The sequence below is a fragment of the Strongylocentrotus purpuratus genome, unplaced genomic scaffold (genome assembly GCF_000002235.5).
Source record: "Strongylocentrotus purpuratus isolate Spur 01 unplaced genomic scaffold, Spur_5.0 spur5_scaffold_6, whole genome shotgun sequence".
Taxonomy (NCBI): domain Eukaryota; kingdom Metazoa; phylum Echinodermata; class Echinoidea; order Camarodonta; family Strongylocentrotidae; genus Strongylocentrotus; species Strongylocentrotus purpuratus.
In genome coordinates this window covers 58,891,178-59,035,356 of record NW_022145612.1, presented here as the reverse complement: position 1 = coordinate 59,035,356, position 144,179 = coordinate 58,891,178, and the positions used below count along the sequence as shown (strand labels likewise).

Below are 144,179 nucleotides of genomic sequence, written 5' to 3'. Positions count from 1 at the left end.
ACCCAACGAACAGTTCGATTCTTTTACGATAAAAACGAGGCTTGACACAAAAATGTGGATGTGTGTGTGTGCGTGCATTGCGAAACCAAACTTCATCGACGCTGATTTCTTTGAAGTCCAACATCCAATTTTTAAAAAAAAAACGTTTCTTTCCTTTATTCATAGACCTAAGGTTGAAATGCCCATTTTCACTTACAAGGAAAAAACAACCTTCCTGGTCAGATTAAGTAAATGAAAGTAGAAAAAATTAAAAAATAGATGACAAAAAATCTGACAATTGTGTTCTGGGATCCAAATTAATCTATGAATTGGCATCGACTGTGATGTATTTGCAAACAACGCCCCACTTTTTCCCTCAAATAAAATAAGTTACCATATGCATCATTTCCCATTGTTTTAAAACTAATGATTCTTACAAACATGATAATAGTGCTTTGAGCCAAGCGAAGTGCATATTTATATGAATTCGTTCACGCAAATTACCCCTGACGATGGACTGAAACTTTGTGTAAGTCTTTTATCATCTAAAGTAGTTTAACTGTTCTTGATTTTTAGTATATACCGTCAATTCCTTATTATTCAATCTAACAGTAAAGGTACAATTCCCGATGACTGGAATTTCTTTTTACCACAGCACGTAATAGAGAGGTTTCTAAATTAGAGAAAGAATTAATAATTATTGAACGATATCATTAGTCGGTCATATTGCGAAATTCTCTAACAGGGATATTCATCTTATAATATTTAAACAAAATATATATATTAGTGATCTTTATTTTTTTTAATTATTATATTTTTTCGTTCTTTCGATAATTTTGAACAAAACATCATTTGCGAGCGAGCGAAGCGAACGAGGACAATTTTTAAAGATTTGTGAGGTCGCAGTGCGCAAAATTACACCTTATAAAGAGGAAAAGCCCAATCCTGATAGGGTTATAAGCACATTCTCATAACAGAAGACTGAAAAGGCTTTTGATAAGTAACACAATTATATCATCTATAAATATCATCGTAAATTGCTCTTAGTCACTTGAAATTAGGGGCACGTTTAATGATGAGAGAAAAAGGGGAAACTTATCGAAAGGGATCAGACACTAATTAGAAAAGAAAATGAGCACGTGTCAAAGAACAATGGGCAATAATCAGAGATGAAAATGGGGTACTTCTTATACCTACAAAAAGAGACACTTATCAGGATGGGAAATGGGCATTTGTCGACGGTTAAAAGGGCACCCATCAGATTTTGATAGGGGCATTATTTTATAAGAGGTGAAAAGGGGCATTTATGAGAAGGGGTTAGGTCCCTTATTAGAAAGGAAGTGAGGCACGTAGGTGAAAAGTGGCACTAATCGCAACTACCAAAGGAGCACTGATAAGAATGAAAAAGGGGCATCGCTCAGATTTTAATAGGGGCATTTATTGAAGGTAAAAATGGGCTTTATGAGAAGGGGGAAGTGGCTCTTATAAGGAGAAAAAAGAGCATTTATTAGAAAGAAAGGAAAAGGGGCCCGTGTCAAAATAAAAGGGGCAGTTATTAGCCTAGTTATTAGTGATAAATAGAGCACGTATCAGGAGAGGAAGAGGCAATCGTCAAAGTAAGGCGAGTCTCTCAGATTATGAATAGGGGCAATTATCAGAGGTGAAGGGTACACTTATCCGAATTGAAAAGGAGTAACTTCTCCTACCTGAAATGGGTCATTTACCAGAGATAAAAGAGGGGCATTTATGAGAATGGGAAGGGGCTCTTTTTTAAATAGGGGTACTTAGAATTAGTAAACAGGAACTTATTAGAAAGTAAAAGGGGCACGTGTGAAAATATAACGTCGCACTTATCAGAGTTTAAAAGGGGGTAGTTATTAAAAAGGAAAGGGGCACTTCTTACAAAGGAAAAGGGGCACTTTTCAAATCTTTGAATAGGGCAATTATCAAAGGTGAAGGGGGCACTTATTAAAATTGAAAAGGGCACTTCTTGTACCTGAAAAGGGGCACTTATACTAGAGATTAAAAAGGGCACTTATGAGAATGGAAAATGGATACGTTTGCAAAAGAAAATGAAAACATGTCGAAGGAGAAGGGGCTCGTGTCAAAATTAAAGGGGCACTTATCAGAGGTGAAAAGGAGAATAGGCACTTTTACAAATTAATAGGGGCATTTTCAAAGTAAAAGGGCACTTTTCCTATGTAAAAAGGGGCACTTTGGGGTAATTGAAAAGTTGGGAGGGCCGCTGGCTATTGTATACCCTTTCTGACTAGTGTTTCTTTTAGTTTGAGTTAGCATAATATGCTCTACTACTTCAATAAATTGTTGATTGACATATACTTTGTAAATGTACTCTAGTGTCATGTTTTAGAAAGTTACAATATCATTCTATTTCACATTCTTCATTGTACATGTATTGTCATTTTTTATGATGTTGATCTGGAAATTTAATGTAAATCTATTTTCGGGCAAATCGAGTCTAATTCTAGATGATATATTCTGATGAATGAACTTATAAAGGAATTACAAATTTCTTAAAAGTTCAATTTTATCGGTTTTATGAGTGGGAACAAAATATAAGAATATTGCCCTATTTTAAAACACAATGACATATAACCGATTTTCTAATTTGATATTAGCATTTTACGTAGGATAATAGTGATTTCCACATTTGAAAATCTATAACTTTCGTACTGTTGAAAGTGTCACAAATTCGTTTCTTCTGGTTTTCTGCTTAGTATAAACTTGCTATAAGCGTTAAATTGATCAGTAATCGAATCAAATCTTTCAAGATTAACATTGGTTGTATTCAATGTTGTGACCTTAATCAAAACAATTGTTCTCTCAATAAGGAATCATTTTTCCATGTCAAGGAAGACTTCTTATTTCAGCTTCATTGATTTGTTCATCCCCAATTTTGTGCTGTATTATATATTTTTTTGCTCCTATATCAATTCATGTAATTTCAATTGCTTTCAGTAAGACGCAATTCGTGTAATTAAATAAGACCAACGAAACTCAAAACTTTGTGCAATGAAAACTCGATAATAATATAAAGTACAATATGTTTCGAAGTTAAATATTTGCTCATTTTTTTTATAACAGTATACAAAAAACTTGACCTTTAAATGTTTTAACTATAATACATGGTATTTCACCTATACAGATGAACTTTCATGATTTTATAGAGTACAAGATGTTGATTCAAAATTTGATGTACCGGTTCATTAAAAACAATGTAGAAAGCTTACAATCAAGTTGTCGATGATGGTCTGGTCTTCTGGAACGTCCTTGTTGATAGCGATGAGGACGTTCTCGTAGCCGCCATCTTGAATCGTAATACTGTTCCTCAGATCTGAACCCGAGACTCCAGAAAACAAAACCAAACAGCAGACGACAACGCTCATTTGTATCCTACCCGTCATCTTATACCTTGTCGTTTCGAAACTCTTAGCTACAAAGTGGAAAAGGAGCACAGATGCTTGGTATTTATGGATAGGGCAATGTTTACACCAACTGGTCAATATTAGGCTTGAGAATTTCGACCTGCCCCGTTTTATGAATCAACATGCAGAAGTATTCTTCCAATATTTGCAATCATGCGTTGCATGAAGATGTTTGACTGCAGATTACAAGGTGCGGCTACCGTCTTTAAAAGCCTTTTGCGTCTGCAAGGTAGACAAATGGCCTTCTCAGTTGGAATAAATAGTAGGCATATCTTTGTTAGAGATTGAAGTTGGTGTCGTGTGCAAATTAATGGTTTTTTTTTTCGTGTTGCAAGTTTGACTACCGATCAAGACAATAGTGATTAAATAATCAATCCAATGGTGGATCCGTGCCATCTCTACCCCCCCCCCCTCCCCCGTTAGAAGCCCTAGTGGTATTCTCCTAATATTACACAATATCTAAGAAATGTGCCCTTTCTCTCTCTCTCTCTCTCTCTCTCTCTCCCTCTATTCTTTTCTCTTCTCTCTCTCTCTCTCTCTCTCTCTCTCTCTCTCTCTCTCTCTCTCTCTCTCTCTTTCTGTATATATATATATATATATATATATATATATATATATATATATATATATATATATATATATATATCTCCTCCTCTTTCTTTGTCTTTTTTTTATTGAAACTCTACATTAAAAGGCATGTACCACAAAATCCGACGACTATTTTTGGTTTTGTTATCTGATTATTTCCAGGATTATGCCCCCTCCTTTCACAAAATCCCAATCCGCCCCTGAGTCCTACCATGAACCTAATACTATCGAATCGTGAAGGTCACGGAATTCACTCTGGACTTCAACAAGTGCACATTTACGTCACATGTGTTTATTTTGTGTTTGAGAGAAAACTAGCTTGCCCCTCTCTATTAGCAAAGCAATAAAGGTAGCTGACAACTTCGTAGTGTTTATTCTTGTGGGTGCAGTCAATAAAGGGAAAGAGTGTTCTTTTGACTTTAATTAGTAATAAGTAGTCTGGATTGTATGAAATTGTATTTCAGCTCTGAAATATATAAATGTAGAGGCCTCGTGGTCTAATGGATACTCGTCGTCGGACTATGTACGTTGGTTCGCGGTTCGGGTCCCAACGCGGCACTATATGTTCCTTGACAAAACGTTAATTCTCTTCACTCTACACCCAAATGTACCTGGCAGGAATGGGTAACTGGCAGTAATTTATTCCTTTCGTGCTTTGTGCGCCGAGTAATGACAGTAATCCGTATAGGCACCTTTACCAAACTATGCGATGGATATAATTGTATATAGACTTTCAACAACAAAACACTTTTTTAAATAGGAAAACTTCTTTTGTCATTTATTTCTATCAACCTTAATAAATATACATAAGTAGTTTTAACCACCGTCCCTTCCCACACTCCAACCGGTTTCTACCACTTTATGCATTTGTTTCAACCAATTTATTGTTGGTTTACAAAATGACCCATTAGTCTCGAAAACCATCAAAAGTTTATAATGAAAATCATATTTACATTACATTCCAGTACAAGAATTTAAGAAAAAATGAGATAAGAGTAGACCTATATAGGCTATAGCGTCGAGTGAGACTATCGTCATGGATTATGTTATAGATAAATCGACTTAACTAGTCACACGTAAGCCACTTCTACGAGTGGCGAATCCAGGATTCTCTAGAAAGGTGTGGGAGGGGCATATAAGCCTGAAATTTATGCGACATGAAAAAAAAAGTACATCAGTTATTGTTGTGCCGTTTGGGATTGAAAGTTTTGTGACAGTTTATTTTCTCAAAAGAGATTCAAATGATTTTATTTCCCATGCAAAACGTTATACAATGCAATGTTATTTGCAATTTAATAAGTATATAATGTACAATACATGAATGATTGCAAATTCCTTAGAAAGAGTTAAAAGCAAAAAGAGGGAAAAAGGGATTGAGTCGAGAGTCAAATAAACTGATAGTCATGCATACCGACGAGTCAAAAGACCATGAAAGAAGAAAAAAAAGGTCATCAGGTTTTTGGTGTACAATGAAACATGAAAAATGAGAGCAATGGCACGAGAAAAGAGGGACTAACTAACTAACTAGAAGCAGATCATGTTGAAATATTAGTTCCTCAGGGGCTGGTTTACAATGCGTCTTGAAACCAAGGTATACCGACCAGGCACGTAGCCACGGGCGGGGGGGGGGGGCAAGTGCCCCCCCCCCCCAAAAAAAAAAAAAAAATTTCCAAGATCGGTTGAACTTTTTTAGACCCCTTCCCAGGACGTCGATCGATGTCATGTATGTGTCCCCCTCCCCAAACATTAAACTCGGGCTATGGCCCTGATACCGACCAAGCACGTAGCCACGGGGGGGGGGGGTATTCCAAGTATTCAAATTATGCAAGGAAGTACGTTTACTTTCTAGACTTCCCCGTCAGACATTATTGAGTGACTGATCTATGACTGGCATCTTTTTTTCTTTGGTAATAACTTTAATGTTGTCTTTCATAAAAATGCCTTTGGAAATTCACCTGTTCATTTTTGTTATAAGATGGGTAGAAGAATCCCTGCAATCTGATTGGTCAATTACCATGTAATTATTTGTTTTCGTTTTTTTTTCTTTTTTTTTCGTTTTAATAAAAAAAAAATTATATAATTTTTTTTAATGATTTTTTTGATTATTTTTTTTTTGGTGATAATTATTTGTTTTTCGTGTTTTTTGTTATTTAAAATCTGAAGAAAAAAAGAAGAAAAATTCTATAATTTTTTTTTCTTTTTAATTTAATGGTAAGTTAGAAATCATGCGTCCGGTAAAAAAAATCAAGCGTCCGGTAATTACAGGACGATGATTTTGCCATACATCCGGTAAATCTGTAAAATAACAACAAATTTGTATTTTTGATGGCCCCATCTTATAAAACAGGTGATGCACAGATTTAATTCGTGGGTCGATGGAATTGTGTGCACGCGGTACCTTTGAATTTGGTCGAAAACCATTCAAAGGTACTTGTGCACACAATCCCTACCGACGCACTCAAACCTGTGCATCATCTGTATATTGAAATGAAAATGGGACTACCTTTAAGGAGGGATCGATGGATCAAGTAGAATTTTTAGATACAAGACTGTGGCCCACAATCTGTTGATACCCCTGAAGTCACACTGCTTCTAATATTTCATACACGGATTTATTTATCCATGAGTTTTCAGGTTGTCATTTTTACTGCCCCGCTAACGCCACCTCAAGTTCAAGTTTATTCAAACCAAATCAAACATAAACAATGGTATAAGATATAACAGCAAGGAACACAAGAATGATAGGTTTGGGACCCCAGTGAAGCACAGCTTGTGAACGGGGCTCCTTTACATAGTAGACTATACAGTAGGTATATAATGGCAGATAATGGCAAGGAGTAACATAATTATTTACAACGAGTATAACTCATGTTTATGTAACAATGTAACAACTATAGTAACAACATAACAAATTATGCAGATGAGTATACCCCCCACCCCCCCCCCCAATTACAACACATACACAAACATTCACACACACACACACACACGCACACACACACATAACGTACACTTCATACATGGCTACCTCATCTTGTTTTATAATACATTCATGTATCTGATAGCAATCTGTCGAAAAGGTGTTTTTTACAACATATTTTAAACCGAGACAATGTAGTAATGCTAATTATATTAAGGGGTAACTTATTCCACTTTTTAACACAGACAGTTCTAAATGATTTTAAGGCAGTATGGGTCCTGGCGTATGACTGATGGACAAGGTTACTCTGACGAGTATGATAATGATGGATGGAAGAGTTTTCCACAAACACATTAGTCAAAAATGTATACTGGAGTGATTGACATTTAAACATAAATATTAAGCAATTAAGAGATACCAATTCATCAAAAGGCAAAATATGCAGTTGCAAAAACAAAGGAGTACTAGGTGATCTATATTCTGAATTTGTTATATACCTAACAACTTTCTTTTGAAGTACTTGCAACTTATGTACATGGGTCCTAAATGTGTGACCCCAAGCAATATTACAATACATCAAATGAGGCATAATAATAGCATTATATAAAGTAACTAAGGTGTATTGGGGGAGGAAATAACGAAGTTTGGATATCACTCCGGTACTGCGAGACACTTTAGTACATACTTTATCAAGATGTTCTTTCCATGATAAATATTCATCAACCGTAACACCAAGAAATAGCACATGTTGACTGCGATTGATCTGTTGACCACCAACAACTAAGGGGTGAATATTTTCAGGGATTTTCCTCCCTCTAGACCTAAATATTACACATTGAGTTTTACCAGTATTCAATACCTGGCCGCATGATCGAGAAGGGCCGAAAATATGGCCATTGATCGAGATACTGATATTATCGGGGAAATCCCAGGCCCCCTCCTCCCCTCCTTCGGCCTCCCCATCCACCCCCCCCCCCCCCCCGCCTCCCCCATCCCGACCCAGCTTTATATGATCGTCTACATCAATAAGAAATGAGTACTTAAGATCTCCGCTACGCATGCAAAATACTTCCTGCGCTAGCAGACTACATTTTTTTAACACGTTGATGTCCGACAGTGCGAGTCAGCGCGGGACGAATTTTACCATCGCAAGCTGAATCAGGTGAAAATCTTATTTCATTGCAATTATCATATATAATGGTTTTAAAAAGTTGTGTAGTTATTTCAATACGTTATATTAAACTTTGGAGTAAACCGAAAAACAATTCAACATTTGCTTCATTTGAATTTATGAGGAACAAGATTCTTAATAATCATAAAAATGCAAAGTGTAGTCCTACACATATTAATTTGTGTTTGCTCTATGATTGGCTCTGACGCCATCGCCATCCACTCGAGCAACCTCGAGCAAAGCATAGCTAGGCCTATAGAGAGTCAATGCTAATGCGATTGGACCTCTAGCACTGCATTACGTGTTAATAGGCAGCATTTGAATACATGAATAGTCAATACACTCATAACACAATCATGCCGATGCGGCTGATTGGCGAGTTTGACAGTGGACTCGCAATTTGAATTTTTAAATTATTCTTTCTAACATCGGAAAGTTGAAAAAAAATTGTATTTTACTGCTATTTAGGTGTCATCAATCGTCAATTAAGTACCTATATTTAGTGAAATTATTTGAGTTTTGTACAGTCACAGTGGTGTTTGAAATGTTGAGAATCAATAGCACAGCTTTTAATACACAGCCAGGATAATGCACCTATGTGTGTCGCCATCCGGCGTCTCATTTTTGTAGTGGATTATCATTTGATGTAATTTAATTTGTAATTTGTATGTAATAATGCAATTATCTATAATTTGTATGTAATAATGTAGGCCTATTATGAAATTTGTGTGTGATAATGTAAGTTGTATGAAAGTAATAATGTAAAGTGCTTAGTGGATTGTCATAGATGATTATTATGCGATATATAAATCACAATTATTATTATTTTGGACAACACCCCTTCAAATCAAGGGCTGCAACGAGAAACACTTTTTGGTACTCACTTTTTTCAGCAATGAACTTTAGTGTAAGCTAGTAGTATGTTTACTCTGTAGGCTTGTAGCTTTAAAATTAAGAAAAAATAGAATACAGTAGATATCTTTGTTTTCAGAATTCAGAAATTATTCTTGAAAGAATTCTATTCAATCGTAGTCTAGAATCTATTCAATAGAAGAGAGGAACTGTTCTTTATCAATTACAGTTGATGAATTGCAGTTGATTTTCTCATAATTCTCTCTTATTTTCACTCCAGTATGCCGAGTTTCAAGTTGCTCGTGAAGAATGCCAAACAGGTAGTTCAGGTTTGTGATGGAGGTGAGACGTGCCTCATTGGAGACAGCATGAAGAGTCTGGCCCTTATACAGCAGAACAACGAAGATGGAGTGGATATTGTAGTTGGAAGGTGAGCATTATTAATATTATGGGGGAGCTAGGGTGATGATTACTTTTTGAAAAAAGGAAATAGCATAGAATGTGTCATTGTTCGGAGGAACTTGGAATGTAATTCATCAGTGATAATAGTGATGATTCTATTTTACTTTAGTTGAAGAAGAAAATTAAATAAATAAAGAGTATGATAATAGTGGTTTCTTGTATATATAGTTCTATTTTCTGGGAAATATGACACTCCTGGTGCTCCAGTATTATTTATCCTAACACTTGAGGTATAGTAGATGGATAGTTGCTTTTCCTAATAGGAGGGATACACATTTCACCATGGGGGTCTCGCACTGGTTTACTTTGAGAAAATGGGAAGGGGTAGCACAGTTTATATCCCCATCTTTATGAAAATCGCATCCGTGGTTGCATTGAATTCAATTCAAATCGTATTTGGATAATATGATTGACTTATTTCCTGCATGTGATTGATATAAACCTGCTTTTCCACCTTTCAGATACTGGTAATGCGTCTTGCATCTCCACTCTCTTTTGTTCTTTTGATCTAAGGAGAGATTTTTGCTCTGTTCTTGTTTTATATGACAGAGATGGCACCATTGTTGCAGTTGATCACAGCAGTGAGATTCAGAAGAAGTATGGCGCATGTGAATTTGATCAGACACTGGATGCTACTAATATGTGTGTTATTCCAGGTCAGTAGTATATGATGTGAACTATGCATACTTGCAGTCATTTTGGTCATTTCAGTCATTCAGTAGATCTCTGAAGAAACAGATTATGAACTTTTTTCTGCATCTTTTATTCTGAGTACTAAGCTTTCTTTTCTAAGAATATTTTAGTATTTTGCAATACTTATTATCACCTACCGGTATCTCATCATCTTTTCTATGCCATTTAAGACTATGCCCCCTCCCATCTTATATCACATTCTCTACACCTGTGTCAGTCCCTCATGCACATGTACATTACTTTCGAATGTGGAGCATGGAATATTTTGGTTATCCTTTTAGGTCCAGGGTTGAAGGGATGTAATTGGTGTAGGAAAGGACTGAAGAACAATTGTTGCTGTAGCATGTGTTGTATAACCACCATTTCACTTGAAAATTATTTTCATATAACTGTTCCCTCTCTCTCTCCCTCTCTCTCTCTCTCTCTCTCTCTCTATCTCTCTCTCTCTCTCTTTCTCTCTCTCTCTCTCTCTCTTGATTTCAAACTTCCAGGATTGATTGATGGCCATACGCATCCTGTGTGGGCTGGAGACAGAGTTCATGAATTTTCAATGAAGGTAAAGTCTTAATACTTGGTCACCTTCTTTTTGTTAATTTTTTTTAATTCCTATTAATTCATAAAACTCCAACATGAGCTCATGTAAAATGAAATTGTAAAATCATGGCTCAGATTTGCACATGTTTTGTCATAGTTAATCTTAGGTGAGCTGCCTTTTTCCAAAGTGCATGCACATTATTTTCTTCACACCTATCTACAAAGTGGTTACATACTGAAGCTGCACACACAGGGTAGGCCTACCTATGTAAAGGTATGTTGTTGGTGATAGGTTCTATGTGAAAGTTTTATAGAGAAAGATATATACCGGTAATCAATTCTATGTACCGGTATACAATTTCAAAATGCAATTTTTAGCCCCCCCCCCCCCCCCCTCCCCCCTCCCTTGGTATTTATTGATTTCTTTCATTCACTAAACTTGTAGCTAGCTGGTGCTTCCTATATGGATGTGCATAAGGCAGGTGGCGGAATACACTTCACAGTCAACCACACACGGAACGCCACAGAGGACGACCTCTATGACCTGCTGAGAGCCAGGTTACAGAGCATGTTGAGATGTGGGACCACGACCGTAGAGTGTAAGAGTGGGTATGGTCTGGATGCAGAGACAGAGATCAAGATGCTGAGGGTGTTAGAGCGAGCAAAGAGAGAGCTTCCTATTGAGATATCAAGCACCTACTGTGGAGCACATGCTGTTCCAAAGTGAGTCTTTCCTCCCTCTTGATATATGTTATTGTCCACCACAATTAGCAAAACAATATAGGCACAAGTAAAACTAAATCCCTTTCTTCATTCTCAATCCTCTCCATACAATTGGTTGCATATTTGATCATAAAAAGATATATTTGTGCTAACTAATGAACCAAATAACTTAGAATTTAACATTTCAAAATTTCATTCATAGATATAAATGGTAACATTTTGGTATTTTATCTTGCTAAATTTAAAATTCCTGTCTGTGTATAAACCTGTTTTTTTTTAAAGTATGTTCTCTCTTCTTCTAATATCTGTAAAATATTTACGTGCATCTTTTTTACTCTCTTGGAAGGTTTTTAAGAATTAACTATTATGACCAGTGTGATTTGTGTGATCAAAATTATGATGATCTGACATTTATCTAAGATTAATATCTTTCATTGAAAATGAAGGGTTAGAGTCAAGCTGCAGTTGGGCTCTAGGTTAGATGTAGGGCTATGGATTTGTAAAGTGTAAGCTCCAAGTTTAAAGTTAGGAATTTGTTTAATGTAGGAAATTGACTGTGAATGTCACCAGAGAAGTGTTTTGCAGAATCCCAAATAATATCTTATCTTGTAATCTATATACCCATATTTCCATGTACAGGGACACAGGCATTTCATTGATTTGTTGTTCTAATGATAATAAACACAAAGCTACCTACAACACATTTCAACCATGCCTTGGCAGCTCATTTTCTTGTGATGTTGAATTCATGACCCTAAAATGATTCCCAAATTTCATGAAAATGTGACCGTGTGTTTTGACAGTACTACAATTAATTTGTCATCCCCCTCTTCGTCCTTCTGCTAATCCATCTCTAGAGGAATGACAGTGAAGGAGGCTACCCTGGATGTCATCGAGGTCCAGCTCCCCAGGATCCAGGACCTGATGAGCAAGGGGGAGCTGCAGGTGGAGAACATTGATGTCTTCTGTGACAAGGGTCTGTTTGAGACAGAGGAAACCAAGAGTATCCTGGAGGCTGGTGTCAGGGCGGGGCTGGCCATCAATATCCATGGAGACGAGCTCCACTATGTCAAGGCTGCTGAGGTACATTGTAACAGTCCGTGTTCAACTTGTGTTTATAGTTGTCAAACACAAGTTTAGATACTGGGATTATAACAACTGTGTATACTGTCACCTAATTTTGTGCTCATTTGTATTGATTTATGATGATTTATGTAAGTTAGGGGAATTAATGACCCAATCAGAAGAAGTAGCTGTGCAACATGAATGCATCTGTTGTTATTTCTGTTTGATTTGATTCTTTGTTTGTTTCAGCTCGCAGCCAGTCTTGGTGCCCGAGCCGTCTCTCATCTGGAGGAGGTCTCTGATGCTGGTATCAAGGCCATGGCTGAGGCAGGCTCTGTGGCTGTCCTCTTGCCAACCACTGCCTATATCCTCAGACTGAAGACACCTCCAGCAAGGCAGATGATCAGTGAGGGAGTGGCCGTAGCGCTAGGCTCCGATTTCAACCCCAATGCATATTGCCTGTCCATGGTAAAAACCAAGTGTATTGTCCCCCCTCCCCCTTCGCTCTCTATCTCTTTCTGTTCTTCTTACTTGCTATTTATGTCATACCCCGGCCATCTTGCTCTCATATTCCTCCTCTGATCTCTCCATCTCTCTCTTTCAACCCCTTCTCCCTCGCTTCCTTCTTGTCTCTACCTCTTCCTCTCTCTGTATCTGCTTGTATTGCTTAAAGCTTATCAGTACTAGTTTACAGGAGGGATTAGACCGCTCTGCAAGGTCACTGGACAGGTGGTTATCTCATCAACTGAGCTCTCAGTTAACATAAGATAAAGAGGCTCATGGGGGACCAATGGTCACCGATTAGGCATTGTTTAATATAGAGAGGGCGCAAGTAGGTACAAGTAGTGCAGTGGGCCTTTAATGTAAACAATTTCTCTTACGGTTGTTTTCAATATTGAATTGTTTGCCCTTTTCTATTGCTTGTTGTTTCCTGTTTCTTTGTATTATTTCCTCCTTTTCATTCTCGGTGATATCTTCACTCTAGTTATATGTGTGCTTCTCTAAAAAAAAATCAAGGTAGCATTGACCTATCATCAGTAATTGTGACTGATTGACTATAAACCTCATTTATGTCTCATAATCTAGATTGATGAAATTGAAAGTGTAGTGATGCTTAAAATTTTGTGTCAAATTCAAGTTGAAATCATACCTTGACTTACTCAGATTAAGAAATTGATATATGGATAATGTAGAAACAAAATGATAAGACTAGTATAGAAGGAAAGAAATAGTTACACTTATTTGAATTCAATAGTAAAACATATCAGAACAAACAGTCAAAGCAAGCTACTATAATGCATACCATTTTCTTCCAGCCTTTAACCATGCACATGGCCTGTGTGACATTTCGTATGTCATTGGAAGAGGTTCTAGCGGCTGCTACCATCAATGCAGCCAAGTCCATCGGGAGGGCAGCAACCCATGGGTCATTGGAGGTCAGAAAGGTTGCTGACATGCTTATCATCAATGCTCCAAGGTACTTTTAACATTTGTTTATCACATTCGGCTAAAAACTTGGACATTTTATGAGCATAATTTTGTTTGCAGGGTCTGTTGATGCCAGGATTAGGTTTTAGGATCATCAAAGAGCTTATTGCATCCTCTTAACAAAAAGCATTCTGTTGAATGGATCTAAATATATCGATATGATTCTTTATCATTTTAATGCTTTCCAACTATTAATGATATGGATACAGATTGCCTTACAGAATTTTCTTTCATGCCCGTGTGTTCTTGTTTTGTTTTGCCTCTATCCCGGCTTTGTTAATGATCATTTTGTACCCCTTTGCCCTCTCTCATATACATCTTCTGTTTCCATGGTAACAGATGGGAGCACTTTATCTATCAGATGGGATGTCATCAAGAGCTGCTCAAGATGGTGATCAAGAGAGGAGAAATTGTCCATTCCAGTCAGCTCTAGCCACCTACCACTAAGCTCTCTCTACCATATCAGCCCAACAACATAAACTTTACCAAGACCAGAATTTGACAGAAATTGCATTTTGGTATCAATTTGTAATGATAATAAGAAGAGACCACTTCAGAAATAGCACCTGTACAAATATCCACAGATCTTTGAAACATGGAGAAGTCCCAGTTTGTTCATTTTAGAATAATCACTGTCAAAGGGAATGAGGTGCATCATGAATATATTTTGTTTAACCTCCTGAAAAAATACTTCATGCAATGTCTGCCAAAGTATTGATTCATAAACAGCTCGGTCTTCAGATTTTAGTGGTCAACATCAGTGGCCATTGTCAATTCAAGAGGGTGGTGAGGTGGGGAAGTAGAAGATGGAAAGACATCTTTAGGGAGAGTTGAAAATGACTTAGGCGTCAGGCTGAATTTGACAAAGAGTATGAATTTTCAAAAGGAAGTTGAGTAATATTGTATATTTGATGGTTATATGGTGTAGATTGTGTTGATGTATATAAAGTAGTTATAATCAATGATCATAATTGTATGAATCAAATGATCTTGTCAACTTCTCTTGAATGTGAGAACAACAACAAATCATTTCATTTCATTATTGTGAGAACAATCTAGTTCCGAGAGGATACCCTAAGTGCCTTTCCAGCTATTTTTATTCAAATGAATCAGTATTGAAAAATTACACATTTTGTACTGCCAATCTATTCATTTTTGCACTGAAATATGTAAGATACCTATATTTATGCATCATATCACATCTTGCTATCAAATTAAGTGGATAGTTTTCGCGATCACATTTTTTTAGAAACATACATGTATATAGACGATAAAAGTATTCTTGTAGACATTTTTAGAAAGATTTTTATCTCACAAAATGAAGAATCATTCCAAATTTATTAAAAAAAAAAAAAAAACAGATATGAATTGTTTTGCTGTTGGTGATACTTTATATGTCTGTACACCATTACCGGTACATGTATTTTGAATGAAGAATCAAGCATGTTATTTACATTCCATTGATAATCTGTCCCTCACTGTGCAAGGTAATTTTATTTGTGTGTGCCTGAACATCAAGGTTTTAACATAAACCACCAACCCTTCAGAAAAATTCTCCAATCATGAAGCGACATGAAGCGACATGAACCTCTGCTAATTGGTCAGTTGTAGATGGTGTAAATCCCAGTTCTATATTTTGAGTAACACGACTGGTGTGAATTTGTTCTATTTTGGCCTATTGCAGATATCTTTGATTTTCAATAAAATTCTTGCCTAGAATACATCCGTCTTCATTCATATATTCTCCTTGCTTGTATAAAAATGAGTCATTGTTTCGGTGTCATGGATGTGTGTAAAGATGTTTTCAAAAATCTAAATATACAATTACATGCAAATACATACATTAATTCAAGGTATATCATACTTATTTTGTTGTGCAGCTGGAAAAAGGGCTCATTTTGCTGTTCTGTTCTGCTAAACACAGATGCACACTATTGGGTTAAGCAGGACGTTAGCAGTACAATGCCCCTAACTTAAAATGCATTATAATTATTTGATATAAAATTATTCAGATTAGCTAGTTACGATATTAAGACAAAGTGCTTGGTGGTCTCTAAGAAGAGCAGTCCAAAATGTAACTTGAAACTGAAAGAACAGATTATTAAACAAGTCTCCTCATTTAACTACCTCGGCAGCATGATCACCGAGGATGCCAGATGTGAGACAGAGATCAAGAGAAGGATAGCCCTCACTAAATCTGCATTTTCAAAGCTAGGCAAAATTCTGACAAATTGAACAATGAGTATGGGGACCAGAATAAGAGTATTGAATTGTTACATACATGTATACCCAGGACTTATGTATGGTAGTGAAACGTGGACTTTAGCCTCTGATACTAAAAAGCGTTTGGAAAGTTGCGAAATGTGGTTCTAAGGAGAATGATGAAAATCCCCTGGACTGACAGAGTTGGTAATGAGGAAGTTCTTACACGAGCTGGAGTGCAAAGGAAAATGATACGCGAGATGTTGATTAGGCAGTTGAAGTTCATGGGTCACATTACACGTAAAGAAGGCCTAGAGAATCTTGCACTGACGGAAAATTATGGGAAGAAGGAGGATACTTTGGATGGACAGTCTGCAGAAATTGTTGAAAGAGAGAGGAGTGAAAGAACTGGGAGTGGTACTAATACGGAAGGCTAGAAACCGAGGGTTGTGGAACAGCATGATCGCCAAAGTCAATCGATATGGCACTTAGAGAGAGAGAGAGAGTTACGATCCATTTTCTCTTTTGTTTTACAAGGAGAGAAATCTCTGTCATGTTTGAAATTATATGACATGGCTTTAACAGTCACCTTTTAAATGAGTAATCAGAAATTTGCTTGGTGGAATGCACGAGTACTAAAGATCTTCTGCCGGCAGCGCTATGATTTCTTCTGTCTGCTCTATTTCTACTTCTCTCTTTCAGTCTTTCCAATTTATATCATGATCGGTCTCTGACCCCTTTTCTTACACATTTTTTTTTTATCACTCCTCCGACACCATTAAATAATTATTTGTCTTCTCATGATTTCCAAACCTTGAAGAATATCAGTGATCTGCTAATTGCTGACAATTGCCCCAGAAAATTTGTCAAAGGTTCACTGTGTTTGGTTTAATAGTGTTGGGTTACGATTGGGTTTACGGTAAGGACTGGATGTAATGTTGGGTCAAGAGTTGAAGCAAAGAACAGTGTACCGGTAGGATATTTCAAGGAGCGATTGTTGCATGAGTATGTGTTGGTAGATGACAAAAGTTACTCCTCTTTGATTGTCACACCAGTAACCAGGGGCCTTTTTCTTGAAACTATTTTATGTCAAAGTTCTTGAACATCCCATAAAAATGTATTTTATAGAACTATGGGACAGTAACAAGGAACTGACCCAGATCCATTTTCTCATCAAATCTCAAAATCAAACTTAAAATAAAAGAGATGAAACTCCAATTGGTAGCTCCATGAACCCTTAAAGGTAATACAAAGTTTTGGTAAGGGGTCATGAATTTGGTTCAAATGAACAAATTGGAAGCATATGCGATCCTAAAATATTCAGTGATTGTTGAAATCACGGTTGAAATCGAGTCTAAAGTTATGAAATTGTAAATAATACACTCTTTATGTTGTATAGTTCCCTCTCAAGGTCAAGATATTAATTAAGCTATAAAACAATGTTTCTCAACTAAAATCGACCGATTAGCTATTCCCATTTGGAAATTATATATCACAACTACATATTTTGAGATATTCATGGCCGCAGCTACCATCGTACGGCTGTATAGGCGCTATTTGAAATTAATCAAAATTTACCGGGAGCACCGGTTAATTTTTATTTTCAATATTTCTCGAAAGCCAAAGTGGTTGAGGGGCTGAATTTTCTAGTGATTATAATACATCCACAGGAGCATTAAAAATATCAAAATTGTAAAGAATCACTTCCAGCCAATTTTCAAAATTTCCCAAAACTTTGTATTACCCGTAACAGCTCAAATGACTTCTGGAACAGTGGAGTGCTATAGTCGATTTTTGTACAGTGTATAATTGTACTCTAAATACAGTGGTAGTCTACATGTAGGTATTTTATCTAAAGAGAGAATAAACTTAATAAAGAATTAATATTTTTAAAAACCTGTTTCAAAGTTTAAAGAAATCAATGGACAATGGTCCTTGGTTTTGAAGTTTAAACCGTTCATAAGCACCCACAAATATCACTCAAACCTGCTATTTTCAATAGCTAGAAGTTCAACACAAGAAGTCATATTTCATATACTTTATAATACAAAATGTTTATTTGTACATCTACTCATGATGGTAAGATACATGTAACTAATTTACAAGAAAGCAAATAAAAGAAATAATGAACATTTATATAATGGGTCCTAACAAATTACAGGACTTAACTCGCCAGGAATGAGTTTACCATGGAACACAATGCAATTTTCACCTTTTGACATTCTTCTGTCCAGTCAAATATTGGATAAATTTCAGCATACAAAGCATCTCTTCTCTTAAGGCATGAATGTAGGCCTACCTTCCATGTCAGGTAAAATCAAGAATACAGTATATCACTATATTTCATAGGCATTTGCACAAAACTTCTTCAGAAAAAGAGTCCAGGAATCAAGGGTTCAAAACAGTTGGTACCTTAGTATAATTTTGCCAAATTAACACACACAATAAAAAAGACAGGGTAACATTTTCAGTGAAATTAATTATATTTCCATCACATGTTGGCTGGCAGAGTAGAGAGAAAGTGAAGCGTGATTTTAAAACCAAATCACTAACAAAGAAGAAAAACGGTAAGGGGGAGGGGGGGGGGGGGGGGGGGGGGGGGGGGGGGGGGGGGGGGGACATAAGACAATAACAGTCATGGCACAATACATAGATAAATCTTGATACTGCGTACAGCTTCACATCGTATTCTGTTCCCGAGTCCAACCATCATCCTGTTCTATGTGGAATGTCCGATAAAATTATCCTCTAGGGAGAGGCGCCATCTGCTTATTGAGATCTCCCTATACCATTCTCCAGCTGACTTTCCAGGATGCAACCAACTACTGGACGATCATATACACATATGTACAGAGTTCAAGTTTGTTCATGCTTCATTCAAACGATAGTACTGCAAGCAGCTGCTATTCTCTCATTTCTCCATCCTCTTCCTCCTCTTCCACACCGCGAATGTACATTACATTGTTACACCTACAAAGAAGATTGAAAAATAATACATTCATTAGCAAAAGCTTTTGTTATAGACATATTTTTTTACATTTGCACTTGGGTTGTATACAGGAAGCAAAATTCTGCAGCAGTTTTGTATATCATCTTCACTACTAAATACATTTTTATCTAGGATTGAGAATTACCACCAAATTTGTAAGCAAACAGCAAATGAGAACTACCAATAAATGTATTGTACATGTACATCTAAACCTAGATTACAGGGCTTCATCTTGGCATGTACATGTACAAGCATGAGACATGAAAACATAATTGCATCCAGAGCCATTTCGGTAAAATTGAGATAGAAATCACAAGCAGAACTGATCTTTCAGATTCAATGCTACATGTAGCATTCTACCGTAGAAAACATTAGCTTTTGATATTATGACGTCACAACGATAGTGTACATGTATGTAAATAATGAAAGAGCAATTTGAGAAAGGGTAAAAACAACTAGTCTCCCTACCAAAGTGTATGAGAGAAGCATAAAGCAAGAATAATGTAGTTTCCCAGCATAACATGGGCATCAACATTTTCTTGATATCATAACACACTACACCTGTATGTGAAGTCGTTTATCAAGTAAATGCATTCAAATTTATGGATGCTTCCTTCCCAGGTGTGTGTGTGTGTGGTGATGAATATTAATAATAATTTGGATGTAGCGCTTATAATACGGAATACAGTCTATAAGCGCTTTACATATTATTTCCCCATTTCTCTCTTGGGTATGAAGTGGCAAATGTACATGTAGATTAATACCTTGCCAAAAGGCATTAGTGCTGTGTCAGAGATCAAACTTAAACTACCATACTTGACTACGAAACTTCATTCACCTGCTATTATCCTTTGTATTACCATTGCCAGAATACAAATTGCATAAATAAGTAGGTGCTCTTCTGGGGTGAAGCCGCGACAGTTTCTCATAAATGAAATAGATTTGTCAACTGCAATCTTTCCAGCTATAGTGGTGCATGATACATGTATAACTTCACCAACTACGTCACATTTTTCAAGAAAATGGCTGCGCCCAGGTCATGCTAAATGGCATTACATCGTGCCAAGAATATCTTCATTTATACATCGCTTACACATTTTTCTAATGAAGGACATGAATACATGTCTTTTTCAGAAGACCTACACTTATTCGTTGGGGTGAGATTTCCTTTAATATATATATATATCCATCTGAAGGTCTCACAGAGTGCTAGTGGGGTAATTTTACTTCTTCTAATATAATACTTTTAGGGGAGGGAAGAACTCTCCCCTTTTATGGGGAGACGGATTTGAGGTCTTGTACTAGTTTGAATTAATGTCGTACTTTTGTACACACACATACACACTAGTAGACTCTGTACACAACATACCTGATCAGTACTTCACCAAGATTCCCTGTAAATGTTCCATCAATGTATTCTTCTGTGCTTGCAAGCTGGAGGAAAAAAAAGAAATATACAATTCAGATTATAATCACTTACAATGCCAGGTAGTGAAGATGTGTATTTGTAGATAGTTTCTTCATGTACATAATACTCAAAGTACATCTGCTTTTCTTGCAGGAAGACCTACGTGTACATCTTAAAATGAGGACATTTTCTCCCCGAGTCTCTCTCCTATTTTTTGTACATAAACGATTTACCACTGAACTGAATCTGATTGCTATTGGGCAGGTCCAAGCTAGTTTCCGCTTGGGTGTCAAAAATTAAAAGTCATTAAAATAAAGCGAATATATGTAATTTTAACGCTAAAACTTTTAATTTAATGATCTTTAGAAGAAAAAAAGAATTAGTAAATTATTGATTCCTACCCTAATTATTCAAAATGAATATCAATTAACGCGACATACAGGGTGATGCATTTTTCATATATGAATATTCAAATAATTTTTTTAAACTGTTTTCAGGCTTGGACAAAGAGAACTAGCCATGCAAGTAATTGAGAATGAAAACAAATTTGTTTGAAAAATAATGAATAATGCTAATTAGTTGATGTCAAACGTACAATGTCTCATACGTAGCAATGTTGATGTCTGTTTTTCACATTCCAAGAATGAGATTTTTCCCAAAAATGTTTTAATGAAGTTCTGGTATACAGTGCATATAAAAAAAGTGTACCCAACTATGGTAGCTCCTGATTTGAAGTTCATAACCAATATAACTTTGAAGTCTATTTCATGATGAAGAGTAATTTGTTTTCTGTCCAATAATACCATATTCATATTTCTGCCACAGGTGACTAAGCACCAGGGCCATTAAAAACTGTTGCCCAAATTGCCTTGTACTAAGTTTGGGCTGATGGAACGGTGTGTGTCAGGCCATATGCATGGGTTTCTTTTAAAAGGTAAATTATGCATCGTGCATCAGTGTTTCATTGTTCAAAATGATGCAATTTATCGAGGTTTTTACAGAAGCATGTTTCAATCCATAGGATAACCTTTAATTATTTTGAACAGCCTACTAACTTCTTTCTTTTCTCTTTTGGTTGGTCAGTAAGTTATCTTGGAAACATTAGATATTTTGCATTGAAACCTATATACTCGTGTACAAAGCCTATGAGGTAATCACATCTCAACCCTTCTTGGCCCAAAAAGAAACAATTTTTTAAAGTTTTACCATGCAATGCTTCTGTAAATTAGCTAACATAATACATTTCTATCATAAAATATGTTTTTTGTGTATGTTATATTATAAGGACAAATCATCCGTACGTCACACACATGTATGTATGATTGATGTTTAAAAACGAAAATATATTTCCCTTTATAATTCTGAAGATTTTTGATGACTTTTGTGGTTGAAAAATAATTTTTATCTCTAGTCCCATATCATCATATGTTATGCCTCATATCAATTAGAATTAACCCTCGTTAACAGGACTATGTTACAAATTTCTGTGCATGTACACTGTACTTAAAAAGGTACAACTAGCTATGATATCACCAGAAATGTTTTGATTTGTGAATTGCATTTCAAAATTAGACTGGTATGTAGATTCTGATCTGTCAAGTACGTCACACTCACACAGGTCAAATAGCTTGGACTAGCCCTATTACAATGCCACTCAACCGGTATTTCAAAGCTTTGTAATGAATCACAATAGTTTATATTACCTGAACATTCATGTAGCCATCAACGGATACCAAGTAGCCCTTGTACTCCATTCCCCATTTGAGTCGAACCATCACAGTTTTCCTGTAAGACCATTTAAAAATGGCTTAGGGTTCAATGGCATTCCCTGGAGAGAAAAAATTAAGAAGTAAAGATATCATACTTTAGTGAAAGTTTGATCACAGCCAGTTTAGATGATTATTGCAACAGTGTACCCTGAAGTTAAAGCTGTTTTCTTTTTTTTTTTAAACCAGGCCTCGCTCATTATCATCATCACGTGGAAAGTAAGCAAATCCCTCTCCGGTTGCAAATTTTCACATGTTTAGTTAAATTCTTGACTAATTACGAAGTGCTTCGCATGAGAAGAGAAAGAGTCAACTAGCAAGCGTACGTGGACAAGCTTACGCGTGTTGCTTAGCTGCATGCACTACTGCGCATGCGTACTTTCTCTATGCCATGTTGAATCAACGATACAACATGTGGATGAATCGTCGGGGTAGGACGAAGAATCAACCCCTTTTTTCCCATCGAAGACTTCTTCAAATTATAATTTCAAGTAGCCGGCGAGATGCCCAGAGGAGTCGAGCAACATAGTAGGGTGTCTGATCGCGCACCCGATGTTGTGTGCTAAAATCCCTCCCATAGAGATTGCACGCATCCCTATGTAACCCTGGAAGTTGGGGCTCTGATCGAATCGGAAGATCGGAGCGACACCCTCGCACCTTTGATCGGTATTGGATCGGAAGATCGACCAAAAAAAAATTGGCTGATTTTTTTTATTATTTTTTTTTATGACGAAAATTTTCGAGTTTTTAGCTATCAAATGCTCAAAAACATTCATGGCTGGGATTATTTTGTCGTTTGGACTTGTTTTTTTTCATCGGCGCTCTGCGGGTTTCGGGTTACCGAACCGCCCGCTGGCAATGCCAAATTTGGATTCCCCAGGGGAAAATAACCCTAGTTGACCGTCTACTTTTATGGGTTGTCCGTCTTCCCAAGGATTTATTGCTAATAATGTGAAGGTCTCTATACAAAGTCGATGTAAAATGCATCAAGAAAATCATCCCGGAATTCGTTTTTTGCATCGCCAATGTGCCAATCAAATATAGAGTAAAGGAGCCGGTAATCGGCCAGCTCCAGTTTTCGGCCGATTGGTTGGATGCAAGGTAAAATCCCTCTAAAATACATCGCATAATAGCATAACACATATCCCACACATACCATACCATGCCAGTGTCACTGAAGAACCACATTTGCAATGAAAAATATATCCTAAAATATCACATTTTAGCGATGTAATCGGCGGTCCCGCTACCCGAATCTGGAAAATCGAGTATCTTACGCGTGTCTGTAAGAAATATAGGTACCATAAAATGAGCTTTATTTCAAGTATTTTTCAGATTTAGAGCCCGATTTTGTGCTAGTCGCAAGCTCAAAAGTATCTCATCGCATGTATTAAATCAATGCAGCCGCACACCGCAACGCACACACGATATCTCTGTCTAATTCAGATTCCAATATCCGATCACCGCAGTACTAGTTTTCTGCCTGGCGAGCTCCGGGGAGCTCGTGCGTGTGATATCAGCTCCGCCCGCTAGTGCTATAGATCAGCGCGGAAACGCACGGCGCGTGCGCGTGCTTCCTATTGACTTTGTACATGCGGCCGAAAACTGGTACGCTATGCCGAAAACTGACTCCGAAACAGTAAAAATTGAAATGAATATTGTCATGGCAATTCTTGATTCTTTTCTGGGATTCTTGTTTTGTTTAAATAATAATATTTGCTTCATGATTTGAACAAAAAACGATAATAAATAGGAAGTAAAGGGTCCAAAAATAGGATTTTGTCTTAAGTGGCCGAAAACCGGCTCCTTTACTCTATGGAACATCTGCTTTTTTGCAGAGGATCCTTGTTTTAGAGGACGCATTGGTCTGCGTTCACAAAGACGATCCTTATTCTCGGACTAGCGCCCCTAGATTCTACCGATTATTAGACAAATGGAAGAAGAAGAATTATTTTGTATGAAACACATAGGGTCTAGGCTAAGACTAGTCTACTACATGTCTACATCAGTGACGGCCCCCCCCCCCCCCTTGAGAAAAAAACCATGTAGATCTAGGATCTAAAACTAAAAACACACAATTTTTACCTTTTGGGGGGTTGGGCCCCCCCCCCCCCTGGCGCTCAAGGGAGGGGAGCAAATTTTGAATTTATCGAGGACCCCCCCCCCCAAAAAAAGTGCTCACTACCCCCCGCCCCCCCCCCCCCCCCCCCCCCCACTGAGCGACTTTTCGGCCGGCGCGATTTTCTAATTTTCGGGAGCAAAAATTTAAAAAAAGTTGGCCCCCTCCCCTAAGAAATCCTGGATCCGCGCCTGGTCTACATAGACCCTAGACCGAAATTTCCGTCTCTTTCCTTCGTTAGCCTCTGATTTGGGTAGGGTCGGCTCCTCCGAAAGAGACAGAAATTTCGGTCTAGGAACAACACAACTCCAAAACGTGACCGCAAACACATAACGATTTCTGTCCATATAGACCGTGGGCCGAGCGCGATTTTAGGGCTTAGTTTTCTTTTTTTTGACTGACTTTGTGGTACATAGTTTTTGGTAACCAGAAATTAGCATAAAAATACACAAGTCCCAAATCAGCTTATTCCTGCGAATGAATCTTTGTCGTTCGTATAAAACATAAGTTTTATTGACAAGTTATTTAAGAGAAATGTGCGTGAACGAGACCGCCAACTCTCCGTTCGTACACGTGTATTAACTCACCGTGCGACGAGAGTAAAACAGCACATTCTCCGTCTCCGTCGTACGAAGAAATTATGTAATCCATTCGAATATTTTACAAAGCCAATCACATTTGCTGATGTGAATAATATGATTTTGCAAATATGAACTGCGAAAACTAATGAAAACCTCGTCAGGGTGAAAATATTTCGAAAATGAGGGGTCATAGCTACCATGAAACAGACGAGAAATAGCGCGTTGCCAATTTGATATTATTGTAAGGATCGTATGCAATTCTCTTGAATATACACTGATCTGTGTAGAGATCAGTGGCTCCGTACTGACAAGACTCGAGTAAGTTTTGTGTAATTAAAACTTTTGATAAAAACATTTCTTGTATTAGCAATGCAATGGTAGTTTGAGAATAGGCCTACAGAATTAGAGTACCTAAATATTCATTGTAATTATAAAAAAAGATATATGTCTTTTTGTATTTCCAGTCTTGTAGTAGTTTTTTACATGTTTTCAAATGTTTTTTTTTTTTTTTTTGGGGGGGGGACACGCTTAATAAGGTATACGGGATGTGGGTGACTTTTCTTTCCTGGAGGAAGAAAAATGACAATGTTTATTCAAAATTACACTGCATTCACTGGCTTAAAAATTGATAACAAATACATGCTGAGGTATTATATGTGAAGTGTACAGAATGATGATGTATAATTTTATGTCGTCTGGATTTTGAAATCATGTGATGTTATTATAGTTTGTTATGTTTTGATGAACGGAATGCCCATCTACATGAATGTGTGAAGAACCATTTACTGGATGAGAATGTGAAATGGAAGATAAATGTCAGTATGCAAAAGCTTCCACTTAACCCAAAATATATAAATATACTTGTATATATGAGACATTCATTTGAAGAAAAAAAATCCTCCTCCAAAGGGGATGGGCCGGGAAAATTCATTAAACACCTGAAAAGACCAAGGACCTTATATGTCGGGTTTATCCTTGATGTTTTCGGCTTGCTCGTCAGTGAATTTCTTCGATGCCTCTCCCCCCCCCCCCCCCTTGGATCCACAGCTGCCAAATGATAAATTTAATGAAGTCTATATTCATTGAAGTGTTTCGGAAGTGATCCATATTCCATTTCAGGAAAGTAAAAAGAAAAACAAAATGAGTAGAACTAAAACGTTTTTTGGTGACATGTGACAATTTATTTCTTCAATCATTTATTCATGTTCATCTTTAATAAATTCATTGGTTTCTTCCTTTATAAAATATTTTATTTTTGGTTAACAAATTATGCCATGGGGCGGGGTACTCACATTTTGGTTCCGACTGGGGTGTGCCGCTAACAACTGACACCTTGTCACCATTTGTTCAGTCAAAAATGTCATAAGTCCTGACAAAATGTATAAGGCCGACAACTAACCCGTTCACATTCTCATCCAGTAAATGGTTCTTCGCACATACATGTAGATGGGCATTCAGTTCATCAAAACATAACAAAACTAACAGAAAATATGCTCTTAAATCTGTGTATTTTACTTATTAAACAATATTATTGAGTGTTTCTTGTAAGTATCGGCTTCTGGTATACAGATCTGACAGGAAGAGGGGAAAACATGGAAAAGGATATAAAACCTTCGGATACCATTTGTTTAGTCAAAAATGTATAAGTCCTGACAAATAAAATTTCTGTAAACCAAACATGTATGAAAACATTCTGTATAACTATAATAACATCACATGATTTCAAAATCCAGACGACATAAAATTATACATTATCATTCTGTACACTTCACAAATTATATACCTTAGCATGTATCTGTTATCAATTTTTAAGCCAGTGAATGCAGTGTAATTTTGAATAAACATTGTCATATTTCTTCCTCAAGGAAAGAAAAGTCACCCACATCCCGTATACCTTATTAAGCGTGTCCCCCCCCCCCCCCCCCCCCCAAAAAAAAAAAAAAAAAATCAAATCTAAAACTTCTAAAAAATTCTAACATTTGAAAACATGTAAAAACTACTACAGGACTGGAAATAAAAAAGACATATATCTTTTTTTATAATTACAATGAATATTTAGGGACTCTAATTCTGTAGGCCTATTCTTAAACTACCATTGCATCGCTAATACAAGAAATTTTTTCATCAAAAGTTTTAATTACACAAAACTCACTCGAGTCTTGTCAGTATACGGAGCCACTGATCTCTACACAGATCAGTGTACATTCAAGAGAATTGCATACGATCCTTACAATAATATCAAATTGGCAACGCGCTATTTCTCGTCTGTTTCATGGTAGCTATGACCCCTCATTTCCGAAATATTTTCACCCTGACGAGGTTTTCATTAGTTTTCGCAGTTAATATTTGCAAAATCATATTATTTACATCAACAAATGTGATTGGCTTTGGGAAATATTCGAATGGATTACATAATTTCTTCGTACGACGGAGACGGAGAATGTGCTTTTTTCACTCTCGTCGCACGGTGAGTTAATACACGTGTACGAACGGAGAGTTGGCGGTCTCGTTCACGCACATTTCTCTTAAATAACTTGTCAATTAAACTTATGTTTTATACGAACGACAAGGACTCATTCGCAGGAATAAGCTGATTTGGGATTTGTGTATTTTTATCTTTTTATTAACATTATTTAAATCTTGTACCGGAATCTATGCAACGAACTGGAAGGAAAATCGCACTCGGCCCACGGTCTAATACACAACCATACTAAAATGTAAAAAAATACAAGACAGTCGATGCAATTTTAATTCACCATTAATCTTACATTATTGGTTATTTTTTACCTTATAGACTACTATGGACCAAAACTAAATTACAGCATTTGTCATTCTATACGGAATAATATAGGTAACATAAAAGAAAAGTACTCACAGTCGTCATTTTGGTTTTGTTTACGGTGCTTCAGCTTTCTCTTAGAAATTAAAAAAGTCTGCAAAACGTGCGCGAAGCCGGGTCTGCAATTTCATAACTCACCGTAATTTGAGGACAGTGTAGCCTGTGTGGCGTGCGCCTGTAATCCAGCTAAAAAGTGGAAGTTACAAACTGATTCAGCCGAGGACGCAGGTTCGAAACTGAGTCACGTCTTTCGGATGGTGACGTTTAAAGGTCGGTCCCAGACGTAAATAGTCATATCTGATTGATACACGTCTGTAAAAACCCAATACACACACACACACACGCCGTGCGACTAAAAAGAGGCTACGACTAAAAAGTAAACTGCCACTTTTTTTTTTCTGGAGTCCAAAAAACCGCAACGACTCAGCTAGCCGCTGAATAAACGTGGGGGGGGGGGGGGGGGGGGGGTAAGAGGACACTTTTTTTTTTGGGGGGGGGGTCTCGAAATTTGAAAAATTGACATTTTTCTTCGCTGGGGGGGGGTAAGGTCACCTTTTTTAGGTCAGCCATGGGCATAATTTTTTTTTTTTTTTTTTTTTAAATTAAAAAAAAAAAAAATCCAAGGGGGAGGGGGGTTTAGGTTTCTTTTTGGGGGGGTTTACACACATAAAATACCAAAGGGGGGGGGTTCAACCCCCCAAACCCCCCCCCCCCCCCCCTGCGTACGCGCCTGGGTGGGCTCTAACTCCCCTCCCCCTCCCCGCTGAAAAAGCAACGCAACGCCCCTGATAACAACACAGTAATACACTCGAGAATTTTTTTTTGCAATTACTACTGATGAAGTACCAAACACCGTCATTGAGCAGTGTGCAGCAACGAAGCATATACAACGTCTCGCGACTTGACAGATCACTTTTCTCTAACTTCTAACCAATCAGAAGCCCTCATTTTTTCCAGGAAGTGCCGGTGGACATTAATGCGCTAAATGTGGTTCTCAAATTGCAAAAGATCCCTACTCTTGGAGGGGTAGGAGAAAGCCATTTTACGTCATATTACTCCAGGAAGTGCCTGAAAATGAGCCGAATGTGGTTTTAAAATTGCAAATGCTTCCTACTCGGACACACCCTCCGATTGATCCCTCGCCGCTGTCGCTTCCCTGCATCGTTTTTCATATATTTCACCCCATGCGATTTTGTGCCTCCCCCCCCCCCCCCGTTAGAAATTCCTGGATCTGCCACTGAGCACAGATATGCAACTAGGAGAAAAAAAGTGGCTCACTCTGTCAGCCAACATGTCAGACAACGCAAGGGCAATTTTGTATTTCGTTTGTAGGAAAGCTGTGGAATGATCTCCCAGAAGGAATTAGATTAAAAACACCGATGTTATCTTTTCGGAGACATCTGTCCACCTATAATGTAAATGACGTGGGCTCAACCTCACCCTCTTTTGCTTTTCCTTTTATTTTACTTGTCTTCTTTCATTTTTAACGATTATATAGCTGTCCTTAAGCTTTTACAGGATTTGTGCATGTACGCACAAATGTGTATGATATTATTTTTATTGATACATCCTTTTTAAGTTTAAGATCACATTGATGATTTCATTTAAAGATGTGTTATCTTTCATTATAATGCTTTAGCACTTAAACTTTGTTTTTTGTTTTTTGTTTCCTTTTCTTTTATAAATACAAAAAAGTTACATGATATTGTGTTATTTGATTGAATGTATGTAAATACGAAACTTATGTATTAACAAATTATTAAAGAGAAAAAAATGCTTGTCAAAGAATGGAACTAGGCTCGACTACTAGTTCCCATTAACCTCACCTAAATTGTGGTAATACACATATTTACGTGTATATCTTTGTTTACATTTAGTATGCCGAGCTATGTCTAAATATTGTTTTAAAAACCATTATCCAGTGCAGTCAACATGGGGGGGGGGGGGGGGGGGGGGGGGGGGTAAGGGAGGACACTTTTTTTTTTTTGTCCCAAAAAAATCGCAACGACTCAGCCAACCGCTGAATAAGCGGGGGGGGGGGGTGGGGGGGGGGGGGGTTACACACAAAAAATACCAAGGGGGGGGGGGGTCGGTTGAACCCCCCCCCCTCCTCCCTGTATACGCGCCTGGTTATGTATACATGATCAGTATTATTATTCTTTGCATTGGATTGTTCATAATGTTAATAAATTCAAAAAATCAATTCAATACAAATTCAAATTTAAATCAAAAATTCAAATTCAATATAATATGTTAACTTTGCCTGTAGATTAATTTGGTCATTTTGCATTTATTTCAGTTCTCATAGTTTTTTTAACAGGATAATATAGATCTGAGAATAACTAATCAATATCTTCTATAAAGTGTCTTATACTCTCTTATTTCTAGGACTTCAATTTTAAATCCATTTTGAGACTTAAAATATTTCAAGTCTTAAGACTTAATAAATTGGGAATTCGACTAAAAGTTTTATCGAAACCAGCTTCTAGATATAAATCTTGGAAAGACTTAAACTTCTCGCCAATAAGATGTGCATATTTCCAGTTGCACCTGTTGATGACTGACTGTTGGCATATTTCCAGTTGAACCAGCTGACACCAATTAATTTGCATATTGAATATGGGGTGCGTGCAGATCTATGTTTTTTTAACAATTTTTCTGAATTTATAGCATATTTCTTAATTACTGATGATTTAGGTATATGCAATTCATTTCGAAAATACTACAAATATAAATTACAAGTTATTAGGACATTTCGCTACTTCGTATGAATTCCATTTAATTAAACATGAATAAGGGAAACATTAACTATGAACTAAAATAATTTCAATAAAATACAAGTATATGAAAAAAAATTCGATTAATTAAATTATGTATAAGTCTACTTACACTGTTGCTCATAACGGTGGAATATTTTTTTTATCCCAATTTATGGAATTATTCTAAAAATAATTTAAAAATACTAGATCTAGATAATAATATACAGTCTCAGATTTTATTGAATAATAATTTGCCAATATGTGTTTTGCGTGACTGCTAAAGCATGTATGTTATGCTACTATGTTTATTAACTAGGGGACCTATGCCCTTAAGTCATAAATGACAGTAATGAGGATTAATGCCTCACAAAAGGGCACTAATATAGCACATCGACACGGTATTGATCCTGGGGCCTCACAGTTACGAGGCCATTGCTTTGTCACTGAACCATGACTGTACGCAGCGGGGGCTATGGTAGGGGGCAGTTTCCATAAATTAAAAAAAACCCAGAAAATGCAATAAATTTTCAATAATTTATTGCATTCTACCCCGGTCCCCAACATAAAAAAATCTTCTGTGTGCCCATGCCTTGAGCCATAATGCATGGCCGTCCAGAGGATTTTTTTATGTTGGGGACCGGGGTAGAATGCAATAAATTATTGAATATTTATTGCATTTTCTGTTTTTTTTTAATTTATGGAAACTGCCCCCTACCCTAGCCCCCACTGCGTACAGTCATGGTTCAGTGACAAAGCAATGGCCTCGTAACTGTGAGGCCCCAGGATCAACACCGTGTCGATGTGCTATATCAGAGCCCTTTTGTGAGGCATTAATCCTCATTACTGTCATTTATGACTTAAGGGCATAGGTCCCCTTGTTGATAAACATAGTAGCATAATATATATGCTTTAGCAGTCACGCAAAACACATATTGGCAAATTATTATTCAATAAAATCTGACACTGTATACTATTATCTAGATCTAGTATTTTAAATTATTTTTAAAATAATTCCATAAATTGGGATAAAAAAAATATTCCACCGTTATGAGCAACAGTGTATTACCGATGCCTTTACATTGATAATACAGACGTACCAGTATTGAAGTGTTGTTGCCGTTCAGTTGGTTGGAAGTTTTACCAAATGGTTCTAATGGCTTAGCTAGACCAGTAAATCTAAAAGACTTGAAATATAAATACAATTGACTTAAACTTTAAATCTTTCAGGGACTTAAAATTTTAAGTCTTAGCTTAGATTTATTTTTGAAATGAATCCAAGAAAGGTTTAAAATAAATATTAAAAGACTTGAAATATAAATCCAATTGACTTAAATTTTAAACCTTTTCAGGGACTTAAAATTTCAAGTCTTAGCTTAGACTTATTTTAAATCCCAAAGGGTTCGTCACTAATATCAGTCTCTGTTAGATTTAAAAGTAAGACTTTAAGATTTAAAATAAGACTTTCAAATTTAGAGAGTATTCTTATCATAGCGGCCTACCGATCTCCAAGTTAGGATTGTCGGGACGTTTATTGCCTCGAGATCTCCGGCCAAAACTATTTTTTTAGACAATTCATATATAATTATTATAGATAATGTTAACTCTCGTTTTCAAATCATGATATTAGAGGCTGTGATTCCAGTAAGAGTTGAGACTGCCATATCCAATTAGGAAAAAAAAACAGCCACTGTTTGAAATGTTGAATTTGCCGACAGATGTTTTTTTTCTTATAGTTGGGTGCACGGCCATCCCACCCCACCTACAGTTTTCCTGTTCGCAGTCGAAATGAACAAAATAAAGATCATTTTTAATTATTATTTTAAAGTTTTTTTTTTAGCATTTAACCACCCAACCCACCCATCCCCTGCACTGTCTCCACACCTCGCCGTGCCTAAGGGATAGCGATCGTGGATGGCTCACGAAGTACATTGTAAAATGAAATTGAGTGTACGTTGATCGTCGTAACGCGTTTGGATTGAAATTATTGTTGCTCACTCCAGATCCGAAATCTACAACTTACAAGTTGTTCAGTCATGGCTTCCACTCTTGAGAGCTACGTTAATCGTATCCTTTATATTTGTATTAGCTACACAGCTTATTCTTTATTCATTAGATATAACAGACACATCTGTGCAGGTGAGCGACTGAATAAACTAAAACTCTAGCCGCCTAGGCCTAGGCTAGGGTCGGGAGTCTCTAGCCGGTACTGCCCCGCACTGCCCTGGGACTGCATAGTCGACACGCCGTACTCGGTCGGCCCGGGCGCGAAATTTTTATTCCCAAACAGGTTTGCAATTTCTTATATTTCGTTCTCCTCATTGGCTGATATGTTCTACGTCATTAGCAGCTTGGAAAGAGGTCACAAACAATTAGACTTTGATTTTTTTTGTATTGCTTTCCTCACCATGTCCATGCTCACTAACTTGGACCTAGTCACCTAACTTAGATCTAGATCTAGATCTAGATCTAAGTAACGTTAGACTAACTGTTAGATCTATTTAGAAAGGAAAAAAACTGAATAAACTGAGACTTGAACCCACAACTCTGAGATATTATTAGATATAACGTTAGATCTAGGCCCCTACGCTGACCTTACAGATTGAGCCAACGATGGGTTAATGAAAGGTGATTCTGCATGATTTCTATAACCCTAATGGTAACGTCATTGCTAATGACGTAACAACTAACAATCAGCCAATCAGATGACCGGAAATATTTGCATTGGCAAACCTGTTTGGGAAAAAAACATTAGCGGCCTGGGCGCGTTATTTTTTTCTGCGGCACAGATCATGAGATTGAAGTATGGTGCGTGTTGAGCCTATGGTCTCACAGTACGTACTTCTTTCCCTTCTGAATAGTGTCTGCACGTACGTGAGACTAGTCATGTTCGCTAGCGCATAGTGCTCAAAACGCATACACCCTCAAAACGCATACACCCTCAATACTGGTCCTTCAAGAGGCAGTGAGGAAGTATGATCTTCCAGACCTCCAAAGCCTCGTCTCGAACCCACCCTTCTACTCAACATGGAAAAGGATGATCAACTACAAAGTCATCCTGGTGGTAAAACACAATACTCTACAAGGAATATACCTTGAATATACCTTGAAGTCCACACCTCGCCATCGTGGTGATAAAGATCCCGTAGATAGTGTGGTGTGGCAGGGTTAAGGGGGTCCCATAGGACCCATTTAAAAACCCAGGTAGGAATCCGCTCTCAAGTCCTCTCTCAAGTTCTGGATAAATATCACTCTACCCTCTGCAAATCTCCTATATCCAAAGAATGCACCATCTCCTCCCATCCGAAGAGCTCTTATAGTGAGAGCCCAATTACTCACATCCACTTACTTGACACAATGCCGTCTTTTCACGCTTGAGAAATCGCCTATCTCCACATGCCCCATTTGTAAAACCAATGATGAGACAGTGGAGCACTTTGTTGGAGTCTGCTCATACCTGGCCCATCTCCGTCAGGATTTCATCAGCAAAGTCAAGGAATGCCTCATGGATTATCCCATCTGTTTGAACCTATATGATGATGATGACCCACAGCAATTTACTCCTGCTACTCTGTTACCCCTGCATTCCGAAATTCATAATATCCTACTTCTACTATTGCTCTTTTTCCTACACAAAATTGATGCTTTTCGTTCTAAGACTCTCCAAAGCTTCTAACCGGTCGGATTTTAAACATTTACTTTATTTGGACTCCAGGAATCTCCAAAACAGTGGAGGGATCAACTAAGAAGAAGAAGAAGTGCTGCGAAAAAGTTTGAATATCCATCGCGAACTATGTGTTTAGACAACATTCCTCTTAGTTAAGTTTTATTGACTAATTATTGTGATGTTCTCCTTATTGACATGCTGCCACCTCTTCATGCAGATTTCCAATTTCATTTTTATTGTTGATGGATTTTCCCTACGGTAGTGAATTTTATTTAACACTATTAAAAACAGACCTCTACTACTGCTATTATGCACACGGAGTCGGGCTAACTCGGACCAGGAGACAACTCGGCCCAGGTACAAAAACGGTCAGTTTTTGCATGTTTAGGTTAGGGTTAGAGTTAGAGTTAGGGTTAGAGTTGGGGTAAAATGACAAAAAATTACCGTTTTTGCAGCTGGGCCGAGTTGTCCCCCTGGTCCGAGTTAGCCCGGATCCCATGCACACGACCACTATTAGTCTGAAAATCAAGACCCCTTTTTAAAAAAAAGCCCCAATCTGTGCCGCAGAAAAAAATAACGCCACCCGGGCCCGGCCGCATCTTTTTCCCTCCTAACCTACATAGGTGACTACATAGATCTACCTAGATCTAGATCTAGCCAGGCCTAGCGCTGCATATTAATATTTGAATATATGAATAATTGAATCAGGGTTAACTCTGACTTTGGGCGAACTCGGCCTCGCTGTAAAAACAGTAATTTTTTGGTCATTTTACCATAACTCCAAGTCCAGGAAGCTCCGACGCGACGCCTGGCTTTGGCATTGGAGCTTCAGCGGGTGCATAGACTAGACCTAGTCTAGATCTAGGAAAGCATTCAAACAGCCGGTTGGGCGACATAATCTCAAAATATGCAAAGGAAGTAATTACAATTTTGACTTACTAGGTTGCTCGACTCCTCTGGGCATCTGGTTGGCCACTTGAAATTATAATTTGAAGAAGTCTTTGATGGGATAAGATGATTCTTCTTCCCACCTCGACGATTCTTCAGAATCCATGTTTTATATCGTTGATTCAACATATTGCGGAGAGAATGTACGCACTTACGCATGCGCAGTAATGCATACTTTTTTTAATGATAGCATATTCATATTGTCCTTAACACATCTCCATCAAAGACACTGTGTCAGTAATTACCAACGATGGAAGACAAATTGTGGTAAGTATCGACTTGGGGAAAAAGTATTCCTTACAACTAGACTAGTACATTTACGTTTACCCCTTGTCTTAACTCTTAACCCCTTTATACCAAATTAATCACAATTATTTTATTGTACCATTGCATAAATATTTCCAAATTAAATCTTGGAATCACTTTTATATTAAAGGGGAATTAATCTCAATCTAGATGTTAATTTCAGTACTTCACCAATTTGACTAAAGGGGGCACATTACTCTTTTTCAGAATCCTTTGTCTTTTGGGCTCTGAGAATTTTCATTAAACACAAGCGCGCCGCTGCGCGCTACATCAGTTCTTCTTGCCATATGTCACAACCAAGAAGTTTTGAAGGGAAATTTTGACAAAATAGCAGCTTCCTTGGGAGCATACGACGTCGTACATGGCGAAGTAGGGTCTCTTTATTGTACTTACATACAAGACAATATTATTTGGCCATTGGCCTACAGCAATGCTTTTCATATCAAATGAAATGTTGTTATGCTCTCTATGTCATGATTATGCTTCATAGTTGAGAGTTTAATTCCCCTGTAGGCCAAGTAAAAGAACATTTATGTTTGGCACAATGGAGATTAGCCCTGTGGTGCTGGGCTGTATTCATTATGGCAGGATAAGAGTTAAGGGTCCAATTGTATGTTAACATGTTTGATCTGTTACCGGTAACAATATTATTCTATCTCTCCACATTGCAGGGAACTTTGAAAGGGTTTGACCAGACTATCAATCTTATTCTTGATGAGAGCCATGAGAGGGTTTACAGCAATACAGCAGGAGTGGAACAGGTGGTTCTAGGACTCTACATCATCAGAGGAGACAACATGTAAGTGTTCATGCATACTGGATCGTTCTTATTCAAAGAAGGAAACGTAGACAAAGGCTTAAAGATCTGTCCTCAAGTTGATTCACGGTGTTGTATCTAAGAAATAGGGAGATTTTCTTACCGTTACATTTTAATTGTAATTCATATTTATTGGTCTATAGATGTCAGATCCTACCAAAGGTGATCATCTTTTATGGCTAATAATGAATATCGTAAAATGTCATTTATAATCCTTTGTATTTAGTATTTCAACTCTCTATAACAATAATTACTTTACCCTATTTAACTTGAAAGAAAAAAATGATTCTTTGATTGTTGATCTGTCTATCACTATTTCATCAACTTAGTCATGGTAAATACAGTGGACATTTTTTATAATGAGGACATGAGGACCATGAAACATTTTTATATCAGATATCTTGTTATATTAGTAATCATATATCAAAAAATCTAAAAAAAGGAATGTACATGTAATGAGTTGGGATCAGGTATCGTTATTTTGAAGGTCATTATAACTAGTATCCACTGTACTGTATCTTAATCTCTTATATTACTCTCCCCTCTCTCTCCTCTCTCTCTCTCTCTCTCTCTCTCTCTCTCTCTCTCTCTCTCTCTCTCCCCCCCCCCCCCCCTCACCCCCCCCCACCCCCCCCTCACCCCCCCCCCCCCTCACCCTCCCTCCCTCCTTCCCTCTCTCTATGTGTCTATGTAAATATCTGACGTTATTTTTGTTCTCCCTCATCAGAGCTGTTATAGGAGAGGTAGACGATGATGTGGACACTGGTCTTGATCTTCCTAACATCCGAGCCGAGCCCCTCAATGCAGTGGTCCACTGACATCAGCTCCTCAGTATGAACTACATGTAGTATAAGATACTGCTTAACCTGGAGTTGGTACAACACAGTTAGGACAGAAAGACAATTGAAAGCAGAAAATATGATGGAAAGAATCAGCAACCCAGACCTTCTTGGGCCAGACTACATCATGTACATCAAAGTTTCATTCAAGAAGGTTCCATGCTGCGCCCTGGAAAATGAATCAGGCCAAGGAGATGTCCAGACCATTTATGGTTAGAATAGAATGATGTATGATGATGATGACGGTAGTGATGAAGAGGATGATAATGATGACATGCATTTGAAACCATCTGCCATAGAAAGAGTGGATGTGACTGCAATTGCCAGACCACTGAGGTACTACTATGGGCTTTGACAATCATATATCATAGAAAGACCACAGCCTTACAAAGACCATATGTTTTGTACCACTTTTATAGTATTTTTAAATTCAAATCTGGACGTTAAGCCCACCTGCCTACATGTATAACACTTTTCTTTGTCTCCATTGAGCAGTCCTTATATACAGGTTTCTGTTTTTAGATTTAATTCTGTTTTATTCCACTTTAAGATATGTTGCTCAAGGAGGACGTCAAGACCTGGTAAGGGTGAAAATTTACCAACAAAAATGTCAAGCTTGTTCGAAGAGGAAAACAAACGTATTCTTCAAGTTTTTTTTAAGCCTTTCATTTAAGGGCAATTCAACTCTTGAGATAAGTTAACTTTTATGAAAGCAGTAAAATAAGATGAACAAAATGCTGAAAATTTGAAAAATGGGACCAATAATAAGAAAGTTATGAATGTTTGAAACATGAAAGCAGTAAGTCTAAACAAATGTCAAGTCGGCAGTTTGGTCAGTAGTGGATTGTGAGGTAGTTGCAGATAACTCTCCTGTTTGTTGTCTACCAAAATATTATTAATATCTGTTTTTTCTCCTAAGTGCCTTATCTCTTGGGACACTACTCAAAATATATTATTGATAGCATTTCATATGTCCTCTAAAGAGCATGATAGACCCCTCCCTGAGTCATAAATTTGTGAAAAGTTGAAATTGTGTGTGTTGGAACAAATGGGAAAGTTGTCTACCACTACATCATAGAGACATTACAGAATCAGCCAATTTGAAGAGCCCATACCTATAGTGATTACAACTTTTAAAAAATCATAACTTTCTCATTATCCCCCAAATTCATTCTAACTTTTACTAGTCTACTTGAGTGGTTTTGCTGTCAAGGTTGGATTTCATTAAGGGCTAAATGTGCCTGTTTATATTTTTCTTTTATTGCTACATTATTTTAATTAAATGTCTCTGAAAACAATTTTAGTATGTACTTTTGTCAACAATTAAAAAAATTACCATTAAAAAAAAAAAAATGGTTGACTTTAAACGTGTTGCTAATTTAAGAATTTTAAAGCTCATTCTCCATATCAGATTTCCGACATGAAAGGATATATGGTCATGCAACAAAAATGGATGCAGTGTGAGTATGTGCAGAAATTTCGCTCCTTCTACTCATGCATAAATCTGATGATATATATTTTAGGGCTCTGGATCAAAAGTTATTAAGCCAAACCACAAAATGTGGAATGACGAAGAGTAACAGACATCATCTTGACCTTTAGTATGGCACGTATGTGACTTCTTAATCCCAAGCTCTTCTTCTATGATTCAGAGAGTAAACATGTACATGTATCTTTTCCATGAAAGTGAAGCAATAATTTGTTAAGATATATTGATAATTTTGTAATTGACATATTTCAGGTACTCATGTTTAGCATGGAATGTTTTACTGATGAACCTGGATTCCTGGAACCATCTACATGTAGTAGATTTACAAATGTTCAAGATATTTAGTTTCTTTGACCTTGATCTCTAGACATCGAGTCTGAGAGAGTGAATTTTGATTTTATTATTTTTAAAATCATATTGTACAGTCTTTGCTTATTCAATATCGCAACTTTTTATTCCAAAATGATTTTGTTTTTACTCTTTAAGTTGATAATCTCATTTTCATGAAAAGAGTATGCCTTGAATATCCCCATAATTAAGGATGTGTACATTCTGTTTCAGGTGTAGATACATGTATCTGATTTCACTTTTTACCTTGCAAGTTTTTATTAAAGAAATAAAATGTTGAGTACTTCACATTGAAAGTGTTTGTCAGTGATGTTCATCTCTGTTGTACACAGTGTGATGTGTTGTGGGCCAACCTTATTGTATGTTACATGATATCTGTATTTGACAAGGTTTATTATCTCAAAGGGTGCCATGCTATGAAACAAGCTCCAGCAACACTTCCTCTACATTCAGTTTCTACACTGATCCAGTACCTAAATTCCACTCCAGGACAAAACACTATACTTAAAATTAACCCAATTGCAGCCATGTACAGGTGTATTGTTGAAGTGATAAAGCCTGGAGTCGTGGACAAAAGTGTTTTGGCAAATAATCTGGTCACCAACTGAATGGATCACAGACTTTGGTTGGTCAAGACTCAGCTCTGGTCTGTTCTTGTACAAAACTTGGATTTCGAGACAGAATGCGTCTTTCAAATGGTGACATGACTGACATTTAAGATCAGTCCTTGAGTGTAAATAAGCAGATTTGCTTGATGCAGGTCTGTGATAATCTTGTCAAACACACACAAGGATGAGTAAACCCATTTAGTCAAAATTCTAATCAAGAAATGCAGCATTTTATTTTGGGGCTCTCCATTATTATTGATAGCAAATTACTATAGGTGAGAAGTAGTGAAACCATAAACACTAGAGAGTGAAGAGGGGAAGACAATGGTAGAAGAGATTACAGATGAAAATAAAAATGTTTTGAAAAAAATATAATAAGAAGTGAAAAAGCAGTGTGCCATATTTTGTGTGCAAGTCTCCTCATTTTAAAGTTACTCTTTCAATAAAATATTTTCACTTCCGATATATTTTCTCCCTCTCCCTCTCCCACTTTCCCTATCCCTCTCTCTCTCTCTCTCTCTCTCTCTCTCTCTCTCTCTCCTATCTCTCTACTAAAGGTTGTATATGTACTAGCATGTATTTGTCTATTATTCCCCATTTCTCTTTCTCAATGTTATTATACAAGTACAATCATTCAGATATGTCTTTGAATTCTCCCTTTCATTCTCTGCCTTCCTTCTAGACTTAGACATCACTGATATGTATTTGTGTATAAACAAACCTTGATGCCATCTATTGTACATGAACTTTATATTCTTTTTCATTCCATGAATATCATCTGTTTCTCCCCTTTTGTCACAATCCTCTTGGCCTCTCCCTCTCATATTCTTTCTCATGCTTACTCATCCCGCTCCTCTCAGCCTTATCGGACACCAAATATAATATGAAATACAAATGCATAAAATTCTATACTCTGTATTTTCTCATACATATGAAAAAACATGTATATATATATATATATATATACAATAACCACTGACAACATCTTCCTTGTAACAATGCAATGTTCCGTCACATAAGATCTATAAGTATTTACTAAGCATCTGTACACAGGAATATGTAATTTATACGTTATCTGCAATCATAAATTATACAGTAGCTGTAATACATTATATACAGGGCTCATCACTTTATTGTCTGTTTGGACACGAAAGACGTTGATCGAGTGTAACATGATAGCAGTATATCTTGTTCAGGCTCCAAAGAGATGATATAATTTGGCTCATTAAACACTTGTTAAACACAAGAAAAATAACCTACTTAATAAATGCATTTACAATATGGAGACTTTGCTAATCAATCTTAATCAATGTTGAGCCCTGTCACACATTGAAACATATTAAGGTCTTTACTTCAGTTACCAGCATAAAATCTTAACTTCAGGTCCATGTTCATGACAGAATAATTCATCTAATGCCAGGTATATTTAGAATATTGTTTCACTCCCTCTGTGGGCATGACAGGATACTACCAACATATTGCTCCCTCCCTCTGCAAGGAAGAAAAGCATTTCCTTATAAATCATCATATTTCTCTGCTGAAAATAGCTTGGTGCTTTGACACTAGGTCTCTCAGAAAGAAAGTTCAATAAATTTGTAGTTGTTAGTAATCCAGACTATTTAATCTATGAATTGAAAAATAGACAAGTACATTGGACATAGATCAGGCATCTGGGATCTTACAGTTCCCCTCCCTGCACTGCTGACCGGTCAGTCTGAGTCGGTTGCGGGCAAACCACATGTAGCCACGATCAAAGAGGCCAGCAAATATCGGCCATTTCATGAATCCAGTTGCCCAACCCCAGCCTACAGCTCTGTACATGGCATCAACAGCATTGATCTTCTTGTGCACCTGTAAGTTTCATGGAAAAAAAATTCTTTTAGGATGATGCCCTATAATGTTACTTGATCATCCAAACAAATAATTTAAATCAAAGTGCCTGTCTGCACGCCCCCCCCCCCCCAACTCCACCTACTTTTAAAAAGGCCAGCAAATAATCAATATAATGCACCGATACTCTAATCTATTATTAACAGAACATCTTGTTGACTTATATTATAATTGCCTGGCACAAATCTTTCAACAAAATAAATGAATACGGTAGGCCTAAACAAAACAAAAAATATTTTAAAGTAATTACATGGTATCCTTATCTGGAGAAAATCTATAAGAAAAAGTTTGAAAGAACTCAAAACAAAAAACTTGGCAGGAGAATTTAATTTGATATGCTTGAATCAAATCCTCTTAACTATACATAATCACTTCATTCCTTGTACGTGTATACCATTTATTCATTACTTTGTTAACTGAAGCAATTTGTACTACTTAGGTCGATTTGGACCCTGTTTCATAAAACTTGTTATCAGTAACAAATGCTAAATTTTTAGGGCAACTTTGCTCTCAGCCAATCAAATGCCACGATTCCAGTAGCTAATAAATCTTACTGAGACTTAATTGTTTTGGATGAAAAGTTTAATGAAACAGGGGCCCCAAGGCAGAAATCTCACCGTGTTATCTGGCCCTACAACATGCATGATACCCATCGCTTCGTCAAAGGGAATGTTGTTATGCTCCATCTGATTGTATCCTGGTTGCGAGATGTCAACAAAATGGATAGCATCTTTATTGTTGTTCAGGTACCTCACAAGCTTGATCTCTTGAATACACAGTGGGCATTCCCCATCATATAGAACCTGTGTGCAAATGAAATTGTGCTGAGCTAGACTGATAAACTTAGGGGGGGTGCCAAGACCTGCTCTCCCCTCTTGATCCGCACCTCTACTATACTACTACTACTACTCAGGCGAGTACGCAGGGGGGGGGGGGTTGAACCCCCCCCCCCCCCTTTATCTTGTTTTGGGGTGTTTTGAAGAACCCCCCTCCATTATGGCATTAATTTTTTTTGTTAATAAAAAATGAAAATTTAAAAAAAATTGTGGTAATGGGTGACCAAAAAGTGCTGACCTTACCCCCCCAACGAAACGAAATATCAATCGGCCAAATTTTGGGACCCCCCCCCCCCCCCCCAAAAAAAAAAAAAAAAACAAACAACAAACAAACAAAAAACAAATATGTTGATGAAGTTTACGTTACCTTAGTTTTACCAGTCCTGTTCACGCCGATATCTGCCGCCAGCCCCTCGCCTTCCTCTATACCTGTTGTTCCGCCTAATGAGCTCGTCGAGCACAGGCCTCTCTTTCCAATCCCGTTACGGCAAACCAGATCGTTTAATATGCGTTGCGAACACAACTTCGTCATATTTCTTAAATATGTCAAGGTCGTCATCTTTTAAGGTAGGGTTTGTGCCAGCTAGAATGTTCACTCTTCGCTTGTTATTGTTCGAAAACAGAGCAGATGTATGAGCATAGGCCCACGCTACCACGGGTTACGAAAGAAGGATAGTAAGAGTTACGCAACACTCATCATTGCTTAGACAATGCACTAGCAGACGAAAAAGCAATACCGCCATCTAGTGGCGCAAAATTTCAAAACATTTATTTCTGCATTAGTAGGGCCTATATGAAAGTCTCAATTTCCTGAATAAACCGAGTTGAAAATAAAGAAAGAAATCACAACATTGTCGTAAACTTTTTGTCCGGCCTACACTGATTTTAAAGGCTAGATAAAAGCGTGCGGACATATGATTTTCGGGAAAGGATGTACGGTAGGCTCAAACCCTGTTTAAACTTTCAAGCGGCCCGCCACTTGGTCGATCCCCATCCAGCGGATAAACTTAAGGGGGGGGGGGGGAGTCGGAAGGGGGAGGGGAGAAGGGGGAGGAAGGGTTAATCAGATTTGGTTTTGACGAGCGTGTGCGGCTGAACGTCCAAGGTCATAACTAATGTTAGGGATTATTTTTCATAATTGGCAGAAATTGGGAATGTGGAGAAAAAGATAAATGAACTTTTTTGTTTCTGGGATTTAGCAAGAATATAAGCCTAAACGTTTTGCGGAGAGGTATATCATTCCGAAGAGAACATATGCCCATGTTTAAGACCAAGTGGCGCCATTTGCAGGAAATTGCAAACAAAAATTCATACCCCATGTTTAGGGCCTTCTTTGGCAAAATAAACAGGGACCGAATAGATTTAGAGCAGCATATTGAATCCCCGTATACCGTATTAGGCGATAGAGTTTGATATTTTTGTAGGGTTTCTTCAAAATAATCGATAAATAACGATTAATAGGACAATGATAAAATCAAAATTTGTTACACTTTTGAAGTTTGTTACAAATTCAAATAAATAAAACAGTATTAGTTGCTGTTGATATGCAAGGTATGTTCGAGGTCAGTTTCGTATTTTTTGAAATTCTCTTATGATAATAATCAGTAGAAAGTAATATAAAAGGGAGAAAATCGGAGGGTAGGCCTATATAACTATATAGAGGAAAGAAAAGAGAGGAGAGACAGAGAAAGAGAAAGAGGGCCGGGTAGAGAGAGAGAGAAAGAGTGTGTGTGTGTGTGTGTGTGTGTGTGTGTGTGTGTGTGTGAGAGAGAGAGAGAGAGAGAGAACTATAATAAGAGAGAGAGAGAGAGATAAATATAATAAGAGGAGGAGAGAGACAGAGAGACAGAGAGAGGGGTGGAGCAAAGGGGAAATGGAATGGCCCTTTTAGATATCAATGTTTATCTTCAATCTTGAATATGTTGTTATGTTGTATAACATATATGCCATGGTTGGTTAATACAGTTTTGCAGCCTAGAAATGTAATGCGTGAGAAATATAAACAAGATTCAACCAAGGGAAATGATTTTTATTAATTTTATTTTAACGAGAATCCTACAAATGTTTTAATAATCTTTATAATAATAATAATATAAATCAAAATTATTTTACGGAGTATAGTGCATGAGATGACGAAGTTACTTATTATTACGTAATAAATTAAAGCTATGTCAGCAGACAAACTTTAACCTCATGATATCAAGACGCATACAAAATACATTACAGCATACTAATACAAAGTATACAGAAAGGCACAAACTAAGACTACAAATTTGCTCTAAATCTAAATTTAGATTCTAGAAATAGATTTTATCTTATAGAAAAACAATTGTTCAAAATCTGTATGTACTATGACTAGCCTCTATAATAGATACCATGAATGTAAATGTATACAAGTTATAAACAAGTTTAATTTCCTCTTCTTCTTCTTTTTAGATATAAAAAACATGATATCAATATAATTCTGCCGATTGTGACGTGGTGATTTGACATTATACGGCTTGTTTCCTCTTCACCCAAAACGGAATCTGAAAGAACTTTAACGTATAGTGCTTGTCGGAGGCTTAAGAGCACATTTTGTTTTGGTCCCGAAAATTTGAAAAATTACCGATCGATTTTTCGTTCTGTTGAGGGGGGGGGGGGGAAGTCACCATTTTTTGTTTTAATTTAAAAACAATTGAGGGGGTTCCTCCAAAACACACACAAAACAAAATTGAGGGGGTCGACCCCCAACCCCCCCCCCCTCGCGTACGCGCCTGCCCATGTCAATCAATTATTCCTTTGTATAATGTGATAGCTTTATCCCAAAGTTTGATGATAGTACTATGTTTTTGCTCGTATATTCATAAATCTAATGTATCGTATGTGATATCAGAACAACGAATTTGAACGAATTGTTAATACGAAAATGATGTACATTTATAAATACTTAACATACCAAAATTCTATATTTTTGTTAATGACAATATTTATTTTATGAAGGTGGATAAATGCAATAAAATTATACATCAATATATCCTGAAAAAAGGAGCGAGGAAATCAATCTTGTGGGAATAAAGTGAGTAATTTATGGTTAAAATATTAAAACTACGTGACGGATGGTGACATCGCAAACTCATTGGAAAATTCAAAACATTCTTAATAGTTGTGAGATTTGCTTCGAACGGAATTCTCCTTTATCATTTTGTAAAATAACTAAAGGGATTTCTAATTGGGTAATTTTGGATTATAGCAGAACATTCAAATACCAAATTCCGTTGAAGGCTCTTTAACAGTGCCTTTCTCCCAGTTTGAAGACTATAGTCAGAAAGTTTGTGAGATCAAAGTCGTCCAAGACGAGGAAAACCCCCAATTTAATATTTAATGAACTTTGTGCTCACTGAACTACAGTTGTCTAATCAGCATTGACTGGGTGAACCCGGCATACCACCCCCGGAAAGTTTAACTTTATATAATAGATGTAAAACGCAAAATTTAATTCCCTTAAAGGCCCACTGCACTACTGGTAGCTATTTGCGCCCTCTATATAACAAACAATGCCTAATCGGTGACCATTAGTCCCCCATGATCCTCTTTTTCTTATGTTAACTGAGAGCTGAGTTGATGAGATAACCACCTGTCCAGTGACCTTGCAGAGCGGTCTAATCCCTCCTGTAAACTACGGCAGATAAGCTTTAATACACTCTCTCCTAATTTTCATAGTGGAGGGGGGAGGGGTCCGCCCCCTGTTTATCGATTTCGAATACACGCGTGGGTTCCCTCAGAAAGTGGCTCCCCGTTTGGCGTGGACTCAGCCCCACGTGTATCAATTTTAGATACGACACTACACTTATACGTTCTTCTGGTTCTCAATTCTCAGCAGGTTTGTTTTTCTTCTTATAAACGTAAATATAGTAGTTCATCAATATCAACGTAGCACAATACATGTCATATAGTATCCTATATAGACACTCAACCAGGCGCGTACGCAGGATTTTTTTCAAGGGGGGGGGTTTAACATTTGTAAATCGATTCGAAAATTTCGCAACGACTCAGCCAGCCGCTGAATAAGGGGGGGGTAAGAGGCCATTTTTTTTTTTTTTTTTGGTCTCGAAATTTGGAAATTTAACATTTAGCTTCGTTGGGGGGGGGGGGGTAAGGTCACCTTTTTTAGGTCGGTCTTGGGATTTTTTTTTTATTTTATTTTTTTTATATTAAAACAAAACAAACAAAAACAAATCCAAAAGGGGGGATTTTAGGTTTTTTTTAGGGGGGTTCACATACATAAAAATACCAAAGGGGGGGGGGGTTTAACCTCCCAAACACCCCCCCCCCCCCTGCGTACGCGCCTGCACTCAACGATTCAAGAATAACTCATAAGTAAAATGCTAAAACAAGGTAATTAAGTTGACAATTCTGTAAACTACACTGTAACCACAATATACCTAATGTATTCTTGGTAATCGCTAAAGCAGAATATATTCGTTATTAATCTTTTTTGCAAGTTGTAAACAAAGCTATTTCTTTGTTTGATGTTATAATTATTTATGCACATTATAAAATTCCAAACGTTGATGCAACTAAATAATGAAAAAATGATCATGGCTGTTAAGTTTCTGACAAGATTCGTTTTTTGTTAACGTACATGTAAGCCTTTAGATTAAATTGAATCATTGTATAATTAAATCATTTTAATCACTAAAAAGCTCATATTATAAGGTATATACTCCTATTACTACTATGCGCTTTTCATTCTCATGTTTTTCACTGGCCAGCTGGTCTAGCAATCTATTCATGCTAAATTTATTCATATCCTGGAAGTCACTATGTAGTAGTGCTGACTGTCGCTCCACTTGACATTTGAATACCCTGACTGCTCGACGTCGCCAAGGACGTCCGACCACCCTGCGACCCAGTCTTCGTGTACTTAGCCTTGACGAAATCGTCGCTGCGACGCTGACCGGGCTTGATCTCGGCGAAGTGGCAGTGCATCCATCGCACCCACTGCTCGCGGACCTCCTTCTGCCGGACGCAGAACATGAGGAAGACAAAGAACCCCTGGAGGGAGTTTAACACGAGGAAGAGGATGTTGAAGACGAGACGGGCACCACCGATGGCGAGGAAACCGAACAACCATGTCAGACCGAGCAAGACAGAGATGGCAACGGCGTTCTGGACCCGTCGCCACATCTCACCGCGGCTAGCTTGGGTGGTCTTATGGGCAGCAACGGACTTGCGGCATGACAAGCGTTGCATGACGATACCAAAGATGATGAAGTTGGCGGCAAGTAAGAGAGCGACGATGAGTAAGACGCCGTAATACAGTGCTGGACCCGGTTTCACAAAGCAACTGTTAAGCGAAGAGAGAAAAACACAACGTACTTAAGTTTGAGAACAGAGAGACCATGTTTCATGTACCACCACATTATCCTCTTCAACAAAATATTGACGGCTTATAAGATTAATAATGATAGTGATATTGATAACTTAACAGGAAGCAGTTAAATCACAGTTCACCATTAAATTGAAATATCTACGTGGGCCCACACACTTTCCATGAAAAGACACAAAACGACGACCTTGTCAACATGGGTTTTTAAAACACAACCCATTAATAATGTTATATACAATGTAACTACACAGGCCGACACAATTCCATGAATAAAGCAAAATGGCGACCTTGGATACCTTCAAGATGAGTTTTCAAAAATATGAATGTGCCTTTAAAACAAGATGACGATTTAAAAGAAAATTTAAAGATTTAACTTACTAATTCCCGTCTCCCAAGTAGAGGGAGCTATCGACTGCTACTGTTACGATACACACAAGAAGAGGTAAACCTGTAAACAAAATATAATTTCAGCAAGATTTAAGAATAAATTTGACAAAAGTATAAAGCCCCCATCACACCAAACTAGTTCTCACTACGTTCTGAAACCGTCCTATGAAATCTTAAAACGGATTGTGGTCGGGGTAGAATGTGTAAAGAATGTACATAATACGATCCTAACTCGTTCATAAACAGTCCTCGACCATTACGCCTAATTCGTCTGTACCCCATCCATAGTCAGTATCAAGTTCAGATCGGGTAATTTTGTCATTTCCAGGCAGTCCAAGCCCGTCCGCAGTCAATTTAAACCCGTTCTTAACTAGTTCTACCCAGGGGCGTCGCCAAAGGGGGTGTGGGGGAGTGCGACACCCCCCACCTGTCAGGATATTGTCGGTAAAATTGCGCTGCCGTTGGGAAAAAAGAGAAAAGGGGAGGGAAAAAAAGAAAGGGAAAAAAGAGGGGGGAAAGAGAGGAAAAGGGAAAGAAAAGAAGGGAAAAGTAGGAAAAGAAAAGAAAGAAAGGAAAAGAAAGAAAAGAAAGGAAAAGAAAAGAAAGAAAAGAGAAGAAAGAAAGAGAAAAAAGAAAAAGAGAGAGGAGAGGAAAGAAAGGAAAAGAAAGAAAAGAAAGAAAAGGAAAAAAGAATAAAAAAGAGTGAAAGGGAAACAAAAGAAACGGGGGATGAAAGAGAGGAGAGAGAGGGGAGGTAAGAGTCTGAGAGAGGAGGAGTGGGAGTAAAAGAGAGAAGGGGGTTGTTGGGTGGAGTCGTCTCGTCGAGGGAGCAAGAAAGACACGGGTAAATATGTTGCTGTGTCGGGTCAGCTGTGTCGGTATTCTTGCTCGATCCTCGTGTACTATATCAATGCAGAAGTTTGAAGTCGGTGAGATGTATATTGTCGGTCGGCCGACAAGTTTTTTTTCCCTACGAACTGTGACTTCTTGTCTACTGTGACGACTTCGAGAGTGACTACAACTACAATACTTGTATTTTCTCGAAGTTTCACTTGCCTATAATATCAGCTAAAGAAATCAGAGGCTTAAATTTTTTTCTTTCTTTTTAATCCTTTCTTTGTGATGAAAAGCCAAAAATTCCGCATTTAGACGAGTCGAAAACATGAAACGAATTGTCTTCTTTCTCTAATAATTACGGGAAACGTCCAAGCTTCCGTGCTTCGCGCGAGAGGGGGGAAACTGAATTCAGACAAAATTAATAGAGCTTGTTTAGAGTCGAAAACGGTACAACGAATCGTGTTTTTTCTCTAATAATTTGAGGAAACGTCAAAGCTTTCGCGCTTCGCGCGAGAGGGGGAAACTGAATTCAGATGAATAGGGCTTAATAGATTTCGAAAACGTTTCGAGGAATCGTCTTCGTTTCTCTATGTTGTCATGAAACGCCAAAAATTCCGGGCTTCGCGCGGAAGGGGAAATCCTCATTTAGACGAGTCGAGAACGGTACGACGACTCGTCTTCTTTCTCTAATAATTTAAGGAAACGTCAAAGCTTTCGCGCTTTATTCAGATGAATAGGACTTATTTAGAGTCGAAAACGGTACAACGAATCGTGTTCTTTCTCTAATAATTTAAGGAAACGTCAAAGCTTCCGCGCTTCGCGCGAGAGGGGAAAACTGAATTCAGACAAAATTGATAGGGCTTATTTAGAGTCAAAACGGTACAACGAATCGTGTTCTTTCTCTAATATTATGAGGAAACGTCAAAGCTTTCGCGCTTTGCGCGGGAGGGGGGGAACTGAATTCAGAAAAGGATAAACAGTCGAGAATGGTACAGCAAATTGTCTTCTTTTTTATAATAATTTAATAAAACGTCAAAGCTTTCGCGCTTCGCGCGGGGGGGGGGGGGGGGGGGGGGGATTTCATTCAGCCAAGGATTACCAGTCGAAAACGGTACAATTAATTGTCTTCTTTTCCTAATAATTTAAGGAAACGTCTAAGCTTCCGCGCTTCGCGCGGGAGGCCAATCACCCGCACCCCACTTATATGAGCGCGCTTTTAAGTGATTTTCTTGCTCACTACCGCCCCTCCCTAAAATAAGATCCTAGCTCCGCGCCTGCATTAAAAGATATAGCTCTGATGCTGACTAAATTCAAGAAATAATTCGTATATTTATGTCGTCGAGGAAAATGACCATTTTGCGCGTATGCAAGTACTATAGATAGTCCATAGGAAAAGCAATTTAGCCTTCGGCCCCAGGTTTATAGGGTTGAATTTGTAGATATTGGACATTTAATTTTTTCGGTAATTGGTGGCTATTTTTGTCGGTAATCGTAGGCCTCTACACCCCCCCCCCCCCCCCCCACACTGAAAAAGGTCTAGCGACGCCCCTGGTTCTACCTCATTCCCAATACGTCCAAACCAATTCTAATTAGTTTGTAACCCGACCATCCCGTACAGAGATAGTTCTACTCGTCCTCATCTCGTTCTTAGTGCGTCCGAACGCGCTCCCATCTTGTCCTGGCTCGAGGGCCATAAAATCCCAGCGCGTTCGTGCCATTCCACATTCCCGTTCTTTACCAGTGACTTGAGTAAAAACCAATATACAAGTCATGAAGGTGAAATGATCCAATTTCGTCAGGAAGATTGACTTCCCGCTGCCTGAATGTTAAGTTCTTTCCAGTTTTCTAAATATTGCAAGCACGTAAAAACTGACACCTTATTAATAGTGGCAAATAGCTTAACACGCTTCCAGGAATATGAATGAAGAGGCGTCTGATAGGTTGTGATGGTCCAATGTAAACCTCACCAAGTCCTGATAAACCGTAGGACCTATGATACAAAGTGGGACGTAGGACTATGCTCCGGTGACTCTAATCGAATTCCTAACTTCAACCCTAAAACAAAACACTCTAACTTGAACCCGACATCCCTAATCTAATAAGGGCGGGATCTTTTTCGCTGGGGCAGTGATCACTAAGTTACATGTCCCTTAAAATTTGATAATAATTATACTTTTGTTTACACAGGGAAGTTTCATCAGTGTCGATGCTGTTCTTCTTGAGGGTCGTGTAATTATTAACTTGTTATCCCCCATCATTTTGCCAGGTACTCATTTACACCTGACTGGAGAGTGGTAAGTATGAGTTAGTGAATTGCCACAGGACCATAGTACTGAGATAGGATTCGAACCCTTACCCTAGGACTGCGAGTCAAGTAAATGACCCTGTACACCACGTACGACACCTCCACATTATTTTCTTCGTAGACCAAGCCCGCCCCCCCCCCCACTCAGTGTTATTTAGGTATTTAGGGTACGCATATGCGTGTTCCAAGCGACCCCCCCCCCCTTTTCAGCAAAAATCCGGTGTGTAAGGTCAATACGCGTCGACCTTTTTCTTTTGTTACGAGCCGGAGAGTTTTGGAACACGCATGGTATCCCTCCGTTCACGGAGTGGGGGGGGGGGGGGGGGGAGACCAAGACACTCACCATAAGCAAAAAGCGCGGCCTTGAGCAAAAATTGAGACACGTTGGCGTTTAAGACCTTGACGAAGAGGAGGTACATATTGATAGCTTCCACCAACATCCACGACATCGACGACAGCAGAAAGAAATGGATGAGAAAACCGACCACCACGCACCCCGCGGTCGGGTAACGGCGGTCGATACCGATGACGAACACGAGATAGAGCCCGAGGAGCGCGAAGCAAAGGTTGATCAGGATCCGCTGAGGCTGCTTCGAGCGTAGTTTTCTGTTTATATTGAAAAAGGTGATCACATTTGTTTATCAATATTCGTTTACAGTTTGTAGAATGATACTGGTCGACATGGAGGCAGCATGGTCCCTAAAAAAGAACATGTAACATGTGGATTTTTTGCTATCGGGGGTTAATGTCGAAAAGAAAAACATATAAATCTTTGGGGATTGGGATCAATCCCACAGGATTTTAACATAATTATATTTCAGGGAGCTGCTCAAGGATTTCGTCCAGTTCCGAAAAGTTTCACAAGCGAAAGATAATGATTATCAAGCATTACAATTGCTGTCAAATTCCCTCCAACTAACACATAAATTGCTCTACCGGCATATTGATCACAGGTGATTATGACCTACAATTGCAACATTTTTAAAGTCGCAAAATATCATATACCAGGCGCGGATCTACGGGGGGGGGGGGGGGGTTTAGGGGGTTTAAACCCCCCCCCCCCTTGGGCGGCCCCCCCCCCCCAAAAAAAAGGGGAAAAAAGAGAAAAAAAGAAAAAAAGAAGAAAAAAGAACGCACGCTGGAGAGAAACCCTTTCAAGTGCAAATATTGTGAGAAGATATTCAACTCATCTGGTAACTTAACCAAACACATGATAACTCTGGATATAACTGTGTATTAAACTGTTACTTGATTTAAAAAGACGTTATCATGCACTGCTTTTTATAGTCTCCATTGTGTTAATAGAGGCCAGGAAAACATCACTTACGGGGTTCAAATAAACACCCAAAAAAAAAAAAATCGGCTCGCCGCTTCGCTTCGCTTCGCGGCTCGTGGACGATGCTCCGCATCGTCATTATTTTGGTCAAACCCCCCCCCCCTTAGCAAAAAGCTAGATCCGCCCCTGTATACAACTTGTAAGTTGTATATGATATCAAAAGGGCAAGACTCGACTAAGACAAGTTCTCCTTTCTGTCAGCACAATCAACTATTACCTTTTTTTTCCATTTATAAAAAAAAATCTTGTAGTTTTGTCAATAAGCGAGTTCGTAATTAGGATTTGCGCATGGGCAGATAAAGGTCATTCGTACCCAAATTGCAAAACCATTGAGACGAATACTCGGATCGTGTTCATGAAAGTTATGTAATCAGTATTAATTTATGCACCAACAGTACATTTATCTGATACACAGGTGGAAGTATTCTTCTCATAGGCAAACAAAAGGTATTCATGAAGCACCTCCATCACTTCGGCAGTGATTATTCTAAAATGCACACGTGGGAAGTATTCATCGTGTCAAAGATCTGTGCATATTTTGGGGTCATGCATTCCAGAGCTATTTACGAACTCGCTTATTCCTGCCAAATTGTATTTGCAGAATTACCATCAGTCTTGCTTACGATAATAATGCTATTAATGAAAATCAATCGCTTTTTATCAGATCAGTTAAATGCACTTTGAAACTTTATATTTGATATTACAATGCACTGATGTAAAGAATATTGTTCAAAATGCCGCTTCGAACCCTTTCTTAACCTATTCTCAAGATCTCCAATTAATCAAAGATTACACAAACATGTAAAATATTGACGTTTGATGAGATAGAGGGGATATTAGAAAATATCACTTACTTCATGCTCAGATAGGTGACAAGTGTAATCAGGAGGCATATGATGGAGATGATACAGCCGATCATACCCAACACATCTAAAGCGTAGAGGCCCACATCTCCAGATACATCCTACACATAACGAAGGAAGCATGGCAAGAGAGGGAGGGGGAGAGAGGGAGAGGGTGGGAGAAGGGAGTGAGGGAGAGAAAGTGGAGAGAGAGAGACAATGAGAAACGTAATCACCTAAAAGTATGAATACATATTATACGGGTATATTAAATCAATGATCCATTTAAAGGTATTACAAAGTTTTGGTATGGGGTCATGAATTTGGTTCAAATTAATATATTGGAAGCATATGCGTTCCTAAAATATACATTGATCGTTGTCGCGGTTGAAATCGAGTCTAAAGTTATGAAATTATAAACAATAAACTCTTTATGTTGTACCGCTCCCTCTCAAGGTCAAGATATTAATTAGCTATGAAACAATGTTTCTTGACTAAAATCGACCGATTAGCTATTCCCGTTTTGAGATTATATATCTCAACTACCTATTCTGAAATTTTCATGGTCGCAGCTACCATCGTACGGCCATAGGCGCTATTTGAAATTTATCAAAATTTACCGGGAGCACCGGTAAATTTTTATATTCAATTTTTCTCAAAAACAGAAGTGTTTTAGGGGCTAATTTTTTTAGTGCTTATAATACATCTACAGGGGCATCCAAATATATCAAAATTGTAAAGATTCACTACCCACCCAATTTTCAAAATTTCCCAAAACTTTGTATTACCTTTAATATTGAATATTTTACAGCGATCACATACCACGTACTGTACCCAATCCACTCCAATATTACCCCAGCTCGAACAAGGCGAGACCTGTCGATTCGGATGCATTCAAGGAATTCATCCCATACCGATATCCATTTAACACCTATAGGTGAAGAGTGGCAAATCAAGATTTATCTGTGAATTGCGAAAGGACAATGGAGCCACACGAGGGCTCGAACCTACGACCTGTGTATCTCTAGTCAAATGTTTAAACCATTTGGCTACGACTTAGAGCCCCACTGCACTACTTGTATACTTGCTCCCTCTATATAGAAAACAATGCCTAAGCGGTGGTCCTCCATGATCCTTTTTTTCTTATGCTGATGAGATAACCACCTGTCAGTGACCTCTCCTGGCCAAACTAGTACAGATGGGCTTTAAGATCAAACATCATACTCTGGTGGAGATAGTATTCAAATCTCTACCACTGTAATGACCCTGAAATCTTCACCTTGCAAATCCATCCATGGCGGAGAGATGAACAGCAGTAAAATGTACAATAATAAGATTGCGGTTCCAATACCGAGATATATTCCTTAGTGACACTTCTATGAAGGTAGCTGACCATTTTTTCCATATTTCATATGCGTTTTTTTTTCTTTCTAATGAAATTAACTGACATGAAAAGAAATAATAATGTACCAGTAACACAGCAAAGCTTGTCAGGTGATCACAAAGACATCGTATCCTATTGATGTCGGGGTTGTCTTCTCGTCGACATCCTTCTGACGACCATCGGCCTCCTTGATCAATCTTATCCCAGAACACACACGTCCTGTTATCCACCGCCTCACTGTCTCGAGTCACCTGTATGGAGCAGGACGAAGCAGACACACAATATAGAGGCGGATCAAGATTATTTGTTTAAGGGGTTGAAAAATATATAGAAATTTCAGGGGGATGTATGTAATACTGTATACATCACATATTTTATTTTATTTTTTCTATTACTTTTGTTCTACCTAATATTAGCTCCACCCCTAAAAAAAACTTTCCAAAAGCAAATGTCTTCTGTGACATCATCGTGCCAGTCATTCATCAGTAAGCTAGATGAACAAAAGACATTGGTATGTCCTCATCCACTGAGTACCTTATGCATTAGCATTGCATTTTTTCATATAATAGCCCATTGAAACCCTTCTTTTCATGGTGTTGCTTGGGGATTTCTGACATAGCAACTACTTAAAATGTAATTGAATGTTGCGAGTGCAGGTATTGTATAAAAACATGCAATGCTATTGTGAACGGGCGGTCATTCGATGGGAAGGGACATACTCTTTAAAATGAGCAGTACACAATTATGTTCAATGACTGCATTTCGTATTAGTCAGGTCAATTAAGATATGGTTTGACCCCCCAAAAATGGCAACATACTGAGGTTTTTCATCGGTTTCTAGAAATATTTGACCTCGGGAAGAACATACTAAAAGTAAACCAACATCGAAGGTTCAGAAAGCTAGTATTTTCAAGATGGCGTCCAAGATGGCCGCCATAACATAAAAATGGCCATAAATCACTTATATCCATCAAAGAGACTTAATTTGAGTGCCTATGCTATGGTTTTCGAGGTCATATAATCTATTAGGATAAGGTAGAACGTTAAGTAGTGGTTCAGGAAACCATGAAATCCAATATGGCGTACGTAGGATTTTTTTCGAGGGGGGGGGGGGGGGGGTTAAAATTTGAAAATCACGCCGAAAATTTCGCAACGACTGAGTCTCAAAAATTTTGCAACGACTCAGCCAGCCGCTGAATTAGTGTCCCAAAATTTGAAAATTTGGCGGAGCGATATTACGTTTGTATTTCATATTGGATCTCATAAAATTCAACTATACAAATGACGTGTTGACTGTGCAGTGAATAAATAATTTCAGACTGATTAAAATTCGCAGTCTTGACGCTGTTCTTTTTAATAAATCAAACGAACTCACATTTAGTTCAAGGAAGGCTGTCTCCACTTCACCACCCTGCGGCAAACCTTGAATGACCGCACCCTCCACGGTCGCTGATATGACCCGGGTGCCGACCGTTAGTCGACGACCATCGCCGAGATCGTATTTTTGGTTTGGACTCAAGAAGAGCTTACTGGTCTGGAATATGAAGAAAGTCACTGGAACAATTCCATTTTCTGCATGGTAGCGAAGATGGAAGAAGAATTGCTTTTGAGGTATTTTCAAGAAGTGGTGTTCGCGTGATTCTAACTGGTGAATTTTTATGTTGGTCAAATGGTGACACGTTTTAACCATTATCTCAAATATTAAAATTACTGTTTAATTTAACGTTTTTGGTCAGGTATAAAGTTCTCTTAATCTCACCATAGAACGATGTATGTTGCTGTTGTTATTGTTATTGATGTTCAGGCAGTAGACCTGACATTATTACTTATGAAATTACAAGTTAACATTACAGGAACGTGTGTTGCTAGATGTATCCGCACTTTGAATACCGCTCACTTACAACCTAAGCCTCATATTTTTAAATGAATGCAAATAGATTTCATTAATGTTCATTGGATCGAATGAAAGGAAACAGAATTTAATGTCCATGCTTGTAGTTTACACTATATTTTGAGTACAGTCTAATTACGCAATTGTATTTAATGTCTAGGTTTTTAAGATATAGTATTCCGCACCTAATAAATATGGAGGCAACAGTTCAAGAATATCTGGTGGCAAAACAATGGATGCATCGATTGTTGTCTTCGGAATGTTGTCCGGGTTGAAGTACACCATCGTTTTATTTTCATTCAGCTCTTTGAGCACGTCACTTTTCTCTTCACTGTCCGGCGATGCCAGGGTAGCGAACCCTAAACCTTCCATCAGACTAGCCTTCGGAAGCTGGAGGGCCACCACAGCGACGCTCCTCCCGATGATGGTGAGGTTGTTGCCGTCGCCCTGGGTCTGGAAGAGGGTGATCTGTTGCTCCAAGAAATCGAGAATCCTTGTCGGAGCTTCGAAATCGACGGCGTTTACGAACTCCTCGTCGGGAGCACCGAGAGCGTTGTCGACGATCCGGAGGGTATTGCTGGTTACCTGGTAGAAAACAATTCATTTGTTTGTTTTTCCTAACCCAAAATGTATGAATGTAAATACCTCATCAAAGGGCACTATAGCGCTGGTTGGAAGCTCCGCCGTATTAATCTTAGAGCTTTGGACAGCCATTGATATACTACTTTTTAATTGGGTTGGGTTGTGTCGCAAAACATGATATAAATATAATTTGGTGGACAAAGTCATAAGGATGATTTTCGCAATCAAAACGAGGTAGTTGCCGGGAAGCTAACTCCAGTTTGCCACTTTGCATGCACACCTCTGAGGGAGCTCGGTGTAAAGACGTTAAAACCTTAATTTGTTAATGTGTAATGGCATAATTAAATTCATAATAATCAGGATAGTAATTTTGTACAGATGGTGTTCCGGCGACAATTCGTCCTTGTTTTCACGAAGTGACGGTAGTGAGGAAAATCGTAACGCAAAGTGAATGCAATTCTTTTTCACTACCGTCACTTCGTGAAAACAGCGACGATTTATTGATTAACAGTTAATACTCGAATTCCTGAATTCAACCATGGATCCAATACAAAACCAAACTTACCCTTACCCTATAACAATAGCTCACAGTCATGTGTAATGCGCAAGGGTGTCGATTTGTATCCGTGGTTGGGGGGGGGATGATAGGTGCCAAAATATTTTCGGCAATGGATCAAAGCAACCAAGAGGAAGAAGCGTGTGGCAGGTTGCACCCCTCCCCAAGGGCGTAGACAGGATTTCATTTTACGGGGCGGTAGTGAGCACGCAAAGCTAGGGGGTTGGGTGCTGGGGAAGGGGGAGCTTCCCCCCTCCCCCGCGAAGCGCGGAAGCTTTGACGTTTCATTAACTTATTGGAGAAAGAAGACGATTCGTTGGACCGTTCTCGACCCTTAATCCTTGTTTGAATCAAGTTCCCCCCTCCCGCGCGAAACGAGGAACCTTTTAATTAAATTATTAGAGAAAGAAGACGATTCGTTGTATCGTGTCCTTGTCTGAGTGCAATTTGCCCCCGCCCTCCCTCGCGAAGCGCGGAAGCTTTGACGTTTCAATAAATTATTACTCTTAATCCTTGTCTGTATTCATTTTCGCCCATCTAGCGCTAAGCGCGGAAGCTTTACCGTTTCATTAAATTATTAGAGAAGGAAGACTATTCGTTGTACCGTGTCCTTGTCTGAGTGCAATTCGCCCTCGCGCGAAGCGCGGAAGCTTTGACGTTTCATTTGATTATTACTCTTAATCCACGTCTAAAAACATTTTCGCCCATCCCGAGCGTAGCGCGGAAGATTTCACGTTTCATTCAATTATAAGAAAAAGAAGATGATTCGTTGTATCGTGTACCCTGACGTTTCATTTAATTATAACTCTTAATCCTAGTCTGAATTCAGTTGCCCCCCTCCCGCGTTTCACTTAATTATTATCGAAAGAAGACGATTCGTTGTACTGTTCTCTATATTAATCCTTGTCTGAATTCAGTTTCCCAACATGATGTACGTATGGAACGTTCGTTTGCAAATCTTTGCATGCACAGCGCGAATGGTGGGTAGCATGATATCTCCCGGCAGTGCTTGGGGCAAAAGCTTCTGGAAAGGAATTGTATACTACTGTTAGTGTTAACGGCCACTAATTAAGCCCATTAGTGACTATACAAAATATATATGCTCTTCCTGGCTATTTGGGAATGTGTCAGTTTGCAACAGAAATGGAGAAACGCGAATTTTATTGAAAATTATGTGATATCACGAACATTTATAAATCACTTGTATGAAATACGTCAGTTACATAGGCCTACATCAGCTTTTCAATAAAACAAAAATAAGTTGTGACATAATATTCGTTCTCCAAAAATGAGAAAAAATTAGGAAATATCAGGAAATAAAGATACAATGACGTGAATTTTTAAAATGGTGAACGGAAACAACATTACAACTAGTGAACTATCTTATAAGTCATACTAATGTCTGAAAATCTTTCTCCTTGTCTCCGATCTCATCACGAATTTGTCACAGAGTTCATCTATGTTTACATTATCCAGGATTGTCTGATGTTGCAGATTGCTACTTTTGCGCTTTGCGCTTAACATTTAGCTCGTTGCTTTTTAACGCTGCGTCTTTGCATTTGGCGCACTGCATTTCTATGATGCCGTTGATTGGACAAATTGAAGAAATTCATCAATTCCTGATGAAGCCGTATGAGCGAGAATTCAATTTATTCTTGTCTCATATACGGTTGTCTCATTTACCTCGTATATGTGTATGTATTATGAAAATGAGATAGCAAAATGTGTATATTGATGGTCATCTTGCGAGTAATAACCATTTACTACTCTCATCGGGTTCTCATCATAAATTGTTCTCTTAATTTTTTGTTTTGAGGGTGAATTATTGGGGGATGATTGTACAGGCCATCCCCCACCTGAAATATTGGGGGGGGGATATATCCCCCACCCCTCCCCCCCCCCCCCCCCGGGATCGACACCCATGGTAATGCGCCTAATACTTTAACCATTAACCTCATCTTATTCTAATCGTAACCTATGCAAGCCCTAAAAACCAACATATTTGATGTCGCCAAAAATTATTATGTCGGATCACGGAAAATCTGTGTTATTACATGGAGTTACTAGCCTAGTAACTCCATGGTTATTACCTCTGTCGATGAGTTCCTGACGTTGACAATTTTCTCTAGAGCATCGGAGATGGCTCGGAGACCTTCCGCGTTTATATCGGCGAAGTTCGCGGCCGCTTCAGCAACGTAGTAAGAATATTCGATCACATTCTCTGGGGTCACAACTGCCTGTAATTGAAGAGAAGCATTATAACTCAGAAGCAGATTTATATTGTAACGAATTTAGATATGTCTGTAAAATGTGCAGAATTCATGAATTAGATGTACACATACATGCATAGTTCATTATTATTTCGGTATAAATTGTTGCTTGTTGTGCAAATCAAACTCTATAGTCTTTGAGTAGATTTACGACATGTTTTTCGGCAGCGCCTGCGCTGATATTTCTATTGGGTAAGCCCAGCTCAGGTCCTCGCTCGCCACGTGAGTTTGTCCTTATCTTACGTAATGGCAAGGGCAGACACTCAGTCGCGTGCGGCCCTGAGCTGAGGCCAGACTTTGTCCTCAGTTTGAGGACAGACTCTGCCCTTAGCTTGAGGCTTGAGGTCGGGTTGTATCCTTGCTGGAAGGTCGGCCCGCTAGCAAACAGTATAAATATAGCTCCCTATATACAGTTAGGGAGATCTAAAATCGAGAGACTTTTTCCGGAGACTTCTCCTCAATACTCCTTCCTGTCGCTTCTACCGAGCTGTCATTTTTTAGAGTAATAAACGACGAATAGAACTGAAATTTACGATCGACCCACTCCGTCTCTTCTGTCGCATTTGTTTTGTATACACGCATGAATGGGAGAGAAACTGAGTAAAAACTGAGGAGAGACAATAGTTCGAGATCGAGAGCAGTCTGTAACAGTTATGTAACAGTAATTTCTTGCAAGAGGGCATAATTCAGAGAAAAGCTTTTGGGAGCTATTTTTGTTGTGTACCTATAGGTATGCCACCAGTTGGGTACGGGGTAAGGGGGCACGACCCGCTAATTGTGCCCCCTCCACATTCGCCATTGCTTACCCTTCTTTTTAAACTACAGTACTTCGCGTACGTGTGCCACATGATTAAGTTAAGTTTTTATGAAAAATGATGAAGATAATTATTATTTGCTGGGGCCTTGATGATGCAAAAAATTCTCTGACATAAGCACCTCAAATTATTAGGAATAAAGGCATATAACACTGCACAGGCGCGTACGCAGGATTTTTTCAAGGGGGGGTTTAACATTTTTAAATCGGGTCAAAAATTTCGCAACGACTCAGCCAGCCGCTGAATAAGCGGGGGGGGGGGGGGGGGGGGCTTTTTTTTTTGGTCTCGAAATTTGAAAAATTGACATTTTGCTCCGTTGGGGGGGGGGGGGGGTAAGGTCTACTTTTTTAGGTCAGTCATTGGTATAATTTTTTTTACTTTTTTCTTTAATTAAAAAAATGCTTCATCTTATGCTTCATCTTCTACTACTACTACTACTACTACTACTATTACTACTACTACTACTACTACTACTACTACTACTACTACTACTACAAATACTACTAATATTACTACTACTACTACTACTAATATTACTACTACTACTACTACTACAAATACTACTACTACTACTACTAATATTACTACTATTGCCTCTCGTCCTCCGACACCCTGCATCTCAGTAGTAAATCTCTGGTAATAAAATGAGAGCGTTACACCTCCAAGAGTATGAAATACATAATCACTTAATTTCTTACCCTAGCAATGTTGTCCAAAACCTCATTAGTGTCTTCTCCCACAAAGCAATCTAGGAACACGGGATCGTCCCAGACAGCTGCCGACAGGAGATCCCCACGACATGTCCGTCTAGCTCTTGGTAGGGGGGCTACAATAAAGATTTGTTTTGTATATGACTTTAAGTGACTAATTTACCTTAACGATTGAGAAAAGTGAGAGAAAGAAAGGGGAAATAGAAAATGAGGGAACAGGAACAGGATATGTAAAGAATATGATATGCACCACCTATATTAAGTCGAATCCGACCAACCCCCTTCCAACACACCACATCACTGTCCGAATATTAGTCCTTTCAAAATTCTCAAAGGGCTGCAACCCCCTCCTTCGCCTTATATGTCCATGCCTTGAGGCTTTCTTCAAATTATTAAGATTTTTTTTTTTGTTGAAATTTCATTACATATCCCAAGATACTATCTTGTGATCAGGGATGTAGCTACAGGGGTACGGTGTCACAGAAAGGGGTGTCAGGACTCCATTTCAGGCCCCTCATCGATGGCCTTGTTACTATACCTAGTTAATTCTCATTGGCCATCCACCAAGTATTAAAGGCCGATCGATGCCACCCCCCCCCCCCCCCCCATTATACCAGTGCCCCTCCATGGTTAACATATGCTACATCACTGATTGACTTACTGTTGTTACTGTATTTACTACACCGTTCTTGGCTGTCAGCGGTCTGGTCCAGATGTGTTGCAGGAAAGTTCAGGGTTCCAAAGGTCCCCGTGACTACCGATTCCAGGCAGGATGCTAAGCATTTCATTAAGAAAAAGAGAATGGGTTTATTTACTTGGGACAAATTGATGGGATTTACTTGAGGTAAGTTGATGAGACCATGGACCTATTACGAATGGACATTCATCGTTTTCTTAACGATTCATTGTGATTGTCTTCGTCAATGTCGTCTCAATAACATTCCGTACATGTTTCTACACTTTGATCTCATCATGGTCACCGCCAAAAAGCCGGGACAGAATCAAGATAGTGATTTTACACATCTTAATCTACATGCGCAGAAGATAATAACTCGCCTAAATCATGAAAAATCGATGTGCAGTTCTGACTTATAATCGGAAATTGTTGTTCCGTGTACTGTACATGTATTTTATTTTGAAAAACATGTTGATATTACCAGATAGAGGTTATTTTTGTGTTGTGATTTAAAATCATGTTTCCCCCTATTTCCTCATAATATTCCAGAGTTACAAAGCACAGGGCTTATCAAGATCATGGCCTTCTAACTGTTTTATAAGGTCATGGGTGTGTGCGAAAGTGTGCGAATCAGTAATAATACATTTCATATCACCAAAATCGTCTGCTTTTCAACTTTGCTGCTCCCCATTGGGGATGCTTTCATTTAAGACACACTGTTACAGAGCACACCATCCAAACAAAACCCAAGAGAGGGAAACTGCTCCTTTGTCAATGACCGAAAATGCTTACGCAGTCGTTATTGTTAAAACAGCTGAATGTTCTCATTAAGATGCACATAATCAGAAGGCGGCGACTATCATTGGATCAAAGAAAGAATCACGTTGAAGCTTTGAGGTTTCATCAAATTATAAGAGAAAGAAGACGATTCGTTGGACCGTTCTCGACTCTTAATCTTTGTTTGAATCAAGTTCCCCTTCCTCCGCGGAAGCTCTGAAGTTTTTTTAGATTATTAAAGAAGGAAGACGATTCGTTGTACCATTCTCGACTCTTAATCCTTATCTAAATTCAGTTTCCTTTGACGTTTCATTAGAGAAAGAAGACGATTCGTTGTACCGTGTCCTCGACTCTTAATACTTTTTGGAATCAAGTTCCCCTTCCTCCGCGGAAGCTGTAGCGCGGAAGCTCTGAAGTGTTATTAGATTATTAAAGAAAGAAGAAGATGCGGTGTACCATTCTCGATCGACTCTTAATCCTTGTCTGAATTCAGTCCCCCCCCCCTCCCCTCCCGCGCGAAGCGGCGGAAGCTTTGACGTTTCATAAATTATTAGAGAAAGAAGACGATTGGTTGTACCGTTCGCGACTCTTAATCCTTATCTGAATTCAGTTCCCCCCTCCCTCCCGCGTGAAGCGCGGAAGCTTAGACGATTCATTAAATTATTAGAGAAAGAAGACGATTCGTTGTACCGTTTTCGACTCTTAATCCTTTTTCTTCCTACGCCCTCCTCCTTTCTTCTTTTTTTCTCTCTCTTTTTTTTTTGGCCGGCGTTTTTTTTGGGGGGGGCGACCGCCCCCACCGCCCCCCTGGCTACCCGCCTGAATGTCCATCCGTAATAGGTCCATGATGAGACATTCAGCAGCGGTTATTTCGGGAGTAATCTGCGTCCCAACAATAATTCAAGGTCTCTTATTTCATTATGCTTTGCCCCCGGGGCGTCATTTCGAAGGCAATTAGCCCATATACGCCGGTAATACAACGTTTTGTTAGTACTGCTAATTTTGCCTTCACTTTTTGTACAATGTTACTCTCACGCCGTGCGTCAAAGACAAGACTGCGTCAGTCGTAGACGCACTCCTACCTTAGATAAATCACGCCTCGTGTGCAATGGCCAAACACCTTACTATGTTGATGTGTCCAGATTATTAATTAATATTAGTCTAATGATAAAGTTTGTATCATTCATACGGAAAGGGAATAAATCTCGTATTTACTCATTTAGATCCTCAATAAGGACATCAATTATTTTTCATCTCTCAGTTTGTTTATTATTTCGTATTTTGAGGAGACAAAAGTCAAATCAAGCTTAGACTTGTTACTTTTTTAAATTATTCTATCTACTATAATCAAAGCAATCTGAGGACGATTTCAATTAGGTTTTATTCAAGAGTTCAATGTTTCTCTATTGGTGTGTTACGTTACGCTCTTGCTCTAGCATTTTAAACGTCTGGTGAGAGCCATTAAGGCATTATGTGTTTACATTTTGCATTGAGTTAATGCCCTTTGAGAAACGCTTTAAACGATTTGAACTGCGTACATGCACTGCTCACGACGATGCTACCCGGTACGATGGGAACCGTGGATTGACTGCTCACGGGCAGGGCATGGGCAAACTCGAGGAGGGATGCGGTTGCGTTCACGATCGTAATCACGCTGTCGTTCCACAAGCTGCTGTTGATGTTGATGACGTAGTCGACGATCATGCTGCTATTGCGTGTGTTTACGATGGTGGGGAACTCGTTGCTATATATGTTATCGAGCAAGGACCTGTATATCAGACCGCCCTCGTCATTAAAAAAGGCCTCCTGTAACTGAAATGGAATGAGAAGTTGGATTTTAACATATTGTTATTGTCGTCATCTTCTTCTTCTTTTTCATCATTTCTTTTATTACTATTATATTCACTGTCGCTATTACTATTATCATATTGATATACGTCTTTGCAGTCTTTGCAGAATGTCTGCAAATCATGATTATCTTTGTAATCGTAATTAACACAACTCAAAAGGAATTTGTGAAATGTAAGTTGCTCATTGTCAGTTGTCTTTACTCTCCAGAAAAGCGCTTGATTTTGAAGTATCATAATACACGTCACAGGAGTCGTATGCGTTATTACCTACGCTAATTAAAGGGATAGTTGAGTTCTGTTTTCAGACCGCAAATGCCTTCAAAGTGCATGGTTATTGCTCTTATTCTTATCTATGACATTTATAGTGCCCTTTTAGAACCTTAAATTGCTATGAAGGTAATTTTAGACCCTAAAATGTGTGAAATTTAGCAGTACGATCATACCAATTCAGCTCCACTTAAAAAACAACACGGTGACCGTTAATTAATTATTTAATTAAAAATAACAATACATGAGCCGGCTGATTGTGGATAATATAAGCAACACGAAAATGCCAACCAAAAAGCCAACATTGGCATTGGCTGAAATACGACGTACAAGGCGTTATTTCATTTTTTTCAACGGTTTTCAACGTTTTTTTCAAATTTTTCAAAATATCTAATATTTGTGGTGGTACACAAGACTTAGAAATCGTTATATTTCAGCCGTCTCTGAACCGATTTTGATCAAACAAAGATGATTTTGTCATTTAAATATTATGTTCTTTCAAATTTGACACTCAGTTTTTCATTATCTCACATTTTTGTTGTTGTGTGTAGCGCCCTCTGCAACAGAACTCAACTATCCCTTTAAACCTGTGAACAGTGGTAATGGCAATTAGTCCATACGCCAGTGATTCAGAGAGCATCGTTTGTACTGCTCATGTTACATTCACTTTTTGTATGACGTTACTTTCGAATGGCTCGTCGCTTGCAGACCGCGCACCAGTTACTGACGCTGACCTATGTCAGCCAAATGACAAGTTCGGACGGATCATTCCAGTGACGTATCTGGCCAGCCAGTTGAAAAACAAAAACTTCTCTATAAAATTATATGCTCTATATAATTTGCGTGAGAGGATAAGAGCGACGTAATCTCTTCATAATTTGTAAATGATGATGTTGATTGACGTCATTTTGTGGTGTCTTTAACAATAGCACACTTAAATCATACCTTTCGGCGAGCAAGCCAAGCAAGACTAAACATTTGGTGTTTGAAATTGAGGAAAATGAACTTACTGCTCGTCTCAACAGGGGAGCATAAAAAGGAATGATTTCAGAGTTCTCATAGTCAATACTGTCGGTGTCGAACGTAACTGAAAAGGCAATCGTTGCCACCCCTAAAACAGAGAAATTGAGAAATTGAGAGAAATAAGGGCGAAACTTTGTGCGAGAGAGAGAGAGAGAGAGATAGTGTATAAGATAAACAAGCACAAAATGTACAGGAGTTTTGGTAGGCAGCCGGGGACTAGTGTAGGCCTTAATTTGCACGAATATTTTGAATGAATATATTGAATACTTATCTTAATTACATGTATTCTCGCAATATTTGCAGCGAAGAAAAACAATGAAATTAAGCGAACATGTTGAAATGAAGGAACATGTTGAAATGAAGGATCATTATAATCAAATTTCAATCTGTTCCTATCCGATCAGCTGAATTATTCTAGCCATATAGGTTTATCTTTACTCTCGAAGAAAGTGCTTAAATTGTATCCGATTATTTGAACAGAGTATCAATGGCGTCGATTTATCTTTGATCACATCATTTTTGCATGAAATGTATTGCACGTACTGTAACATTTTGTGGGGACTATGTGCGATTCTATATTCAAACATCTAAACATTTCAGGTCCAACACTTAAATGTTTAGATCTTTCAGCCACAGCAGTGTGACCGTAGGGAATATGACACTGTGCCTTCCTCCCAAAGAGTCCTACGCAATCAACAAGGTAAATCCCATTTACTGTAAAAGTAATAGCAGACCTACAAGGCGGTCCACGACCCTAAGTGATGCGACATCATTTATTTATTTCAGTTCGTTTATTTTCCACAATATCAGCAAATAAAATTTACAATGCTTTTTGTTTTACAAAGACTAGTATTTCTAATTAGAATGTTAACAAACGAGAAAACTGCAGTACAAGTATACAATTGAGACTAACAAGATAATTTGCTTGCTGTATTGCGGAGGAAACCTATGAAAGCATAGTTCCCGGCTAACATAAAATATCAAAGTATCATAAAGTAGAAAACGAAAGAAAAGAAAAGATGGGAAAATACAGGACGATACATTACAATACAATACAAGCAAACACAACACAAGCACAAGAACCTGACACTGAAGTTAGCATTTTGCAGCTATCATTGCGCGACATTGGTTTCCTTGAATCGAATTCCATGCAAGGGGAAAGTGTATGGTGGCTGAAGGGGTATCTCACTGAGCGGCGAATGCTTATATGTTAAGGGCCTATCTCACTGAGCAGCGAATGCTTGCGAACGTTGCGAATTTGGATTTGCCAACTTTTCTGACGAATGTTGGCGAAAATCAGCGACATTAAGTGACGTTTAGCGACAATTAGCAACATTTTGAGCGAATGTCTCCGAAAGTGTTTGCGAAAGGCAGTTGGCGACTATTAGCGACTGTAAACAAATGTTAGCGACAACTTTTGCGAAGATTAGCAACTATTTGCCAATCCTTTGCCACTATTTGTGAACGTTTGAGACCTTTTGCTAACTACTGGTACTCAATGGGTCGATTTTATAAAGGAACCATATGGTAACGTGGTCGCTAGCTTTGGCGAAACACAGAGAACTGACGAAAACAAAGAGCAAAACCGTTTAACAACCGTTTGCAAAGGCTTACGACTGTTTTGCAAACGCTAACGACTGTTTTGCAAACGCCTGCAACTGTTTGCGGAAAAATAAATTCGCAAAGAAATTTTGAACATGTTCAAAATTTCTTTGCGACAAGAAAAACTGTTTACAACAAAGAAAACTGTTTGCGATCTTTCTTGCAACCTTTTACAACATTTTACAAACTCTGGCGAAACCCCAAATTCGCTACGTTCGCAAGCATTCGCCGCTCAGTGAGATAGGCCCTTAACGAACGTTGCGAATTTGGATTCGCAAACCTTTTTGACGAATGTTGGCGAAAATCAGGGTTCGCCTTTGCGACATTTAGCGACGTTTAGCGATGTTTAGCGACAATTGGCCACATTTGAGCGAATGTTAGCGACAGTCGTTGCGAAGATTAGCAACTATTTGCCACTTTTGCCACTATTTGTGAATGTTTGAGACCTTTTGCTAACTCCTAGTAGTCTGGTACTCAATGCGTCGATTATTATAAGAACCATATGTTAACGTGCTCGCTAGCATTGGCGAATCAAAAATAACTTCAGCGACACCGTCTTACAACCGTTTGCAAAGGATACGACTGTTTTGCAAACGCGGAAAAAAATTCGCAAAGACATTTTTAACATAAATGCGACAAGAAAAACTGTTTGCGACAATGAAATCTGTTTGCGAACTTTCTTGCAACCTTTTACATCCTTTTACGAACCCTGGCGAAACCCCAAATTCGCTACGTTCGCAAGCATTCGCCGCTCAGTGAGAGGATCATCGTATTTATGCAACAAATTTTTCTTCTTTTACGTCAAAGACGAGAAAAATCTGAAAAAATATTGAAATAAAACAGTTGATCTGAATGGGCTTTTCATGATTCCCTCCTAGAAAGTCCCCAATCAACAAGATAAATTTCAAATTCACCGCTCGCACTTATACAAGGAGGCGGGTCCATACAGATAGGTGGTGGTTAATCTGCTCTGAAAAAACCGTGGCAAAATTAAATGATTTGCTTCATATTTACCGAAAAATTATTTCACAATCACGATGCCATCACTTTCGAGAATAAGGTCATCTGTATCGTCTGAATGTAAATTTGATTTTCTAATCATTATGCAAATTATAACGATAATTTTGAGCACAACCATTCCTCGATCCCCTTTTCAAATCAAAATTTTTAAAAATAATGCGCAAAAGTTTTGCCACGGCTGTTGTTGAGGTCGACCGCGCAATGTCTGAATAGAGATATACCAAAGTACCCTTCTTACCCTTAACAGTCAGGAGAACAGGAGCGGTAGCGACTGTCTCATCGCGGTAAGCCCCGCCACCATACCCCTCGCAGAGGTAATAACCCATGTCACCAGCGGTGAACGGTTGGAAGCGTAGAAACGGCGACGGGGATTCGTAGGGGGTCCTCAATCCACGACTGGACATGCGCAACCATTGGCGACGTACAGCGCCCTCTATAGGACAGGGAATATCGTAGTTTTGGGAAAACTGCAGAAGGGGAACGGACACTTCATTGGTGACAACAGGCTCTATCGAGAGAGATGAGGACAAAATGAGAAATTGTTAGAGATAAGTGAATTTCGGATTTCGATTAATTTAAGATGGATAAACAGTCATTTTGATAATAAATTTAAGAGCTGGGGGAATAGGAAGAATCATAAATTACGATCATTCACCTGATCGAACTTCAGTCAACTTCGGATTATTTGACTATAAAGAGGTACTTCAATTTGAAGAAAAACGATGAACTGACAATATTGTATGCATAATACTTTGAAATCAATTAAAATACAAACAGAGGGCATTAGTCAAATCCAAAGAACATATTAATGTTTGCGCATTAAGCTTTTGTCTATCTGGCGTACAAGGACCTATATTTGGCAAATTACGATTTCGTCAAAGGTTTGCGACATGAGGTCCATTAATTATAACAATTTGAAATAATGTAGGTTTTAAATAATTGGAGACTCTACAGGATGTTCTCTAAAAGATTTCCATAAAAGTTGCCATTTTGAGGAATGTATTTTGACTTACGGGCATCACCAATACGTAGGCATGCTTCGTAGGTACCGAATGATAAAGAAGCATCTTCCGCACACCCCAACCCGACGAACTTTTCCTCCATGGCGGCCCACGTATCCAGCTGATCGTAGCACGACGCGTTGTCAGTAGGGTTCAGTGGAGGCGACAGAGGACACTGGAGGTATGACAGCGGTCCTTGCATTTCGTCGTAATTAAATTGAAGATACAGAGGTGTGTTATCTAAAGTGAGCAGATTGATATAAAGAGGTGTGGACTGCGAAACGAAGACAGGCGGTGAGAATTCTACAGTGATGCCACCATTGTCGAGAGTGACGTTGCGATAATCTCTTTCGTAGAGAATCTTGAAAACATCACGACTTCCACGCGAGGGCCTTTCTACTTCTACTATTACCGGCTCGATTGTGACCGTAATCCGGAACGTAATGACGGAAGGAACCCCAAGCTGTGGGTTAGGAGTGAACAACATCAGGGGCAAGAACTGCAAGATGCCGTCTTGAAGGACGTAGACTGAAAGGAAAGACTGGGCGGCAATATTCCCTCCAACCGGTAATTGAAGAACGGACGGACATTCCGTCAGCTGATTCTGGCTGAAGTCCACAAGGGCATCAGCTAAACCAGGACATCGGTAATCTAGGATTCAAGATAAAAGACAGAATGCATTCATAGAAAAGATCACAATTCTGCACAAGCTGCCACGGAATAGCGCAGTTCAACTTACTTACAGACTGTTACTATATACTATATACTGCATACATTATACTACTTAATGCTAATTAAAGGTGGTCAGGCTGTGTTAATAAATCTCATGTTTAAAAGAAGTGCAAACAGATATCTACAAGAAAATAAAAACAAGGGAAACGCTCTCGGTGGTCTCGCCTGCACCCGGCGCCTGCATTACGCAATTCGATATGATGAAAAATTGAGGTTGGAATATTATTTATAGGCAGGGTGGCCCATTAGCAGCCCCCCCCCCCCCCAATGAAATCCTCTGAATATAATCAGCATTTTGAAGTGAATTTTGACTAAGAATCATCAGAAGAATTATTTGCTATTAGTGGTACCACGATCGATAACTTGAATGAAATATGAACAAATTAATTTTAAAAAATGATTTTTTTTTTTAAATTTCATATTAAGTTGTGAAAACATAATCCAAGTCTACTGTCCTAAAATGAACTTTGACCTTGTGACCTGGAATTTGTGTCATATGATTTGTGATACTTGATAACCCTTGGGTACAAGTTTCATGAAATTTGAACAAACAATTTTGAAAATATGCTAAAAATTCAAAATCTTGAAGTTGATGCAACAACAAAGTCTGAGTTTGTTGACCTTAACTTAGTGACCTGGAATTCTACTCACATGATTGGGGATACTTGGTAACCCTATAGTCCAAGTGTCATTGACTAAGAACCTATACTTTCAAAATTATATCAAAAATTCCAAAACTTAACCTTAGGTTAAGTTTTCGATGATGATGCCACAACATAGTCCAAGTCTGTTGACCTGAAATGACCTTTGACCTTGACTTTGTGACCTGAAATTCTACTCACATGATTGGGGATACTTGATAATCCTATAGTTCAAGTTTCATTGACTAACAACTTATACTTTAAAAATTATATCAAAAATTCAAAAACTTAACCTTAGGTGCCGTCGCGCGCCGTCACCTGAAAAGCGGCGCCTATGTCTCGCTTTTTGCTACGCAGGCGTGACAAAAACCCCTTTTTTTTTTATTCTTATAAATAAAAAAAAATTGACAAAATAATTTCAAGGGAGAAAAAAAAGAAATTCTTTAAACAAAAATTCTTACCCGAAAAGGCATTTTTAGGGAAGAAAACAAATTTGGGAAAAAATAATTTCAAGGGGAAAAAAAAATTCTGTAATGGTGTTATGTGTGTAATTGGTGACATACAGTCCTCAAGAGGGCGACATTGCAGGGGTTAAAAATATATTCATTTCACCAACTGGTTAATATAACACTGAAAAGTGACCGGCCAGGGAAATATAACAATTTGGATCCTCACAATTGATATCACGTGACGAGCTCTGGACCAATCACATCTCGGTATCTGTCTAAGCTATCTAAAATGGTTGAAATGGAACACGATATTGGGTAACAATTGCTTTGACAACAACGCGAGATTCTTTTCCAAGAAACTAAGCAAAAATTGCCCATGATTGGCCTGTAATTGCCCCCAAAGTTAGTCTGACACCTATTTTGTTAAACAATGTTCGTGTAACATTTTTTACAATGTAAATGTATATAAACAAAGCTACTGAATGGGGGATGGTGCGGAAAGGTCCTTAAGTCACATTTCCTTGTCGTTTCCCCTATTCATGGCTCTCTTTGTCGCCTTTTTCTTTATTTTTGTTTTATGTCTTCATAGGATTGGGGGAAGGAGGGGGCACGTTCCCCTTACCCCTCTGTAGCTACGTCACTGGAAAAAACGTAATGTAACCATACCACCTAGTGCTGTTACTTGTACCCTAGAAGTGGCTGTACCAGCAAGGTTTTCAGCAGTACAGGTAAATCTGTAAGGAATCAGAAGGGAAACAATTGAGGAAGGTGAAGTTGCATATATGTACTCACAAGCATTCCACTCATCATTTTCGATTTTGAAATATATTATTAAAAAACATTAAACAAAACGACAGTGGTTTAACGATTATATACGGTATAATCCTATATTGTCATATTACCAATCGACCATATCTCATTTTGAATAAACACCTTTTATTTAGGATCAATGTACTAATATCATATTAACATGTCACAATACTAATCTATGCATGCCTCTCTCCACCCAGGTGAAGTAAATCAATGTCCGGTAGGAAGGGTTCCTTGAATGCTTTCACGCCCTATCGTGGCGACTTCGCTAAAGCCAAAGCCAGGATTTATACGGACACTTCGTACTATATAGCTGCATGATGTGTAGTAACTGGACTATATCATTGCATTCATCAGTTCTTATAATGTATCATCTTTATAAAATATATATATGAAATACGATTGCAAAAGCTATCGAGAAATTAACTCGGAAGGAATTTCAATACCCTATTGTATATCTGATAGAAACCATGTTTGGATTTCGTATATTACGTTAATGTAATGTTATCTCATTTCAATAGGTAATAGGCCTATACACGTTTAAGGACTGTAAGTTAATTTTTGAAAGTCTATGCGATTATGTTATGCATTTTCCTTACGTAATGTCGGTTCCGTTTGACAATGGGACTAGTTGAAAGGCTGATGCTGATAGACCCACTTCAGCCGTCGACTCCGGGTCTACGACGGGTAACAAGGAAACTACAGGTTGTGGTGACCCGGTGGCAGTGCAGGAGATGGAGATGTTCTCGCCTGGATAACCGGTTTGTTTTTCAGAGATGGAGACTATTTCTGGCGAAGCTATGCGTGCAGGGATTGCAACAACAACAAAAAAGCTCATATATGAATATATTGAATCATTTTCTGTTCCATTTTTTAAAAAAACGCGTCCTTTTAATCTTCGGATTTTTTTTTCTTCTTCAACTAGCATCATGATATCGAGTCAGGTTATTTTGGCTTATGTGCAACATCGATTTAATAAATGAACAATTTTCAACAAATTTAACGATTACTTAACCAATGCTGGCAAATCCTTCGGAAAGAATCGCATTAATCACGAACATACATCGGTTTGGTAATGGACTCAGCAGATTGCACATTTGATCAGCACATTAAAATCAAGCTATGGAAAATCAAAGTATTGCAAAAATAACATCTTTCCGAAGTAGGTCGATATAATTCGGAGTAAAAGGAGTAAAACTAAATAAATACGTACATATGCATTCGCCATACAGATAGGACACAAATTGCTTCCTTTCGAGAGGCTGACACTGCGTAGCATCGTTCTTTCCCAGGTAGGGCAATGATGCCGTTAGGCACTGTATACCACTGTCGTCAATTCCGGGGCATGGATCAATATATCTAAGGAGAAGAAAAAGAGGAGGAGATAGTATATATTTGAAATTTGAGGAGGAAAATAAAGAGTACCTTGACTATGTATTATACTGACAGTCGCGTCAAAACAGAGAAAGGCCTGCTATTATACTTACAATCTCATTCCAATATCACTAAATAGTACAGATTCCCTGGCGTAGGTAACTTCTCGTGGCGTTCTTTTATTTTAATACTATGAATGAGTAAGTTATGTCAGTGCAAATCTCATCTTCTATGTAGAAAATAATTCTGAAGTGGATATATTACGGCCAAGGCTCAGTGGAAATTGTTCAAGCGAATAACAATGTCCATGGCCTACTCTCCGCGGAGACATTTTAAAGATTTGCAACATTAAAAAGGGAGAACAAAAATGGGAAAATTCGATAAAGCTACTCACCATTATTCTCTCATTTCATTTTTCAATGTGTATTAAATTCCAAGAGAGTCAGAAGGTTGTTTGCATTTGCCAAATTGCTTAAAGTTTATTGTAAATTAAAATTCCAACTTATGTATGCATTCAAGCTCAAAGCGAGGATGCAACTGGGGCACGAAGCTTGTCATCAACAAACCTGCCTCAACAAAGAATGAACAGCCAGGGACCCGGTTTCGATTCCCTGCGGAGCAGTTTCTCAATTTTTGAAAAAAATTAAAAAATGGGAGGACCAGGCGCGTATACAGGGGGGGGGGTTAACCCCCCACCCTTTTGGTAATTTTCAGTGTGTAAACCCCCCATAACCCCCCTAAACCCCCCTTTTTATTTTTATTTTTATTTTTTTTTTTTTAAATTAAAAAAAATTATTCCCATGGCTGACCTAAAAAAGGTTACCTTACCCCCCCCCCCCCCAAGGGAGGAAAATGTCAAATTTTCAAATTTCGAGACCAAAAAAAACCAAAACAGTGTCCTCTTACACCCCCCCCCCCCCCGCTTATTCAGCGGTCGGCTGAGTCGTTGCGATTTTTTTGGGACCCCCCCCCCCAAAAAAAGGTGACCTCTTACCCCCCCCCCCCCCCCCCCGTTTATTCAGCGGCTGGCTGAGTCGTTGCGAAATTTTCGGTCCGATTTATAAATGTTAAACCCCCCCCCCCCCCCCTTGAAAAAATCCTGTGTACGCGCCTGGGGAGGACATAATTATATAGGCCCATCAACACATCCCAAACACTGTTTTGAAAAGATTTTTTTTACTACCATTTACACTACTGGAAAAACCCATTAAGAAACCGTCGAAGTTTGCTCATACCAACTTGTTGGTGAGTAGTTCGCATGCGCGCCACTCGCAAGTGCCGCATGCCCTGTTAGCACGGAAGCGAGTAGAGTCACGTGAGCAAAAATTGGTATCTAAACCGAAGGTTGCATTTACACTGCAAAAACCGGTGAAACTTCAGCAGGCGTTTAAAAAGAAAACCCCAGAAGTGCATTTTCCGATTTCGATTTTTCGTCGTGTTTGCCGTAAAGCAACTATACCGGCAATGCAACGAGCAATTATAACTTCAGATTCCTCTTTACATTCGCGACCCAAGACCAGTGCGAAAGAAGTGATGAATTTCAAGGGTAGTTGCTATGCAAAATAAGAGCCACTGTCTTCCCCTTCTCATAAATGCCCCTTCTGACACCTCTAGTAGATGGTTCTATCAAAATCTCATAGGTGACCCCTTTTCCTTCGACATGTGCTCTTTTTCCTTTGTAATAAGTGCCCCTTACAATTCTCAGGTGAGTGCCCCTTTTTCAGGTACAAGAAGGGACCCTTATCATTCCTTGTAAATGCTCCTTCATCTCTTATAATAATATTGCCTCTTTTAAAATCAGCGAGGTGCCCCTTATATTTTGAAAAATGCCTCTTGTCCCTTTGTATGCACACTCTTTTCACTATGCCCTTATTTAAATATGAGAGATACCCCCATTCACTCTGTAATAAGTGCCCGTTTTCATGTCTAATAAGTGCCCCCCCCCCTTTTATTAGACACATGCCTCTTATCCTTTGTAATTAGTGCCATTTTCTTCTGATAATTGCCCCTTTTCCATTGCAATAAGTGCCCTTTGCCATACTCATAAGTGCCCTTCTTCATCTCAGGTGAGTGCCCCTTATCAGGTGCAAGAAGTGCCCTATTTTTTCATCTCATAATTCCCCTTTTTACTTCTACATGTGCTATTTTTCATTTCTAATAAGTGTCATTTTCCCTTTGGATATTGTGATCCCATTCCTTTCACCATAAAATGTGCTCCTAATTCATATTCTAAGCGACCAATACTGCCCACTGTGTGTAGTTTCCTTTCCGACCGTCATCAGGTGGTTCTACATCAAGGCGTGACATCAAGCCCAAAGAGCCTCGCATGCGGAGTACCTCAGGGTACAAAGTTGGGACCAATCCTATTCCTTGCCCTTGTTAACGATGCTGCCTTAACGTCAACATACCGATGGAAGTATGTTGACGACTTAAGTTTGGTGGAAGTCTTGCCTAAAACCCAGCAAAGTTCCTTACAGGAGTACGTTGATGAGCTCGGTGAATGGTGCGCCATTAATGACGTGACGCCAAAGCCCGAAAAATGTAAGGCCATGCAAGTGTCTTTCTTGAAGAATCCTCTTCCTCAGTTGGACATCACCATCGCAGATGTTCATCTTGAACGTCCTTGTCCTTGACTCTCCTTGGTGTCGCGATCCAATCAGACCTGAAATGGGATAATCAGGTCCAACAGATGATCTCACGGGCCGCTCGGAGACTGTACATTCTGAGTGTTCTGAAGAAATCTGGAGTCAACGCGAATGATCTAGTAACCATCTACAAAGCGTATATCCGTCCCCTGATGGAATTTGGTGTCCCTGTCTGGGGCTCCGGCATTACTAATACGCAGAGTGATAAAATCGAACGAATCCAAAGACGTGCGCTACGTTTCATTGTGTATCCAGCTGACCTCTCCTACACACAACGGCTCACTCGTTTCAACTTGCCTATGTTGTGTGAACGCAGGAATGATCTCCTTCTACGCTTTGGACGTGGTCTCCTCAAGTCTGAACGGCATCGTGACATGCTACCTGCTACTCGTCAATGTGTCTCTCACCGCAGTTCAACACTGAGAAGTGCTCATCTACTAGACCTACAGCGTTGTAAAACCCAACGATATAGGAACTCTGCAATCCCGTTTTTAACACGAATGCTCAATTTTTCCAAGTAGTTTTAGCTTTTTACCCCGTGAATGCCTACTATAGGTCTACATGTTTTTATTTATTAACGTGATAGATATACATGTGCCCTGAATATACACGTGGCTTAAATTTCTTAAATATATTTATTTTTTGATACTCATGTTCCTATATAATATTAATGAAACAAATTTATTCCGTTTACATGGTTAATGCACCCAATTCAATTTTTTAATTCATAGCATATATATATATATATATATATTGATAGTACAATAATGCCAGAATGAGACACTGCGTTTAATGTTGTTATTTGTTTACACTTTTTTACACATTATTTACACACGCTTGTTTCTTTAGATCTTCTGCAGGTGCCCATCTCATTTCTTAATTTCCAACTTTTTTCATATTTGCTAGTAGAATTGTTTATTTTTAAAACATGTAAATCCGATATTATCACCATTACGTTTTATCTATCAATTTATGTTAATTGTGTTTAAAATGTAAATGTTCAAAATCTAAATGTTACGAGAAAAGGAAATGAAATACTTTGTCTTTTATCTCTTTGTTATCTTCTTTTTTCCCAAATCATCCATGTATGTAAATTCGATTTATTTTATGTCTGATGTGCAATATATTGAAGGTTTCATTATTATTATTGTTAATTTATTCCTTGAACTAATTTGTGATCGTTTCTATATTGATGTACATGTATTTTTAATTTCTCCTTATTTCTTTGAGCTTTGTAATCTTTGTTTGTATCAGTCTCCTGACTGTTTTAACATGGAATTTTGACACAATAAAACCGAAATGAATGAATGAATGAATGAATGACTAAGAGCAACTTTTTCTGGAATTTTACTCGAAGCTCGTTCGCTACGCTCGCTCGCAAATATATTTGATATATTTATGTTTCTTATTCAAGATCTTTTCAGTCTTTCATGATTATATTGTGCTTAAAACCCCATCAAGTTTGTTCTTTGCTGTTTATAAGATGTAATTTTTCGTACTGCGGCCTCACAGATCTTAAAATATTCAGACCATCACACCCTACTGTATGATAGTTAAAGGGGAATTAACCTCAAACTACATGTTAATTTCAGTTTGTAGGCCATTCAAAACATTATCTGAAAATATGTAAAACATTTGACGAAAGGGAGGACTTAACTTTGATTCAGTATCTTTTGTCTTTCGCGGCTGTAAGAATTTTTAGAACGTCGCCATTGTGTTTGCGCACGGCCCGTTCTGTGACGTATCGAATGTTTCGACCGCTATTGCGTAAGTACGTTTCCCTGCTGTAAACTGTAAAATGATCACAGCAGATTACATCGTTTTTCCTGTCGTACTTGTACTTTTTGTCCAGAAATTTCTCCACCTTCAGAGCTGCTACAGATAGCTTGAATATTTCATTGTGAATGTGTTGGTCTGGAAACCGATGAAACGATTTCCCCTTCGTTTTAGAGGAATAATTACTACAACCAAGCACCATGTCACAACCCGGAAATATTGAAGAGAAAATTTCGACAAAATGGCGGCTTCCTTGGGGAGCAGACAACGGCGTTGTTGATATGGCACATATAGGGTCTCTTCATTGTACTTGCAAGATGATATTATTTGGCCTACAGCAATTAAATCCAAATTAAACATTGTTTAACTCTCTATGTCATGATAATGCTTCATAGTCGAGAGGTTATTCCCCTTTAAGCAGTATATTGGACCATGTAAAGAGAGAAATAAACATTGAAATCATCCCTGATAATGTAATCACAATATAGAGGTATATACCAATGTATAAAAATGGTATATTTTCGCTTTGAAATTGCCCTTTGTATAGGTGCCCCTTTTTGTCCAGGAAGTGCTTTGGTTGGTGCCCCGCCCTACTTTGAAAGATTCTCCGCCGCCCCTGTATATGAATATACTTATACCTATATATACCAATATAGATGTTAACAGAGTGTCTGTTCTGTTTTGAGTCTTTTTTATGTTACCTGACGAATTCTACTTCTACAGTGCCATATTCGAGGAACTCGGGAGCAGTATAAGGAGATTCATTGCTTGGTTCTGCATCGATCACGAAACTGAAACTGAGATTGACCTGTATGCTGCGAATTTCAAATCGGTTAACTTCGAAGGGCTCACGTAGCTTCTTCACAACTCCGCTAAGAGATTCCTGTTATATAAGTATACATATAAGTATAAGCATAAATAACCGTCAGTATAAGTACCGTATTGAAGAAAATCATATGTTTAAGGATAAGGATAATGATAATTATGGTTCTAGGACACCTACCCCCCGGATATCCACCCCAGATAACCACCCCCAGTCAACTACCCCCTAGAACAACTACCCCCGAGAACAACTAGCTCCTAGGGCAACCACCCCTTAGGACGACTAACCCCGGACAACTACCCCCCGGACAACTATCCCCCAGACAATTACCCCCTATGACAACTAGCCCCTAGGACAACTACCCCCTGACAACTACCCCCGGACAACTATCCCCTAGCGGACAACTATACTAGGGGGTAGTTGTCTGGGGGGTAGTTGTCCGGTGGGTAGTTGTCCTAGGGGTAGTTGTCCAAGCAAGGGGTAGTTGTCCAGGGGTAGTCGTACTAGAGGGTGGTTGCCCTAGGGGGTAGTTGTCCTAGAGGTAGTTGACTGGGGGTGATTATCCGGGGGTGGATGTCCAGGGGGTAGGTGTCCGGATGCGGATGAGTATTAGTATAACTCTATACGGATAGGGATAAGTCAAATTTTAAGAAAAATACCATTTGAACAAATTTAGTAGTGATTCCGATGATGTCAAGATAAAAATAGTAGATGTGAGTACCAGAATTGTGTTTTTTAATACACTGCATAATTCATACAAATATCGACAAAACATTGGGATAAATGTTGACTCCATTTTTTTAAATTTGATATTCAACTTAACGCAAATCAAGTGACTCTTTATCCTTAAACACTATAAATGATATAAAACTCGTTCTTACATTTGCTGTCAATTGGAGTGTAACAACTGTTAAATCGGTGACGTAACCGATGTCGGAGATGTATGATATCCTTAGCATGAAAAATCCTTGTTCTGTCAAATTGGTAGATGGCCAGGGCTTTTGGTTCATTCCCCAATTAAGATACACCTAGAAGAAATAGAACAATCAATGTTAACTATAATGAAAATGATGATAAAGAAAACAAAATTATAACTAGAAATTTAATTCGTCACGAAGACGAATAAGGTGGTCTGTCTTCAAGTCTTATGATAGATTAAAATAGTTACTGTATTGAGAAAGGGAGAAGTTATAAAGACATGTAAACAATGATCATGATGATGATGATGATCTTGATAGTAATGGTGATGACGATAATGATGATGATGATGATCATGATGATGTTGATGATTATCATCAACAGACCATGATGACATCAGACTGAACAAAATGAGAGAACATTTAGATAGTATAAAGTCTCAGCTACAACACACTCAAAAATCAACAAAAATCAAGCTGAAATAACGGCGATATTGCTCGCAAAAGACAAGAATGTAGAATCCAGATTTGAGAAAAAGTCATCTCCCATAAGGATTACACGCAAAAAGTAATGGATCAAGTGATAATAGGGTAATAATAAAGTAAATATGGTTGTTTATTACATTATTTGCGATTGTACGTGTTTTAATATTCAAAGGAGATGGTACAGTGAAAGGTCAAAAAGAAAAAAAAGTTAAAAAAAAAAATTGTTGGAGACGCCCGGACTCGAACCAGGGACCTCGAGGTCGGAAGTCAAGTGCGTTACCGATATACCAAAACATTTCCCATAGAGATTACACGTAAACGGAAAATGGAATTATCAAATCCCACTTTGTAAGTGAAATATGAGCATGATCCCGGCATCTGATCGAAAAATAAAGGGCACACTTGTGATAGCTTATTGTCTCAGCTACAACATACTCAAAGCTCAGCGTAAACAAAGATAAAACAACGGAGATATGGCTCGCGAAAGACCAGAATGTAGAATCCAGTTTTGAGAAAAAGTCATGTCCCATAGAGAATACACGCAAAATGTGAAAAATTGACATGCCTCCTTTAATCGCAAAAATACGCCATGATACCATTGTCAAAATGAAATAGCGTGTTGACTGCATTTGTAGAAAATATTCTCAGGTAGAACATATCCAAATTTGAAAGAAAATTGATCAATATTTACAGAGATACAATCAATTTTCCAAAAATCTGCTGACGTCATAATATGCAAATTGAAATTTTGAGTTTGGAGGCCATTATGATGACGTCATGAGTTAATTGAGGGTCAAATGACACATGAAATCATATCTCCAACTCATGCTTCTTCCAACCATGATATAAAAAATGGGAACAATTGATTATCTGAAGAGCTATTTTGATTTTTAAAATGTCATGTTTTTGATCAAATTTGCATTATATTGCCCATAGCAGCACGCGCGGATTTTGAACTTTGACGCGCGATCACGGCCTTTTGAAAGGTCAAGGGTGACTGAAATTAATGTAAATTGTCATTTACGGTAAGAGGAATCTAAATCATGTAAACAATTTGAATTTGACCTTTTCCGCGCGTTGTGAGCGCGCGCAACGCGCGCGGTGACACTTACGGACGGAAAATTTTGAAATGCTTAAAATGACCTGATTCGTACTCTCCTTTAATAGTTAAGTGATTTTGAGCATTTTAAAATTTTGACGCGCACGTACGCGCGCGTCATGACCTTTATGTGACCTTTGATGACATGACCTTTTGACCCTTGACCTGAAATATATGTGATATGGATATGAATGACCTTTGCTTATGCATTATGAAGATATGATGGATAACGTGATTTCACAAAATGGCGCCTGGATGACGTCACGATGACGTGATGACCTTGAAAAGGTTCCTGTCACGTCTCATGACAATGACCTATGACTGTGCCAAAATTGAATGAAATTGACGAAATCGAACTTGAGTTATCCTAGGCACAAAAAAGTGTAGGAAATAAATAAAAACTAGATTTTAATTCGTCACGAGGACGAATAAGGTGGTCTGCCTTCAAGTTATATAGACATGTAAACAATGATGATCATGATGATCATGATGATGATGATCTTGATAGTAATGGTGATGACTATGATGATGATCATCACGATCATGATGATGTTGATGATCATCATCAACAGACCATGATGACATCAGACTGAACAAAATGAGAGAACTTTGAGATAGTATATAGTCTCAGCTACAACATACTCAAAAATCAACAAAAATCAAGCCGATATAACGGCGATATTGCTCGCAAAAGACAAGAATTTAGAATCCAGATTTGAGAAAAAGTCATCTCCCATAAGGATTACACGCAAAAAGTAATGGATCAAGTGATAATAGGGTAATAATAAAGTAAATATGGTTGTTTATTACATTATTTGCGATTGTACGTGTTTTAATATTCAAAGGAGATGGTACAGTGAAAGGTCAAAAAGAAAAAAAAGTTTAAAAAAAAAATTGTTGGAGACGCCCGGACTCGAACCAGGGACCTCGAGGTCGGAAGTCAAGTGCGTTACCGATATACCAAAACATTTCCCATAGAGATTACACGTAAACGGAAAATGGAATTATCAAATCCCACTTTGTAAGTGAAATATGAGCATGATCCCGGCATCTGATCGAAAAATAAAGGGCACACTTGTGATAGCTTATTGTCTCAGCTACAACATACTCAAAGCTCAGCGTAAACAAAGATAAAACAACGGAGATATGGCTCGCGAAAGACCAGAATGTAGAATCCAGTTTTGAGAAAAAGTCATGTCCCATAGAGAATACACGCAAAATGTGAAAAATTGACATGCCTCCTTTAATCGCAAAAATACGCCATGATACCATTGTCAAAATGAAATAGCGTGTTGACTGCATTTGTAGAAAATATTCTCAGGTAGAACATATCCAAATTTGAAAGAAAATTGATCAATATTTACAGAGATACAATCAATTTTCCAAAAATCTGCTGACGTCATAATATGCAAATTGAAATTTTGAGTTTGGAGGCCATTATGATGACGTCATGAGTTAATTGAGGGTCAAATGACACATGAAATCATATCTCCAACTCATGCTTCTTCCAACCATGATATAAAAAATGGGAACAATTGATTATCTGAAGAGCTATTTTGATTTTTAAAATGTCATGTTTTTGATCAAATTTGCATTATATTGCCCATAGCAGCACGCGCGGATTTTGAACTTTGACGCGCGATCACGGCCTTTTGAAAGGTCAAGGGTGACTGAAATTAATGTAAATTGTCATTTACGGTAAGAGGAATCTAAATCATGTAAACAATTTGAATTTGACCTTTTCCGCGCGTTATAAGCGCGCGCAACGCGCGCGGTGACACTTACGGACGGAAAATTTTGAAATGCTTAAAATGACCTGATTCGTACTCTCCTTTAATAGTTAAGTGATTTTGAGCATTTTAAAATTTTGACGCGCACGTACGCGCGCGTCATGACCTTTATGTGACCTTTGATGACATGACCTTTTGACCCTTGACCTGAAATATATGTGATATGGATATGAATGACCTTTGCTTATGCATCATGAAGATATGATGGATAACGTGATTTCACAAAATGGCGCCTGGATGACGTCACGATGACGTGATGACCTTGAAAAGGTTCCTGTCACGTCTCATGACAATGACCTATGACTGTGCCAAAATTGAATGAAATTGACGAAATCGAACTTGAGTTATCCTAGGCACAAAAAAGTGTAGGAAATAAATAAAAACTAGAAATTTAATTCGTCACGAAGACGAATAAGGTGGTCTGTCTTCAAGTCTTATGATAGATTAAAATAGTTACTGTATTGAGAAAGGGAGAAGTTATAAAGACATGTAAACAATGATCATGATGATGATGATGATCTTGATAGTAATGGTGATGACGATAATGATGATGATGATGATCATGATGATGTTGATGATTATCATCAACAGACCATGATGACATCAGACTGAACAAAATGAGAGAACATTTAGATAGTATAAAGTCTCAGCTACAACACACTCAAAAATCAACAAAAATCAAGCTGAAATAACGGCGATATTGCTCGCAAAAGACAAGAATGTAGAATCCAGATTTGAGAAAAAGTCATCTCCCATAAGGATTACACGCAAAAAGTAATGGATCAAGTGATAATAGGGTAATAATAAAGTAAATATGGTTGTTTATTACATTATTTGCGATTGTACGTGTTTTAATATTCAAAGGAGATGGTACAGTGAAAGGTCAAAAAGAAAAAAAAGTTAAAAAAAAAAATTGTTGGAGACGCCCGGACTCGAACCAGGGACCTCGAGGTCGGAAGTCAAGTGCGTTACCGATATACCAAAACATTTCCCATAGAGATTACACGTAAACGGAAAATGGAATTATCAAATCCCACTTTGTAAGTGAAATATGAGCATGATCCCGGCATCTGATCGAAAAATAAAGGGCACACTTGTGATAGCTTATTGTCTCAGCTACAACATACTCAAAGCTCAGCGTAAACAAAGATAAAACAACGGAGATATGGCTCGCGAAAGACCAGAATGTAGAATCCAGTTTTGAGAAAAAGTCATGTCCCATAGAGAATACACGCAAAATGTGAAAAATTGACATGCCTCCTTTAATCGCATAAATACACCATGATACCATTGTCAAAATGAAATAGCGTGTTGACTGCATTTGTAGAAAATATTCTCAGGTAGAACATATCCAAATTTGAAAGAAAATTGATCAATATTTACAGAGATACAATCAATTTTCCAAAAATCTGCTGACGTCATAATATGCAAATTGAAATTTTGAGTTTGGAGGCCATTATGATGACGTCATGAGTTAATTGAGGGTCAAATGACACATGAAATCATATCTCCAACTCATGCTTCTTCCAACCATGATATAAAAAATGGAAACAATTGATTATCTGAAGAGCTATTTTGATTTTTAAAATGTCATGTTTTTGATCAAATTTGCATTATATTGCCCATAGCAGCACGCGCGGATTTTGAACTTTGACGCGCGATCACGGCCTTTTGAAAGGTCAAGGGTGACTGAAATTAATGTAAATTGTCATTTACGGTAAGAGGAATCTAAATCATGTAAACAATTTGAATTTGACCTTTTCCGCGCGTTGTGAGCGCGCGCAACGCGCGCGGTGACACTTACGGACGGAAAATTTTGAAATGCTTAAAATGACCTGATTCGTACTCTCCTTTAATAGTTAAGTGATTTTGAGCATTTTAAAATTTTGACGCGCACGTACGCGCGCGTCATGACCTTTATGTGACCTTTGATGACATGACCTTTTGACCCTTGACCTGAAATATATGTGATATGGATATGAATGACCTTTGCTTATGCATCATGAAGATATGATGGATAACGTGATTTCACAAAATGGCGCCTGGATGACGTCACGATGACGTGATGACCTTGAAAAGGTTCCTGTCACGTCTCATGACAATGACCTATGACTGTGCCAAAATTGAATGAAATTGACGAAACCGAACTTGAGTTATCCTAGGCACAAAAAAGTGTAGGAAATAAATAAAAATAAAGAATAATAATAACTAGAAATTTAATTCGTCATGGGGACGAATTAGGTGGTCTGTCTTCAATTTTCATTATCATTGACACGTCAAAAAGTAAAAAAATTGATGAAAAAAAATTGTTGGAGACGCCCGGACTCGATCCAGGGACCTCGAGGTCGGAAGTCAAGTGCGTTACCGATATACCAAAATATTTCCCATAGAGATTACACGGAAACGGAAAATACAATTCTCAAATCCCACTTTGTAAGTGAAATGTGAGCATGATACCGGCATCTGATCGAAAAATAAAGGACACCTTTATTATAGCTCATTATTTCAGCTACAACATACTCAAAGCTCAGCGTAAACGAAGATAAAACGACGGAGATATTGCTCGCGAAAGACAAGAATGTAGAATCCAGTTTTGAGAAAAAGTCATGTCCCGTAGAGAATACACGCAAAATGTGAAAATTGACATGCCTCCTTTAATCACAAAAATACGCCATGATGCCATTGTCAAAATGAAAAATACGTCGTGACTTTATTTGTAGAGATTTGTCTCAGCTAGAACATATCAAAATTTGGATGAAAATTGATCAATATTTACAGAGATACAATCAATTTTCCGAAAATATGCTGACGTCATAATATGCAAATTGAAATTTTGAGTTCGGAGGCCATTATGATGACGTCATGAGTTAATTGAGTGTCAAATGAGACATGAAATCATATCTCCGACTCATAATCTATCCAAATATGAAAAAGAATTGGGAGTATCTATCCATTCTGAAGAGCTACAATGGATTTTGTATAGGCATGTTTTTGCCCATATATGCTATGTATTACAAGAGCTCGCACGCACGGGCATTTACCTTGAACGGAGGCAATCATGATGACGTCATGAGTTAATTGAGGGTTCGAACGGACTTTACCTTGAACGGACGCTCATTTCGTTATTAATGGTCATAAAGAGATAAACATGGTATCAAATTGTTTGGAATAAATTGGGCAATACTATGATAGACTAAAAAAGGCGATTCTCGGTTGCGTACGACCATTACGAACACAAACGTGCGCGCAAATTTATGCTTGCGAAAATTTTCGAAATTTTCGAAATGCTTGAAATGGCCTAAAACGTACTCTAATTTGATCAAAAAGTGATTATGAGCATTTTTTATTTTTGCGCGCACCTACGCGCGGACGGACGCGTACGCGCGCGTTAATTGACCTTAAGTTGACCGGACGGATATTGACCATAATCGTTATAAATATGAATGAGAAATGATTTACGGTTATGAAGATATGATCATGAGTTGATTCTCAGAGCACTTCACAAAATGGCGCCTAGATGACGTCACGATATGTTGATGAACTTGAAAATGTTCCTGTCACGTCTTAAGATGATGACCTAGGACTGTGTTAAATTTGAAAGAAATTAGACGGTTCAATTTTGAGTAATCGCGAACACAAAAGAGTGGTCACAAATTTATTTTAATTGAATTGTGTTTTTGTACAAATTCAATTAAAATACTAGATTTTAATTCGTCACGAGGACGAATAAGGTGGTCTGCCTTCAAGTTATATAGACATGTAAACAATGATGATCATGATGATGATCAAGATGATGATGATCTTGATAGTAATGGTGATGACGATGATGATGATCATCACGATCATGATGATGTTGATGATCATCATCAACAGACCATGATGACATCAGACTGAACAAAATGAGAGAACTTTGAGATAGTATATAGTCTCAGCTACAACATACTCAAAAATCAACAAAAATCAAGCCGAAATAACGGCGATATTGCTCGCAAAAGACAAGAATGTAGAATCCAGATTTGAGAAAAAGTCATCTCCCATAAGGATTACACGCAAAAAGTAATGGATCAAGTGATAATAGGGTAATAATAAAGTAAATATGGTTGTTTATTACATTATTTGCGATTCTACGTGTTTTAATATTCAAAGGAGATGGTACAGTGAAAGGTCAAAAAGAAAAAAAAGTGAAGAAAACAAATTGTTGGAGACGCCCGGACTCGAACCAGGGACCTCGAGGTCGGAAGTCAAGTGCGTTACCGATATACCAAAACATTTCACATAGAGATTACACGTAAACGGAAAATGGAATTCTCTAATGCCACTTTGTAAGTGAAATATGAGCATGATCCCGGCATCTGATCGAAAAATAAAGGGCACACTAGTGATAGCTTATTGTCTCAGCTACAACATACTCAAAGCTCAGCCTTAACAAAAAAAAAACGACGGAGATATTGCTCGCGAAAGACGAGAATGTAGAATCCAGTTTTGAGAAAAAGTCATGTCCCATAGAGAATCCACGCAAAATGTGAAAAATTGACATGCCTCCTTTAATCGCAAAAATACGCCATGATGCCTTTGTCAAAATGAAATATCGTGGTGACTGCATTTGTAGAGAATATTCTAAGGTAGAACATATTAAAATTTGAAAGAAAATTGATCAATATTTGCAGAGATACAATCAATTTTCCAAAAATCTGCTGACGTCATAATATGAAAATTGAAATTTTGAGTTCGGAGGCCATTATGATGACGTCATGAGTTAATTGAGGGTCAAATGAAACATGAAATCATATCTCCAACTCATGCTTTTTCCAACCATGATATAAAAGTTGGGGTCAATTGACTTTCTGAAGAGCTATTTTGATTTTTAAAATGGGATGTTTTTGATCAAATTTGCATTATATTGCCCATAGCAGCCCGCGCGGATTTTGAACTTTGACGCGCGCTCACGGCCTTATAAAAGGTCAAGAGTGACTGAAATTAATGTAAATTGTCATTTACGGTAAGAGGAATCTAAATCATGTAAAAAAAAATGAATTTGACCTTTTCCGCGCGTTGTGAGCGCGCGCAACGCGCGCGTGGACACATACGGACGGAAAATTTTGAAATGCTTAAAATGACCTAATTCGTACTCTCCTTTAATAGTAAAGTGATTTTGAGCATTTTTAAATTTTGACGCGCACGTACGCGCGCGTCATGACCTTTATGTGACCTATGATGACATGACCTTTTGACCCTTGACCTGAAATATATGTGATATGGATATGAATGACCTTTGCTTATGCATCATGAAGATATGATGGATAACGTGATTTCACAAAATGGCGCCTGGATGACGTCACGATGACGTGATGACCTTGAAAAGGTTCCTGCCACGTCTCATGACAATGACCTATGACTGTGCCAAAATTGAATGAAATTGACGAAACCGAACTTGAGTTATCCTAGGCACAAAAAAGTGTAGGAAATAAATAAAAATAAAGAATAATAATAATAACTAGAAATTTAATTCGTCATGGGGACGAATTAGGTGGTCTGTCTTCAAGTCTTATGAGAGATTATAATATTTACTACATTGAGAAAGGGAGAAGTTATATAGACATGTAAACAAAGATGATCATCATGATGATCATGATGATGATGATCTTGAGAGTAATTGTGATGACGATGATGATGATCATGATGATCATGATGATGTTGATGATTATCATCAACAGACCACGATGACATCAGACTGAACAAAATGAGAGAACATTTAGATAGCGTATAGTCTCAGCTACAACATACTCAAAAATCAACAAAACCAAGCAGAAATAACAGCGTTATTGCTCGCAAAAGACAAGAATGTAGAATCCAGATTTGAGAAAAAGTCATCTCCCATAATTACACGCCAAAAGTAATGGATCTAGTGATAATAGGGTAATAATAAAGTAAATATGGTTGTTTATTACATTATTTGCAATTGTACGTGTTTTAATATTCAAAGGAGATGGTAGAGTGAAAGGTCAAAAAGAAAAAAAAGTGAAGAAAAAAATTGTTGGAGACGCCCGGACTCGAACCAGGGACCTCGAGGTCGGAAGTCAAGTGCGTTACCGATATACCAAAACATTTCCCATAGAGAATACACGTAAACGGAAAATGGAATTATCAAATCCCACTTTGTATGTGAGATATGAGCATGATCCCGGCATCTGATCGAGAAATAAATGGCACACTTGTGATAGCTTATTGTCTCAGCTACAACACACTCAAAGCTCAGCGTAAACAAAGATAAAACGACGGAGATATGGCTCGCGAAAGACGAGAATGTAGAATCCAGTTTTGAGAAAAAGTCATGTCCCATAGAGAATACACGCAAAATGTGAAAAATTGACATGCCTCCTTTAATCGCGAAAATACGCCATGATATCATTGTCAAAATGAAATATCGTGGTGACTGCATTTGTAGACAATATTCTCAGGTAGAACATATCAAAATTTGGAAGAAAATTAATCAATATTTACAAAGATACGATCAATTTTCCAAAAATATTATGACGTCATAATATGCAAATTGAAATTTTGAGTTCGGAGGCCATTATGATGACGTCATGAGTCAATTGAGGGTCAAATGAGACATGGAATCATATCTCCAACTCATGCTTTTTCTAACCATGATATAAAAGTTGGGGTCAATGGACTATCTGAAGAGCTATTATGATTTTTAAAATGGCATGTTTTTGATCAAATTTGCATTATATTGCCCATAGCAGGACGCGCGGATTTTGAACTTTGACGCGCGCTCACGGCCTTATGAAAGGTCAAGGGTAACTGAAAAAAATGTAAATTGTCATTTACGGTAAGAGGAATCTAAATCATGTAAAAATTTTGAATTTGACCTTTTCCGCGCGCTATGAGCGCGCGCAACGCGCGCGGGGACACTTACGGACGGAAAATTTTGAAATGCTTAAAATGACCTGATTCGTACTCTCCTTTAATAGTTAAGTGATTTTGAGCATTTGTAAATTTTGACGCACGCGTACGTGCGCGTCGTGACCTTTATGTGACCTTTGATGACATGACCTGTTGACCCTTGACCTGAAGTATATGTGATATGAATATGAATGACCTTTGCTTATGCATCACGAAGATATGATGGATAACGTGATTTCACAAAATGGCGCCTGGATGACGTCACGATGACCTGATGACCTTGAAAATGTTCCTGTCACGTATCGTGACAATGACCTATGACTGTGTCAAAATTGAAAGAAATTAACACAACCGATCTTGAGTTAATCGATAAACAAAAAACGGGAAGAAATAAAAATAAAGAATAATAAATAAATAAATAAATAAATAAAGAAAGAAAATTCTGACGAAAACAATAGGTGGTCTGTTGACAACAGACCACCTAATAATAATAATAAATAAATAAAGAAAGAAAATTCTGACGAAAACAATAGGTGATCTGTCGAAAACGACAGACCACCTAAAAATCTTGACGAAATCAATAGGTGATACGTAGACTTCGTTACGTATCACCTAATGATACGTACCCCCTAATGATTCCGTCAAAATTTGCAATTTCAACTTTCGATTGAAAATTCCGACATGATCCCAACATCCGATGAAAAAACAAAGTACACCGTTTTTATAGCCCATGGTCTCAGCTATAACATACCCCAATTTGGGAGAAAACAGAGCAGACATGAGATAGATAGTGCTCATAGATGAATGCCATGTAGATTCATGATGTGAACGAAATTCACCTTCCATAGACATAACACGCAAATGACGAAAATTCTGACATGTGGCCTTTAATTGAATTTTGCACTATGATGACCTCATTAAAATGAAACTTAGTGAAAAGGGATCTTGTAGAGAATTGCCTTATCTACAACATATCGACATTTCAAAGAGAATTGATGAATATTGAGAGAAATACACTACATTTTCCATAAATACAATGACGTCATAATATGCAATTTTGTATTTTTGACTTCCAAGGCCATTATGATGACGTTAAGATGTACTTAATGGCCAAATGAGATATGAAATCATACCTTCGACTCATACTCTATCTAAATATGAAAAAAAATTGGCAGTCCTTATTCATCCCAATGGACTTTTTATAGGCATGTTTTTGCCCATATATGCAATGTATTACAAAAATCGCGCGTACGGACGGTTATCTTGAACGGACGCTCATTCCGTTTTTAATAGTGATAAAGAGCTAAACATGGTATCAAATTTTCCGAAAAAATATGAGGAATATTCTGTCAAAAGTTTTTGCTGGGGGATTATTTTTCGTTCGGCCGTGACGAACGAAAACGTGCAAAAATGCGTGTTTTGCGTGATTTTTTATGAAATGCTTATAATGGCCTGAAACGTATGCAAAAAAAATTTAAGACGATTTTGAGCAATTTAAAATTTTACGCGCGCATTAACGCGCGCGCCTACGCGTACGCGCATTTTTGCGCGCATTTATTGACCTCAAATTGACCCGACGGATATTGATCTTATTCATGATAAATATGAATGAAAAATAACTTTCCGTTATGAAGATATGATCATTAGTTGATTTTCACAAAATGGCGCCTGGATGACGTCACGATGACTTTGAGTCCTTGAAAAATCACGCAGTTCTAAGTTAGACTAAGATCTATCATCATTGAAAGTTTCATGACAATGGTTTTATTCAGTCTTGAGATATCCTGCGAACAAAATCGAGGAAGAATAATAGGAAGAAGAATAATAATAAAAATCTTGACGAAATCAATAGGTGATACGTAGACTTCGTTACGTATCACCTAATGATACGTACCACCTAATGATTCCGTCAAAATTTGCAATTTCAACTTTCGATTGAAAATTCCGACATGATCCCAACATCCGATGAAAAAACAAAGTACACCGTTTTTATAGCCCATGGTCTCAGCTATAACATACCCCAATTTGGGAGAAAACAGAGCAGACATGAGATAGATAGTGCTCATAGATGAATGCCATGTAGATTCATGATGTGAACGAAATTCACCTTCCATAGACATAACACGCAAATGACGAAAATTCTGACATGTGGCCTTTAATTGAATTTTGCACTATGATGACCTCATTAAAATGAAACTTAGTGAAAAGGGATCTTGTAGAGAATTGCCTTATCTACAACATATCGACATTTCAAAGAGAATTGATGAATATTGAGAGAAATACACTACATTTTCCATAAATACAATGACGTCATAATATGCAATTTTGTATTTTTGACTTCCAAGGCCATTATGATGACGTTAAGATGTACTTAATGGCCAAATGAGATATGAAATCATACCTTCGACTCATACTCTATCTAAATATGAAAAAAAATTGGCAGTCCTTATTCATCCCAATGGACTTTTTATAGGCATGTTTTTGCCCATATATGCAATGTATTACAAAAATCGCGCGTACGGACGGTTATCTTGAACGGACGCTCATTCCGTTTTTAATAGTGATAAAGAGCTAAACATGGTATCAAATTTTCCGAAAAAATATGAGGAATATTCTGTCAAAAGTTTTTGCTGGGGGATTATTTTTCGTTCGGCCGTGACGAACGAAAACGTGCAAAAATGCGTGTTTTGCGTGATTTTTTATGAAATGCTTATAATGGCCTGAAACGTATGCAAAAAAAATTTAAGACGATTTTGAGCAATTTAAAATTTTACGCGCGCATTAACGCGCGCGCCTACGCGTACGCGCATTTTTGCGCGCATTTATTGACCTCAAATTGACCCGACGGATATTGATCTTATTCATGATAAATATGAATGAAAAATAACTTTCCGTTATGAAGATATGATCATTAGTTGATTTTCACAAAATGGCGCCTGGATGACGTCACGATGACTTTGAGTCCTTGAAAAATCACGCAGTTCTAAGTTAGACTAAGATCTATCATCATTGAAAGTTTCATGACAATGGTTTTATTCAGTCTTGAGATATCCTGCGAACAAAATCGAGGAAGAATAATAGGAAGAAGAATAATAATAAAAATCTTGACGAAATCAATAGGTGATACGTAGACTTCGTTACGTATCACCTAATGATACGTACCACCTAATGATTCCGTCAAAATTTGCAATTTCAACTTTCGATTGAAAATTCCGACATGATCCCAACATCCGATGAAAAAACAAAGTACACCGTTTTTATAGCCCATGGTCTCAGCTATAACATACCCCAATTTGGGAGAAAACAGAGCAGACATGAGATAGATAGTGCTCATAGATGAATGCCATGTAGATTCATGATGTGAACGAAATTCACCTTCCATAGACATAACACGCAAATGACGAAAATTCTGACATGTGGCCTTTAATTGAATTTTGCACTATGATGACCTCATTAAAATGAAACTTAGTGAAAAGTGATCTTGTAGAGAATTGCCTTATCTACAACATATCGACATTTCAAAGAGAATTGATGAATATTGAGAGAAATACACTACATTTTCCATAAATACAATGACGTCATAATATGCAATTTTGTATTTTTGACTTCCAAGGCCATTATGATGACGTTAAGATGTACTTAATGGCCAAATGAGATATGAAATCATACCTTCGACTCATACTCTATCTAAATATGAAAAAAAATTGGCAGTCCTTATTCATCCCAATGGACTTTTTATAGGCATGTTTTTGCCCATATATGCAATGTATTACAAAAATCGCGCGTACGGACGGTTATCTTGAACGGACGCTCATTCCGTTTTTAATAGTGATAAAGAGCTAAACATGGTATCAAATTTTCCGAAAAAATATGAGGAATATTCTGTCAAAAGTTTTTGCTGGGGGATTATTTTTCGTTCGGCCGTGACGAACGAAAACGTGCAAAAATGCGTGTTTTGCGTGATTTTTTATGAAATGCTTATAATGGCCTGAAACGTATGCAAAAAAAATTTAAGACGATTTTGAGCAATTTAAAATTTTACGCGCGCATTAACGCGCGCGCCTACGCGTACGCGCATTTTTGCGCGCATTTATTGACCTCAAATTGACCCGACGGATATTGATCTTATTCATGATAAATATGAATGAAAAATAACTTTCCGTTATGAAGATATGATCATTAGTTGATTTTCACAAAATGGCGCCTGGATGACGTCACGATGACTTTGAGTCCTTGAAAAATCACGCAGTTCTAAGTTAGACTAAGATCTATCATCATTGAAAGTTTCATGACAATGGTTTTATTCAGTCTTGAGATATCCTGCGAACAAAATCGAGGAAGAATAATAGGAAGAAGAATAATAATAAAAATCTTGACGAAATCAATAGGTGATACGTAGACTTCGTTACGTATCACCTAATGATACGTACCACCTAATGATTCCGTCAAAATTTGCAATTTCAACTTTCGATTGAAAATTCCGACATGATCCCAACATCCGATGAAAAAACAAAGTACACCGTTTTTATAGCCCATGGTCTCAGCTATAACATACCCCAATTTGGGAGAAAACAGAGCAGACATGAGATAGATAGTGCTCATAGATGAATGCCATGTAGATTCATGATGTGAACGAAATTCACCTTCCATAGACATAACACGCAAATGACGAAAATTCTGACATGTGGCCTTTAATTGAATTTTGCACTATGATGACCTCATTAAAATGAAACTTAGTGAAAAGGGATCTTGTAGAGAATTGCCTTATCTACAACATATCGACATTTCAAAGAGAATTGATGAATATTGAGAGAAATACACTACATTTTCCATAAATACAATGACGTCATAATATGCAATTTTGTATTTTTGACTTCCAAGGCCATTATGATGACGTTAAGATGTACTTAATGGCCAAATGAGATATGAAATCATACCTTCGACTCATACTCTATCTAAATATGAAAAAAAATTGGCAGTCCTTATTCATCCCAATGGACTTTTTATAGGCATGTTTTTGCCCATATATGCAATGTATTACAAAAATCGCGCGTACGGACGGTTATCTTGAACGGACGCTCATTCCGTTTTTAATAGTGATAAAGAGCTAAACATGGTATCAAATTTTCCGAAAAAATATGAGGAATATTCTGTCAAAAGTTTTTGCTGGGGGATTATTTTTCGTTCGGCCGTGACGAACGAAAACGTGCAAAAATGCGTGTTTTGCGTGATTTTTTATGAAATGCTTATAATGGCCTGAAACGTATGCAAAAAAAATTTAAGACGATTTTGAGCAATTTAAAATTTTACGCGCGCATTAACGCGCGCGCCTACGCGTACGCGCATTTTTGCGCGCATTTATTGACCTCAAATTGACCCGACGGATATTGATCTTATTCATGATAAATATGAATGAAAAATAACTTTCCGTTATGAAGATATGATCATTAGTTGATTTTCACAAAATGGCGCCTGGATGACGTCACGATGACTTTGAGTCCTTGAAAAATCACGCAGTTCTAAGTTAGACTAAGATCTATCATCATTGAAAGTTTCATGACAATGGTTTTATTCAGTCTTGAGATATCCTGCGAACAAAATCGAGGAAGAATAATAGGAAGAAGAATAATAATAAAAATCTTGACGAAATCAATAGGTGATACGTAGACTTCGTTACGTATCACCTAATAAATAAATAACAATCTTGACGAAATCAAAAGGTGATACGTTGACTTCGTTACGTATCACCTAATAAAAAAATAAAAAAGAAAATCTTGACGAAATCAATAGGTGATACGTAGACTTCGTTACGTATCACCTAATGATGCTTTCTTCAAAATTTGAAATGTCAACTTTTGATTGAAAATTCCGACATGATCTCAACATCTGATTAAAAAACAAAGTACACCGTTTTTATAGCCCATGGTCTCAGCTATAACATACCCCAATTTGGGAGAAAACAGAGGACACATAAGATAGATAGTGCTCATAGATGAATGCCATGTAGATTCATGATGTGAACGAAATTCACCTTCCATAGACATAACACGCAAATGACGAAAATTCTGACATGTGGCCTTTAATTGAATTTTGTACTATGATGACCTCATTAAAATGAAACTTAGTGAAAAGTGATCTTGTAGAGAATTGCCTATTCTACAGCATATCGACATTTCAAAGAGAATCGATGAATATTGAGAGAAATACACTACATTTTCCACAAATACAATGACGTCATAATATGCAATTTTGTATTTTTGACTTCCAAGGCCATTATGATGACGTTAAGATGTACTTAATGGCCAAATGAGATATGAAATCATACCTCCGACTCATACTCTATCTAAATATGAAAAAAAAATTGGCAATCCCTATTCATCCCAATGGATTTTTTATAGGCATGTTTTTGCCCATATATGCAATGTATTACAAAAATCGCGCGTACGGACGGTTATCTTGAACGGACGCTCATTCCGTTTTTAATAGTGATAAAGAGCTAAACATGGTATCAAATTTTCCGGAAAAATATGAGGAATATTCGGTCGAAAGCTTTTGCGGAGAAATTATTTTTCGTTCGGCCGTGACGAACGAAAACGTCCAAAAATGCGTGTTTTGCGTGATTTTTTATGAAATGCTTATAATGGCCTGAAACGTATGCAAAAAAAATTTAAGACGATTTTGAGCAATTTAAAATTTTACGCGCGCATTAACGCGCGCGCCTACGCGTACGCGCATTTTTGCGCGCATTTATTGAACTCAAATTAACCCGACGGATATTGATCTTAATCTTGATAAATATGAATGTAAAATTACTTTCCGTTATGAAGATATGATCATAAGTTGATTTTTACAAAATGGCGCCTGGATGACGTCACGATGACTTTGAGTCTTTGAAAAGTCACGCAGTTCTAAGTTAGACTAAGATCTATCATCATTGAAAGATTCATAACAATGGCTTCATTCAGTCTTGAGATATCCTGCGAACAAATTCGAGGAAGAATAATAATAAATAATAATAATAATAATAATAAATAAATAACAATCTTGACGAAATCAAAAGGTGATACGTTGACTTCGTTACGTATCACCTAATAAAAAAATAAAAAAGAAAATCTTGACGAAATCAATAGGTGATACGTAGACTTCGTTACGTATCACCTAATGATGCTTTCTTCAAAATTTGAAATGTCAACTTTTGATTGAAAATTCCGACATGATCTCAACATCTGATTAAAAAACAAAGTACACCGTTTTTATAGCCCATGGTCTCAGCTATAACATACCCCAATTTGGGAGAAAACAGAGGACACATAAGATAGATAGTGCTCATAGATGAATGCCATGTAGATTCATGATGTGAACGAAATTCACCTTCCATAGACATAACACGCAAATGACGAAAATTCTGACATGTGGCCTTTAATTGAATTTTGTACTATGATGACCTCATTAAAATGAAACTTAGTGAAAAGTGATCTTGTAGAGAATTGCCTATTCTACAGCATATCGACATTTCAAAGAGAATCGATGAATATTGAGAGAAATACACTACATTTTCCACAAATACAATGACGTCATAATATGCAATTTTGTATTTTTGACTTCCAAGGCCATTATGATGCCGTCAAGATGTACTTAATGGCCAAATGAGATATGAAATCATACCTCCGACTCATACTCTATCTAAATATGAAAAAAAAATTGGCAATCCCTATTCATCCCAATGGATTTTTTATAGGCATGTTTTTGCCCATATATGCAATGTATTACAAAAATCGCGCGTACGGACGGTTATCTTGAACGGACGCTCATTCCGTTTTTAATAGTGATAAAGAGCTAAACATGGTATCAAATTTTCCGGAAAAATATGAGGAATATTCGGTCGAAAGCTTTTGCGGAGAAATTATTTTTCGTTCGGCCGTGACGAACGAAAACGTCCAAAAATGCGTGTTTTGCGTGATTTTTTATGAAATGCTTATAATGGCCTGAAACGTATGCAAAAAAAATTTAAGACGATTTTGAGCAATTTAAAATTTTACGCGCGCATTAACGCGCGCGCCTACGCGTACGCGCATTTTTGCGCGCATTTATTGAACTCAAATTAACCCGACGGATATTGATCTTAATCTTGATAAATATGAATGTAAAATTACTTTCCGTTATGAAGATATGATCATAAGTTGATTTTTACAAAATGGCGCCTGGATGACGTCACGATGACTTTGAGTCTTTGAAAAGTCACGCAGTTCTAAGTTAGACTAAGATCTATCATCATTGAAAGATTCATAACAATGGCTTCATTCAGTCTTGAGATATCCTGCGAACAAATTCGAGGAAGAATAATAATAAATAATAATAATAATAATAATAAATAAATAACAATCTTGACGAAATCAAAAGGTGATACGTTGACTTCGTTACGTATCACCTAATAAAAAATAAAAAAGAAAATCTTGACGAAATCAATAGGTGATACGTAGACTTCGTTACGTATCACCTAATGATGCTTTCTTCAAAATTTGAAATGTCAACTTTTGATTGAAAATTCCGACATGATCTCAACATCTGATTAAAAAACAAAGTACACCGTTTTTATAGCCCATGGTCTCAGCTATAACATACCCCAATTTGGGAGAAAACAGAGGACACATAAGATAGATAGTGCTCATAGATGAATGCCATGTAGATTCATGATGTGAACGAAATTCACCTTCCATAGACATAACACGCAAATGACGAAAATTCTGACATGTGGCCTTTAATTGAATTTTGTACTATGATGACCTCATTAAAATGAAACTTAGTGAAAAGTGATCTTGTAGAGAATTGCCTTATCTACAACATATCGACATTTCAAAGAGAATCGATGAATATTGAGAGAAATACACTCCATTTTCCATAAATACAATGACGTCATAATATGCAATTTTGTATTTTTGACTTCCAAGGCCATTATGATGACGTTAAGATGTACTTAATGGCCAAATGAGATATGAAATCATACCTCCGACTCATACTCTATCTAAATATGAAAAAAAAAAGTTGGCAATCCCTATTCATCCCAATGGACTTTTTATAGGCATGTTTTTGCCCATATATGCAATGTATTACAAAAATCGCGCGTACGGACGGTTATCTTGAACGGACGCTCATTCCGTTTTTAATAGTGATAAAGAGCTAAACATGGTATCAAATTTTCCGGAAAAATATGAGGAATATTCGGTCAAAAGCTTTTGCGGAGAAATTATTTTTCGTTCGGCCGTGACGAACGAAAACGTGCAAAAATGCGTGTTTTGCGTGATTTTTTATGAAATGCTTATAATTGCCTGAAACGTATGCAAAAAAAATTTAAGACGATTTTGAGCAATTAAAAATTTTACGCGCGCATTAACGCGCGCGCCTACGCGTACGCGCATTTTTGCGCGCATTTATTGACCTCATATTGACCCGACGGATATTGATCTTAATCTTGATAAATATGAATGTAAAATTACTTTCCGTTATGAAGATATGATCATAAGTTGATTTTTACAAAATGGCACCTGGATGACGTCACGATGACTTTGAGTCTTTGAAAAGTCACGCAGTTCTAAGTTAGACTAAGATCTATCATCATTGAAAGTTTCATGACAATGGCTCGATTCAGTCCTGAGATATCTTGCGAACAAAATCGAGGAAGAATAATAAAATTAAAAAAAATAAAAAAATAAAAAAGAAAATCTTGACGAAATCAATAGGTGATACGTAGACTTCGTTACGTATCACCTAATGATGCTTTCTTCAAAATTTGAAATGTCAACTTTTGATTGAAAATTCCGACATGATCTCAACATCTGATTAAAAAACAAAGTACACCGTTTTTATAGCCCATGGTCTCAGCTATAACATACCCCAATTTGGGAGAAAACAGAGGACACATAAGATAGATAGTGCTCATAGATGAATGCCATGTAGATTCATGATGTGAACGAAATTCACCTTCCATAGACATAACACGCAAATGACGAAAATTCTGACATGTGGCCTTTAATTGAATTTTGTACTATGATGACCTCATTAAAATGAAACTTAGTGAAAAGTGATCTTGTAGAGAATTGCCTTATCTACAACATATCGACATTTCAAAGAGAATCGATGAATATTGAGAGAAATACACTCCATTTTCCATAAATACAATGACGTCATAATATGCAATTTTGTATTTTTGACTTCCAAGGCCATTATGATGACGTTAAGATGTACTTAATGGCCAAATGAGATATGAAATCATACCTCCGACTCATACTCTATCTAAATATGAAAAAAAAAAGTTGGCAATCCCTATTCATCCCAATGGACTTTTTATAGGCATGTTTTTGCCCATATATGCAATGTATTACAAAAATCGCGCGTACGGACGGTTATCTTGAACGGACGCTCATTCCGTTTTTAATAGTGATAAAGAGCTAAACATGGTATCAAATTTTCCGGAAAAATATGAGGAATATTCGGTCAAAAGCTTTTGCGGAGAAATTATTTTTCGTTCGGCCGTGACGAACGAAAACGTGCAAAAATGCGTGTTTTGCGTGATTTTTTATGAAATGCTTATAATTGCCTGAAACGTATGCAAAAAAAATTTAAGACGATTTTGAGCAATTAAAAATTTTACGCGCGCATTAACGCGCGCGCCTACGCGTACGCGCATTTTTGCGCGCATTTATTGACCTCATATTGACCCGACGGATATTGATCTTAATCTTGATAAATATGAATGTAAAATTACTTTCCGTTATGAAGATATGATCATAAGTTGATTTTTACAAAATGGCACCTGGATGACGTCACGATGACTTTGAGTCTTTGAAAAGTCACGCAGTTCTAAGTTAGACTAAGATCTATCATCATTGAAAGTTTCATGACAATGGCTCGATTCAGTCCTGAGATATCTTGCGAACAAAATCGAGGAAGAATAATAAAATTAAAACTAGACTTTAATTCGTCACTGAGACGAATTAGGTGATACGTATGATAATGGTTTACATAACGAATAATGCATTACACGATATATTATTCTGTAAAATGCTTCTCCCATTTATATGCTTCTCCCATTATGATCTATTCATACGTCAAGATTAAGTTGTGTCTCCTTGATCATCATGGATCTAGGGAAGATAGATTGAAACAATATATGACTTTTGACCCTGTGCAGTAACCAGTTACACATTTGACTCTAATTTACATCATGAAGAACACCTTTTGACGATTTTATCTTATTCAAAGAAATGAAAATGTAATTGATAAATGATTAGCATCATTATGATAATGATGATCATGATGATAATGATCATGATCATGAGCGCGATCCTGACATCTTATTGAAAATATAAGGATTGATTTAGATAGCATATAGTCTAAGCTACAACATACTCAAAAATCAACAAAATCCAAGCAGAACTAACGGCGATATTGCTTGCAAAAGACAGGAATGTAGAATCCAGATTTGAGAAAAAGTCATCTCCCTTAGGGATTACACGCAAAAGTAATGGATTAAGTGATAATAGGGTAATAATAAAGTAAAAAGGGTTGTTTATGACATTATTTGCGATTCTACGTGTTTAAAAAAATCAAAGGAGATGGTACAGTGAAAGGTCAAAAGGAAAAAAAAGTGAAGAAAAAAATTGTTGGAGACACCCGGACTCGAACCAGGGATCTCGAGGTTGGAAGTCAGGTGCGTTACTGATATACCAAAACATCTCCCATAGCGATAACACGTAAACGGGAAATGGAATTCTGAAGTCCTACTTTGCAAGTGAAATACGAGCATGATCCCGGCATATGATCGAAAAATAAAGTGCACACTGGAGATAGCCTTTTGGCTCAGCTACAACATACCCGAAGCTCAGCAAAAACAAAGCTAAAACAACGAAGATATTGCTCGCGAAAGAGGGAAATGTAGAATCCAGTTTTGAGAAATAGTCATGTGCCATAGACAATACACGCAAAATGTGAAAAATTGACATGCCTCCTTTAATCCCCAAAATACACCATGATACTTTTGTCAAAAATAAAAATTGTGAATACTGCATTTGTAGAAAATTGTTTCAGCTAGAACATATCAAAATTTAAAAGAAAATTGATAGATATTTATAGAGATAAAATTAATATTCCAAAAATATGCTGACGTCATAATATGCAAATTGAAATTTTGAGTTTGGAGGCCATTATGATGACGTCATGAGTTAATTGAGGATCAAATGAGACATGAAATCATATCTCCATTTCATTATCTATCCAAATATGAAAAAATATTAGGAGTTTCTATCTATTCTAAAGAGTTACAATGAATTTTATATAGGCATGTTTTTGCCCATGTATTGTGGATAAAGATAACGCAAATCCGCGCGTGCTGTCAACTTTGACGGACGCCCATTGCGTTAATAAAAGGTGAACAAATTATCAAAATGCTTGGAAAAATGTGCCAAATATGATTACAGAGAAAATTCGGCGATTCTATGTTGCAAAATGCCAGTACGCGTGGAAACGCGCACGCATGCGCGTGTGCATGATTTTTTGTCAAAAGCTCTATTTGGCCTGAAACGTATGCAAAAAAAATTGGGATGATTTGGAGCATTTTTAATTTTTGCGCGCGCGTAAACGCGCTTACGAACGCGCACGCGCGCATTTGCTTACGTTTATTGACCTGAAATTGACCGGACGGAGATTGATCTTAATTATAATAAATATGAATGAAAAATTACTTTCCGTTATGAAAATATGATCATAAGTTGATATTCACAAAATGGCGCCTAGATGACGTCACGATGTTGTTGAGTCTATGAAAAGTCATGCAGTTCTAAGTTAGACTAAGATCTATCATCATGGCAAGTTTCATGATAATGGCTTTAGCCATTCTTTAGATATCCTGCGAACAAAATTGAGGAAGAATAATAATTATTTCTTCTATACAGACACAAAATAAATACTAGACTTTAATTCGTCACTTTGACGAATTAGGTGATACGTATGCTAATGGTTTACATAATAAAGAATGCATTACACGATATCATATTATTTCATGAAATGCTTCATTCATTAAGATCTATCCATATGTCAAGTTTAAATTGTGTCCCCTTGATCATTATGGATCTAGGGAAGATAGATTGAAAAAATATGACCATTGACCCTGCGCAGTAACCAGTTACACCTTTGACTCTAATTTACATCATGAAGATAACATTTTGACGATTTTATCTTATTCAAAGAAATGAAAATGTAATTGATAAATGATTATCATCATTATGATAATGATGATCATGATGATCATGATGAAGATCATAATCATGAGCGGGATCCTGACATCTTATTGACAAAATGAGGGGTGATTTAGATAGCACATAGTCTTAGCTACAGCATACTCAAAAATCAACAAAATCCAAGCAGAAATAACGGCGATATTGCTCGCAAAAGACAGGAATGTAGACTCCAGATTTTAGAAAAAGTCATCTCCCATAGAGATTATACGCAAAAAGTAATGGATTAAGTGAAAATAGGGTAATAATAAAGTAAAAAGGGTTATTTATGACATTATTTGCGAATCTACGTGTTTAAATAATCAAAGGAGATGGTACAGTGAAGGTTAAAAACGAAAAAAAGTGAAGAAAAAAAAAAGTGTTGGAGACACCCAGACTCGAACCAGGGATCTCGAGGTTGGAAGTCAAGTGCGTTACCGATATACCAAAACATCTCCCGTAGCGATTACACGTAAACGGGAAATGGAATTCAGAAATCCTACTTTGCAAGTGAAATATGAGCATGATCCCGGCATCTAATCGAAAAATAAAAGACACACTTTTGATAGCTCATTGTCTCAGCTACAACATATCCAAAGCTCAGCAAAAACAAAGCTAAAACAACGGAGATTTTGCTCGCGAAAGACAGGAGTGTAGAATCCAGTTTTGAGAAAAAGTCATGTCCCATAGAGAATACACGCAAAATGCGAAAAATTGACATGCCTCCTTTAATCGCAAAAATACACCATGATAGTTTTGTCAAAAATAAAAATTGTGAATATTACATTTGTAGAAAATTGTCTCAGCTAGAACTTATCAAAATTAAAAAAAGAAAATTGATCCATATTTACAGAGATACAATCAATTTTCCAAAAATATGCTGACGTCATAATATGCAAATTAAAATTTTGAGTTTGGAGGCCATTATGATGACGTCATGAGTTAATTGAGGATCAAATGAGACATGAAATCATATCTCCGACTCATAATCTATCCAAATATGACAAAATATTAGGAGTTTCTATCTATTCTAAAGAGTTACAATGAATTTTATATAGGCATGTTTTTGCCCATGTATTGTGGATAAAGATAACGCAAATCCGCGCGTGCTGTCAACTTTGACGGACGCTCATTGCGTTAATAAAAGGTGAACAAATTATCAAAATGCTTGGAAAAATGTACCGAATATGATGACAGAAAAAAATCGGCGATTCTATGTTGCAAAATGCCAGTACGCGCGAAAACGCGCGCGCATGCGCGTGTGCGTAATTTTTTTATCAAATGCTCCATATGGCCTGAAACGTATGCAAAAAAAATTTGGGATGATTTAGAGCATTTTTAATTTTTGCGCGCGCGTAAACGCGCGGACGAGCGCGCACGCGCGCATTTACGCACGTTTATTGACCTCAACTTGACCGGACGGATATTAATCTTAATCATGATAAATATGAATGAAAAATTATTATTCGTTATAAAGATATGATCATTAGTTGATTTTCACAAAATGGCGCCTGGATGACGTCACGATGACTTTGAGTCTTTGAAAAGTCACGCAGTTCTAAGTTAGACTAAGATCTATCATCATTGAAAGATTCATAACAATGGCTTCGTTCAGTCTTGAGATATCCTGCGAACAAATTCGAGGAAGAATAATAATAAATAAATAATAATAAAAATCTTGACGAAATCAAAAGGTGATACGTCTACGTACGTATCACCTAAAAAATAAAAAAAATAAAAGAAAATCTTGACGAAATCAATAGGTGATACGTAGACTTCGTTACGTATCACCTAATGATGCTTTCTTCAAAATTTGAAATGTCAACTTTTGATTGAAAATTCCGACATGATCTCAACATCTGATTAAAAAACAAAGTACACCGTTTTTATAGCCCATGGTCTCAGCTATAACATACCCCAATTTGGGAGAAAACAGAGGACACATAAGATAGATAGTGCTCATAGATGAATGCCATGTAGATTCATGATGTGAACGAAATTCACCTTCCATAGACATAACACGCAAATGACGAAAATTCTGACATGTGGCCTTTAATTGAATTTTGTACTATGATGACCTCATTAAATGAAACTTAGTGAAAAGTGATCTTGTAGAGAATTGCCTATTCTACAGCATATCGACATTTCAAAGAGAATCGATGAATATTGAGAGAAATACACTACATTTTCCACAAATACAATGACGTCATAATATGCAATTTTGTATTTTTGACTTCCAAGGCCATTATGATGCCGTCAAGATGTACTTAATGGCCAAATGAGATATGAAATCATACCTCCGACTCATACTCTATCTAAATATGAAAAAAAAATTGGCAATCCCTATTCATCCCAATGGATTTTTTATAGGCATGTTTTTGCCCATATATGCAATGTATTACAAAAATCGCGCGTACGGACGGTTATCTTGAACGGACGCTCATTCCGTTTTTAATAGTGATAAAGAGCTAAACATGGTATCAAATTTTCCGGAAAAATATGAGGAATATTCGGTCGAAAGCTTTTGCGGAGAAATTATTTTTCGTTCGGCCGTGACGAACGAAAACGTCCAAAAATGCGTGTTTTGCGTGATTTTTTATGAAATGCTTATAATGGCCTGAAACGTATGCAAAAAAAATTTAAGACGATTTTGAGCAATTTAAAATTTTACGCGCGCATTAACGCGCGCGCCTACGCGTACGCGCATTTTTGCGCGCATTTATTGAACTCAAATTAACCCGACGGATATTGATCTTAATCTTGATAAATATGAATGTAAAATTACTTTCCGTTATGAAGATATGATCATAAGTTGATTTTACAAAATGGCGCCTGGATGACGTCACGATGACTTTGAGTCTTTGAAAAGTCACGCAGTTCTAAGTTAGACTAAGATCTATCATCATTGAAAGATTCATAACAATGGCTTCATTCAGTCTTGAGATATCCTGCGAACAAATTCGAGGAAGAATAATAATAAATAATAATAATAATAATAATAAATAAATAACAATCTTGACGAAATCAAAAGGTGATACGTTGACTTCGTTACGTATCACCTAATAAAAAAATAAAAAGAAAATCTTGACGAAATCAATAGGTGATACGTAGACTTCGTTACGTATCACCTAATGATGCTTTCTTCAAAATTTGAAATGTCAACTTTTGATTGAAAATTCCGACATGATCTCAACATCTGATTAAAAAACAAAGTACACCGTTTTTATAGCCCATGGTCTCAGCTATAACATACCCCAATTTGGGAGAAAACAGAGGACACATAAGATAGATAGTGCTCATAGATGAATGCCATGTAGATTCATGATGTGAACGAAATTCACCTTCCATAGACATAACACGCAAATGACGAAAATTCTGACATGTGGCCTTTAATTGAATTTTGTACTATGATGACCTCATTAAAATGAAACTTAGTGAAAAGTGATCTTGTAGAGAATTGCCTTATCTACAACATATCGACATTTCAAAGAGAATCGATGAATATTGAGAGAAATACACTCCATTTTCCATAAATACAATGACGTCATAATATGCAATTTTGTATTTTTGACTTCCAAGGCCATTATGATGACGTTAAGATGTACTTAATGGCCAAATGAGATATGAAATCATACCTCCGACTCATACTCTATCTAAATATGAAAAAAAAAAGTTGGCAATCCCTATTCATCCCAATGGACTTTTTATAGGCATGTTTTTGCCCATATATGCAATGTATTACAAAAATCGCGCGTACGGACGGTTATCTTGAACGGACGCTCATTCCGTTTTTAATAGTGATAAAGAGCTAAACATGGTATCAAATTTTCCGGAAAAATATGAGGAATATTCGGTCAAAAGCTTTTGCGGAGAAATTATTTTTCGTTCGGCCGTGACGAACGAAAACGTGCAAAAATGCGTGTTTTGCGTGATTTTTTATGAAATGCTTATAATTGCCTGAAACGTATGCAAAAAAAATTTAAGACGATTTTGAGCAATTAAAAATTTTACGCGCGCATTAACGCGCGCGCCTACGCGTACGCGCATTTTTGCGCGCATTTATTGACCTCATATTGACCCGACGGATATTGATCTTAATCTTGATAAATATGAATGTAAAATTACTTTCCGTTATGAAGATATGATCATAAGTTGATTTTTACAAAATGGCACCTGGATGACGTCACGATGACTTTGAGTCTTTGAAAAGTCACGCAGTTCTAAGTTAGACTAAGATCTATCATCATTGAAAGTTTCATGACAATGGCTCGATTCAGTCCTGAGATATCTTGCGAACAAAATCGAGGAAGAATAATAAAATTAAAAAAAATAAAAAAATAAAAAAGAAAATCTTGACGAAATCAATAGGTGATACGTAGACTTCGTTACGTATCACCTAATGATGCTTTCTTCAAAATTTGAAATGTCAACTTTTGATTGAAAATTCCGACATGATCTCAACATCTGATTAAAAAACAAAGTACACCGTTTTTATAGCCCATGGTCTCAGCTATAACATACCCCAATTTGGGAGAAAACAGAGGACACATAAGATAGATAGTGCTCATAGATGAATGCCATGTAGATTCATGATGTGAACGAAATTCACCTTCCATAGACATAACACGCAAATGACGAAAATTCTGACATGTGGCCTTTAATTGAATTTTGTACTATGATGACCTCATTAAAATGAAACTTAGTGAAAAGTGATCTTGTAGAGAATTGCCTATTCTACAGCATATCGACATTTCAAAGAGAATCGATGAATATTGAGAGAAATACACTACATTTTCCACAAATACAATGACGTCATAATATGCAATTTTGTATTTTTGACTTCCAAGGCCATTATGATGACGTTAAGATGTACTTAATGGCCAAATGAGATATGAAATCATACCTCCGACTCATACTCTATCTAAATATGAAAAAAAAATTGGCAATCCCTATTCATCCCAATGGATTTTTTATAGGCATGTTTTTGCCCATATATGCAATGTATTACAAAAATCGCGCGTACGGACGGTTATCTTGAACGGACGCTCATTCCGTTTTTAATAGTGATAAAGAGCTAAACATGGTATCAAATTTTCCGGAAAAATATGAGGAATATTCGGTCGAAAGCTTTTGCGGAGAAATTATTTTTCGTTCGGCCGTGACGAACGAAAACGTCCAAAAATGCGTGTTTTGCGTGATTTTTTATGAAATGCTTATAATGGCCTGAAACGTATGCAAAAAAAATTTAAGACGATTTTGAGCAATTTAAAATTTTACGCGCGCATTAACGCGCGCGCCTACGCGTACGCGCATTTTTGCGCGCATTTATTGAACTCAAATTAACCCGACGGATATTGATCTTAATCTTGATAAATATGAATGTAAAATTACTTTCCGTTATGAAGATATGATCATAAGTTGATTTTTACAAAATGGCGCCTGGATGACGTCACGATGACTTTGAGTCTTTGAAAAGTCACGCAGTTCTAAGTTAGACTAAGATCTATCATCATTGAAAGATTCATAACAATGGCTTCATTCAGTCTTGAGATATCCTGCGAACAAATTCGAGGAAGAATAATAATAAATAATAATAATAATAATAATAAATAAATAACAATCTTGACGAAATCAAAAGGTGATACGTTGACTTCGTTACGTATCACCTAATAAAAAAATAAAAAAGAAAATCTTGACGAAATCAATAGGTGATACGTAGACTTCGTTACGTATCACCTAATGATGCTTTCTTCAAAATTTGAAATGTCAACTTTTGATTGAAAATTCCGACATGATCTCAACATCTGATTAAAAAACAAAGTACACCGTTTTTATAGCCCATGGTCTCAGCTATAACATACCCCAATTTGGGAGAAAACAGAGGACACATAAGATAGATAGTGCTCATAGATGAATGCCATGTAGATTCATGATGTGAACGAAATTCACCTTCCATAGACATAACACGCAAATGACGAAAATTCTGACATGTGGCCTTTAATTGAATTTTGTACTATGATGACCTCATTAAAATGAAACTTAGTGAAAAGTGATCTTGTAGAGAATTGCCTATTCTACAGCATATCGACATTTCAAAGAGAATCGATGAATATTGAGAGAAATACACTACATTTTCCACAAATACAATGACGTCATAATATGCAATTTTGTATTTTTGACTTCCAAGGCCATTATGATGCCGTCAAGATGTACTTAATGGCCAAATGAGATATGAAATCATACCTCCGACTCATACTCTATCTAAATATGAAAAAAAAATTGGCAATCCCTATTCATCCCAATGGATTTTTTATAGGCATGTTTTTGCCCATATATGCAATGTATTACAAAAATCGCGCGTACGGACGGTTATCTTGAACGGACGCTCATTCCGTTTTTAATAGTGATAAAGAGCTAAACATGGTATCAAATTTTCCGGAAAAATATGAGGAATATTCGGTCGAAAGCTTTTGCGGAGAAATTATTTTTCGTTCGGCCGTGACGAACGAAAACGTCCAAAAATGCGTGTTTTGCGTGATTTTTTATGAAATGCTTATAATGGCCTGAAACGTATGCAAAAAAAATTTAAGACGATTTTGAGCAATTTAAAATTTTACGCGCGCATTAACGCGCGCGCCTACGCGTACGCGCATTTTTGCGCGCATTTATTGAACTCAAATTAACCCGACGGATATTGATCTTAATCTTGATAAATATGAATGTAAAATTACTTTCCGTTATGAAGATATGATCATAAGTTGATTTTTACAAAATGGCGCCTGGATGACGTCACGATGACTTTGAGTCTTTGAAAAGTCACGCAGTTCTAAGTTAGACTAAGATCTATCATCATTGAAAGATTCATAACAATGGCTTCATTCAGTCTTGAGATATCCTGCGAACAAATTCGAGGAAGAATAATAATAAATAATAATAATAATAATAATAAATAAATAACAATCTTGACGAAATCAAAAGGTGATACGTTGACTTCGTTACGTATCACCTAATAAAAAATAAAAAAGAAAATCTTGACGAAATCAATAGGTGATACGTAGACTTCGTTACGTATCACCTAATGATGCTTTCTTCAAAATTTGAAATGTCAACTTTTGATTGAAAATTCCGACATGATCTCAACATCTGATTAAAAAACAAAGTACACCGTTTTTATAGCCCATGGTCTCAGCTATAACATACCCCAATTTGGGAGAAAACAGAGGACACATAAGATAGATAGTGCTCATAGATGAATGCCATGTAGATTCATGATGTGAACGAAATTCACCTTCCATAGACATAACACGCAAATGACGAAAATTCTGACATGTGGCCTTTAATTGAATTTTGTACTATGATGACCTCATTAAAATGAAACTTAGTGAAAAGTGATCTTGTAGAGAATTGCCTTATCTACAACATATCGACATTTCAAAGAGAATCGATGAATATTGAGAGAAATACACTCCATTTTCCATAAATACAATGACGTCATAATATGCAATTTTGTATTTTTGACTTCCAAGGCCATTATGATGACGTTAAGATGTACTTAATGGCCAAATGAGATATGAAATCATACCTCCGACTCATACTCTATCTAAATATGAAAAAAAAAGTTGGCAATCCCTATTCATCCCAATGGACTTTTTATAGGCATGTTTTTGCCCATATATGCAATGTATTACAAAAATCGCGCGTACGGACGGTTATCTTGAACGGACGCTCATTCCGTTTTTAATAGTGATAAAGAGCTAAACATGGTATCAAATTTTCCGGAAAAATATGAGGAATATTCGGTCAAAAGCTTTTGCGGAGAAATTATTTTTCGTTCGGCCGTGACGAACGAAAACGTGCAAAAATGCGTGTTTTGCGTGATTTTTTATGAAATGCTTATAATTGCCTGAAACGTATGCAAAAAAAATTTAAGACGATTTTGAGCAATTAAAAATTTTACGCGCGCATTAACGCGCGCGCCTACGCGTACGCGCATTTTTGCGCGCATTTATTGACCTCATATTGACCCGACGGATATTGATCTTAATCTTGATAAATATGAATGTAAAATTACTTTCCGTTATGAAGATATGATCATAAGTTGATTTTTACAAAATGGCACCTGGATGACGTCACGATGACTTTGAGTCTTTGAAAAGTCACGCAGTTCTAAGTTAGACTAAGATCTATCATCATTGAAAGTTTCATGACAATGGCTCGATTCAGTCCTGAGATATCTTGCGAACAAAATCGAGGAAGAATAATAAAATTAAAAAAAATAAAAAAATAAAAAAGAAAATCTTGACGAAATCAATAGGTGATACGTAGACTTCGTTACGTATCACCTAATGATGCTTTCTTCAAAATTTGAAATGTCAACTTTTGATTGAAAATTCCGACATGATCTCAACATCTGATTAAAAAACAAAGTACACCGTTTTTATAGCCCATGGTCTCAGCTATAACATACCCCAATTTGGGAGAAAACAGAGGACACATAAGATAGATAGTGCTCATAGATGAATGCCATGTAGATTCATGATGTGAACGAAATTCACCTTCCATAGACATAACACGCAAATGACGAAAATTCTGACATGTGGCCTTTAATTGAATTTTGTACTATGATGACCTCATTAAAATGAAACTTAGTGAAAAGTGATCTTGTAGAGAATTGCCTTATCTACAACATATCGACATTTCAAAGAGAATCGATGAATATTGAGAGAAATACACTCCATTTTCCATAAATACAATGACGTCATAATATGCAATTTTGTATTTTTGACTTCCAAGGCCATTATGATGACGTTAAGATGTACTTAATGGCCAAATGAGATATGAAATCATACCTCCGACTCATACTCTATCTAAATATGAAAAAAAAAAGTTGGCAATCCCTATTCATCCCAATGGACTTTTTATAGGCATGTTTTTGCCCATATATGCAATGTATTACAAAAATCGCGCGTACGGACGGTTATCTTGAACGGACGCTCATTCCGTTTTTAATAGTGATAAAGAGCTAAACATGGTATCAAATTTTCCGGAAAAATATGAGGAATATTCGGTCAAAAGCTTTTGCGGAGAAATTATTTTTCGTTCGGCCGTGACGAACGAAAACGTGCAAAAATGCGTGTTTTGCGTGATTTTTTATGAAATGCTTATAATTGCCTGAAACGTATGCAAAAAAAATTTAAGACGATTTTGAGCAATTAAAAATTTTACGCGCGCATTAACGCGCGCGCCTACGCGTACGCGCATTTTTGCGCGCATTTATTGACCTCATATTGACCCGACGGATATTGATCTTAATCTTGATAAATATGAATGTAAAATTACTTTCCGTTATGAAGATATGATCATAAGTTGATTTTTACAAAATGGCACCTGGATGACGTCACGATGACTTTGAGTCTTTGAAAAGTCACGCAGTTCTAAGTTAGACTAAGATCTATCATCATTGAAAGTTTCATGACAATGGCTCGATTCAGTCCTGAGATATCTTGCGAACAAAATCGAGGAAGAATAATAAAATTAAAACTAGACTTTAATTCGTCACTGAGACGAATTAGGTGATACGTATGATAATGGTTTACATAACGAATAATGCATTACACGATATATTATTCTGTAAAATGCTTCTCCCATTTATATGCTTCTCCCATTATGATCTATTCATACGTCAAGATTAAGTTGTGTCTCCTTGATCATCATGGATCTAGGGAAGATAGATTGAAACAATATATGACTTTTGACCCTGTGCAGTAACCAGTTACACATTTGACTCTAATTTACATCATGAAGAACACCTTTTGACGATTTTATCTTATTCAAAGAAATGAAAATGTAATTGATAAATGATTAGCATCATTATGATAATGATGATCATGATGATAATGATCATGATCATGAGCGCGATCCTGACATCTTATTGAAAATATAAGGATTGATTTAGATAGCATATAGTCTAAGCTACAACATACTCAAAAATCAACAAAATCCAAGCAGAACTAACGGCGATATTGCTTGCAAAAGACAGGAATGTAGAATCCAGATTTGAGAAAAAGTCATCTCCCTTAGGGATTACACGCAAAAGTAATGGATTAAGTGATAATAGGGTAATAATAAAGTAAAAAGGGTTGTTTATGACATTATTTGCGATTCTACGTGTTTAAAAAAATCAAAGGAGATGGTACAGTGAAAGGTCAAAAGGAAAAAAAAAGTGAAGAAAAAAATTGTTGGAGACACCCGGACTCGAACCAGGGATCTCGAGGTTGGAAGTCAGGTGCGTTACTGATATACCAAAACATCTCCCATAGCGATAACACGTAAACGGGAAATGGAATTCTGAAGTCCTACTTTGCAAGTGAAATACGAGCATGATCCCGGCATATGATCGAAAAATAAAGTGCACACTGGAGATAGCCTTTTGGCTCAGCTACAACATACCCGAAGCTCAGCAAAAACAAAGCTAAAACAACGAAGATATTGCTCGCGAAAGAGGGAAATGTAGAATCCAGTTTTGAGAAATAGTCATGTGCCATAGACAATACACGCAAAATGTGAAAAATTGACATGCCTCCTTTAATCCCCAAAATACACCATGATACTTTTGTCAAAAATAAAAATTGTGAATACTGCATTTGTAGAAAATTGTTTCAGCTAGAACATATCAAAATTTAAAAGAAAATTGATAGATATTTATAGAGATAAAATTAATATTCCAAAAATATGCTGACGTCATAATATGCAAATTGAAATTTTGAGTTTGGAGGCCATTATGATGACGTCATGAGTTAATTGAGGATCAAATGAGACATGAAATCATATCTCCATTTCATTATCTATCCAAATATGAAAAAATATTAGGAGTTTCTATCTATTCTAAAGAGTTACAATGAATTTTATATAGGCATGTTTTTGCCCATGTATTGTGGATAAAGATAACGCAAATCCGCGCGTGCTGTCAACTTTGACGGACGCCCATTGCGTTAATAAAAGGTGAACAAATTATCAAAATGCTTGGAAAAATGTGCCAAATATGATTACAGAGAAAATTCGGCGATTCTATGTTGCAAAATGCCAGTACGCGTGGAAACGCGCACGCATGCGCGTGTGCATGATTTTTTGTCAAAAGCTCTATTTGGCCTGAAACGTATGCAAAAAAAAATTGGGATGATTTGGAGCATTTTTAATTTTTGCGCGCGCGTAAACGCGCTTACGAACGCGCACGCGCGCATTTGCTTACGTTTATTGACCTGAAATTGACCGGACGGAGATTGATCTTAATTATAATAAATATGAATGAAAAATTACTTTCCGTTATGAAAATATGATCATAAGTTGATATTCACAAAATGGCGCCTAGATGACGTCACGATGTTGTTGAGTCTATGAAAAGTCATGCAGTTCTAAGTTAGACTAAGATCTATCATCATGGCAAGTTTCATGATAATGGCTTTAGCCATTCTTTAGATATCCTGCGAACAAAATTGAGGAAGAATAATAATTATTTCTTCTATACAGACACAAAATAAATACTAGACTTTAATTCGTCACTTTGACGAATTAGGTGATACGTATGCTAATGGTTTACATAATAAAGAATGCATTACACGATATCATATTATTTCATGAAATGCTTCATTCATTAAGATCTATCCATATGTCAAGTTTAAATTGTGTCCCCTTGATCATTATGGATCTAGGGAAGATAGATTGAAAAAATATGACCATTGACCCTGCGCAGTAACCAGTTACACCTTTGACTCTAATTTACATCATGAAGATAACATTTTGACGATTTTATCTTATTCAAAGAAATGAAAATGTAATTGATAAATGATTATCATCATTATGATAATGATGATCATGATGATCATGATGAAGATCATAATCATGAGCGGGATCCTGACATCTTATTGACAAAATGAGGGGTGATTTAGATAGCACATAGTCTTAGCTACAGCATACTCAAAAATCAACAAAATCCAAGCAGAAATAACGGCGATATTGCTCGCAAAAGACAGGAATGTAGACTCCAGATTTTAGAAAAAGTCATCTCCCATAGAGATTATACGCAAAAAGTAATGGATTAAGTGAAAATAGGGTAATAATAAAGTAAAAAGGGTTATTTATGACATTATTTGCGAATCTACGTGTTTAAATAATCAAAGGAGATGGTACAGTGAAGGTTAAAAACGAAAAAAAGTGAAGAAAAAAAAAAGTGTTGGAGACACCCAGACTCGAACCAGGGATCTCGAGGTTGGAAGTCAAGTGCGTTACCGATATACCAAAACATCTCCCGTAGCGATTACACGTAAACGGGAAATGGAATTCAGAAATCCTACTTTGCAAGTGAAATATGAGCATGATCCCGGCATCTAATCGAAAAATAAAAGACACACTTTTGATAGCTCATTGTCTCAGCTACAACATATCCAAAGCTCAGCAAAAACAAAGCTAAAACAACGGAGATTTTGCTCGCGAAAGACAGGAGTGTAGAATCCAGTTTTGAGAAAAAGTCATGTCCCATAGAGAATACACGCAAAATGCGAAAAATTGACATGCCTCCTTTAATCGCAAAAATACACCATGATAGTTTTGTCAAAAATAAAAATTGTGAATATTACATTTGTAGAAAATTGTCTCAGCTAGAACTTATCAAAATTAAAAAAAGAAAATTGATCCATATTTACAGAGATACAATCAATTTTCCAAAAATATGCTGACGTCATAATATGCAAATTAAAATTTTGAGTTTGGAGGCCATTATGATGACGTCATGAGTTAATTGAGGATCAAATGAGACATGAAATCATATCTCCGACTCATAATCTATCCAAATATGACAAAATATTAGGAGTTTCTATCTATTCTAAAGAGTTACAATGAATTTTATATAGGCATGTTTTTGCCCATGTATTGTGGATAAAGATAACGCAAATCCGCGCGTGCTGTCAACTTTGACGGACGCTCATTGCGTTAATAAAAGGTGAACAAATTATCAAAATGCTTGGAAAAATGTACCGAATATGATGACAGAAAAAAATCGGCGATTCTATGTTGCAAAATGCCAGTACGCGCGAAAACGCGCGCGCATGCGCGTGTGCGTAATTTTTTTATCAAATGCTCCATATGGCCTGAAACGTATGCAAAAAAAATTTGGGATGATTTAGAGCATTTTTAATTTTTGCGCGCGCGTAAACGCGCGGACGAGCGCGCACGCGCGCATTTACGCACGTTTATTGACCTCAACTTGACCGGACGGATATTAATCTTAATCATGATAAATATGAATGAAAAATTATTATTCGTTATAAAGATATGATCATTAGTTGATTTTCACAAAATGGCGCCTGGATGACGTCACGATGACTTTGAGTCTTTGAAAAGTCACGCAGTTCTAAGTTAGACTAAGATCTATCATCATTGAAAGATTCATAACAATGGCTTCGTTCAGTCTTGAGATATCCTGCGAACAAATTCGAGGAAGAATAATAATAAATAAATAATAATAAAAATCTTGACGAAATCAAAAGGTGATACGTCTACGTACGTATCACCTAAAAAATAAAAAAATAAAAAAGAAAATCTTGACGAAATCAATAGGTGATACGTAGACTTCGTTACGTATCACCTAATGATGCTTTCTTCAAAATTTGAAATGTCAACTTTTGATTGAAAATTCCGACATGATCTCAACATCTGATTAAAAAACAAAGTACACCGTTTTTATAGCCCATGGTCTCAGCTATAACATACCCCAATTTGGGAGAAAACAGAGGACACATAAGATAGATAGTGCTCATAGATGAATGCCATGTAGATTCATGATGTGAACGAAATTCACCTTCCATAGACATAACACGCAAATGACGAAAATTCTGACATGTGGCCTTTAATTGAATTTTGTACTATGATGACCTCATTAAAATGAAACTTAGTGAAAAGTGATCTTGTAGAGAATTGCCTATTCTACAGCATATCGACATTTCAAAGAGAATCGATGAATATTGAGAGAAATACACTACATTTTCCACAAATACAATGACGTCATAATATGCAATTTTGTATTTTTGACTTCCAAGGCCATTATGATGCCGTCAAGATGTACTTAATGGCCAAATGAGATATGAAATCATACCTCCGACTCATACTCTATCTAAATATGAAAAAAAAATTGGCAATCCCTATTCATCCCAATGGATTTTTTATAGGCATGTTTTTGCCCATATATGCAATGTATTACAAAAATCGCGCGTACGGACGGTTATCTTGAACGGACGCTCATTCCGTTTTTAATAGTGATAAAGAGCTAAACATGGTATCAAATTTTCCGGAAAAATATGAGGAATATTCGGTCGAAAGCTTTTGCGGAGAAATTATTTTTCGTTCGGCCGTGACGAACGAAAACGTCCAAAAATGCGTGTTTTGCGTGATTTTTTATGAAATGCTTATAATGGCCTGAAACGTATGCAAAAAAAATTTAAGACGATTTTGAGCAATTTAAAATTTTACGCGCGCATTAACGCGCGCGCCTACGCGTACGCGCATTTTTGCGCGCATTTATTGAACTCAAATTAACCCGACGGATATTGATCTTAATCTTGATAAATATGAATGTAAAATTACTTTCCGTTATGAAGATATGATCATAAGTTGATTTTTACAAAATGGCGCCTGGATGACGTCACGATGACTTTGAGTCTTTGAAAAGTCACGCAGTTCTAAGTTAGACTAAGATCTATCATCATTGAAAGATTCATAACAATGGCTTCATTCAGTCTTGAGATATCCTGCGAACAAATTCGAGGAAGAATAATAATAAATAATAATAATAATAATAATAAATAAATAACAATCTTGACGAAATCAAAAGGTGATACGTTGACTTCGTTACGTATCACCTAATAAAAAAATAAAAAAGAAAATCTTGACGAAATCAATAGGTGATACGTAGACTTCGTTACGTATCACCTAATGATGCTTTCTTCAAAATTTGAAATGTCAACTTTTGATTGAAAATTCCGACATGATCTCAACATCTGATTAAAAAACAAAGTACACCGTTTTTATAGCCCATGGTCTCAGCTATAACATACCCCAATTTGGGAGAAAACAGAGGACACATAAGATAGATAGTGCTCATAGATGAATGCCATGTAGATTCATGATGTGAACGAAATTCACCTTCCATAGACATAACACGCAAATGACGAAAATTCTGACATGTGGCCTTTAATTGAATTTTGTACTATGATGACCTCATTAAAATGAAACTTAGTGAAAAGTGATCTTGTAGAGAATTGCCTTATCTACAACATATCGACATTTCAAAGAGAATCGATGAATATTGAGAGAAATACACTCCATTTTCCATAAATACAATGACGTCATAATATGCAATTTTGTATTTTTGACTTCCAAGGCCATTATGATGACGTTAAGATGTACTTAATGGCCAAATGAGATATGAAATCATACCTCCGACTCATACTCTATCTAAATATGAAAAAAAAAAGTTGGCAATCCCTATTCATCCCAATGGACTTTTTATAGGCATGTTTTTGCCCATATATGCAATGTATTACAAAAATCGCGCGTACGGACGGTTATCTTGAACGGACGCTCATTCCGTTTTTAATAGTGATAAAGAGCTAAACATGGTATCAAATTTTCCGGAAAAATATGAGGAATATTCGGTCAAAAGCTTTTGCGGAGAAATTATTTTTCGTTCGGCCGTGACGAACGAAAACGTGCAAAAATGCGTGTTTTGCGTGATTTTTTATGAAATGCTTATAATTGCCTGAAACGTATGCAAAAAAAATTTAAGACGATTTTGAGCAATTAAAAATTTTACGCGCGCATTAACGCGCGCGCCTACGCGTACGCGCATTTTTGCGCGCATTTATTGACCTCATATTGACCCGACGGATATTGATCTTAATCTTGATAAATATGAATGTAAAATTACTTTCCGTTATGAAGATATGATCATAAGTTGATTTTTACAAAATGGCACCTGGATGACGTCACGATGACTTTGAGTCTTTGAAAAGTCACGCAGTTCTAAGTTAGACTAAGATCTATCATCATTGAAAGTTTCATGACAATGGCTCGATTCAGTCCTGAGATATCTTGCGAACAAAATCGAGGAAGAATAATAAAATTAAAAAAAATAAAAAAATAAAAAAGAAAATCTTGACGAAATCAATAGGTGATACGTAGACTTCGTTACGTATCACCTAATGATGCTTTCTTCAAAATTTGAAATGTCAACTTTTGATTGAAAATTCCGACATGATCTCAACATCTGATTAAAAAACAAAGTACACCGTTTTTATAGCCCATGGTCTCAGCTATAACATACCCCAATTTGGGAGAAAACAGAGGACACATAAGATAGATAGTGCTCATAGATGAATGCCATGTAGATTCATGATGTGAACGAAATTCACCTTCCATAGACATAACACGCAAATGACGAAAATTCTGACATGTGGCCTTTAATTGAATTTTGTACTATGATGACCTCATTAAAATGAAACTTAGTGAAAAGTGATCTTGTAGAGAATTGCCTATTCTACAGCATATCGACATTTCAAAGAGAATCGATGAATATTGAGAGAAATACACTACATTTTCCACAAATACAATGACGTCATAATATGCAATTTTGTATTTTTGACTTCCAAGGCCATTATGATGACGTTAAGATGTACTTAATGGCCAAATGAGATATGAAATCATACCTCCGACTCATACTCTATCTAAATATGAAAAAAAAATTGGCAATCCCTATTCATCCCAATGGATTTTTTATAGGCATGTTTTTGCCCATATATGCAATGTATTACAAAAATCGCGCGTACGGACGGTTATCTTGAACGGACGCTCATTCCGTTTTTAATAGTGATAAAGAGCTAAACATGGTATCAAATTTTCCGGAAAAATATGAGGAATATTCGGTCGAAAGCTTTTGCGGAGAAATTATTTTTCGTTCGGCCGTGACGAACGAAAACGTCCAAAAATGCGTGTTTTGCGTGATTTTTTATGAAATGCTTATAATGGCCTGAAACGTATGCAAAAAAAATTTAAGACGATTTTGAGCAATTTAAAATTTTACGCGCGCATTAACGCGCGCGCCTACGCGTACGCGCATTTTTGCGCGCATTTATTGAACTCAAATTAACCCGACGGATATTGATCTTAATCTTGATAAATATGAATGTAAAATTACTTTCCGTTATGAAGATATGATCATAAGTTGATTTTTACAAAATGGCGCCTGGATGACGTCACGATGACTTTGAGTCTTTGAAAAGTCACGCAGTTCTAAGTTAGACTAAGATCTATCATCATTGAAAGATTCATAACAATGGCTTCATTCAGTCTTGAGATATCCTGCGAACAAATTCGAGGAAGAATAATAATAAATAATAATAATAATAATAATAAATAAATAACAATCTTGACGAAATCAAAAGGTGATACGTTGACTTCGTTACGTATCACCTAATAAAAAAATAAAAAAGAAAATCTTGACGAAATCAATAGGTGATACGTAGACTTCGTTACGTATCACCTAATGATGCTTTCTTCAAAATTTGAAATGTCAACTTTTGATTGAAAATTCCGACATGATCTCAACATCTGATTAAAAAACAAAGTACACCGTTTTTATAGCCCATGGTCTCAGCTATAACATACCCCAATTTGGGAGAAAACAGAGGACACATAAGATAGATAGTGCTCATAGATGAATGCCATGTAGATTCATGATGTGAACGAAATTCACCTTCCATAGACATAACACGCAAATGACGAAAATTCTGACATGTGGCCTTTAATTGAATTTTGTACTATGATGACCTCATTAAAATGAAACTTAGTGAAAAGTGATCTTGTAGAGAATTGCCTATTCTACAGCATATCGACATTTCAAAGAGAATCGATGAATATTGAGAGAAATACACTACATTTTCCACAAATACAATGACGTCATAATATGCAATTTTGTATTTTTGACTTCCAAGGCCATTATGATGCCGTCAAGATGTACTTAATGGCCAAATGAGATATGAAATCATACCTCCGACTCATACTCTATCTAAATATGAAAAAAAAATTGGCAATCCCTATTCATCCCAATGGATTTTTTATAGGCATGTTTTTGCCCATATATGCAATGTATTACAAAAATCGCGCGTACGGACGGTTATCTTGAACGGACGCTCATTCCGTTTTTAATAGTGATAAAGAGCTAAACATGGTATCAAATTTTCCGGAAAAATATGAGGAATATTCGGTCGAAAGCTTTTGCGGAGAAATTATTTTTCGTTCGGCCGTGACGAACGAAAACGTCCAAAAATGCGTGTTTTGCGTGATTTTTTATGAAATGCTTATAATGGCCTGAAACGTATGCAAAAAAAATTTAAGACGATTTTGAGCAATTTAAAATTTTACGCGCGCATTAACGCGCGCGCCTACGCGTACGCGCATTTTTGCGCGCATTTATTGAACTCAAATTAACCCGACGGATATTGATCTTAATCTTGATAAATATGAATGTAAAATTACTTTCCGTTATGAAGATATGATCATAAGTTGATTTTTACAAAATGGCGCCTGGATGACGTCACGATGACTTTGAGTCTTTGAAAAGTCACGCAGTTCTAAGTTAGACTAAGATCTATCATCATTGAAAGATTCATAACAATGGCTTCATTCAGTCTTGAGATATCCTGCGAACAAATTCGAGGAAGAATAATAATAAATAATAATAATAATAATAATAAATAAATAACAATCTTGACGAAATCAAAAGGTGATACGTTGACTTCGTTACGTATCACCTAATAAAAAAATAAAAAAGAAAATCTTGACGAAATCAATAGGTGATACGTAGACTTCGTTACGTATCACCTAATGATGCTTTCTTCAAAATTTGAAATGTCAACTTTTGATTGAAAATTCCGACATGATCTCAACATCTGATTAAAAAACAAAGTACACCGTTTTTATAGCCCATGGTCTCAGCTATAACATACCCCAATTTGGGAGAAAACAGAGGACACATAAGATAGATAGTGCTCATAGATGAATGCCATGTAGATTCATGATGTGAACGAAATTCACCTTCCATAGACATAACACGCAAATGACGAAAATTCTGACATGTGGCCTTTAATTGAATTTTGTACTATGATGACCTCATTAAAATGAAACTTAGTGAAAAGTGATCTTGTAGAGAATTGCCTTATCTACAACATATCGACATTTCAAAGAGAATCGATGAATATTGAGAGAAATACACTCCATTTTCCATAAATACAATGACGTCATAATATGCAATTTTGTATTTTTGACTTCCAAGGCCATTATGATGACGTTAAGATGTACTTAATGGCCAAATGAGATATGAAATCATACCTCCGACTCATACTCTATCTAAATATGAAAAAAAAAAGTTGGCAATCCCTATTCATCCCAATGGACTTTTTATAGGCATGTTTTTGCCCATATATGCAATGTATTACAAAAATCGCGCGTACGGACGGTTATCTTGAACGGACGCTCATTCCGTTTTTAATAGTGATAAAGAGCTAAACATGGTATCAAATTTTCCGGAAAAATATGAGGAATATTCGGTCAAAAGCTTTTGCGGAGAAATTATTTTTCGTTCGGCCGTGACGAACGAAAACGTGCAAAAATGCGTGTTTTGCGTGATTTTTTATGAAATGCTTATAATTGCCTGAAACGTATGCAAAAAAAATTTAAGACGATTTTGAGCAATTAAAAATTTTACGCGCGCATTAACGCGCGCGCCTACGCGTACGCGCATTTTTGCGCGCATTTATTGACCTCATATTGACCCGACGGATATTGATCTTAATCTTGATAAATATGAATGTAAAATTACTTTCCGTTATGAAGATATGATCATAAGTTGATTTTTACAAAATGGCACCTGGATGACGTCACGATGACTTTGAGTCTTTGAAAAGTCACGCAGTTCTAAGTTAGACTAAGATCTATCATCATTGAAAGTTTCATGACAATGGCTCGATTCAGTCCTGAGATATCTTGCGAACAAAATCGAGGAAGAATAATAAAATTAAAAAAAAATAAAAAAATAAAAAAGAAAATCTTGACGAAATCAATAGGTGATACGTAGACTTCGTTACGTATCACCTAATGATGCTTTCTTCAAAATTTGAAATGTCAACTTTTGATTGAAAATTCCGACATGATCTCAACATCTGATTAAAAAACAAAGTACACCGTTTTTATAGCCCATGGTCTCAGCTATAACATACCCCAATTTGGGAGAAAACAGAGGACACATAAGATAGATAGTGCTCATAGATGAATGCCATGTAGATTCATGATGTGAACGAAATTCACCTTCCATAGACATAACACGCAAATGACGAAAATTCTGACATGTGGCCTTTAATTGAATTTTGTACTATGATGACCTCATTAAAATGAAACTTAGTGAAAAGTGATCTTGTAGAGAATTGCCTTATCTACAACATATCGACATTTCAAAGAGAATCGATGAATATTGAGAGAAATACACTCCATTTTCCATAAATACAATGACGTCATAATATGCAATTTTGTATTTTTGACTTCCAAGGCCATTATGATGACGTTAAGATGTACTTAATGGCCAAATGAGATATGAAATCATACCTCCGACTCATACTCTATCTAAATATGAAAAAAAAAAGTTGGCAATCCCTATTCATCCCAATGGACTTTTTATAGGCATGTTTTTGCCCATATATGCAATGTATTACAAAAATCGCGCGTACGGACGGTTATCTTGAACGGACGCTCATTCCGTTTTTAATAGTGATAAAGAGCTAAACATGGTATCAAATTTTCCGGAAAAATATGAGGAATATTCGGTCAAAAGCTTTTGCGGAGAAATTATTTTTCGTTCGGCCGTGACGAACGAAAACGTGCAAAAATGCGTGTTTTGCGTGATTTTTTATGAAATGCTTATAATTGCCTGAAACGTATGCAAAAAAAATTTAAGACGATTTTGAGCAATTAAAAATTTTACGCGCGCATTAACGCGCGCGCCTACGCGTACGCGCATTTTTGCGCGCATTTATTGACCTCATATTGACCCGACGGATATTGATCTTAATCTTGATAAATATGAATGTAAAATTACTTTCCGTTATGAAGATATGATCATAAGTTGATTTTTACAAAATGGCACCTGGATGACGTCACGATGACTTTGAGTCTTTGAAAAGTCACGCAGTTCTAAGTTAGACTAAGATCTATCATCATTGAAAGTTTCATGACAATGGCTCGATTCAGTCCTGAGATATCTTGCGAACAAAATCGAGGAAGAATAATAAAATTAAAAAAAACTAGACTTTAATTCGTCACTTAGACGAATTAGGTGATACGTATGATAATGGTCTATATAACGAATAATGCATTACACGATATATTATTTTGTAAAATGCTTCTCCCATTCATATGCTTCTCCCATTATGATCTATTCATATGTCAAAATTAAATTGTGTCTCCTTGATCATCATGGATCTAGGGAAGATAGATTGAAACAATATATGACCTTTGACCCTGTGCAGTAACCAGTTACACATTTGACTCTAATTTACATCATGAAGAACACCTTTCGACGATTTTTATCTTATTCAAAGAAATGAAAATGTAATTGATAAATGATTATCATCATTATGATAATGATGATCATGATGATCATGATCATGAGCGCGATCATGACATCTTATTGAAAAAATGAGGGTTGATTTAGATAGTATATAGTCTCAGCTACAACATACTCAAAAATCAACAAAATCCAAGCCGAAATAACGGCGATATTGCTCGCAAAAGACAGGAATGTAGACTCCAGATTTTAGAAAAAGTCATCTCCCATAGGGATTACACGCAAAAAGTAATAGATTAAGTGAAAATAGGGTAATAATGAAGTAAAAAGGGTTATTTATGACATTATTTGCGAATCTACGTGTTTAAATAATCAAAGGAGATGGTACAGTGAAGGTCAAAAGGAAAAAAAAAAGTGGGAAAAAAAGTGTTGGAGACACCCGGACTCGAACCAGGGATCTCGAGGTTGGAAGTCAAGTGCGTTACCGATATACCAAAACATCTCCCATAGCGATTACACGTAAAGGGGAAATGGAATTCAGAAATCCTACATTGCAAGTGAAATATGAGCATGATCCCGGCATCTAATCAAAAAATAAAAGGCACACTTTTGTTAGCTCATTGTCTCAGCTACAACATATCCAAAGCTCAGCGAAAACTAAGCTAAGACAACGGAGATTTTGCTCGCAAAAGACAGGAGTGTAGTATCCAGTTTTGAGAAAAAGTCATGTCCCATAGAGAATACACGCAAAATGCGAAAAATTGACATGCCTCCTTTAATCGCAAAAATACACCATGATACTATTGTCAAAAAAAAAATTGTGAATACTACATTTGTAGAAAATTGTCTCAGCTAGAACATATCAAAATAAAAAAGAAAATTGATCCATATTTACAGAGATACAATCAATTTTCCAAAAATATGCAAACGTCATAATATGCAAATTAAAATTTTGAGTTTGGAGGCCATTATGATGACGTAATGAGTTAATTGAGGATAAAATGAAACATGAAATCATATCTCCGACTCATAATCTATCCAAATATGAAAAAATATTAGGGGTTTCTATCTATTCTGAAGAGTTACAATGAATTTTATATAGGCATGTTTTTGCCCATGTATTGTGGATAAAGATAACGCAAATCCGCGCGTGCTGTCAACTTTGACGGACGCTCATTACGTTAATAAAAGGTGAACAAATTATCAAAATGCTTGGAAAAATGTACCGAATATGATGACAGAAACAAATCGGCGATTCTATGTTGCAAAATGCCAGTACGCGCGAAAACGCGCGCGCATGCGCGTGTGCGCAATTTTTTTATCAAATGCTCCATATGGCCTGAAACGTATGCAAAAAAAAATTGGGATGATTTGGAGCATTTTAAATTTTTGCGCGCGCGTAAACGCGCGGACGAACGCGCACGCGCGCATTTGCGCATTTTTATTGACCTCAACTTGACCGGACGGATATTTATTCTAATCGTGATAATTATGAATGAGAAATACTTTTCTGTTATGAAGATATGATCATTAGTTGATTTTCACAAAATGGCGCCTGGATGACGTCACGATAATTTTGACTCTCTAAAAAGTCACGCAGTTCTAAGTTAGACTAAGATCTATCATCATGGCAAGTTTCATGATAATGGCTTTATTCAGTCTTGAGATATCCTGCGAACAAATTCGAGGAAGAATAATAATAAATAATAATAAATAAATAAATAATAAAAATCTTGACGAAATCAAAAGGTGATACGTCTACGTACGTATCACCTAATAAAAAAATAAAAAAGAAAATCTTGACGAAATCAATAGGTGATACGTAGACTTCGTTACGTATCACCTAATGATGCTTTCTTCAAAATTTGAAATGTCAACTTTTGATTGAAAATTCCGACATGATCTCAACATCTGATTAAAAAACAAAGTACACCGTTTTTATAGCCCATGGTCTCAGCTATAACATACCCCAATTTGGGAGAAAACAGAGGACACATAAGATAGATAGTGCTCATAGATGAATGCCATGTAGATTCATGATGTGAACGAAATTCACCTTCCATAGACATAACACGCAAATGACGAAAATTCTGACATGTGGCCTTTAATTGAATTTTGTACTATGATGACCTCATTAAAATGAAACTTAGTGAAAAGTGATCTTGTAGAGAATTGCCTATTCTACAGCATATCGACATTTCAAAGAGAATCGATGAATATTGAGAGAAATACACTACATTTTCCACAAATACAATGACGTCATAATATGCAATTTTGTATTTTTGACTTCCAAGGCCATTATGATGCCGTCAAGATGTACTTAATGGCCAAATGAGATATGAAATCATACCTCCGACTCATACTCTATCTAAATATGAAAAAAAAATTGGCAATCCCTATTCATCCCAATGGATTTTTTATAGGCATGTTTTTGCCCATATATGCAATGTATTACAAAAATCGCGCGTACGGACGGTTATCTTGAACGGACGCTCATTCCGTTTTTAATAGTGATAAAGAGCTAAACATGGTATCAAATTTTCCAGAAAAATATGAGGAATATTCGGTCGAAAGCTTTTGCGGAGAAATTATTTTTCGTTCGGCCGTGACGAACGAAAACGTCCAAAAATGCGTGTTTTGCGTGATTTTTTATGAAATGCTTATAATGGCCTGAAACGTATGCAAAAAAAATTTAAGACGATTTTGAGCAATTTAAAATTTTACGCGCGCATTAACGCGCGCGCCTACGCGTACGCGCATTTTTGCGCGCATTTATTGAACTCAAATTAACCCGACGGATATTGATCTTAATCTTGATAAATATGAATGTAAAATTACTTTCCGTTATGAAGATATGATCATAAGTTGATTTTTACAAAATGGCGCCTGGATGACGTCACGATGACTTTGAGTCTTTGAAAAGTCACGCAGTTCTAAGTTAGACTAAGATCTATCATCATTGAAAGATTCATAACAATGGCTTCATTCAGTCTTGAGATATCCTGCGAACAAATTCGAGGAAGAATAATAATAAATAATAATAATAATAATAATAAATAAATAACAATCTTGACGAAATCAAAAGGTGATACGTTGACTTCGTTACGTATCACCTAATAAAAAAATAAAAAATAAAATCTTGACGAAATCAATAGGTGATACGTAGACTTCGTTACGTATCACCTAATGATGCTTTCTTCAAAATTTGAAATGTCAACTTTTGATTGAAAATTCCGACATGATCTCAACATCTGATTAAAAAACAAAGTACACCGTTTTTATAGCCCATGGTCTCAGCTATAACATACCCCAATTTGGGAGAAAACAGAGGACACATAAGATAGATAGTGCTCATAGATGAATGCCATGTAGATTCATGATGTGAACGAAATTCACCTTCCATAGACATAACACGCAAATGACGAAAATTCTGACATGTGGCCTTTAATTGAATTTTGTACTATGATGACCTCATTAAAATGAAACTTAGTGAAAAGTGATCTTGTAGAGAATTGCCTTATCTACAACATATCGACATTTCAAAGAGAATCGATGAATATTGAGAGAAATACACTCCATTTTCCATAAATACAATGACGTCATAATATGCAATTTTGTATTTTTGACTTCCAAGGCCATTATGATGACGTTAAGATGTACTTAATGGCCAAATGAGATATGAAATCATACCTCCGACTCATACTCTATCTAAATATGAAAAAAAAAAGTTGGCAATCCCTATTCATCCCAATGGACTTTTTATAGGCATGTTTTTGCCCATATATGCAATGTATTACAAAAATCGCGCGTACGGACGGTTATCTTGAACGGACGCTCATTCCGTTTTTAATAGTGATAAAGAGCTAAACATGGTATCAAATTTTCCGGAAAAATATGAGGAATATTCGGTCAAAAGCTTTTGCGGAGAAATTATTTTTCGTTCGGCCGTGACGAACGAAAACGTGCAAAAATGCGTGTTTTGCGTGATTTTTTATGAAATGCTTATAATTGCCTGAAACGTATGCAAAAAAAATTTAAGACGATTTTGAGCAATTAAAAATTTTACGCGCGCATTAACGCGCGCGCCTACGCGTACGCGCATTTTTGCGCGCATTTATTGACCTCATATTGACCCGACGGATATTGATCTTAATCTTGATAAATATGAATGTAAAATTACTTTCCGTTATGAAGATATGATCATAAGTTGATTTTTACAAAATGGCACCTGGATGACGTCACGATGACTTTGAGTCTTTGAAAAGTCACGCAGTTCTAAGTTAGACTAAGATCTATCATCATTGAAAGTTTCATGACAATGGCTCGATTCAGTCCTGAGATATCTTGCGAACAAAATCGAGGAAGAATAATAAAATTAAAAAAAAAAAAAATAAAAAAGAAAATCTTGACGAAATCAATAGGTGATACGTAGACTTCGTTACGTATCACCTAATGATGCTTTCTTCAAAATTTGAAATGTCAACTTTTGATTGAAAATTCCGACATGATCTCAACATCTGATTAAAAAACAAAGTACACCGTTTTTATAGCCCATGGTCTCAGCTATAACATACCCCAATTTGGGAGAAAACAGAGGACACATAAGATAGATAGTGCTCATAGATGAATGCCATGTAGATTCATGATGTGAACGAAATTCACCTTCCATAGACATAACACGCAAATGACGAAAATTCTGACATGTGGCCTTTAATTGAATTTTGTACTATGATGACCTCATTAAAATGAAACTTAGTGAAAAGTGATCTTGTAGAGAATTGCCTTATCTACAACATATCGACATTTCAAAGAGAATCGATGAATATTGAGAGAAATACACTCCATTTTCCATAAATACAATGACGTCATAATATGCAATTTTGTATTTTTGACTTCCAAGGCCATTATGATGACGTTAAGATGTACTTAATGGCCAAATGAGATATGAAATCATACCTCCGACTCATACTCTATCTAAATATGAAAAAAAAAAGTTGGCAATCCCTATTCATCCCAATGGACTTTTTATAGGCATGTTTTTGCCCATATATGCAATGTATTACAAAAATCGCGCGTACGGACGGTTATCTTGAACGGACGCTCATTCCGTTTTTAATAGTGATAAAGAGCTAAACATGGTATCAAATTTTCCGGAAAAATATGAGGAATATTCGGTCAAAAGCTTTTGCGGAGAAATTATTTTTCGTTCGGCCGTGACGAACGAAAACGTGCAAAAATGCGTGTTTTGCGTGATTTTTTATGAAATGCTTATAATTGCCTGAAACGTATGCAAAAAAAACTTAAGACGATTTTGAGCAATTAAAAATTTTACGCGCGCATTAACGCGCGCGCCTACGCGTACGCGCATTTTTGCGCGCATTTATTGACCTCATATTGACCCGACGGATATTGATCTTAATCTTGATAAATATGAATGTAAAATTACTTTCCGTTATGAAGATATGATCATAAGTTGATTTTTACAAAATGGCACCTGGATGACGTCACGATGACTTTGAGTCTTTGAAAAGTCACGCAGTTCTAAGTTAGACTAAGATCTATCATCATTGAAAGTTTCATGACAATGGCTCGATTCAGTCCTGAGATATCTTGCGAACAAAATCGAGGAAGAATAATAAAATTAAAAAAAATAAAAAAATAAAAAAGAAAATCTTGACGAAATCAATAGGTGATACGTAGACTTCGTTACGTATCACCTAATGATGCTTTCTTCAAAATTTGAAATGTCAACTTTTGATTGAAAATTCCGACATGATCTCAACATCTGATTAAAAAACAAAGTACACCGTTTTTATAGCCCATGGTCTCAGCTATAACATACCCCAATTTGGGAGAAAACAGAGGACACATAAGATAGATAGTGCTCATAGATGAATGCCATGTAGATTCATGATGTGAACGAAATTCACCTTCCATAGACATAACACGCAAATGACGAAAATTCTGACATGTGGCCTTTAATTGAATTTTGTACTATGATGACCTCATTAAAATGAAACTTAGTGAAAAGTGATCTTGTAGAGAATTGCCTTATCTACAACATATCGACATTTCAAAGAGAATCGATGAATATTGAGAGAAATACACTCCATTTTCCATAAATACAATGACGTCATAATATGCAATTTTGTATTTTTGACTTCCAAGGCCATTATGATGACGTTAAGATGTACTTAATGGCCAAATGAGATATGAAATCATACCTCCGACTCATACTCTATCTAAATATGAAAAAAAAAATTGGCAATCCCTATTCATCCCAATGGACTTTTTATAGGCATGTTTTTGCCCATATATGCAATGTATTACAAAAATCGCGCGTACGGACGGTTATCTTGAACGGACGCTCATTCCGTTTTTAATAGTGATAAAGAGCTAAACATGGTATCAAATTTTCCGGAAAAATATGAGGAATATTCGGTCAAAAGCTTTTGCGGAGAAATTATTTTTCGTTCGGCCGTGACGAACGAAAACGTGCAAAAATGCGTGTTTTGCGTGATTTTTTATGAAATGCTTATAATTGCCTGAAACGTATGCAAAAAAAATTTAAGACGATTTTGAGCAATTAAAAATTTTACGCGCGCATTAACGCGCGCGCCTACGCGTACGCGCATTTTTGCGCGCATTTATTGACCTCATATTGACCCGACGGATATTGATCTTAATCTTGATAAATATGAATGTAAAATTACTTTCCGTTATGAAGATATGATCATAAGTTGATTTTTACAAAATGGCACCTGGATGACGTCACGATGACTTTGAGTCTTTGAAAAGTCACGCAGTTCTAAGTTAGACTAAGATCTATCATCATTGAAAGTTTCATGACAATGGCTCGATTCAGTCCTGAGATATCTTGCGAACAAAATCGAGGAAGAATAATAAAATTAAAAAAAATAAAAAAATAAAAAAGAAAATCTTGACGAAATCAATAGGTGATACGTAGACTTCGTTACGTATCACCTAATGATGCTTTCTTCAAAATTTGAAATGTCAACTTTTGATTGAAAATTCCGACATGATCTCAACATCTGATTAAAAAACAAAGTACACCGTTTTTATAGCCCATGGTCTCAGCTATAACATACCCCAATTTGGGAGAAAACAGAGGACACATAAGATAGATAGTGCTCATAGATGAATGCCATGTAGATTCATGATGTGAACGAAATTCACCTTCCATAGACATAACACGCAAATGACGAAAATTCTGACATGTGGCCTTTAATTGAATTTTGTACTATGATGACCTCATTAAAATGAAACTTAGTGAAAAGTGATCTTGTAGAGAATTGCCTTATCTACAACATATCGACATTTCAAAGAGAATCGATGAATATTGAGAGAAATACACTCCATTTTCCATAAATACAATGACGTCATAATATGCAATTTTGTATTTTTGACTTCCAAGGCCATTATGATGACGTTAAGATGTACTTAATGGCCAAATGAGATATGAAATCATACCTCCGACTCATACTCTATCTAAATATGAAAAAAAAAATTGGCAATCCCTATTCATCCCAATGGACTTTTTATAGGCATGTTTTTGCCCATATATGCAATGTATTACAAAAATCGCGCGTACGGACGGTTATCTTGAACGGACGCTCATTCCGTTTTTAATAGTGATAAAGAGCTAAACATGGTATCAAATTTTCCGGAAAAATATGAGGAATATTCGGTCAAAAGCTTTTGCGGAGAAATTATTTTTCGTTCGGCCGTGACGAACGAAAACGTGCAAAAATGCGTGTTTTGCGTGATTTTTTATGAAATGCTTATAATTGCCTGAAACGTATGCAAAAAAAATTTAAGACGATTTTGAGCAATTAAAAATTTTACGCGCGCATTAACGCGCGCGCCTACGCGTACGCGCATTTTTGCGCGCATTTATTGACCTCATATTGACCCGACGGATATTGATCTTAATCTTGATAAATATGAATGTAAAATTACTTTCCGTTATGAAGATATGATCATAAGTTGATTTTTACAAAATGGCACCTGGATGACGTCACGATGACTTTGAGTCTTTGAAAAGTCACGCAGTTCTAAGTTAGACTAAGATCTATCATCATTGAAAGTTTCATGACAATGGCTCGATTCAGTCCTGAGATATCTTGCGAACAAAATCGAGGAAGAATAATAAAATTAAAAAAAATAAAAAAATAAAAAAGAAAATCTTGACGAAATCAATAGGTGATACGTAGACTTCGTTACGTATCACCTAATGATGCTTTCTTCAAAATTTGAAATGTCAACTTTTGATTGAAAATTCCGACATGATCTCAACATCTGATTAAAAAACAAAGTACACCGTTTTTATAGCCCATGGTCTCAGCTATAACATACCCCAATTTGGGAGAAAACAGAGGACACATAAGATAGATAGTGCTCATAGATGAATGCCATGTAGATTCATGATGTGAACGAAATTCACCTTCCATAGACATAACACGCAAATGACGAAAATTCTGACATGTGGCCTTTAATTGAATTTTGTACTATGATGACCTCATTAAAATGAAACTTAGTGAAAAGTGATCTTGTAGAGAATTGCCTTATCTACAACATATCGACATTTCAAAGAGAATCGATGAATATTGAGAGAAATACACTCCATTTTCCATAAATACAATGACGTCATAATATGCAATTTTGTATTTTTGACTTCCAAGGCCATTATGATGACGTTAAGATGTACTTAATGGCCAAATGAGATATGAAATCATACCTCCGACTCATACTCTATCTAAATATGAAAAAAAAAATTGGCAATCCCTATTCATCCCAATGGACTTTTTATAGGCATGTTTTTGCCCATATATGCAATGTATTACAAAAATCGCGCGTACGGACGGTTATCTTGAACGGACGCTCATTCCGTTTTTAATAGTGATAAAGAGCTAAACATGGTATCAAATTTTCCGGAAAAATATGAGGAATATTCGGTCAAAAGCTTTTGCGGAGAAATTATTTTTCGTTCGGCCGTGACGAACGAAAACGTGCAAAAATGCGTGTTTTGCGTGATTTTTTATGAAATGCTTATAATTGCCTGAAACGTATGCAAAAAAAATTTAAGACGATTTTGAGCAATTAAAAATTTTACGCGCGCATTAACGCGCGCGCCTACGCGTACGCGCATTTTTGCGCGCATTTATTGACCTCATATTGACCCGACGGATATTGATCTTAATCTTGATAAATATGAATGTAAAATTACTTTCCGTTATGAAGATATGATCATAAGTTGATTTTTACAAAATGGCACCTGGATGACGTCACGATGACTTTGAGTCTTTGAAAAGTCACGCAGTTCTAAGTTAGACTAAGATCTATCATCATTGAAAGTTTCATGACAATGGCTCGATTCAGTCCTGAGATATCTTGCGAACAAAATCGAGGAAGAATAATAAAATTAAAAAAAATAAAAAAACTAGACTTGAATTCGTCACGAAGACGAATAAGGTGGTCTGTCTAAGTCTTATGATAGATTTGAGAATGGGAGAAGTTATATAGACATGTAAACAATGATGATGATGATGATGATGATCTTGATAGTAATGGTGATGACGATGATGACGATGATAATGATAATGTTGATGATGACGATGATGATGTTGATGATCATGATCATGATCATGATCGTGAGCATGATCCTGACATCTAATTGAAAAAATGAGGGAGATGTAGATAGCATATAGTCTCAGCTACATTATACTCAAAAATCAACAAAAAACAAGCGGAAATAACGGCGATATTGCTCGCAAAAGACAGGAATGTAGAATCCAGATTTAAGAAAAAGTCATCTCCCATAAGTATTACAAGCAAAAAGTAATGGATCAAGTGATAATAGGGTAATAATAAATTAAATATAGTTGTTTATTACATTTTTTGCGATTCTACGTGTTTTAATATTCAAATGAGATGGTACAGTGAAAGGTCAAAAAGAAAAAAAAGTGTAGAAAAAAAATTGTTGGAGACGCCCGGACTCGAACCAGGGACCTCGATGTCGGAAGTCAAGTGCGTTACCGATATACCAAAACATTTCACATAGAGATTACACGTAAACGGAAAATGGAATTCTCAAATCCCACTTTGCAAGTGAAATATGAGCATGATCCCGGCATCTGATCGAAAAATAAAGGGCATTTTGTGAAAGCTTATTGTCTCAGCTACAACATACTCAAAGCTCAGCATAAACAAAGATAAAACGACGGAGATATTGCTCGCGAAAGACGAGAATGTAGAATCCAGTTTTGAGAAAAAGTCATGTCCTATAGAGAATACACGCAAAATGTGAAAAATTGACATGCCTCCTTTAATCGCAAAATTACGCCATGATGCCTTTGTCAAAATGAAATATCGTGATGACTACATTTGTAGAGAATATTCTCAGGTAGAACATATCAAAATTCGAAAGAAAATTGATCAATATTTACAGAGATACAATCAATTTTCCAAAAATCTGCTGACGTCATAATATGCAAATTGAAATTATGAGTTTGGAGGCCATTATGATGACGTCATGAGTTAATTGAGGGTCAAATGAGACATGAAATCATATCTCCAACTCATGCTTTTTCCAACCATGATATAAAAGTTGGGGTCAATTGACTATCTGAAGAGCTATTTTGATTTTTAAAATGGAATGTTTTTGATCAAATTTGCATTATATTGCCCATAGCAGTACGCGCGGATTTTGAACTTTGACGCGCGCTCACGGCCTTATGAAAGGTCAAGAGTGACTGAAATTAATGTAAGTTGTCATTTACGGTAAGAGGAATCTAAATCATGTAAAAAAAAAGGAATTTGACCTTTTCCGCGCGTTGTGAGCGCGCGCAACGCGCGCGTGGACACTTACGGACGGAAAATTTTGAAATGCTTAAAATGACCTGATTCGTACTCTACTTTGATAGTTAAGTGATTTTGAGCATTTTTAAATTTTGACGCGCACGTACGCGCGCGTCGTGACCTTTATGTGACCTTTGATGACATGACCTTTAGACCCTTGACCTGAAATATATGTGATATGGATATGAATGACCTTTGCCTATGCATCATGAAGATATGATGGATAATGGGATTTCACAAAATGGCGCCTGGATGACGTCACGATGACTTGATGACCTTGAAAATGTTCCTGTCACGTCTCATGACAATGACCTATGACTGTGCCAAAATTGAATGAAATTGACGAAACCGAACTTGAGTTATCCTAGGCACAAAAAAGTGTAGGAAATAAATAAAAATAAAGAATAATAATAATAATAAAGAAAATTCTGACGAAAACAATAGGTGATCTGTTTTCAACAGACCACCTAATAAAGAAAATTCTGACGAAAACAATAGGTGATCTGTTTTCAACAGACCACCTAATAATAAAGAAAATTCTGACGAAAACAATAGGTGATCTGTTTTCAACAGACCACCTAATAAAGAATAATAATAATAATAAAGAAAATTCTGACGAAAACAATAGGTGATCTGTTTTCAACAGACCACCTAATAAAGAATAATAACTAGATTTTAATTCGTCACGAGGACGAATAAGGTGGTCTGCCTTCAAGTTATATAGACATGTAAACAATGATGATCATGATGATGATCATGATGATGATGATCTTGATAGTAATGGTGATGACGATGATGATGATCATCACGATCATGATGATGTTGATGATCATCATCAACAGACCATGATGACATCAGACTGAACAAAATGAGAGAACTTTGAGCTAGTATATAGTCTCAGCTACAACATACTCAAAAATCAACAAAAATCAAGCCGAAATAACGGCGATATTGCTCGCAAAAGACAAGAATGTAGAATCCAGATTTGAGAAAAAGTCATCTCCCATAAGGATTACACGCAAAAAGTAATGGATCAAGTGATAATAGGGTAATAATAAAGTAAATATGGTTGTTTATTACATTATTTGCGATTCTACGTGTTTTAATATTCAAAGGAGATGGTACAGTGAAAGGTCAAAAAGAAAAAAAAGTGAAGAAAACAAATTGTTGGAGACGCCCGGACTCGAACCAGGGACCTCGAGGTCGGAAGTCAAGTGCGTTACCGATATACCAAAACATTTCACATAGAGATTACACGTAAACGGAAAATGAAATTCTCTAATGCCACTTTGTAAGTGAAATATGAGCATGATCCCGGCATCTGATCGAAAAATAAAGGGCACACTTGTGATAGCTTATTGTCTCAGCTACAACATACTCAAAGCTCAGCCTTAACAAAAAAAAAACGACGGAGATATTGCTCGCGAAAGACGAGAATGTAGAATCCAGTTTTGAGAAAAAGTCATGTCCCATAGAGAATCCACGCAAAATGTGAAAAATTGACATGCCTCCTTTAATCGCAAAAATACGCCATGATACCATTGTCAAAATGAAATATCGTGGTGACTGCATTTGTAGAGAATATTCTAAGGTAGAACATATTAAAATTTGAAAGAAAATTGATCAATATTTACAAAGATACAATCAATTTTCCAAAAATATTCTGACGGCATAATATGCAAATTGAAATTATGAGTTTGGAGGCCATTATGATGACGTCATGAGTTAATTGAGGGTCAAATGACACATGAAATCATATCTCCAACTCATGCTTTTTCCAACCATGATATAAAAGTTGGGGTCAATTGACTTTCTGAAGAGCTATTTTGATTTTTAAAATGGGATGTTTTTGATCAAATTTGCATTATATTGCCCATAGCAGCCCGCGCGGATTTTGAACTTTGACGCGCGCTCACGGCCTTATAAAAGGTCAAGAGTGACTGAAATTAATGTAAATTGTCATTTACGGTAAGAGGAATCTAAATCATGTAAAAAAAAATGAATTTGACCTTTTCCGCGCGTTGTGAGCGCGCGCAACGCGCGCGTGGACACATACGGACGGAAAATTTTGAAATGCTTAAAATGACCTAATTCGTACTCTCCTTTAATAGTAAAGTGATTTTGAGCATTTTTAAATTTTGACGCGCACGTACGCGCGCGTCATGACCTTTATGTGACCTATGATGACATGACCTTTTGACCCTTGACCTGAAATATATGTGATATGGATATGAATGACCTTTGCTTATGCATCATGAAGATATGATGGATAACGTGATTTCACAAAATGGCGCCTGGATGACGTCACGATGACGTGATGACCTTGAAAAGGTTCCTGCCACGTCTCATGACAATGACCTATGACTGTGCCAAAATTGAATGAAATTGACGAAACCGAACTTGAGTTATCCTAGGCACAAAAAAGTGTAGGAAATAAATAAAAATAAAGAATAATAACTAGACTTTAATTCGTCACAAAGACGAATAAGGTGGTCTGTCTAAGTCTTATGATAGATTTGAGAATGGGAGAAGTTATATAGACATGTAAACAATGATGATGATGATGATGATGATCTTGATAGTAATGGTGATGACGATGATGACGATGATAATGATAATGTTGATGATGACGATGATGATGTTGATAATCATGATCATGATCATGATGATATTGATGATGATGATGATCATGCTGACATCTGATTAAAAAAATGAGGGAGATGTAGATAGCATATAGTTTCAGCTACATTATACTCAAAAATCAACAAAAAACAAGCGGAAATAACGGCGATATTGCTCGCAAAAGACAGGAATGTAGAATCCAGATTTGAGAAAAAGTCATCTCCCACAAGGATAACATGCAAAAAGTAATGGATCAAGTGATAATAGGGTAATAATAAAGTAAATATGGTTGTTTATTACATTATTTGCGATTCTACGTGTTTTAATATTCAAAGGAGATGGTACAGTGAAAGGTCAAAAAGAAAAAAAAAAGTGAAGAAAAAAAATTGTTGGAGACGCCCGGACTCGAACCAGGGACCTCGAGGTCGGAAGTCAAGTACGTTACCGATATACCAAAAAATTTCACATAGAGATTACACGTAAAGGGAAATAAGAATTCTCAAATCCCACTTTGTAAGTGAAATATGAGCATGATCTCGGCATCTGATCGAAAAATAAAGGGCACACTTGTGATAGCTTATTGTCTCAGCTACAACATACTCAAAGCTCAGCGTAAACAAAGATAAAACGACGGAGATATTGCTCGCAAAAGACGAGAATGTAGAATCCAGTTTTGAGAAAAAGTCATGTCCCATAGAGAATACACGCAAAATGTGAAAAATTGACATGCCTCCTTTAATCTTAAAAATACGCCATGATGCTTTTGTCAAAATGAAATATCGTGTAGACTGCATTTGTAGAGAAGATTCTCAGGTAGAACATATCAAAATTTGAAAGAAAGTTGATCAACATTTACAGAGATACAATCAATTTTCCAAAAATCTGCTGACGTCATAATATGAAAATTAAAATTTTGAGTTTGGAGGCCATTATGATGACGTCATGAGTTAATTGAGGGTCAAATGAGACATGAAATCATATTTCCAACTCATGCTTTTTCCAACCATGATATAAAAGTTGGGGTCAATTGACTCTCTGAAGAGCTTTTTTGATTTTTAAAATGGGATGTTTTTGATCAAATTTGCATTATATTGCCCATAGCAGCCCGCGCGGATTTTGAACTTTGACGCGCGCTCACGGCCTTATAAAAGGTCAAGAGTGACTGAAATTAATGTAAATTGTCATTTACGGTAAGAGGAATCTAAATCATGCAAACAATTTGAATTTGACCTTTTCCGCGCGTTATGAGCGCGCGCAACGCGCGCGGTGACACTTACGGACGGAAAATTTTGAAATGCTTAAAATGACCTGATTCGTACTCTCCTCTAATAGTTAAGTGATTTTGAGCATTTTTAAATTTTGACGCGCGCGTACGTGCGCGTCATGACCTTTATGTGACCTTTGATGACATGACCTGTTGACCCTTGACCTGAAATATATGTGATATGAATATGAATGACCTTTGCTTATGCATCATGAAGATATGATGGATAACGTGATTTCACAAAATGGCGCCTGGATGACGTCACGATGACGTGATGACCTTGAAAAGGTTCCTGTCACGTCTCATCACAATGACCTATGACTGTGCCAAAATTGAATGAAATTGACGAAATTGAACTTGAGTTATCCTAGGCACAAAAAAGTGTAGGAAATAAATAAAAATAAAGAATAATAATAATAATAAAGAAAATTCTGACGAAAACAATAGGTGATCTGTTTTCAACAGACCACCTAATAAAGAAAGAAAATTCTGACGAAAACAATAGGTGATCTGTCGTTGACAGACCACCTAATAAAGAAAGAAAATTCTGACGAAAACAATAGGTGATCTGTCGTTGACAGACCACCTAATAATAAAACAAAATGGTAATGATATTAATAACGATAAATGATAATAATAAAATATTAATGATAATGATAATAATGATGATCATGATCATGATAATTATAATACTAATAACAATATTAACAATAACAGTTATGCTAAATATATTACTCATTGCGGATGTAGTATCGAAAATAATATCGCTAGTGATATTCGTTTGTCTCGCAATGTGGTCAATAAGGGATTTAAAAGATCACGACGTTTTGTGCGCTGCTGCAACACTTCGTCAGGTGATAAAAATTAATGTAAGCAAGCGTGTTTTTTACTCTACGGGAGGACCGGCGCAGTGGTAAATAATTCGATCAATAATTGGGTTATTGGCCGACGCACACGGTGCTTGACCAATCAGCAGACCGCTAGTTCGGCTCGCCTGCTGGGCGGAAGCAGTAACAAGCTCAACCAATCAACGGGCCGCTGGCTCGGCCCGTCTGCTGATTGGAAATCGACCGTTGCTGGCCGGCTGGACGGGGAGTGTCATGGCGGCGTATCATACGCATCCAAAATTCGGGGATATCGACCCCGTTGTCTCTGTTGAAATTATTGGGATTGAGACGGATATTGATAGCTTCTTTTACCCTCCGTGTGTACCAATGCCGTTCCTGGGAAAGGCACTGCACCCCCACCCCGTCCCAGTCTGGTTGATGCTGGTTATCCCAAGCATGTTCGGCTACGGCTGAGTTGTCAGTTCGGCGGAGCCTCACGTCCTTCTTATGCTCAGTGATTTTTTCTTTTATCGGACGGGCAGTTTCACCGATGTAGGATCTATCACATCCTTTGCAAGGGATGTTGAACACAATGCGTGTAAGTTGTTGACGTAGGGTGGTATCTGATCTGAAAACCGTTCGAATGCCATGATCAGATCAGATACCACCCTACGTCCGTGCCCGTCCGATAAAAGAAAGAATCGCTGAGCATAAGAGGGTCGTCAGGCTCCACCGAACTGACAACTCAGCCGTAGCCGAACATGCTTGGGATATAACCAGCATCAACCAGACTGGGAGAGGGTTCAGTGTCTTTCCCAGGAACGGCATTGGTACACACGGAGGGTAAAAGAAGCTATCAATATCCGTCTCAATCCAAATAATTTCATCGGAGACAACGGGATCGATATCCCCGAATTTTGGATGCGTACGCCGTACGATACGCCGCGGCGTATCGTATGACGCGCCGCCATGACACTCCCCGTCCAGCCGGCCAGCACCGGTCGATTTCCAATCAGCAGACGGGCCGAGCCAGCGGCCCGTTGATTGGATGCGTACGCCGTACGATACGCCGCCATGACACTCCCCGTCCAGCCGGCCAGCACCGGTCGATTTCCAATCAGCAGACGGGCCGATCCAGCGGCCCGTTGATTGGTTGAGCTCGTTACTGCTTCCGCCCAGCAGGCGAGCCGAACCATGGTCTGCTGATTGGTCGAGCACCGTGTGCGTCGGCCAATAGGCCCTGTGCATTAGCCAAATAAGCGGCCTGCTGATTGGTCAAGCACCGTGTGCGTCGGCCAATAGGCCTTGTGCGTTATTAATCCAATTATCGATCGAATTATTGACCGCTGCGCTGCGCTGCGCCGGTCCTCCTGTAGAGTATAAAACACGCTTGCTTACATTAATGTTTTACTGTTGTTGTTGTTGGTAAATGTTTAATGGCGTTCATTCAGTAATGAATATATACGCCATAAATATCTTCAATTTTTAGAAAATCAGTTATAGTCTTCATAAGAAAACTGAGAATAAAGATTTGTAATGAAATAATTAATTAATAAGTAACGCAATTTATTCAGAGTCTCTCGATGGTTTTCAACTTCGTGTTTCTGCTTTTTTTTAAAGTTTAATCTGGGTAAACAACAACAACAACAACAATGTTTTACTACTATTTATAGGAATATACATTGTACTTACAGTTATCATCATCATCGTTGTGATAATAACGTAAAAAAATATGAATAGTGAGTTCCTGTATAAAACTCTCATGTTTTGCTTACTTCACACTCTTGTCGCTCCAAAATATGGGGTTCTTTAACAACCTTAAAAGTATCTTTTCCCTAATCTACTTAAATATTTTTATGGTCACAGTTTGTTGCTTTATTTAATGCCCTTTTTTTTTAATCAATTAGTAGCTAGAGACTGTATTTCCCTTTCAAGTCATCTATTTGAAAAAATTGTCCTAATTTGTTAGCCTTTTTTCAGTCTTTAGTTGACAAGGCTCTATTTTCTTCGGGGATCATTGACAAACAGCAAATGATATCAGGATTCCTTTCCAGGTGTTTGATGCAATTCGACGTTTTGCTAGACTAGAGGTTTGCAACAGTTCCAAAAATAGGACTTCATAGGGTGACATGTCCAATGTTTCAGGGGGGAATTAAGAGGCGCCGACACCGGCCCTTGCCCCTTATTCTTAAATCACTGTGGCATACCTCAGGAATAAATAAAAGAAAACAAGTACCTAAACCCCTCCCCTTTGATTAAAATATTTGACCGAAATTGCGGATTTTCGACTGAAAATGGCAGGTGGAATTTTTTATTTCTAATCTGTGCTTGGCAATGTTTTTTGTTTCACCAACAAATTCGATTCCCCCCCCCCCTCCTTACTTGTTTGCCATTCATTTTTTTCTCGGAACTGTGCACCCTCTTCTGTTTACAAAATCCTGGGTCCGCCCTCTACTAGATCACAGCATACAAGTGTTGGAGATCCCTAAACCCTCTGGTCTTGGTGTTCATTTCGTTTCAACTTACTCTGTCAATCCAAACTCGAGACTCGGATTCAAAGGGTGGTATGTTGAAGAAAAACTCCCCGTCGAAAATGAAGTCTCGTTCCATTGAATCATAAGTCCCGTTTCTCCTTTCGGCACTGCAGTCGCTATCAAACGGGGCATATATTGTTTCATTGCATTCATCTATTGGAGTGAGAATAGAAGTGATAAAAAATCCAGTCATATCACAGAAACATCGTGGGGGTGTCGTAGTAAAATGGTTAATTCACTTGACTTTCTATCCAAGGATTGACGGTTCGAATCCCAGTCCGGATTGGTACTAACGTCTTTTTGGCAAGATATTTATCCACATTAGCCACTCTCGATCCAGGGTACCTGGCAGTTGTTGGACTAATGATAATTGTTGGACCTGCAGAAAAATCAGTATTAATATTAAAAACGCTGCTTATCATTAATTATTTTTCATCATGATTTTAATCGACCAATCTAATAAGCCGATTGGAAAACAATCAGACAATCTCGTATAGGTTAAGTGACTATACAGTTTACTAAACTTGTACTATTCTAAAGAAAAGAAAACGCCCTTTATGTTTCTAATGCTTCTAGGGGCATGCAATAATCATATCATAAACTTCTCTTCGACAACCAACTCACAATTCCACCCCTGCCCCTGCTATATGCGACGTATTAAAAGCTTAATTGCAACTCACTCCATTTTGTATGTAAAAGTTTGTCCTTGTCTCTTTAAGACTTCGCTTTGCCTCATCTTGAGGTTAACTAACACTAATTAACGAGTCTTAAGATGGTTATGGCGATCCGATCAGGGTCGTCTTTTTTCATTCCCATATCCCATTACTTTGATAACTCTGATTA

At 37.0% G+C, this 144,179-nt stretch overlaps 6 protein-coding genes across 6 annotated transcripts in view; 2 read left to right on the top strand and 4 right to left on the bottom strand.

Moving 5' to 3' along the window:
• LOC592210 (calcium-activated chloride channel regulator 4A) overlaps positions 1–3,677 on the bottom strand; it is a 21,404-nt gene extending 17,727 nt beyond the window's left edge. Inside the window, exon 1 of the mRNA XM_030972549.1 lies at positions 3,231–3,677. Within this exon, the coding sequence (XP_030828409.1) occupies positions 3,231–3,404 (174 nt within the window). The 5' untranslated portion in view covers positions 3,405–3,677. The remainder of the gene's footprint in view (positions 1–3,230) is intronic.
• A 4,339-nt stretch (positions 3,678–8,016) lies between these two features.
• LOC592194 (probable imidazolonepropionase) lies at positions 8,017–15,660 on the top strand. Its single transcript, XM_030972783.1, has 9 exons — positions 8,017–8,095; positions 9,237–9,386; positions 9,968–10,074; positions 10,603–10,667; positions 11,091–11,368; positions 12,226–12,451; positions 12,683–12,901; positions 13,750–13,910; positions 14,261–15,660. Exons 2-9 carry the CDS (start codon positions 9,238–9,240, stop codon positions 14,352–14,354), a joined length of 1,299 nt encoding a protein of 432 aa, XP_030828643.1. The 5' UTR covers positions 8,017–8,095; position 9,237; the 3' UTR covers positions 14,355–15,660.
• A 2,496-nt stretch (positions 15,661–18,156) lies between these two features.
• Positions 18,157–22,348, bottom strand: LOC592177 (small nuclear ribonucleoprotein F). Its single transcript, XM_030972690.1, is given in 4 exon segments — positions 18,157–19,093; positions 20,482–20,546; positions 22,224–22,300; positions 22,303–22,348. Coding segments are annotated over 4 exon segments (252 nt in total). The 5' UTR covers positions 22,346–22,348; the 3' UTR covers positions 18,157–19,026.
• A 10,169-nt stretch (positions 22,349–32,517) lies between these two features.
• On the top strand, positions 32,518–39,291 carry LOC763485 (U6 snRNA-associated Sm-like protein LSm8). The gene is made up of 4 exons (XM_031000503.1): positions 32,518–32,648; positions 35,423–35,463; positions 36,174–36,301; positions 37,047–39,291. Exons 1-4 carry the CDS (start codon positions 32,618–32,620, stop codon positions 37,135–37,137), a joined length of 291 nt encoding a protein of 96 aa, XP_030856363.1. The 5' UTR covers positions 32,518–32,617; the 3' UTR covers positions 37,138–39,291.
• A 1,417-nt stretch (positions 39,292–40,708) lies between these two features.
• On the bottom strand, positions 40,709–43,009 carry LOC577131 (uncharacterized protein At5g50100, chloroplastic). The gene is made up of 3 exons (XM_777380.5): positions 42,697–43,009; positions 42,111–42,296; positions 40,709–41,454 (listed from the first exon to the last, which is right to left on the bottom strand). Exons 1-3 carry the CDS (start codon positions 42,886–42,888, stop codon positions 41,266–41,268), a joined length of 567 nt encoding a protein of 188 aa, XP_782473.3. The 5' UTR covers positions 42,889–43,009; the 3' UTR covers positions 40,709–41,265.
• Positions 43,010–46,631: 3,622 nt separating this feature from the next.
• Positions 46,632–141,998, bottom strand: LOC100893482. The gene is made up of 21 exons (XM_031000100.1): positions 141,739–141,998; positions 141,223–141,430; positions 79,963–80,109; positions 78,960–79,141; positions 73,677–73,822; positions 73,063–73,261; positions 72,320–72,387; positions 69,844–70,482; positions 69,069–69,338; positions 66,196–66,296; positions 64,607–64,880; positions 62,277–62,390; positions 61,604–61,731; positions 59,911–60,057; positions 56,868–57,267; positions 56,167–56,363; positions 54,878–55,042; positions 53,420–53,529; positions 51,573–51,835; positions 48,079–48,148; positions 46,632–47,658 (listed from the first exon to the last, which is right to left on the bottom strand). Exons 1-21 carry the CDS (start codon positions 141,996–141,998, stop codon positions 47,133–47,135), a joined length of 4,614 nt encoding a protein of 1,537 aa, XP_030855960.1. The 3' UTR covers positions 46,632–47,132.
• Between the last annotated feature and the right edge of the window lie 2,181 nt (positions 141,999–144,179).

Coding starts and splice junctions, on each gene's coding strand:
- LOC763485 (XM_031000503.1), top strand. CDS start 32,618: ATGGCTTCCACTCTTGAGAGCTACGTTAATC. Junction 32,649..35,422: donor TCTTGAGAGCTACGTTAATC/GTATCCTTTATA, acceptor TCTCCATCAAAG/ACACTGTGTCAGTAATTACC. Junction 36,302..37,046: donor ATCATCAGAGGAGACAACAT/GTAAGTGTTCAT, acceptor CTCCCTCATCAG/AGCTGTTATAGGAGAGGTAG.
- LOC100893482 (XM_031000100.1), bottom strand. CDS start 141,998: ATGGTTCGGCTCGCCTGCTGGGCGGAAGCAGTAACGAGCTCAACCAAT. Junction 80,110..141,222: donor ATCAACCAGACTGGGACGGG/GTGGGGGTGCAG, acceptor TATTTCTTCTAG/GTGTATCTTAATTGGGGAAT. Junction 56,364..56,867: donor GTTGCCTCCATATTTATTAG/GTGCGGAATACT, acceptor GCTACCATGCAG/AAAATGGAATTGTTCCAGTG.
- LOC577131 (XM_777380.5), bottom strand. CDS start 42,888: ATGACGACCTTGACATATTTAAGAAATATGACGAAGTTGTGTTCGCAA. Junction 42,297..42,696: donor ACAGGACTGGTAAAACTAAG/GTAACGTAAACT, acceptor ATTTGCACACAG/GTTCTATATGATGGGGAATG. Junction 41,455..42,110: donor TTGTAGGGCCAGATAACACG/GTGAGATTTCTG, acceptor TGAAACTTACAG/GTGCACAAGAAGATCAATGC.
- LOC592194 (XM_030972783.1), top strand. CDS start 9,238: ATGCCGAGTTTCAAGTTGCTCGTGAAGAATGCCAAACAGGTAGTTCAG. Junction 9,387..9,967: donor GTGGATATTGTAGTTGGAAG/GTGAGCATTATT, acceptor TTTATATGACAG/AGATGGCACCATTGTTGCAG. Junction 12,902..13,749: donor ATGCATATTGCCTGTCCATG/GTAAAAACCAAG, acceptor ATTTTCTTCCAG/CCTTTAACCATGCACATGGC.